The sequence below is a fragment of the Vicia villosa genome, linkage group LG2 (assembly GCF_029867415.1).
Source record: "Vicia villosa cultivar HV-30 ecotype Madison, WI linkage group LG2, Vvil1.0, whole genome shotgun sequence".
In the NCBI taxonomy this organism is placed as follows: Eukaryota; Viridiplantae; Streptophyta; class Magnoliopsida; order Fabales; family Fabaceae; genus Vicia; species Vicia villosa.
The window spans coordinates 174,212,592-174,332,464 of record NC_081181.1 but is presented as its reverse complement, the minus strand read 5'-3'; the positions used below and the strand labels follow the sequence as shown (position 1 = coordinate 174,332,464).

The window sequence follows — 119,873 nt, the reverse complement described above, 5'->3', positions numbered from 1 at the left end:
AATCCTTAAACCAAATAAGAGCTTTTAATTGATTTAGCTCGCAACCAAAATAATAATTTCCCATGGAAGAATTATTTAGTCAAGAGATAATGCAGTTTTGGTAAATTTACAATTTTGCTCTCACGCAGAACAAAGATTCTCATTTAGACTCAAAACTACTCTCGAAGTACTATGGCTAAATATATGTGAGGAAATGAAAAATTTAGAGAAATGATGTGAGGAATGAAGATTGAGATCTAAGCTCATTTTCTGATATAAAAAAGTGGTAGAGAAGCTCTATCTTGTTATGGGTCAAGACGTGACATAAATTAGGAAATAATCCATGAGTTAGATCAATGGTATAATCCATTAGGCTAGTCGATTATCGACCTTAAAGAATTGATTGTTAAAGCCACAAATGGAAGATTTTATAAGTAATTATTACCAATAATTAAGAGACTATCCCAATCAATTTTAGACTCAACGAAGCAACACATAATCAATTAGGTTAATATTCTAATCAATTATTTTGTTGAAAAAGGTCTTCCATTAAATCAGACACTCCCCTATTCAACTAATTAGATTGTAAAAACATTGTTAGGTAGTTTAAATATAAAAGAAAAAGGTGTTTCTCAAATGTGTGTGTGTGTGATATAGCCATAATATTTTTAGAAATATCCTTACGTCTTTACAAGATAATGGTCACTCAAATGGACACGTCAGACGAGCTTTCACCTTTCCTATCTTTCATAACTCTGAAGCTTCAAGTCTGGGTTCTTTATTTTTGTACTTTAGTATCATACAATAGCCTTGAATCTTCTTAATGATACATGAGATATCTTCATGTTGATTGCCACCATTTGAGAGTTGAGAAGTTAAATCACTAGTGACCGTTGTAACATAAGTCTTCACTTGAAATTTGTTTCACCACAATGTTGACTTTCAAGAGCATAACTTGATTCAGGAGGATTGCTTAATCAATTATCATGTGCATCTTTAACCGCTTGAGCTATCTTCAACAAATTCTTGACTTCATTGGGTATCGTTTGATATTAAGTGTTATCGTTGTTGAACATATGACTTCACACACAAGAGGAGGTGAATTGTATGGTTCAAAAAAATGTGGTTTTGAAAATTTTTGAGGATAAAAATCAGATTTTAAAAATATTTTGAAAATAGTTTTAATATTAAGCAGCACAATAAGTTGCGGAATATAAATTGCAGAAAGCAAAAATTTTAGGGAAAAAAAGAACACGAAAAATTATAGAGGTTCGATCAAAATAAAAAATCTATCCTCTCCCCAAAAATTGATCTTGAGAGTATCCAATAAACTTTGAGAGTTTTTAGTAGGAAATACTCACGAACTCTGTTATACATGGAAAAATGGTTGACTTCCAACCAAACACTAAAACTGAGAATATAGCAGTTGAGTCTTCTCTTCCAAATGGTGGATCGAAGCGATTAAAATTCTTTCCAAAAACGATAGATCGAAGCAGTTAGTCTTCTTTCCATAAACAGTAGATCGAATTGGTTAGTCTTATTTCAAAGAGAATCTTGGAGTGATTAGTCTTTAAGCTTCTAAAAAAACTTTGCAAGCTTTTATCACAAACTGAGCTCACGAACCTTAAACTTTGCTTTTACAACCTATAACTTACGAGATTTTAATACTGGGCTAATCTCGAACCTTATCCAAACTTTTACAATGAGCTAAGCTTTAACCTAATCTTGGTTTTACCACAGGCTAACCAATAATCTAAAGAGATTTTACCACAAGTTGATCTCGAACCTAAAGATGGGCTTAATCACACAATACCAAAACTAAAGCTTTTTACGGGTTTAGCTTCTAATCCACAAATAATCCCTAGATGGATAATATTCAACCAATGTGTATACAAAATATTCCCTTGGTGAATTTTAAAATTCTACCTTTCCAGAATTACAGATTATCCTCACTCACAAAAGAAATTTCTTGTAAAAGCACTTCGGCTAAAATATTAATGAGAGAAAGTAGAAGAAAAATTTAGAGAGTGACAAGTGTCAAAACATATTTTTGGATGATTTAAAATATGTCACTTGAGAAGATTCATATTAGCGAGAATGGTTCATATATGATGACAAAGACTTTTGCCGTACAAAGATGATTAATTGCAAAAAGAAGACAAACAAGATGATGCAACTCTTTCCTATATATCAACTATCAACTATATAACTACTATTGAAAGATAATACCACTCTCCCTAATTTGTCCTTTCAATTTTTTAAATTTACACTACAAAAGGCTATTTTGGTAAATGCCTAAATGTCAAATTAATAACTCAATTTCTTCAATCTTAGGGTGCCACTTGACATGGTACCTTCACTTTAATTCTCTTTCCTACACTATAATTCTTTTTCTACTTATTTCATTCACATTTATCTTTCCTACATTTTTTCACTTTCACTTTAATTTTTCTCTCTCCATTTTCTCTTTTTCTTTTTATTTTTTAAGCATAAATAAATAAAATCTTTGTTAATAGAAAGAAGAGAAACATATAAAAATTTATTCAATCGAAAATATAATTATTAAAAAATTATTCATAATTATTAAATAAAATTATTTTCAAATATCAAAATTTCTATTTTTTTCACGGACCACTATAAGTAAAATATCTATTTTTTTTACGAAAGTAAAATACATATTTTATTTTAATTAACAATTGTCTTTATTTAAAAAACAAAATTCTTATTTTCGAATATCCAATTTTTTTTATTTTTCTCATGGGCCACTATTAGCAAAATATATATTTTATTTTAATTAACAATTATCTTTATTTGAGACACATAATACTTATTTTCAAAATGTCAAATATTTTATTTTTCTCACGGACCACTATAAAAAAACACCTATTTTATTTTAATTAATAATTGTATTTATTTGAGACATATAATTCTTATTTTCAAATATCAAAATTTCTATTTTTCTCACCGATCACTATCAGCAAAATATCTATTTTATTTTAATTAATAATTATCTTTATTTGAGATACATAATTCTTATTTTCAAGATGTCAAATTTTTTATTTTTTTTCACGGGCCACTATCAACAAAATACTTATTTATTTTAATTAACAACTGCCTTTATTTGAGACACAAAATTCTTATTTTTAAATGTTAAAATTTCTATTTTTCTTACGGACCATTATTAACAAAATATCTATTTTATTTTAATTAATAATTATGTTTTTTTGAGATACAAAATTCTTATTTTTAAATATCAAAATTGAATTTATATTATTATTATTATTATTATTATTATTATTATTAATTTTATAATTAAATAACTCATTTCAAATTTATATGAATATTTTTGGATGATTTGAAATGTGTCACTTGAGAAGATCCTTATTGGCGAGAATGGTTCATATATGATGACAAAGATTTTTCCCGTACAAAGATGATTACTTGTAGAAAGAAGACAAACACGATGATGCAACTCTTTCCTATTTAAGTTGTGATGGAGATATTTGTAGGGTGAGCACACTCTTATAGTGGGACAACCGTATGTTTAGGAAAAAAAGGAAAAAAAAATAGAATGCTTTACTTTTGGTGGGCCAAATCCATTTGTTTTTTGTGTTTTATTTAAGAAGGATTTTATTTAGGGAATTGCTCTCTAAACTCCATGAAGTGCTTCTCCACCACAGTAAAAAAATTATAATTGCCTCTAGAATTCGGAGATGTATCTCCGGACGTATCCTTTTGAGACATTCATTAGTGCAAATTAGTGAGCCACCCTTATTTTTCTAAAATTTAATCCGCATATGCATCTTTGTATCAATATTAGGGTGAGTTTGGAAATGCATCTCCATAACAACCCTTAATTTAAAATTCAATGAGTTTTACATAGATGCATATTCTGGCGCATTTAATTCATATACTCGCGCCAAGCCCTTCACATTCCTTCTTCATTTGCTGAAAACTCACTAAAACCCCATTTGAGTTTGTGAGCAACTTTCTTCAAGTTCATTTTTAAAGGTTCAACACTACTATTGCTTCACTATATTCAATCCCAAGTCATTCCACCCAATCCATTCAAGCTTTTCATCCATAACTCTCATTCGGTAAGTTTATCATTTCATTTTTTTTGATACTTGATGAATGTATTAGGTAAAATAGGTTGTTTAAGATGCATTAGATAGTAGTTACATTTGAAGTAAGTAGTTGGTATAGGCATGCATTTCCATTTGGTTGGAGTTTAGGGCATTAATAAGGTTTCTACCATTTTTGCAACTCACGACTTTATCCGGAGATGCATCTCTAGATTTTGTCTGAACTGGTTTACAAAGAAGTATCTCTGGATTTGCCCTGATTGTATTTTGATGTGATTTTTTTGGTTTTATTACAGGCACAATGGCTAAAAACAGCCAGAACATATTGGGGCTCGGTCGCACGTCCTAGGGGGTTTTACGGAGAAGCATATCTGAATTCACCACATAAAATTTATGGATATACACCTCGGGAGTAGATTTTGGAAAAATGTCTGGCTGAATAACGAGGGTTGGTACAATTTTATGTGTGTCATGAGATGCATCTCTAGACATCAATTAGGATATTTTTGGATTTTTAAAAGTGTGTGGCACACCCCATGGGATGAGAAAAGTATCTCCCTTTATCTAATATAAATCCAACCACAATATGGTAAAACAATAATAGAGGAAAAAAAAAACAACACCGACATTTTGAGAGAAGAAGAAGAAGAAAAAAAATGCTTTTAGATGATATATGAGTGTATAGCAAACTTTATCATCTTGAGCTACAAATTTAGTATGTTTGTTCCTATTACTTATCTAATTATACTTATACACCTCTTTAGCAGGTTTTATCTTCTCTTAGAGTTGTTTCAATATATCTATATTTCGTGGAGATAATGTTTGGAGTGGAGTGTGTTTCTCACTTTTATTATTTATTGGTGAAGATTGTTATTTTATAGTATTACTAAGAAGACTTTTTTATATCCATTATTTATATAGTGAAAGGTTTTACTAAACTAGATTTCGTGGTTTTTATTCTCTCACTTTGAGAAACAATTTCCACGTTAAAAATTTGGTGTCTACTATTTAATTTTTATATTAGTATTATTGTGCTCTAAAATTGCTTTTGTTGGTTGTTTTGTTTGTTTAAATTGCATATGTTTGGGAAAAAATATTATGATTACTAGGTCATTTATCAAGAGAACCACATGTCAATAGATGATCACATTTATTGTCTAAAGGCTTTTCACCCATAACCCAAATATTCATAAAATCTTTGAAAAATCAACATGTTGTTTATCGAAGTTTAGATATATGCCCATTTTTTATTTATATAATTATATTTTTCAATCGTTATATTTAGGTTTTATTTGTCATGCCATTTTTTAAGCTTACTAGATTGTGACCCGCGCGATGCACAACTATATCATTTATTTTTGTCACTACCAACTCCCTGAATGTTAAAATCTTTATTATTTTCATATTCTATATTTCTCAACTGACACATCTCCTCATAATTGTAGTTTTTTTTATGCAGATGAATAAAATATAAAATAATAAGTCAATTTATAGAAGAATTTTTTAAAAAGTATGTTCATAACAATTAAATCAAAATTAAATATTATTTATATGATTATATTTGAAAACAATGACAATGTATATTTCAATCTTCATTCTAAGATTGTTATCCGTAGAGACCATAAACTATAAAACTGCTAGACATGTAAATTTATGTGTATCTTTATTACAAAGACAATAAACAATCTATATCAAATTAGTTATGAGTACAAAATATGATTAAAAATAATAATTAGAATTTATATTAAAGAAAGAAATAAAAATTTATCAGAAAGAAAACATAGTTATTTTAGACTTATATTTCGATCTTCAATTAAAAACATAGTTATTTTAGACTTATTTTTGTGGGTTTATGAGAAATTAAACCCACAAAAATAAATAAAAAATTAATAAAAATCAATACAAAAAAAAAACATTTGAACTCTGTTTCTAAAATTGTGATGCTCCAAATGATTGTAAGAGTAAGAGATTTATATTTCGATCTTCAATCTAAGATTGTTCTTTGTAGAAATTGAAGCCTATTAGACTCTTTTTCAAATTGCAAAAATCTGCAAAATAATAATTAGAAATTATATTAGACAATATGAATATAAGTATGAAATGAATTTAAACATAATCAAATTAATATTTATAAAATGAATTGGAATATGATCAAAAACAATAAAATTAAAATTTATAGAGAAAAATATGGATATGAAATTGATTTGAATTGTTGTAAAAAAAATGAAAACTTTCATGATTAGATAAAGAGAGAAAAAGCAATTTTTTTTTAATGGGTGTTGAATAATTTGCCCATTCATTTCATGCTTTTTCCATTTTATGCATGTTCTTAAATATAAGTGTCATGAAGACAGCAAGAGAAGTTTATCTATTTAAGAAAGAAAGTGAGACAAATTGACCGTTTAAAAATAATAAAATCATATTATGGAAGAACATAAAACATCACATATATTTTGATTGAATTTATAACGAAAATACAAACTATTAAATTTAATTTATATATTTGTGTGATTGAATTTATAATTTAAATTTTCATTAAATTAATCGTTTCATTAAACACTTTTTTTTATAAACATTAACTTTTACAATAATTAAAAAGTTGTAACGGATAGTTGTACTTAAAATAAATAGTAACTGATATACAATATAGTTATTATAACATTAAAATATAAGAACAGAAAACTGTATAAATTAATAATTGCTACTAAAATACAATTTACTAAAAAAAATAGAGTAAGAATAAAATTATTATATATTATTTTATATAAATTTTAAATTGCTTCATTTTTTAAAAGTATTTGTAAAATGATTATTAGAAACTTCATTGATAGTAACCAAAACAAATATCGTTGGTAGATATTAAGAATAAAATAATATAATAACAATGTAAATAAAATAAAAAAATTTGTAATAAAAAATTAATTAATTGCATCAAAGTCTTCCTTTTTAACATTCTCCCATTATTTACTAATGACACCTATTTACATTGATTCCATTAATCCAATAATTTCATCAAAATGTTCTTAGATATCTTATATTATAATCGTAAAAAATTGAAAGAATAAAAATATTTTATACGTTAAATATATTATTTTTTTAAAGAAGTTCATGTATTTTTAATTTAATAACATCTTAGTGAAAAATGATAGGTCCTAAATACTTGGATTTAGTTACTCATATTTTTATGTATTTTTTATATTAATTATTTTTTAAAATTATTTTTAGATTAATTTTTTTATTTAGAGTGAAAAATGATATATCATAAGACATTACATTGTAATTAATTTTCATTGAATTTTTTTTTTGACACAAATTAATTTTCATTGAATTAACCGTTTTATAAAACTATTCCTTTTATAAACATTAATTTTTATAATAATTAAAAAGAATATAATTAAAATGTGTAACTGATAGTTGTACTAAAATTAAACTGTAATTGCTATATAATATAATGATGATAACATTAAAAAATAAAAATGAAAAATTAAATAAATTAAAAATTAATACTAAAATACAATTTGCTACAAAATAAATAGAGTAAGAATAAAATTATTATCTATTACTTATATAAATTTTAAATTGCTTCTTTTTCAAAAGTATTTGTAAAAATGGTTATTAGAAACTTTAATTAATTTTTAAAATTATTTTTAAATAAATTATTTTTTATTTTGAGTGAAAAATGATATATCAAAACACATTACATTAAAATTAGTTTTTAATAAATGTAATGTTACCATTATATTAAAACACATTACCATTAATAAATGTAAAAAATTATAATATTTATAAATAATATTATTTCTAATATTGTTATCTGGATAGTATTATTATATATTATATTATTATATTATTATTTGGATGATTATTATTAATAGTAGTGCCGAAATATTATATTATTATTATTATTATAATTTATTTTTAATGTAGGGTCAAATTAGTAAATAACACATTAGGGTTTTTGCTAAGAATGTCTATCATGATGACACGTGGGTAGGGTTGCCATCATGACAACCTTCCATTTATATATATTAAGATAAGATAAGATAGTTTATAAGTTCATATAATAATAAAAGATCTATTTTATAACAGTCTTTTTATCACGAATTTATAACTTATTTTCCTAGACGCTATTTTAAATAGCGTTTTAACTTATAGTTTATAGCTTATTATTTTTCTCTCCCACTTTTATCCTTATTATTTTAACTAAAATTCATTTTTATCCTTTATAATTTATTTTAATTTAAAATACAATAATAATTATACATTAAATGTTTTTTATGTCATTTTAATTAATCAGTTGAACCGCTAATTTTATCAAACACTTCAATTAGTTTATCAACTATAAGTCATCAATCATCATCTAAAAGTTATAAGCTTTCAGTCATCAGTGATCATCCATAAACTATCAGTTAGCTTATTAATCTACCACTATTTTTATTAAACAGAGCCTTAACATGTCTTGTGCAACTAATAACCAATCACCACTATAAATTTCGCCCCATCATACTGTAGATTTTAAATTAATTGCATGATATGTCTAAATAATTTATTCTTATTGGTTGACAAACTATTTTACATTCTAAAACTATCTATTAAATTGTTGGGACTCCTTCAATTACACTAATTTATTTTTTGGATTTAGGTGACTTTCTTATACAAAAAATCATCACAAATATTAAAAAAAAAAGGTTAAATACTATTTACCCCCCGCCAAATTAGCGAGATTCGGTTTTCCCCCTTATTAAAAAAAAATTTAGCCTTGGCCCCTTAACAAACAAGATTCTGTTTTCAGGACCCCCTGTTCCATGTTTGGCTGACTGGGCTTGTGGAATCTTTCTAGTTGGCACTGAATCTTCTTACATGGCGCTTGCTGACTTGGAAAGCTTGGAAAAACACAAGAAAATAAAACACACCATGGGCAGGATTCGAACCTTGCTCCAAGGGGTTCACATGCACTCCCTTTACCACTAGGCTATAAAAACTTTCATGTTGTAAATATGGAAGGATCTGTATATGTAACATATTTTCTACTTTTCTATTTTTTTTCAATAATAGTATATATTCATATTTATAATGTATTATTTATTTATAAATTTATTATTAATATGTGTATATTACTTTATGTATTATTTATTTATTTATTTATTATTTATTTATCAGTTTTGTTACATGTTTCTTATCTATCAACTAAACGAAATATTTGTAAAAAGAGCCATTTCGGCTACCACAGATTTTGCGAATCTCTATTGCAAGCAATTTCAATAGCACTGATAGCAGCATCTTTCTTAAAGCCATGTAGAAGAATGATCACTATCATCTCGCAAGCATCATGTGTAACATAAGGGTCCCCAACAATCTAAGCTAGTGTAAAAACAAATATGATTATATTGTACATATGTAGCATTTCCCTCCCCTTAAACAATAAAATCCAATGAGCTAGCTAGGAAGACATAAAAAATAATAGAATGAAGAATTGTTATCAAACATTGGCATTTTATCATAGCACATCTTGTCCATGTCCCCTTCTAAATCCTGTTTGCATGTGATGAATTTCTAGCTTTTAGCCATATATATTAAGTTAACCACTTTCAATGGCTAGCATTGTGCCAACTGAATTTTGAGCTAGATTCTATATAGGAAATGTTTTCCCCTTGAGCTTTAAGATCCATCACAAGTTGGACCCCATAGCTTTTGGGACTATTCTTGAGTTAGATACCGACATAATGATGTGATTAAGTAGAAGTTTCTTGTCTTTTGGGGTAACCTAGAATTGCAACTGATTGTAATGTTAGAATGTTTGTTGCTAGCTAATATCATAGGCATTTGGTGCGCACCATTTGGCCAGGGCTTAATATTCATGGCTGTGTGCTACTATAACTTCACGAGGAAGCAAAACAATTTATTGTAATATAGTGCATTCTAAATATCCACTTTGCATTAGATATATAGGAGCTCTATTTAACAAAAAGTTAGTACATTATTCTATTATAGAGTTTAGTTTTCAATTATATATAATTCATATTGTTTTTGTGTGAGCTTACAAGAATAAGAATATTGTCCCACCAAAATCAGCCGCCTGCCAATATTTGTTCCGCCAAAACTTGTCGTCTGCCAAAGTCCGCCTTGCCTACTTGTTCAATCTATTCCGCCGTAAGTCCATTATTTTTTTTTAAATCTAGTAATTATAATTTTTGATGGTTTAATTTATACATATATTCGTGAATATATACAATATTTTTTAAGTAGAATTTGTGAAAAAGATGTTTTAAAAATAAGTGAAAAATTTTAATCGAAAAATAAAAAGTATCTATAAATCTATGACGGGTAAGCCCACCGCCCCGTTTTTTTAGCAGACATAAGACGGGAAGAACGCAGTACGAAGCGGGCGGCCCATTTTGTCACTCCTTAACTGTATCACTAAAAGTGGTATCTCTTGCCCCCTAAGTTGTTGCTCTGCTCAGACATAATGTGGAGGTCTATGAGTTTATTTAAGTTTCTAAAGTCATTGTTTACATGTTTAGATGGGTCATGCTTAGACACTTGCCTTGTTGTTTCACTCTTACGCTATGTTACGTTGTGGATATGACAATTTCTTTTCACCAGTAAATCTACAATGTTGGTAAAATGAGATGATGTTGAGTCGTTGATTGGTTGTTTGATCACATTGCTTTTCCATTAAATTTTCCTTTGTAAGCTTCACGTTTTTTTCCTTTTGCATTATTTTCCCGCATTATAATACTATCATTTATAATGAAATATATGAATAAATGTACATGTATTTGGTGTTTAACGATATTGAAGATAAGAAAGACCCAATGAAATAGGGGTTTGAATTGTGTTGACGTTAAAAAACTTTTTTCTTTAATGAAATTTTAAGTCAAACACTAATGTTAAATGTTAAAAGATAATGAAAGAGAGATCAATACAAGAAATTTATCATAACTGAGCCCACATTTAAGAGTTAAATCTAATTCTCTCAAGCTTGATAGATTTTCATTATAATCTAATCAATAATATTATTAAGATACCCCATAGTCCAACTAACCTACATTTTGGACAAGACCGGTCCTTTGAATTTGAGTGCCTTGGGCGAATCAAAAGAGTGGTGCCCTGTAATTTTTTTAAACAATAAATACATAAGAATAAAAGAAATAATTGGATAAAAAACACATTTTCATTTGACATTGTGCAAAAAGAATACAAGTATGAATCTTTAAATCAATGTTTATACTAGATCAAAACATAAACCACTATAAAGAGACTTCTTCTTCTTATTCTTCTGATTTAAATATCATCCTCTTATCATTTTTTGTTGCAAAATCATTAATACTTTGTTCATAATCAAGGTTCGTCAAAAAATAATTTTCATTTGAAATCAATGCAAGACTATTTAATCTATCTTGTGACATAGTAGATCTCAAATAAGATTTTAATAATTTTAATTTAGAAAAAATTCTCTCACCAGATGCAACACTGATATGAATAGTCAATATTATTATATAAGCTATGCATGCATTAGGAAAAATTAAAAGTCTTTAAAGAACTCAATATCATATAGCTTGAATTTGATTCAAGTGTTAAAACTTCTCTAATAAATTTCAAATCTTCAAACAAAATTTCACCATCAAGATCAAGAGAATCGTCACGTTTAAACAAGTTTCAAGATGTTTATAACATGCTTTCAAGTCCCTATCAAATAATGATCTAAGCCTTTCAATACTAAACAAAAATACAAAAATATTTTAATATGTGTTATATTGCTCAAATCTTCTATCAAGTGAGCTAATTGTTTAATCTACAATATATAAGAAATAGTGATTTCAAAAAGACTCTTCAGTAGACTCAAGATTCAGTTGTGTGGGTTAAGATGAATTTTCATCATTGTGTTGTTTTCTATGAATTTAGCGTTTTTGAATAAACACATATTTAATCTCCATTTCATTCCAAATCTTTTCAGCACTAGCCTTAGCATTCATAAATCCAGATTCTCTATATTCCTTTATTAATTTTGACTTTGTAGTGCCCCTATATATTTGTTAGCCAGTATTTTTTAAAAAAATAAATTTTAGCAATTATTTTTATAATAGAAAATTCTCTTTTAATATATATAGCGATAAAAAAATTTAGTGCCTTTAAAATTATGGGGCCCTGGGCTCCCGCCCCGCTAGCCCGTGCTCAGGGCCACCCCTGGTCTTGGACATGGCTAATTCTTATTATAGTCTAATGGACCTTTGTAATTTTCACATTTGGAATATTCGACCTCTCTCTTGTTTTGAGAAGTAGAAGTTTTCCGTTTGTTTTCATCAGTTGGGGTATCCCTTATACTCCATTTAATTCCATTGCCTATTAAAAAAAAAATTGATTCCAACTAAATCTCTTTGTATTTTAAAAAATTATGGCTTTAACTCAGGGTTCGACAAAACCTCTTATATTAAAAAGATGTTCGGGAAGGACAAAACCAAGGACCGACATACTATTTTTCGGAGTCTTTTTATCGACTTATTTATTTGATGATGCCTCTAAAATAGTCGGGTTGTTCCATGACTCACACTTATTTTTTACGCGCTCCTAATGTTATTATTTTTTAATTTTTGTGTGCAGACAATATAGCTCAAGAAAATAATTTCAAACAATATAAGAGAATTAAGGTTGATGAGGATGAGGTCGGGGAGTCTACCTTTGTTAGGATAATGGATCCCCAACTTCAATGGTTGTTCCTTTTATAAATTTAATTGTTTGTAAGAATCCTAAAGTCCAACTATTAATCTCTAAAGTTCGACCAAGGGTGTAAAAGGAAAATACAATTCTTCTAAAAAAATAGAAGGGATACCCCTTGGACCAAGGTTGAGCTATTTCCTACTTATCATAAAGATATTTGATCTTTGGGTCTTTAAGATGATATTATGATAGTTCTTGACATGAGTCGCCAAGCCATCCTAAGGCCGTTGTTGAGTATGTTTCTTATGTGGTAAGGCTCCTTACCCTAAATTGCGTCATGTTCATGGATGATGGATATTTTGAAACATTATGAGGTTTATAGTCTCCTCCCTTATTCAAAAGCTAAATATTACCGAAAATACAAGTGTATCCAAGGCCTTAGAAGAATTGTCAGGTGCACTAGTTGAGGAGAAAGTGAAGAAACTTGAAGAATATTTATCGAAGGCCTTAGAAGAGACAAAGAAGGTTTCTATGGAGGTGAAGGCTCTAAAAGAGAAAGTTGGAGAAAACTTGAAGGCTCTTTATGAAGAGAAAACACACATGTTGGAAGAGAAACAAAAGTTTGTGGATGAGATTATTATTTTCGTGCCACAAACCTTTTAGAATGCCCTAGATCAAATTTCCTCTCTCTACCCTAGAGTCCAATTGGTAAGGGAAGGGATAGATCCAAAGAAGTTTATTGTTGATTGCCAAGTAGTGTTAGAAGCTTGATTCCTAGGTTTTAATACTTGGTTTCTCTTTGTTTTAATAATATTTTTTTCTTATTTGAGCTAAGGAGCGTGTTCCAGATTTATAAAAAGATAAAACTAATGACTGGGTTACTGTTAGGGGTGGCAAAAAGGGGCGTGGTCCGCTGTGCCAGTCCGTGCACCCGCAAAAAATGACGGGTTGGGTTGAGATTTTGGACCGACCGCCCACCAAAGCCCGCCAAAGTTTGCCTTGGCGCCCACCAAATCCCGCCCTACCTATTCGCTTAGCCCATCGCCTTAAGCCCGTCATTTTTTAGTTAATTCTAGTAATTCCAATTCTTGATGATTTTAATTTATATATTTATTTGTGAATATATGCAATATTTTTTTAAAATAAAATTTGTTAAAAAAATGATTTTTAAAAAATTATTCTAAAAAATAAGTGAACAATCTAATTGAAAGGTAAAAAAGCATATTAATCTATTAAAAATGAAAATAAATAAAAAAGAAAATAGGCGGGTCCGCCACCTTGGCGGGGCGGGCTAGATTTTTATGCTCATCTCCACATGGCAGACTTGCATATCCCACTCTTTTTTTAGAGAGCTTAAGGCGGGGCGGACGTCCTATTTTGCCACCCCTAGACTTATGGTGTCAACCTTTCCTTTTTTTTAAAATTTATTTTACGTTTTTGTCTTTTTATACCTTGTCTTGCTTTGTATGTGTATGTTTTGTGAATCTACTCGGCCAAAAGTTTTTTTCTCGACCTCATCTTCCATTTAAAAACTTGAGAAAGGATTGATAGGGTTAAGGGATCTTTCATCTTGATGATGATTAGTCATTTGAGTGAGGTCTCCGGACCATCCATGTAGGGATTTGGGCTGCACCTTTCTATTTGTCCTTTTTGGAATAAAATGAGCCTATATCGTTGACCCTGATAGGTGTCTTTTATATGAGTTCTCATTTCTCTTAAACAAATTTAAGGAAAAATAAAGAGTTTCTTGGATGCATTGTTCAAACAACATAATGATTTATAGTATAATTACTTTTTAACTAAAGAACTTTTTAAACTTAACTTCATTCCTTATTATGAGAATGGAATCTATGGCCAATGTTTCTAGAGTATACACCATTTATATGGTCCTAGTGATGATTCAATATGGTCCTTCCAAGTTATAGGTCAACTTTTTGGCCGATGTGTTTATCTTACATTTGCCAGTCTTTCACGGGACTAAGTATTTAGGGGGTTAACTTTCGAGGGACCCCCTTTTTATTGAACTTTGATGTCATTCTTTACTTGATTTTGAATTCTCTCATTACGTCCTAATCACAATATTCTTCGAGGTGGTCTAGCTCTTATGTGCCATTTTCTTTGTTTTGTTCCTTTGGTGCAGGGTGTGAGGTCCACCGATCTGATCTTGATTTGTAATTATGACTTTAGATCCATAAATGAGTTGGAAAAAAGTCTCTCTAGTGGGAGAATGAGGAATGGTCTGATATGCCCAGAGGAATTGAAGGAGCTTTTCTACCCAATTTCCCTTCACATCGTCCATCCTTCGCCTAAGACCTCACAGTAGGACCATGTTTATAGATTTTGTCTGGATGTTGGTTTATGGGTGCTCTATTGAAGTATAATGTTGATAATCCAGAGGTCCTCGAATAGGCCACAAAATCTCGTATCGTATAATTGTGCTTTGTTAAGGCAACCTCTAGAATGTCAAATCTGGTAGGGATGCTCGACCTCTATACACATACTGAAATAATAGATGACTACAACTAAATACTTCAGTTGTCCTTGTCCTAGGGCTATTGGGAAAATATATCCATTCTTTACCAAATAAAATCTCATGGTTAAAAAAGTGTGCACGTATCTTCAAGTGCAATTACATGTATACCCTCAGTGTCCCAGTCACTAGTAACATTTAACTTATATAAAAGAATAAGTTATATCATATTGCTTTTGTTTAATTCCCAAAGTAGATAATCCGGTGAATGTGAATCATTTTAGACCTATATCACTTTGTAACTCTATTTATAAAGTGGTGAGCAAAATTCTTATGGAAAGGATGAAGAATTTCATGCAGAAGTTAGTTTCGCCTTATCAAATCGGTTTTGTTCCAGGGAGAGCTATTCATGAAAATATCATTATAGCTAAAGAGGTTATGTATATGATGAATAAGAAGAAAGGAAAGAAAGGATTCTTTGCTATTAAAGTTGACTTGTCCAAAGCTTATGACAAGGTAAATTGGGAATACATTTGGAATATCTTACGTGAAATTGAGTTGCCTGATAACATTGTTAATATAGTCATGCATGCAATTACGAGTGTGGATACGAATGTCAACTGGAACGGTACTAGGAATGAGTATTTTCGGCCTCAGCGTGGAATACGTCAAGGGGACCCAATCTCTCCATATCTGTTTGTGCTAGGGATGGATAAACTGTCGCATTTGATAGAGTTTGAGGTTCAGAATAAGAAGTGGCGAATGTTTAGTATGGGAAAACATGGGCCTCTTATTAGTCACCTTATGTTTGCCGATGACTTATTGTTGTTTGGCGAAGCTACAGAAAACCAAATGGAGTGTGTCATGAGTACTCTAAGGACTTTCTGTAAAATGTTTGGCCAGGAGTTAAGCAAGGAGAAAACCAACATTTTATTTTCCAATAATGTCAAAAGAGGCATGAATTTGAAATTGCTTAACCTCTCAGGTTTCAAGGAGACGCATGATTTTGGAAAATATCTAGGTGTGCCTCTCAAAGGAAGCAAGTTGAAGAGTATTGACTATTATTACTTGATAGAGTAGTTATTGACCAAGTTGGCTAGTTGGCCGTGTTACCTTGTGCAAGAGTGTGCTGCAGGCGGTCCCTATATATCCTATGATGTCTGATATGTTACCTAAGAAGTGTGTGAAAGAGATCCATCGGTTGCAGAGAAATTTCATCTAGGGGGATACCAACGATAGTAAAAAGAGTTGGAATATGCTAGAGTTTGTGACTTAATGGATACAAGTGGAGACTGGAACTGAATTTAATGCAGCCTTGGATGCCTACGAGAATCATGCAAAAGATGAAGGCTATCTTGCCACCTAATGATGGGGAAGCTGGAGATAAATTTGCAATTGAAACAAAGCTGGATGGTTCCTTGGCAGTTAAGCATATGTATATGCATATGTGTCCAAATTATGAAGAATCAAAAGATGCATACTGGAAGAGAGTTTGGAATTTGAATGCCCCTGAAAGAGTCGAGAGTTTCATGTGGTTGCTTAAGCATGATAGACTTCTAACCAATGCTAGCAAAAGCAGGAAGGGATTAGGCTCGGCTATGTGTAGTCTTTGCGGGAAAACAACAATTCATGCTATGCCTGACTGTGACAATGCAAGACAAATGTGGATTTCTCTTATACCACACGGGCAAGGTGGTTCTTTCTTTAGGAAGAACTTGCAGAATTGGTTTAAAAGTAATATTAGAAATCGTTCTTGGAGTAGTATTTGGGCTATAGGATGTCATGCTCTATGGACTTGGAGAAATATGGAAGAACACATAATGAATTCGTGAGGCCCTTTAATGCAAGTTTGTGGATAATGCAGAAGGCGAAAGAGTACCATGATGTAAAAGGAATGGATAAGAGCTTTCATGTTAGAGATTCAGTGACAAAGATGATTCGGTGGATGCCTCCTACTGGTCATGAGGTCAAGCTTAATATTGATGGTTCCTGCAATCAAAAAACTGTTGGCTGTGGTGGTGTAATACGAAATTCAAGTGGTGGTTGGATTTGGGGGTTTTCGAAGTCGTTGGGGTGCTGTAGTGTGATTATGGCTGAGCTGTGGGGAGTGTTTGAAGGGCTTATGATGACTAGTGGGCTTGGTTTGATGAATGTGGTGATTAATGTGGATTCTATGGAGGTTGTGCAAGCCATAGAGAAAGGTCAAGCTAAGGCTGGTGAAGGTGGATCTCTCATTAGAAGGATTAGGAATGTTATGGAATTGCATTATGCGGTTAAGCTGGAGAATACGTATCGGGAAGCTAATAAGTGTGCGGATGCGCTAGCTATGTTTGGGTGCACGCTTAATTTGTTGTCAATTGTTTTCGAAACAGCTCCTAGTTTCCTTAGTCTCGTCTTGGAGAATGACGCCAATGGCGTAACCACCTCAAGAGTGGTGTTTGTTTAGTCTTTTTGTTTTGGACTTCTAGCCCTCCTTTGTAACAAAAGAAGAAGAAGAAAATTTACCGAAACAATTATAATATTAATTTGCCTTTATTAAAAGAACTTATGACACTAATTATAAACTTTTTGTTTTGAACTTACTTTTATAAATTTTTTGAGATGGTTTTTGAAAATAATTTATAATATACATCAAAACAATTTGATTTTATCAACTATAAAAATAGTTTACGATAACTTATTTATAACAATTTTTTTAATCATAAATATTAATGTTATAAGCTAATGAATATCTTAATTATATAATATGTGCTAAAAGATCTACATGCACTGCAATCCAATAAATTTATACATTTGTTATCTTATTTTGTGCTGATAACAATCCTCTTAAGATTGCATAGAAACTTCTCATTTTCTTAGATTAGGTGCCCAGCAGACATAAGAGAATGGACAAAAAAAAGTCATCATTCAAGGAATGTCATATAGCAAGTTTTGGAGAATTAGCAAAAATAGAGTAATTATAATTTGTTGTTGCAATCCTTTTTGAAAACATTGATTTGCACTTCAGCATCCCTAACTCATTCTTTCTGCAATAAATAGTGAAAAAACTATTAGTCACAAAAATAGATAAATAACTCTATTAACATAAACATGAAATTTGAATATTTTTTGAACATACCAATAGATCTTTTGCAATGAAGAACAGCTTCATAGATTGAACTATCAGAATCACAAGACACGCGCCAGTTGTCCGCCGAATAAGCAACACTAATTCTTGGAGATGATTCACAGTAATTTCCTCTTATATTCTTCACTGATTGAGTTCTTTTCACACCATTTTCATGCTTTGATGATCCTGGTTTTTGACCCCTCAATCTTCTACACAAAGGCTTCAAAAAATTCAAGTATTTTTGAATCATTCTCTTTGATAATGTTCTACACCTTTTCAATGAAGGGCTTTTTGAATTTTCTATTGGAACCACTTCTTTTGGTACATGTGATATAAAAGAAGGTAAGGTTGAATTTGAATTTGATGAATCATATTCATATGGTTCAATATTTTTCATTGATTCATCAAAAAGTGGTATTAAGTAACCATTGGAAAAGAGTTGATCTGCATCAACAAGAGTATTGAGAGAAGATTGATGTGAAGTTGGAAAATCAAATTTGAAATCTTGTGAGTTTATAAAGAATCTTTTAGAAGGTGGCATTCTTGGATCCATTTCAATGAAAGAAGAACCTAATTCATCAATAGCATCAACAGAAATTCTAAAGGAAGAAAAACTATCAAGGCTTTGATCAAGTGATGGTTTAAGGTTCACTAACCAGCTATATGAAAAACTTTCGATTGAAAGAGGATGAGTTGCTTCCATAGTCATTGAGTGAATCCTTGAAGAAAATTTGATGAGTGAGTGAAAAATGAGTTAAAGCAAGCTTGGTTTCTTCTTTTATATATAGTGTTTACCTCACTACAAAGTATAGAATTCATGGGCTAGCTAGCTAGAAAGACAAAAAAGAAAGTAGACAGAAAAGTTGTTATCAAACATAGGCATTTTATCATAGGACATTTTGTCTATGTCCCCTTCTAGTTCCTGTTTCCATGTGATGAACTTCTAGCTTTTAGGCAATTTCTTTGGCTATAAGATTGAGCAAACTTAATTTTGGGATACATTTCATGTAGGAAGTGATTACAACCGGAGCTTTAAGGTCCTTCATAAGTTAGAGCCCACAACTATTGGGACCATTTTATATTCTGTTTTGTATTACTAAAGGTTTAACCATAGCAAACTAACAATATACAGAGTATTTTACACCAATACTTACACCAAACACTGTTCACCGTATTTATACGGTGAACAGTGTTTTTTAAAATAAAATAATAATATTTTTTTTATTTTTAAAATTACAGACGACACTCTTCATGTACGGACGTGCATTAACCAACTTCATTACTGTATTAACCAAGTTTTTACACTGCATTAACCAAGTTTAATGACTGCTAAAAATTATTTTTAATACCTAGATGTTGCATTAACCAACTTCATTACCGTTTTATGTACCATTTGATAGTTTTTCCTTTGTTTTATAGGTATTTGTGCATATTCGAGCCTCGAGGAATAAAGTGTTGAAGGCACGGTTTCGGATATGCAGTTTTGAAGCAAAATAAGGAAAATTCTGCAGAAGCTCGCTAAGCCAAGCTGTAGCGTGCTAGGAGCTTCAGAAACAGAGGCGCAAAGTTTTCCAACGCTCGCTTAGCGCAGTCATCTCGCTAAGCGAGATTTTCTTTACTGTACTAGATATTTTAGGGAATAAATGTAGCTCGCTTAGCCAGATTAATTCGCTTAGTGAGCCTGCGCAAATTTTATTTATATGTTCTTCACTTGTAACATTTCTAAGTTATGGTTTTTGGGGTTTTTGTGTCCCAACTCCATCAACATCATCCTTAGGTTAGGATTAGCTTAGAAAACAACACTGGATCGTGCATTTGGATGATAGGAGGTGAATTGCTCATCAATCGGAGCTGACAACCGGCAAGATGTTCGGTTGATCTCTTCTCCTCTTTGTGTATTTCCTTTGTGCTGGGTTTTGTTTATATATTTACTCGAATCCTATGTATATTTATCGCTCACGGCGTTGTATAAAATCTGCTTTATAAATTGTTATTGTTATCTTCTCTAATATTTTTGCATTTATGTTTGGGATTAGTGTTGCTTTAGAGATAAACTTCACGGATCCTGATTAGGGATGGATATCTGTTAATTTCTAAACTCTAGAGATGGATTTAGAGCTGACAATCACTTGTGTGTTGAAGCTTAATGCTTTCGTGTTCGAGTTGCACGCGAGAGATCGCCGACGTGAGAATATAGATGTTCTCGCAACATTGTGTTAGAGATAACCTGGATTGTGATTAGTTTCGTAGGTGCTTCAGAGATGAACACTGATGAGAGACATGCGATGGTAATGACGAGTATTGTAGGTTGAGTGCAACTGAACGATAGATTTAAGTATGTGACGAGTGAGTATATTTACATGCCTAATAAATTATTTCTTCTCTAAGAATGTACTTATTTTTCCTGTTTATATCTTTTTACTTTCAACCTATTCAAACCCGAGCTCAAAAACATAGAAACCTTGAACGATATTCCAACGACCATCTCTGTGGACAGGACAATTCCCGGATAATTATTTCCAAATCTTTTGTTGCTTTCCCTATACAGGTTCAACAAAATGGCATCGTTGCCGGGGATGATTCTGTATAGGATTGCATCGCAATAGTTCTTGTGGTTTTGAGCTTTGTATATATCGTATATATTGTATATGATTCACTTGTATATTTACATCTATAAATGTTTACTTGTATATGTTTACCTAAAATTGACGGAGTTGGGGGTTTTTGTGTCTCAACTCCATCAACTTCATTCTTAGGTTAGGATTAGCTTAGAAAACAACACTGGGTCGGGCATTTGGATGATCAGAGGTGGATTGCTCATCAATCAGAGCTAACAACCCGCTAGATGTTCAGTTGATATCTTCTTTTCTTTGTGTATTTCCTTTGTGTTGGGTTTTGTTTATATAATTTACTCGAATCCTATGTATATTTATCGCTCATGGCGTTGTATAAAATCTACTTTATAAATCGTTATTGTTATCTTCTATAATCTTTTTGCATTTATATTTGAGATTTGTGTTGCTTTGGAGATAAACTTCACGGATCCTGATTAAGAATGGATATCTGTTAGTTTCTAAACTCTAGAGATGGATTTAGAGCTGACAATCACTTGTGTGTCGAAGCTTAATATTTCCGTGTTCGAATTGCGTGCGAGAGATCGCCGACGCGAGAATACATATATTATTGCAACGTTGTGTTAGAGGTAACCTTGGTTGTGATTGGTCTCGTAGGTGCTTAGAGAGAAACACTGATGTGAGAGACACGTGATGATAATGATGAGTATTGTAGGTTGAGTGCAACTGACCGATAGGTTTAAGTCTGTGACGAGCGAGTATATTTACATGCCTGATAAATTATTTCTTCCCTAAGAATGTATTTATTTTTCCTGTTTATATCTTTTTACTTTCAACCTATTCAAACTTGAAAACATAGAAACCGTTGAACGACATTCTAACGACCATCTTTGTGGACACGATAGTTCCCGGATAAATATTTCCAAATCTTTTAAATTATTGGTATTACCACTATTGTTCAAACCAATCAAACTTTTAAATTGTTCATCCATTCACCGTGTTGAGATCTTCTCCATTTCTTCAAAGAAATGGAGAATGCCATTACTAATGTTTTCATGTATAAAATTAAAATATGTAAAATATATGTAACATTTTTCAATAATATAAATGTTTTATACTCCCAAACTTTAGTAATGGCACTAACCATTTCTTTGAAGAAATGAAGAGGATCTCAACTCCTATTCACCATATAAAAAAACCGACTTTCAACAAAGTCTATGTAAAATCCAACATTTTTATTACGCAATTAAGTCGTGCACTCGCGGTTACCATCAGCACATTCCTTGATAATGGTTTCATGTTTTACACTCATAAATTTGTGACAAGCTTGTTGCACCCTAAATTTTGCCTCGACTTTTTATTTGCATAGAAAATAAAAATAAAAAATACATGTAGCATCTTATATGTTCATGTTGCATCATTTTCATTCAAAAATATCAAAATATATATACATGTCCATTATGCATATTTTAATAGTATTTCTTGTTCGTTTGTTACTAACCTCTCTTTGATTTTAATATTTTAATTTTAATTCAATTTATTTTTTTATTGAATTTCTATTAAAAATTTTAAATTATATTTTTGTTTTAGTATTATTTGTTGTTGTCTTTGTTCTCTTTTAATAGGTGCAAATAATATTGAGGTGAGGTTCATCTGCAATTCAAGATTCAAGGCCCATTTCACTTTGATCCAAGCCTTTTTTTTTATTTAAGTTGTGAGCCAAGCCATTACTTTAAAGCCATGTTCTACAAGCCACCAGTTTTGTTGTTGGGACCACATACATACACCACTCGCTTTTGACATTAAAGCAAAACAAACTTGTTTACATTTTCACTCAAATTTCAAACATCCAAAATTCAAAATTTTCACAACAAGTTGCATTTCACATTTTCACATTTCATTACAAATTTCCTAACTGAATTCTACAAATCAATCTCCACTATTCAAATAACATAATCTGGGGCTAAACGAACACAACTTTATAAATATTTCTCTTTTTCCGTGTTTTTCCTCTCTTCCTTTTTCATATATTTTTCTTTAGTATTAGGCTTTAGACTTTTAACTTTAGACACCCTTAGATTAGAACTAACAAGAGTGGATCCCGTCGAATACGACAGATGTGAGGGATGGTTATACATTTCCCTTGCGTAACCGACATCCTTATCCTTTCTCTTGATCGAAAGATCTTTGTTTGTTTCTCTTATAGGTTTTACTCAGATGTTTTCCTTTCCCATTCTCGTGGGATAAATAAACAATCGATGACGAATTTATTGATTATGATTTCGTACCGTTGATTCAAAGCCAACAAATCATTCTAGTACTTAAATGAGCACACTATTCCTTTTATAACCACTAGGTTTCTTCTATTATTTAGTGTTTTCCTCGCTACAAACTATAGAATTCATGGCATAGCTAGCTAGGAAGACAAAAAAGAAGTACTAGAAGGAAGAATTGCCATCAAACAATGGCATTTTATCATAGCACATCTTGTCCATGTCCCCTTCTAACTCCTGTTTCCATGTGATGAACTTCTAGCTTTTAGCTATATATTTTAAGCTAACCACTTTCAATGGCTAACATTGAGCCAACTGAATTTTGGGTTAGATTCTCCTATATAGTAAATGATTACCATTTGAGCTTGAGCTTTAAGATCCATCACAACATGGACCCCACAACTTTTGGGACCATTTTATTTCATGTTTTGTATTACCACAATTTCAGCACCAGTAGGCTTATGCCATCTAAAAGCATTAACATTTTTTCACCAAACAACTAGGGGCAATGATAGTTTTAAATAGCTTTGAAGTATAACTCAAAGAGGCAATGCAGTGTCTTTTATGGGGACAGAAAGCTTGAGTTAGGTACAGACATAATGATATATCTACTGAGGTTGCATGTCTTTTGGGGTGTCCTACAATTGCATTATGATTGTAATGCTTGAATATTTTTGTAGCTAGCTATCCTAGCATTAGGTGGTAACTGGTGATGTGCTACTACTAACTTCATGAGGAAGCAAGAATGGTAGGATTTAAAATAAATTAAAAATATTTAAAACTTTATTTTTCACTCATTAAATAAATACTACTGAAATATTTTCTTCATGATTTATCACACAATTGGATATGGTAATTTATTATTTTAATATTATACTAACCGTATAAAAGTTTTATTGTCTCCTATATGTGCTAGAAATCGGCATTCCCTTTTTGTTCATTAGTTAGTGAGTCCATGCATTTGATTAGTTACCATTTTAAAAGATAACTTCATTTTCGAAATAATGCACGAATTAGTATTAAAAAAAGGGTTAATACTACTTTATCCCCTGTTATATAGGCGTGTTTTGCTTTATCCCCTTCTAAAAAAAAATTTATTGGACAAACCTTACCAAATAAAGATTCCAAAAAACTTAACCCAGGATCGAAATTCCAAGAGAATCTGCATACGTGGCATGCGCATGTGGCATTTTTTATTTTTTATTTATTTTAAATTTCCACGTGGAATTTTGTTTTTTTTTTCAAAATTTTTTTTAATCATTTTTTTATTATTTTTTATTTTTTAAAAAAAAAATTTTATTATTTTTTTCCAATTTTTTTTTTAAAATTTATTTTTATTATATATAAATCCGCAAGTATTGTCAAATCCGTAGGTAAATCCGCAGGTACTTTTAAATCCGTAGGTAAATCCGCAGGTATTGCCAAATTCGCAGGTAAATCCGCAAGTATTTTTAAAGGTAAATCCGCAGGTAATTTTAAATCCGTAGGTAAATCCGCAAGTAAATCCGTAGGTAAATCCGCAGGTATTGTCAAATTCGTAGGTAAATCCGCTGGTATTTTTAAATCCGTAAGTAAATCCGCGTAAATCCGCAGGTATTTTTAAAGGTAAATCCGCAGGTAATTTTAAATCTGTATGTAAATCCGCAAGTATATCCGTAGGTAAATCCGCAGGTATTGTCAAATTCGTAGGTAAATCCGCAGGTATTTTTAAATCCGTAGGTAAATCCGCGTAAATCCGCAGGTATTGTTAAATTCGTAGGTAAATCCGCAGGTATTTTTAAATCCATAGGTAAATCCGCAGGTATTGTCAAATTCGCAGGTAAATCCGCAGGTATTTTTAAAGGTAAATCCGCAGGTAATTTTAAATCCGTAGGTAAATCCGCAAGTAAATCCGCAGGTATTGTCAAATTCGTAAGTAAATCCGCAGGTATTTTTAAATTCGTATGTAAATTCGCGGGTATTGTCAAATTCGTAGGTAAATCCGAAAGTAAATCCGCAGGTATTGTCAAATATTTTTTAAAAACGTAAAAAAAATATTTTAAAAAATAATAATATTTTTTTTTAAACATTAATAAAAAAATTAAAAAAAATAATTTTCACGTGGCCGTGCTGACTGTGCCACATCGCTTATGTGTTGTACAGTCGGCACTACCAAAAATGCCACGTAGGCAAGATTCTAAGAATCTTGGCCAAAAAAATTGATCAGGGTCAAATTTGATGGAATTTTTATTTGGCAAGGTTTGTCCAATAATTTTTTTTTAGAGGGGAATAAAACAAAACACGCTTATATAGCAGGGGGTAAAGTGGTATTAACCCTTAAAAAAATGAACAACGGTATATTATTTAAATGTTTTCTTTTCTCAATGTTAGTCTTCAAACCAAAACAACCAAACATACCCGAATCATTAATTCGGGAGCAAAACTTCAGAAGACATTAGAACTCTAATGAAAATTCTCAAATTAGATATTTACACTCACTCTTGTAGTTAAAATCATAACCCACACAATGGTTTTTTGGTGAGGTTGAAAATGAAAATTTTAGAATGAATCTCACACCCACTTGTTATAACACGCAAATTCATAAAAAAAAAAAGTTTTTCTTAGAAAGTTGTGTTTTAAAAATGTGAATGAGCATGTAAAAATTTCTATGCAAGCTATGCATAATATTTTTGTATATGCATAATATTTTTGTAAAAGGAGTTAATGATATGGATATTAAAAATTTTGGTTTATATATGTGCTAGAAAAATGTATTAGAAATAAGTAAAATATGACCCTTTAATTCAAGTCAAGAATAAGAATGATGATTCGAGGTAAATGAGAAAATGACTTGAGTTAAGAAAATGATAGGAAGCTTAATATAATAATTTATTATTAGTTTTATTAGTATTTTGATGTATTAGATGATATTATGTTTTCTAGAATATTCTTAAGATATTTTGGGCTTTTAAAAGTTTTTGGGCTTTTAATTAATTATCCATTAGGAACATTATATATGTAGTGTCTTTTTAGAGAATCAATGAAAAGAAATGAATCCTTTAGTTAATTTTATTTGTCTTCTTAGTGTAGAATTTACAGCTTTTTATTAGCTTTGTTAGGGTTCTTATTTTAGCTCCCTAACATTGGTGCTTTCATTCTTGCACTCAACCTCTTCTATGGCATATTCTTGCTACATTCCATACCAACAACAACACAACACCTTCATTCCTCCATCCGTAAACCAATATCCTACATGTTATTACCCATCCATAAATCATCCATTTTCAACCTTCATTCCATACCAACAACACCATATCATTTTTGACCCACATCAACAACCACCCTTCACCTTCTCTTATCCTTATGAGTCCATTGTTACACACACAACACCTTCACCACCTAACCATATTTCAACACCTTCACCTCAAGATTTCTATTCACAAGTAGAAACTCTAAAACAATATATAACTGAATCTTATGAAATCTCAAATAGATCTAGAGAAGAGTTGAAAGAACAAATTCAAGCCTTTGGCCTTTCTCTCAAGGCATCACATTTTGCTTACAAAAAAAAATCAAAAGTATGTAGCAGAAAAACCAGATTCTGACCAAAAAACCACGACTCAAATTGTTCCTTCTATAAAGTATGGTTTAACATTAGAATCACACTCGAAGAAAGAAAAACCAGATTCTGACCAAAAACCTAAGACTCAAATTGTTCCTTCACTAAAGTATGGTTTAACATCAGAATCACACTCGAAGAAAGAAAAACTAGAAGAAAAAAACGTGAATGAAGCCATCAATTATATAAAAATACCTTTCAACACAAAAATTACACCAAAAAAAGGGAATCCTTCCCGTACAATTTTCATCAACACAGTGGTGCAATCAATGGCGAAGGTGTGCGCTGCCACTGTAGCAATGTCACTTTCACAAGAATTACTCTTTACTTTTGATCCCGGCGGAACTTTCCATGTCTGCTCTGCTACACTTCGTTATCTCAAAATCAGAAATTCAAGAGGTTCAACCTATTCATCTTCTTCCTTATTACCAGTTTCTCTGCTTCATTTTTCACTTCAATGGCTTCCATGGGATAGAGGAAAAATTGATGAATAGAAATAATTTATGACTGCAGTTAACAATTTCTCTTCTCTGTTTACACCTTCAAAAACACGCTTTAGTACTGATTTCTTTCCATTACAGAGCCGTCACTTGAAATCTGGATTCAAACTAAGGTTACAAAGTTTTTTTCCTCTTCTTTTGTTAAATGGGCCGGGTCTTTTAGCTTTTAAAGAAGAAAAATGTTTGGAAATTTTTTTATTTGGGTTTCTACTTATTATGTCTTTCAGCCCATTAATTTCAAAGAGATCTTGCAACACTATCTACCACCTAAGCCTACTACTGCACAAAATAGTACGTGCATCACTTTTTATGTCTCTGTTGGAAAAAAAATATCGCAGACTCGTTTTATCTCTCATAGATGATATCTAATCCAAAGATTAATTATGTTTATTTCTTCAAGGTGAACAAATGTTGGGTTTAATATCACGGGGTTAAAGTTTTGGTTTCTTGAAGAAATTATCTATTTTGAGGTTATTTTAGAACCTTGAGGACAAGGTTCAAGTGAACCCGACGGCAATGATAGGAAGCTTAATATAATAATTTATTATTAGTTTTATTAGTATTTTGATGTATTAGATGGTGTTATATTTTCTAGAATATTCTTAAGATATTTTGGGCTTTTAAAAGCTTTTGGGCTTTTAATTAATTATCCATTAGGAACATTATATATGTAGTGCCTTTGACACATTTTAGAGAATCGATGAAAAGAAATGAATCCTTTAGTTAATTTTATTTGTCTTCTTAGTGTAGAATTTACAGCTTTTTATTAGCTTTGTTAGGGTTCTTATTTTAGCTCCCTAACAATAAAACTCACATTTTGCATTTTTGATAGGGGTCATGATTTGACTCATGCGATCGGAGTTAGGAAATCCTCGATTCAAATCACATTACTCGAAATGAAATCCCAAATGTGAATCTCAAACTTGATTCAAATTTAGTTGTTGTGTGATTTCGAATATAGTTCTTCCATGATTCGAATTAGGAGATTTTGTGATTCAAATCGTACTTCTAGAGGTAATTTTTGAATTACTTAATTTGTTCATGATTTGAGTCACCAAATTCATTAATATTCAATATAGAATTTGTGTAACTTGAACGATCAAATGTGAGTTTGTTGACTCAAATTTTAGACATATTGACTTGAATAATTTTACATTGTATTTAGGTCAAAGGTCTACTTTATGCATGTAAAAATACAATTTAATGAAAATGGTCAAATCTAAGAGGTGTGTGTAGAGACCTAACGTTAAGGAGACTCATTTACTAAAATGATACCAAAATAAACAAGTAAACATAAGAGAAGCAGCAAAACCCCGAGAGCCATTTCAAAAGCGCTCTATCTATCTCTTTAGTTGGTGACTTTCGTCAGTATGATGACCTTTAACCTTGTGGTATTTGCATGACCTATTTGGCTCACTTCCCATTGCCTCCCACATTAGAGTCGGAGGAGGCAGAAAGTTGTGCGTATGGAGCATTTCACACCAGATTTTCTTCCGATGGTTCTTGAAGGGCGTGCAGTTGTCTGCATACCTCCCACTATAATTGAAAGCTGCCATGTCTCGAACGAGCGAGGTATAGTGACTCTAGCGCTGTTCTTGTGTGGAACCAGAACCACCAACACTATGCTCTCTTACATATCTAGCTTTCCTTTCAACATTGCTTTCTTGCACTTGCATAAAACACCCAACTCGTGGCATAATTTCAGCCATGGAAGTGACTGGATTTTAGGCGAGAGAGACTTGTTGAAGTGTCCCACTTTTTAACCCCTTTTGAAGTGCTCACATGAAAATGTTATAATTGGATGTGACACCTTTATGATAAATCAACTGAGATATTCCCTCAGAGACTCAGAATGCCCTTGACAAAAATTAAATAGTTTGGTTGTCGAGACCTTTTGATCCATGCTCGCCAAAAATGGGCGGATTAGTTCACTTGAAAGATCTTGATAACTAGGCATACAAAGTTGGCAAAGGTTCATGTACCACCTCAAAGCCTCTTCTTTGAAAGTACTCGACTAGTACTTTCATTTAGATATCCCATAGCGGAAATTGCTTCCATCAAAGTGTTGATGGGGGAGATGTGTTCCTAAGGTCCATTGAAAGCTATTAGGGAAAGAAATTTGAAGTTATTTGGGATCGGGCGCCCCAAATTTCATGAGAAAAAGGCCTGGGATCTAGAATCTAGTAGCTCTTTAGGAGATTGTCTTTATGTTGTCATTGGTTAAACTGCAAGATGTTACATTGCATAATTTCATTAGAATAATACATCTCTTCCATATAGGCCTACATCTTCAATTTGGATTCACTGTCGTATTTGCTTCTACTACTGATGGCAGTGCCTCGTCTTACCATGGTAAAAGGGTCATAAAGAAACTAGATGTTAAGCTAGAGGGTGATCTAGGTCATTTTTACCGATGTTCCATGGTGGACATCAATTATATTTGTGATAAATACAATGATGTGAATCCTGCGTGCGTAGGATATAACAACCCGACTTTGAGTGCTGAATTTGTAAAAAGAGAACGAATTTTTCTAACTACTAGATTTTAATTTTATATATATTTGATCTCCTGGGCCAAGTAATTGCTTAAAGTCAATTATACTCCTTACTTGCTCAACTAGATCCCAGGGATAAAAAGACTTCTCCCACTTAATTCAAATAGTAGGTATTCTGAATAATCATGGTGGTATACATTACTTTCTTTCATACATGGTCTGACATGTCCATAAATTACGTGGTGCTAAGTAAGTTTGATTGGGATAGACAATCCCCACGTAGAGCCACACTCATACGCCCCACACCCTCTCATAGCATCTTTGTGTGAGATGTGACTAGAGCTAGTCTATTATTTATATATATATATTTATATATATATATATATATATATATATATATATATATATATATATATATATATATATATAAATTTGAAAGAAAAAATGTTGAGCATATATATAAAATGTAATTTATATATCTAATATAAAAACACTTTGAGTGGAGATGTAAAGTCAAAATCTAATGAATTATAAATGTACTCCCATTGCTACACTTTATGCTCTTTAAACTCTTCAACAATTAATACCAAGACATAGTTTGATTTGATGGAAAGCACAAACGACGTCAGTTTTTTTTTTTTGGTTTTCACCATCAGTTTAGTTTGGTTTGGGGGTTAGTTTTAGCAATAAATGGTTTCATCTTTCTTCCGATCGCAGTTGCGGGAGATCGCACTGTGGAAGGTCAAACCGTAGTTCTCCCTACTAAATCCAGTGCTAATCACCATTAAACCAACTAACTATTGGTAAATAAGGTCAGTTTTGTGACATTCATACATGACCCAGCAAAAGATTTCAGGAATTTAAGTGACTAGGAAATATTAAATATTTAAGTTCTATCAATGAACAAGAAAGATATGTGTGGTGTACACATGCTGTCAAAATCTTAAAAGAACAGTTTAGAACAGTTTTTTTACATCAGACCTTAATTACACAATATCTGCTAAAAAATCTACATCCAATTCTGTTCAATGGTTCTAACTCATGTTGCAATCCTTTTCAACATACTGATTTGCACTTCAGCATCCTTAACTCATTCTTTCTGAAAATAATAGTGAAAAATACTATTAGTCACAAAAATAGGTATATAACTCAATTAACATAAACATGAAATTTGAGTTTTTTTTTTTTGAACATACCAAAAGATCGTTTGCAATGAAGAACAGCGTCATAGATTGAACTATCTGAATCACAAGACATGCGCCAATCGTCAGTGGAATAAGCAACACTAATTCTTGGAGATGATTCACAGTAACTTCCTCTAACATTCTTCACTGATTGAGTTCTTTTCATACCATTTTCATGCTTTGATGATCCTGATTTTTGACTCCTCAATTTTCTACACAATGGTTTTAAGAAATTCAAGTATTTTTGAATCATTCTCTTTGATAATGTTCTACACCTTTTCAATGAAGGGCTTCTTGAATTTTCTATAGGAACCACTTTTTTTGGTACATGTGATATGGAAGAAGAAGAAGGTAAGGTTGAATTTGATGTATCATATTCATATGGTTCAATATTTTTCAATGATTCATCAAAAAGTGGCATTAAATAACCATTGGAAAATAATTGATCCGCATCAACAAGAGTAGTGAGAGAAGATTGTTGTGAAGTTGGGAAATCAAATTTGAAATCTTGTGAGTTTATGAAGAATCTTCTAGAAGATGGCATTCTTGGATCCATTTCAATGAAAGAAGAAGATAATTCATCAGAAGCATCAATAGAAATTCTAAAGGAAGAAAAACTATCAAGCCTTTGATCTAGTGATGGTTTGAGGTTCACTAAGCAACTATATGAAAAACTTTCAATTGAAAGAGGATGAGTTGCTTCCATGGTTTCTATCTTCTCTTTGAATGATTTCTTGAAAGAAGGGATACAAAGTTGTGGTCCTATATATAAATGTTTTAAAAATCGAATTATGTGAGCCCCACTATACCCATAATGTCTTGTTGCAACAATAGTTAACCTTACCCTTTCTTTTTATTCATTTTCTACTTTAAAAATTTTAAGGGGGAGTTTCTTGGTATGTTTTATACCCATAATGTCATATCATCACATTCTTTTTTCATGAAAAGCATAAAGAGGTCCATGCATATCATTTTAGTTTTGAACATTGAGAATCGAGCTAGAGAAAATACTACCAATTTAGTTGTATATTTTTAATAACTTATTTATTACTATAGATTTTAATACAATCTTTGCAATTTTCTTTTATGAATATGTGTAAAAAATGTTAAAAGATTTAGAAGAAATGTTACTTTATAATTTATTTAGATAACACTCATATGAAGAGTTGTTGATGAACTTAATGGAACTTCAAAATTTAATAGAGTAGAATCATCATTTCAAGACAATTTTGTGAGATTGAATTATTTTGATTAAGTTGCATTTGGATGGGAATTTTTCTTTGATCCCGAGTCCATCTTCGATTTTGTAATTGGGTTTGAGTATCCCTAGAACTCGTTAAGTAATCCTTACTTACCAAAAAAAAAAAGAATTGTTCATGGCTGCTTTTTTTTAGTATGTTTTATAAGAACATTTTGTCTTTACTCTACTCATATTTGAGGAGTTTGTATATGTCTGGGTTTTAAGTATGTTTTGGAAAAGCATTTTCCCATACACGACTCATCTTTGAGGGGTGTGTATATTGCTTCTCAAATCAGATTCTAGAGCAGACAAAAGTATACTGAATCCAATGGGGGTCGTCCTAATTACTGACCACCTAGAAAAACAGTGTCAGGTTGAAATATCTAATGAGTCAGATTAACTTATGTCGGTCAATGTCCAGCACATGTTTATATCTGATTGATATATGGTTGAGAACACATTAGAAACACATTTATGGCAGAAGGAGGATATCATGATTTGAAACTATCAAGCATGATTCTCAATCGCTGTTATGGATCACATCTATAAAAAACAATCGCATCAAACTTTCATAAAAGGGGATTAGAGTTGCTATATAAAGAGGAGATCGTAAAGAAACAAAGATTCACATTTCACAAGAGAATTTGACTATAACTTTAATAGTCTTTACTAGGGGTGTTCAAAACCAAACCAACCCAATAGAAAACCGCAAACCAAACCAAACCAAACCGAAACCGCAAAAAACCGCATTTGGTTCGGATTAGTTTGGGTCATTTTTTAACAAAACCGCACGGTTCGGTTCGGTTTGCGGTTTATATTTTGTAAACCGAACCAAACCGAATCAAACCGCATTATGTTACAACCTAAATTTTACTTAACTCACATCCAACCCAAAATTAAACCTATTATACATTAGCCTTGTGAATACGAACAATTTTCTCATCCTTACACATATAATTTCAGTCCCGATCTTCTCAAATCTCTAATAACATTATTTCACCTTCTTTGCCACATACATCTTCCCTCTTCTTCTATAATCTTTACTCTCCTATATTCTTTCTTTTCCACCTTCTCATTTTTATGTAAATGTTCCGTATTTCAGTTTCATTTTTATCACACATCTTCTTCTCTAATCTCTCAACACTTTTTCTTTTTCTTTTTCACCTTCACTAATCTTTCGTCTCTTCTATTTTTTTTTCATTATAATAATTTTATATTGTTTTATGCTATTATTTTATGTTTAATATTCCACTTTTGTCTAATTTAATTTTTACATATTACATGGAAAATTGTTGTCAAAATGTGACGAGTTTTGTTGTTATTTGTTAGTGTATGAATGTCTACATATAAAATTATGTTGTCATATATATGTGTATGTATGGCTCAATAAAATATTTGTAAAAAACCGAACCAACCGAACCGAACCAAACCGCATTAGTTTGGTTTGGTTTGGTTCGGATTTTTTTTTAAAGTCAACCGAACCAAAACAAACCGCACTATTTTTTCTCTTGCGGTTCGGATGATTTTTTCGTCAAAACCGCCCAAACCGCACCGCGAGCACCCCTAGTCTTTACTAATAAAATCATTATTAGTGTACTTTTACGAGTAAAAGAAATTCAATTTTGTAATTCAAAAGTAAGCAAAGGGAATCTTTGTAAATTCACATGTTAAATAGAGAAAACACTAATTAGTTCAAATTCTCCAAAGTTTGTTCAATCACAAACCAAATTTCTAAAAAAAGAGCCTACATATTTTCTTTAGTTTGGTAGTTGTCTTGTTGTATAGTATTTATCTGGTTGGATGGATATACTGATTTGGAAAGTTAATTTCATCATTTGACTATAATATCTTAACAACTAATTGAAAATAAATAATAAAATTCCCAATTGGACTATACATTTTTTTATTTGATGAATTGGAGTATACTTATTTTGGGCATGAAATAAAGGACATTGATATGTGTATTTTATTGGACCATTATTTTATGCATGAGATACTTTCGACATTATTATTTGAGTCAGGGAACCAAAAAAGTGGTGTTCCATAGGTATGTAATGTGATGATATTTTATTTTAATATATTGTTTATATTAGAGTCGTATTCAATACACATGATACTACATACATCAAGAAATTATGCTACTAGTATGCTTGGTCATTGAAATATTCCACCGGCATACTCATGCCTAGTGGGGGCAATTAGTCTCTTCAATAATTTTAGGTTTGAATTAATGTTTATAAAATTGAATCTTACTCAAACGAGAATAAATTAGTTTAGTTTAAAATTTTAATATGACATATTTAAATAGTAAGTGATCTACAGATATTTACCGGATTCAAGTGATGGCAAATTCTTGTACGATTACTGTTGTCCATTATTTCTTATGGTGAGTGTACACTAAAAAAATATCTTTTGTAACACCGTCGAATTTTATTTTACCATGGTCAAATGATTCATTATGGTAGAATTTATTTAATTTGACATTTTTCTTTTATTTTTCTTTATTCCACTTAATTTTCACCACAATTGAAACTTTTAACCGCGGTGAAAAGTGAAACATATTAATGAATTTGAATGTTGTTGTTGTTGTTCTACTATTGTTTTTTAATATTTTATTAAAATACATAAAACAACGGTTGTTTAATACAACCGTTGTTGTATATTGTGCATGATCATGAGTTCGAATCTTGCTGATGCTGTTGTTGTTGTCGTTCTACTGCTGCATTTTTATATTTTATTAAAATACATATAAGAACGGTTGTTTAATACAATTGTTGTTGTATGTAATGTGTTTATTGAGTTTCTTCACCGTTCTTAAACAAATATTGGTCGTCCATTTAGTGATTATCAATGTTCAATACATTAACATTAGTGATCCGCGTGAAACCTAAAACTAATTAGACGATTTTCCAACTTAGGGGGACTTCATCTTTTATCTCCAAATGTCATCTTTCATTTATAAAACACTATTTCTCAACTAAATCAAGCTTGAAAATATCATTTCTTCCTTAAACAAAACTCGAAAACATCTTATCTTTCATTAACAAATTTTAGAACTCCATCATCTCTTCTCCAACTTGAATGAAACAAGGAAAACATGGATTCAAATTAGGAATGTTAGTTGTTGTTGTTATTATTATTGTTGTTCTTGTTGTTGTTGTTGTTTTGTTGTTGTTGTTCTTGTTGTTGTTGTTGTTATTGTTGTTGTTGTTGTTATTATTATTTTGTTGTTGTTGTTGTTATTGTTATTGTTATTGTTCTTCTTCTTGTTGTTATTTTTGTTGTTGTTGTTGTTGTTCTTATTCTTGTTGTTGTTCTACTGCTGAATTTTTTTATTTTATTAAAAGATATGCAACAACGGTTGTTTAATACAACCGTGGTTGTATGTAGCACTGTTTACCCTAGATTTGGACAAACAACCTCTAGTCTCTTTATTAAAGGTAACTTGCAGGATCGACTAGTGAATCCTAGAACATAGTGCCAAAATCTTATCAATTATACATTTACTTGTGATGATATGGATGTTCAGTCTAATTGAACAAAACTGTCAAAGTTTAATTCTTAACACTAGACTAAGGAATTAACTGGAAATTTAAATTGAAAAGGATAAAATACTTGACAAATGAATTAAGAAAAGAAAGGTTTTAAATTTGACGTAAAAAAAGTAAAAAATGCTTAAAATTTATAATATGGAACGCATACATACATTTTTCAAATGACACTCTTTTCTCTCTTTGCCACAGTACTTTGAGTTTTCTTAAGAAATGTAACAAATGCGGACCCCTCAAACTGAAAACAAAAGCTACTTATATAGAGATCCTAAAATAACCATTTATAACGGTCGACTAAGCAAATTTTGCAACGTATTCGGCTTCATCCAACCTTTCGTCCCATAAGTCTCCGCGTGTCTCTGGAAAACCGTTTGTTCTTATCCACTAAAGCTCCTCTCGATCACGCTTCAGAATAACAATAGAACCTAAAAAGTTTCTAAGTCTTTAGAACTTCTTGATTTCAACTCTCCAATAGGAAGATGCAACGGAGGACCATGGGTACTACATTTCGACGAACCCAGCTAACACGCAACAAACTTCCAAGTCGACCAGGACTACTTCGATTCGACAACATAAGTATGTATACCCCTACTTTTGAGATACTAACCCTTATACTTTGTCTCACATATGTGTCGAAAATTCTAAGGTAACAAATTGCGCCCCATAAAATGCCATTTTCGACAGAATGTTGAGTCGACAGAGATAAATGGCATTTTCTTGCTTCCTCATTTTCGACACCGTCGTTTCTTTTTCGCTGACGTCAAAGTCATGATTACGCTTTTAAGTTCTTGTCATTTTCCAAAGATTTGGCATAAATGCTCATAATTACATCTAATCCCTAGGTCATGGGCTTAAAACTGCCACTACCAACCTTTTTACAACTGAAACCTTTGAGATTTAATCAAACATTGCCATCTGTCAACGGTCATGATGACCAAAACGACTATAAATACACCTTAAGGTTCTTCTTCATTCTTTTTTCGCACACACATTACCTTCAAAATACTAGAGAAAACTAGCTTTTTCTTCCTCATTTTACCCAGAAAAAACCATAAAACTCTTCTTCTTCGCTTTTACTTCAATATTCACCATTTTTGCTCATGTAACCACAACTTATGTTCCTTCTGGTCACGTCAGATGAACACGCCACGAATATGTTTCGCTGGTCATAAGTCTTTCATTGAAAAATACTTCTTCATTTTATTCTTCAACTTGCTTATATTCTCACTATTTTGTCATACGATCAATATCATCAACATACAAAAGTAATATTATGAACTCACGATCAACAAATCTCTTCATAAACACACAATGATCATAAGTAGTCCTTCGGTATCCATGATCAATTATGAAGGAATCAAATATTCAGTATAGTAGAATAATTATTTAAAAAAAATTGTTAAAATTATGAGTTTAATAAATATACACTGTACAATAATTTTACATAATCATTAAATAAAAAACTATCACTCGGTCATGTAGTTTAAATAATTTTAAAATATATGTATGATTTGCCAGAATATGTATTGATTAGATATTGGTAAAACTATTTTATACCAACAATAATGTATCTTTTATTTTCTCTTAGATTTATTTATTTTTCATTAAAAAAAAATACCTTTTTATAATTATTAGCAAATAAAAACAATCAAATACGAATTAGAAAGTATAAATCATTTGCAAAATACAAAGCATAAGAACAAATGCAAAAACGACAGTGGAAGATGTTCACCTATCACATAAATAGATAAATCACAGGATTCACCACCAAGATAATTCTTAACACACGTAGCTTTATGGTTGTCTCTCGAGTCAATTTTGGAGAAAATATCACAACATTTTCATGGTAAGGAATTTTCAGTTTATTTCATCCACTACAAGTTTTGTGTGGTGTAGCATAAAAATCTCCCATGCCTTAAAAAAATCATAGGCTAAAAAAACAAAAAACATCTCTTTCAACTTTCATATTGAAATGAAAAAAATTAGTCTTGACATGAAATTTAAAATAGGAGACAAGGGAGTTAGGGTTTGTCGGATAAAGAAGTAGACATGAAGAAAAGCATTTGGGACAAAATCCACAAAGTAAGGATTGCAAAATGACTTAAAATCAATTGGTCCCCAATTTTATGTCCCCGTTTAAGACAATAAGTAATGGCTACTAAATCCAAACATTCATAAATGTAGTCAATTTATGAAAAGAATGTTACACCATTAATCATGCAAGTACAAATGAACTTAAGTACGACATAAAATGTAATTAATACAAGGAATAATATGGTTGGTGATAAACATCACTACACCGTAGATGATCACTACACCTAGCTAGTTTAACTCTAGAATGTTTTGCAATATGAGAACAAATTGATTATTGATAACAGTGGGTTATAGATGGATGTAATTTATATTTGAGATATACTTAAGTAAAACTCAATTGTACGGTTATTTGTAGAGTAAATTCACTTTTAGATTTTAAAGTTAAAAATCTTAATTCTAACTATAAATAATTTGTACTTGCAAAACTTAGAATGAAAGTTAAAGAGAGCCAGCTCACACGTAGATGTTAAGAGACTCAATACTGATTTGTTAGGGTTTTTATATAATTATTGAATCCCCCTTTATCTTATGAGATATAAATATTTATACGAGTCTTCATGGGGAGGGTCAGAAGCAAGAAACATTTTGATGTGGGGAGGAGAAAGACTGGTTTTTCCTCAAATTATGAGGAGACAATTCCCCCCCTTGTAATATCATTCCAAATCGTTGTTCTTTGGATATGTGCATGTTATGATCAGTAAGCAACTTGAATCTCAGTTCGAATTGGGCGACCCGGCCCAGTGGGCTAGACTTAGAGAACGGCCTAGCCGAGGAGGGTGACTCATTGCTTGCCCTGTGTTATAATACGTTATTTGGTCTGCTTCGCCATGTGATGTCCACTTATAGGCCCAATAAATCATAACAATCTATAGTCCCTCAAGTATAAAGACTAGGAAGAGCGAAGTGATTTACTTAAATTATGTGGCTGTCTTAGTGATATCTTCAATAAGGATATCTTTAACAACTGCAAGGCATGCGTCCCTCAGGCAAAACTTGCGAAAGTTAACTCCCCATGCAAAGATTAGAGGGGGGGGGGGGGGGGGGGGTCCTTCAAGCATTGCTTAGAGGGCGAGTCCTTGAAGTATTGCTTGGAGTGGGTTCAAATTTTTCTTTGCATTCTCGCCATGTTGGCTACCGTACCTTTCAGGTTTTATTAATAAAACATTCAGACTTTATGATTAATTTTATGGTTTTTTTTTAACTCTTTGCTATTTTCCCATTTATTTCAAAGTCTATGCTGCCTTGGTTGAACGAATTTACTTTTGAAGCGAGTTACTCAAGCGTCGCTTGGAGGATGTTTCCTAAGCGTTGAATAGAGTGCTCCTTAGTGAGGTTCCTTTAGTGGTGGTCCCACATACAATTGCCTTATAGGAGGCAAAGATTCTTTAGTGAAGGTTCAACATACAATTGGCTTATAGGTGGAAAGGATCCTTTAATGAAAATCCAACTTATAATTGCCTTATAGGCGCCAATGACCCTTCAATGAAGGTCCAATATATAGGAAACAAGGATTCTTCAATGAAGGTCCATTGTATAGTTGCCTTATGTGCGGCAAGGATACTTCGGTGAAGGTCTAGCGTATTGTTGGTGCAATATCAGATCGTTAAGAAGATATCACACCTCATTAAAAACCTGCCCTTGCAGGGGAAAAAGAGTATGACCCAAACGTTTGATATTTTGAACTAAATCATAGAGAGGATTCATACATTGGCGGACCAAGGCATTCTCCTTATTCAATAGGGAACATTAAATAATTAATTGTAATCCACGTTTAGAGTCGAAAAATTCGGTTTTTGGAATAATTGTGTCCGATTGTAAAACTTTTTGCCTATTAGGAGCAGAAAAATACTGCGATAAATACTCGTTTACTCTAGGAGAGTAAAAGAATTTGATCCCAAATCTCCAATGTCCTCTTTTTTCTATTTTTAATTAATTTTTTTTTACTGTTTTTGCAGTTTCGAAAAAATCCAAAAAAATTCTCAAAATTCTTATTTTGCTTCAGTAGATTAAATGTGGTGTATTTGTACTTTTCTGAATTTATTTTAATTATATCTCTTCTTGCATTTTGTTTCTGCCTATTTGATACATAGTTGGTATCGACGTGTTTGTTGATAACATGGCTGGACAAAGAACTTTGAGACAGTTGGCTGCCCCTGATGTGAACTATAATGGTTTATGTATTGAGTATCTCGCAGTTGATGCACCTTTTGAATTAAAATCTGGTTTGACACATTTGTTGCCTAGGTTTAATAGTTTTGTAGGTGAGGATCCGCATAAGCATCTGAATTAATTTCATGTTGTGTGCTCTGCTCCTTCCGAACCTTCACTAGAGGATATTGTCAAACAAATGGCTGCAAATTATCTCCAGTTTCAACAACAAATAGATTCTACTCTTCAGACTTTGCAAACACAGATTGAACAACTTACCTCTTCGATAAATGCCATGCAGCAAGCTCAAACCTCAAACCAACAACCCATGGAAGAACATTTTATTTTTAAAATAAAGTTGCTTTCTGAAACTGTTGATGATACTTGTACTGATTTGTTTACAACTGATTTTCCATCATTGTCTGGTTTTGATGATGTTTACTCTTGTGATATTTGTAATGACACAAAAATTTGCTCTGTTTGTGCTGAAATTGAGGTTGCCTTGCAACTTGATATTCTTACTGCAGATGAGGTTGCAAATGAAGTTGTTCATGTAGATGAAGCTCTCGACACCCCGACTGCCCGAAACAAACCATCCATTGAATAACCACCTTCCCGAGAGCTGAAACCAATTCCTGAAAATCTTAAATATGCTTATTTAGAGATGAATGAAAAACCTCCGGTTATAATTTCTTCTAAACTTTATTTTGATCAAGAAAGTAAGTTTTTACAGGTTTTGAAGAAGCATAAGAAAGGAATTGGATGGACCTTGGATGACATTTATGATATTAGTTCGTCCATGTGTGTGCACAGGATCTCACTTGAAGATGTAGCAAAAGTAGTGAGGCAGCCCCATAACCTTTGGTTCCTTGATGTTTTGAAAGATGAGAGCACATTCACGTGCCCATTTGACACTTTTACTTTTAGAAGAACATTCTTTGATCCTAGAATAAAAGGTGAAGGAGCTAAACCACTTTTTAAGGGCGATGAGCATTACCCGGAGCTGATCCATGAGAACTATGTTTTGGAAGGAGAGACAGTAGAAGAGCCTTCACTAGCAAAGGCTATTTATGCGATCACCTATCCTCCTTGAATACTCGGGTGTGTTCTTTCCTTTCTCTCACTCTTACTTTATATTTGAGTTCTTTTCATTGAGAACAATGCTTGTTTTAAGTGTGGGGGAGGGAATCATTTGTTTTCTTTGCTTTTGTTTTTTGTTTTTTGTTTTGTTTTTTTTTGTTTTGTTTTTAGTTTTTTTAAAAAAATGCTTCTTTGAAAGTTTTAGGCTATATATTAATCTGAGGTTAGTTGTGGAGACTTGGTAAAATTTCATAAGATCGCTATCGTTTTAACACCGTAAGTCTCCTGAGTATGGAAATTATTTTGAATAATTGTTATGACATAGACTTGAATTCTCATTCTCTAATAGCTCTTGAGTAGTTTATATTTGCAGTCGGCACCATCTCACACATGCTCTACGTAAGGAAGCCGATAAAAATAAGTGAGTGATCCAAGTCTCTTTTGAAAAAAAAACAGGGAATGCACCTTCTAAGTTGGGTGACCCTCACTCGGTCACTTAACCCAACGGTTGTAGAACCTACAAAGTTTTATAATAAGACCCGTTGTTAGTTGTTTCAGACGTTTCTGGTGCTGAACTTGGTAGGGTGGATTACGGTCCGATCCCCCGCAACTACAATTGGGTAAGAAAATGGTTTTACCACTTAGGTACTAGAACCCCATGCAAAAAGGATCAGAGTCACTAACCGGTAGCCTTACTATGAGTATGTGGAGATAGCAGACTTAATGTGATTGCGCCAGAATGAAAAAGAGCAAAATTGAGGATGAGTAAGTTATGCTTTGGCATAATAACATGATTCGAAATAGTTTGTGTGTTCAGGAGGCTTATGTTTGCACAATTACGGATTAGTGTTCCTACGATATCCTTAGTGTGCAAGATTAGTACCTATCGATGCAATCTTAACCGAATAAGAGTTTGTAGCCTGGAATGAGTAACTGATGTTGTGTGGTTCTCTATTTTGAATTGTTAATTTTGCTCGGAGTGCAAAAGTTCAAGTGTGGGGGAATTTGATCAGTGCATTTTGATGCATATTCCTCTATGTTTATACTTATGCATTTCCATACTTTACCTTGGTTATTTTTCTATTTTAATGTGTTTTTATAAATCAGTTTATTTTTGCACTTATTTAATTTTCGCACTTTATTTTCAGCATTAGTAGTCTGCACTAAAATGACCATAACTGGAGCTACGGGAATCAGATCGACGCGTTCTAATAATCTCCTGAAAGCTAAGAGAAAGAGCTACAACATTGATGTTGGAGTCAAAGGAAGATTCTGAGTGCATAATTACTAGAACTTCGTTAGAAGTTGCAGCTTAGAAACAATTAGTTTTAGATCGGTTTTTGGGTCTGGTTTTTCATGTTTTTGACCCTGTTGGTTTATAAACCGAATTCCTTGTTTCTTCCCTATAGTTAGGTCTGGCCGCTACTGTTCATTTACGTATTTTACTATTCACGAATTTTATTTTCTTACACTGGAAAGAACCGCAATGGAGAACTAATTCCTCAGAGCTGATCTACTGTATTCATGTTCCAATCTTTGAGATTATTATAATGTTCAATTGAATTTTGATTTCCTTTCAAGTTCTTCCTATAAATCGTTTGCTTAATTCGTATACAATCGTTTATTAGAACATAGTTTGGTTCTAATCATATCTTAGAGTTTTGATGATAACAATTAAATAAATTTTGTATAAGTAAATATGGTACTCTAATTATATGTTTCTTATTTCAGAAGAAGTTCTAACTCAAGTACCATCAGAACATGAACTTTATGTAAAGCTGAACAAACAAAGAAAGAAAAGTCACGCTGAAGTTCAAGAAGTTCTAATGCATTAAGTAACTTCTGAATGCACCAACCGATGTAGACAAATTCAAATAGAAGTTATACTCACAAAGTCAAGACAGAAGTTGTGAAGAAAAGGAAAAGAAAAATGCAAAGTTCTGATATAATTTGAATTTATATGTTATTATAATTATTTTAAAATTTGTAATACTTTTTTTTGTCAAAATACTTGCACTATTTTTTGCCCCCACCAACAAAAATTTCTAGATCCGCCATTGGGAGAGAGGCGAAACCACCTTGACGGGTGAACTTGAGTAGTTTGAGTTCAAACGAACCAGGATAAAAATATCGTGTGAAATTTTTATTTGCAAAAGAAAACTCCTTATTCAACCCCCCTTCTAAGTGTTTTCATACCCTTCATCGTTTGCATAATTGATTGTTGTTATAGGATAGAGATTGTTAAATTTGATCTATTGTGTTCCTTAATTTATAATCGCTTGTTAACTTTGCTTAATTGTTAATTTGCGTAATCTCTAACCGAATGCATAAATCGGCAAACAGGAATATAATTGAAACAATATCTTTTGTGCTTGTTTGATTGGTGTTGTAATCGAATGGGATTGAGAATCCGTTCGGGAATTGAACATATAGTAATCGATGATGAGTAGGAACCCGAATCAGTAGAGCAACTTATTTTATAATCACTTTTGTTAATCACTTAATTGCTATTTCTTTATTAAATTGATCCTGAACCAAAACCCCCATTAATCGTTTCAGTAATTAGTTGATAAGAATAAGAATCCTTGCGATTTGATTCGAGCCATTGTCGTTATACTACCATTTTTAAAATATTCGTTTTTGATCCGTGTGCGACAGCGAATCATATTATTTATTTGATGAGTAATAAATAAATTTCAAGCCATTTTAGTTTATTTTAAATCCTACCATTCTTGCTTCCTCATGAAGATAGTAGTAACACATCCCCAGTTACCACCTAATGCTAGGATAGCTAGCAACAAAAACGTTCAAGCATTCCAATCATAATGCAATTCTAGGTCACCCCAAAATACATGCAACCTCAATAGATATATCATTATGTCTGTACCTAACTTTAAGCTTTTTGTCACCATAAAAGACACTGCACTGCCTCTTTGAATTATACTTCAAAACTGTTTAAAAATATCATTGCCCCTAGTTGTTTGGTGAAAAAATGTTAATGCTTTTGGATGGCTTAAGCCTACTGGTGTTGAAATTGAGGTAATACAAAACATGAAATAAAATGGTCCCAAAAGCTGCGGGGTCCAACTTGTGATGGATCTTAAAGCTCAAGCTCAAGTGGTAAAATATATAGCTAAAGGCTAGAAATTCATCACATGCAAACATGAGTTAGAAGGGGACATAGACATGATGTGCTATGATAAAATGCCAATCTTTGATAACCAATGAATTGTTTAGTTTGTGGTGAGAAAAAGACTATATATAAGAGAACAAACCAAGCTTACTTTAACCCATTTTTCACTCAAAGACTATGGAAGTAACTCATCCTCTTTCTATTGAAAGTTTTTCATATAGCTGGTTATTCAACCTTAAACCATCATTAGATCAAAGCCTTGAAACTTCTTCCTTTAGAATTTCTGTTGATGCTATTGATGAATTAGGTTCTTCTTTCATTGAAATGGATCCAAGAATGCCATCTTCTAGAAGATTCTTTATAAACTCACAAGATTTCAAATTCGATTTTCCAATTTCACAACAATCTTCTCTCACTACTCTTGTTGATGCAGATCAACTCTTTTCCAATGGTTACTTAATGCCACTTTGTGATTATGATTCATCAAATTCAAATTCAAATTCAACCTTACCTTCTTCTTCCATATCACATGTACCAAAAAAAGTGGTTCCTATAGAAAATTCAAGAAGCCCTTCATTGAAAAGGTGTAGAACATTATCAAAGAGAATGATTCAAAAATACTTGAATTTCTTAAAACCATTGTGTAGAAAATTGAGGAGTCAAAAATCAGGATCATCAAAGCATGAAAATGGTATGAAAAGAACTCAATCAGTGAAGAATGTTAGAGGAAGTTACTGTGAATCATCTCCAAGAATTAGTGTTGCATATTCCACGGACAATTGGCGCATGTCTTGTGATTCAGATAGTTCAATCTATGACGCTGTTCTTCATTGCAAACGATCTTTTGGTATGTTCAAAAAATATTCAAATTTCATGTTTATGTTAATTGAGTTATATACCTATTTTTGTGACTGATATTTTTTTTTCACTATTTATTGCAGAAAGAATGAGTTAAGGATGCTGAAGTGAAAATCAGTATTTTCAAAAAGAAACAATTTAGGCAGTAACGTAGAGAATTTTGATCTTGTTAATATGTTATTTTATTTTACAATATATGAGAATCAGCACTGCAACATTTGTGAATGTTGTTTAACTACTTTTGGATTTGGAAATGTGTGTTAAAGATGAAATTGGTAAATGATCATGTCTAATTATTTTATTTATGTCTATTCTCCAAATCTTGATACTACCTTGAATTGTCCCTCCTCTTTTGTCTGCTGAGCACTTTCTTAAAACAAGATGGTAGCTCTTAACCTTGATTTTATTGAAGGTAAATGAATACCTTTATAGCCAATACAGAAACTGAAACGTAGAAAAATAAGGACCATGATTTACATTACCTATATCATGGCTATTTCTAAGGAGGAATAAATCAACAAAGAATCCTATTCCTAAAGAATAGGTTTATTTAGAAACTAACTTATAACTTTAACTTGACTAAATAACGGCACTATTCCAACAAATTCTCTCATAAACTGAACCGTTATTCAAGAAATACATTCAGTATATCTCTTCAATGCTGCAAATTCCAAGTCTTTCTCTCAATTTCACGAATACTTCCCGATTCAAGGCTTTGGTCATGATGTCAGCTAATTGATCCTTAGTGCCACAGTGCACTAGTTCAACTTCTCCTTGATTTGCCAATTCACGAAGAAAGTGAAATCGAACGTGAATATGCTTACTCTTACCATGCATAACAGGATTTTTCGAAAGTTTAATCATTGAACTATTATCACAGAAGATAATGCACTTACTTTGCTTAATCCCCAACCTCTCAAGTACTCGCATCATCCAAATGCTTTGTGCAGCACATGTGCAAAAATAAATTCGGCTTCAGTGGTGGATAACGACACCACGGGCTGCTTCTTAGAACTCCAAGCAACTAATCCATTCGACATCTTAAAAACATATCCTGAGGTGCTCTTTCGGTCTTCAAGATCACCAGCATAGTCACTATCACAGAACGCTACCAAATTTTCTTCTCCTTCTCTTTTGTAAAACAGCCCCAATTCAGTGGTCCCTCTTAAGTAGCGCAGAACCCTTTTCACAGCTTGTTGATGCATAGTAGTTGGAGCTTCCATGAAACGAGCCACCAGACTTACAACAAACGTCACATCCAGCCTAGTGGCAGTTAGGTACATAAGACTTCCCACCATTTGCTTATATGTGGTAGCATCAACCTTGAGCCCTCCAACATCCTTTGTAAGTTTGCACCCTGGAACAATTGGGTTACTGACAGATGAACAATTTTGTAAACCAAACCTTTCCAGTACTCCATTAGCATACTTCCTTTGACAAATAAAAATTCCATTTGAAGTTTGTGTAACTTCCACAACAAGATAATATCTCATGCATCCCATATCAGTCATCTCAAATTCCTTCTTCATTGAGCTCTTGAATTCTTTGAACATTTTCTCACTACTTCCTGTAAAGATGAGGTCATCGACATACAAATTCACAATAAGAACTTCTCCGCCTTCCTTCTTTGTAAACAAAGTGTGATCGCTCATGCTTCGTTCAAAGTCTTCCTTGACAAAGTATGATTCTATCTTGCTGAACCATGCTCGAGGGGCCTGTTTAAGCCCATAGAGAGCTTTCTTTAGTTTATACACTTTGTCTTCTTCACCGGTCACCTCATATCCCTTTGGTTGCTCCATATATACTTCCTCTGTGATTTCTCCATGTAGGAATGCACTTTTGACATCGAGTTGATAAACTTTCCATCCTCGACTAGCGGCAATGGACAATGTTACTTGAATTGTATCCCATCTTGCCACGGGCGCAAATACCTCAGTGTAATCGATTCCAGCTTGTTGAACATACCCTTTCGCGACAAGACGCGCTTTGCATTTGTCTACTTCTCCTTTTTCATTCATTTTGGTCTTAAATACCCACTTAACACCAATCTTTTTTGCTCCTGTTGGCAGATTTGTTAATTCCCATGTTCCATTCTTCTCAATTGCTGCAATCTCATGCTCCATTGCATCCCTCCATACTTGACTTTTGGCTGCTTCCTCAAAGGTGGTGGGATCATTTGAAACAAACATAACAAGCTGCTGCATCTCTTGGGTAAGCTGCTCCACTTCTTCATTTTCCTCCTCGGACAATCCAGCTCCAGTCTCATAGTCTCTCATCCATATCGGCTTCCTTCTTTTTCCCTTTTCAGGAAGATTGATGCTTTCATCTTCTGAATCTGTATTTTCTTTATTCTCTTCATTTTCTTCACACATAGGATCAAAAGAGTTAGTTTCTCCTGTCTTCTTCCAATCCCACTTTTCCATTTCATCAAAAACTACATCTCGGCTAATGATGATCTTCTTTGTTTCTGGATCATACATTCAAAAAGCTTTCGACTCCTCACTGTTGCACCCCAAAATTTGCCCACTTATTTATTCCCCAATTGGATTTCATACCACATTCATATGCATACCTCATGTAGGTCATTTACATAATACCTTCATACATATCATTGTTACTACTCAAGAAAATTGATAAAAAGAGGCTGAGATTGAGGAAATTCTTGGTTAACAAGAATCAGATCTGAGGTCTTATTGAAGAGGATCATTTCCATTGGCATACTCCTAAAATCAGGGTTTCGTTCTCTCCAAGTCAAAGCTTTGATTAAAAGATACAATCCTCAAGTTCATCAGGCTTTCCAAATTAGGGCTTTGACCAAAGTCAACCCTGTTGACTTTTTGGTCAAAATTTAATCAGGAGAAGATTTTGAATGTGAAACTTGGTTGTCCTGAAGAAATATTCATTGGAGCTTCTTTGGTGGGAAATTGATTAAGAATGAGATCAGGAACTGAGTAATCAGGAAATTCATCTGCTATTTGAAAAATCAGGAAAAGCTGACTTTTTGGTCAAAGTCAAGGTCAACTGTCAAATATTGACTTTTGGTGGAAAATCGGTCAAGAAAAGTCAAAGAATAAATAAAATCAGGAGTTCAACAAAAATTACCAAAAATAGAAAGTTAATACTTAGAAAAATCGTGAAGCCTTTGGAATTGGATGATCAGTCAGCTTTACCCCAAGTTTACACGTGTATAAAAGCATTTTTTGGCAAAATTTCCAACATCAAAGTTGTTCCTCTCATGGAGCAGAATAACTTTGTAGTTGTACACTTTTCCATTTGAAGTTTGGTTGAAGGGTTATAAAGGTTCGAAGTCAGGGTTTTCCATTCTAATCCAAGTCAAGTTGCAAGGCAAATTCTGGGCAAGCAGGCAGCATTTTGACAAACACATGGTGTGCCATTTTCAAAGGCCATTATAGGGAATGTCAAGAATCCTGAAAATTCAAACTCTATATTAATGTGCTCTCCTCCATACCCTCTATTCAAAAAGTCAAGAATCATTAATTTTGGTTGAGTTGTTGGAAGGATACGAGACTCAAAAGTCATGCCCTAGCAAAGATATAGCGTGACAAAGATATGGGCATGAACTTAAGTCACGCGCAAGGAATTTCCTCAAGCACATGGTGTGCTATCTTTGGAGGCAGTTCTTGAAGAATACAAAAGTTCATTTGAATCAACTATGACACATGTCCGCTCTCCTCCATTTCCTCTTTCCATAGAGCACGAAATGGACACAAATGGTGACTCATGGCTAGAGATACAAACTCATAAAGTTTGCACCATGGATAACTTGAGTTGAAAGTGCATCAGGCCAATAAGCATTTCTCATACAGCATGCACGCATAGAGTATATAATATTCACCATCAGCAATTACCTAGAATAGCCATGCATGGAACTGAACGTGGAAAGCTCACCCAAACTTACCTCATATGCAATACTTGTTTCCTAAGTTTATGAGAAGATAATGCTACACTATATCTGCACCCACCACATGTACCATGCACACTCACCCTATAAAAGAATCAAGCTCTTCACAAATCAGGAACCCCTCACTTTTTCACATTCCATTCTTCCTTTCTCTCTTCACTCTCTCGGTTCTCTCTCTCATCACTCTTCTCTCCACCTTCAACAAGTTTGTTACAAATCTGTAACTAACTTCTTCCACCATAACCAACCATCCACAAAGCTTCAAGATTCTCCATTGCCATCGTTCATCAAGCTTCAACGAAGTGTCATCATCATCACCTCTTGACCTAGCTCCGTTTTGTTACAAGCAAGCATCATCTATGTTCAAGGCTCAGAAAACTCTTCTGAAACTCTGAGTTTATTTCTCGGAGTGTGTGTGCGAGCATATCAAACTAGATATCGGCGCTAACTTCAAGATTCGGATCCCAAACGTGAAGCCTTTCGAAGCCAATCATCCAAGAACTCTTCCAGGTACGTTCTCCAATCCATCGGTGAGCATGCTAGCAACATATATAGGTTATGTGTGTATCTGGAACGTAACTAATGCTTGCAATATCTGCTTGAAATTTTGATTGATTAAGTGTAGTTCTGTTTAAAATGATTGTGCGTTTAATAGGTAGATTAGGTCGCTTCTTGAACATTTCTTATCGTATAGATCATCTCTGTGCTATTGGTGTATGTTTTAGTGAACTTTTGCTCAAGTTAGGGTTTTGCATTTACTATCGGTTTGTTACTTAGAGTAGAAATTGATGAAAACTGATGGTGGATTTGTGATCTACGTGAAAAACCGAGCGAGATGGTGGTGGTTTAGTAGATTTCTGGACATTTCGAGGCTGCTCCGGTGGTGGTGTTGCGGAGAAGACGACCGGAGCTCAGCTCCGGCGTCTGTGTTATTTTTCTTTTGATTTTCATCTCTTTGCTTACATGGCGTGATCTCATTGATTTCCTTTCCCATTTAATTGTTAGTTTTGTCCTATTACAATGATTGGCGCGTGAGGTGGCATTTCATGAGTGAACCTGATACTTGTTTTGTCTTATTCACTTAAGAATACTTGACCAATTGATAATTGCTTTGGGGGCATTTTTTTGTCACGTTACCATATAATAGTAATGCTGTGATAATAAGACTAGAAATGAAATAAAAGAGATACTAAATGCTGAATAATCAAAAATGGAATTGTGTTTGTGGTTGCTGGTGGGCCACGCCCCTGATTCATATATGGGCCTAATGTTATTAATTTTTACACCCCATGTTTCTGGCCCATGCGCCATTGCAATAGATTTCAGTTCATTTTGGAATTTACTTTCTCACCCCCTGTTAGACAGATTTTAGTTTTATTTTCAATTTTATTTTCTTTCTAACTTTTGCTCCATTAATCAATTTTCCATTGAAATAAAAAATGATAAAAAAATAGTTTTTTTACTAATTAGAATTTTTAGAAATAATTGTTTTAATTAGATTTTAATTGTCGATTTCTTTAAGTTTTGATTGGTTCATAAATAAAAATACTTAGTTTTGTTAGTTTTAATTCTTGAAAATAGTTTCAACATGATAAAAATACAAAAACAATTGCTTGTGAATATTTTCATGGTTAGTTTAGATTTTAAATCTTTCTTTTTGTGAATATTTTCATATTTTGAGAAATGTCTAAAATACCCCTAGTTGTTAAAGTTGACTTTAGTCAACTTAAACAACTTTCTTCTTAGTTAATTCCCTTTAGATGTTAGGTTAGCCCTTAAATAGGAATTAGAATAACTTAGATTAGAGAATAGGTTAGTTCCCCTTTGTTCATTCTTTTTCTTTTCAACATTAAAGCACTAATAAATAGAGATGCGAATCACACCTTACTAAAAGTGATAGAGAAATGAGTGGGATTTATTCCCTAATCTGTTTCTCAATCACTTAGTGGGAGAGAAATGAGTGGGATTCATTCCCTAATCTGTTTCTTGATCACTACTTAATGGGAGAGAAATGAGTGGGATTCATTCCCTAATCTGTTTCTCGAACATTACATAATGGGATAGAAATGAGTGGGATTCATTCCCTAATCTGTTTCTCGATCATTATACATTTTCATGTGATTCAAATCGCAAAGTAAATCCCCTTAAAAAATAACCAACCAAAAACATTCAAAACACTTAATAAATGCTCAAATTAAAACAAAGTGACGAAGTGGTGCGAAACCTTGTATTGGGTTTTGTTCATCATGTAGTTACATAAAAAACACAAACCCAAGATTCTTTTCTTTTGCCTTGTTAGGCACCTAAGAACAAGTTAAGTCCTTTCCAGAAGTAGGCGTATAAGTCTCCAAAGATCGAGCATCGTGGATTGTGACCTTAACCTCTGTTCAACTAAAAAACGCAAAACAAATAGAAACTATTGAGCCGAACTACGGTCGCTCTGATTCCTGAAAAGGATACGTAGGCATTGGGTCGCGGGGCCTAAGCGAGCACACTTGTAAATAATTCCTTCTTTTCCCCGTATTTCTTTTGCATTCATTCACATTTAGGTTTATACATAGATATACCCTTTAGATAGAAACAAACATAGGTGGATACCATCGAGTACGATGGGCGTGAGGGGTGCTAGCACCTTCCCCTTGCGTAACCGACTCCCGTACCCTGTTCTCTGGTCGAAAGACCTTGTTCTTATTCGAGTTAGGTTTCCTGGTATTCCTTTCCCTTATGGGATAAATATATTAGTGGCGACTCTGATCCATTTTTCGCGGTAGCGACACTCACTAACTCCCATGTACACACACTTGTTACTATTATCATCCAACTTCTTCCTTGTGACATTAGGAATATGAACATGTCCTATGCATCCAAATAACTTGAGGTGTACCACTGATGGTTTCTTTCCTTTCCACGCTTCTTCGGGTGTCATGTTTGGCAAGGCTGAGGTTGGACATCTATTTAAAACATGAGTGGCCAGGTTTGCTGCTTCCGGCCAGTACTCCTTTGGAACATCTCGCGCTGCAAGCATACATCGCACCATATTCATCAAGGTTCGGTTTCTTCTTTCCGCAACCCCGTTCTGCTGCGATGAGTAGGCAGCAGTGAGTTGTCTTGCGATTCCATTGGTGCTACAATAGTCATTGAACTTTGATGAAGTGAACTCCACACCTCTGTCAGTGTGTAAACAAATTATGTTGTATCCTGATGTATTCTCAACTGAAGACTTGAACCTTTTGAATGTATCAAAAGCTTCAGACTTGGCATGTAGAAAGTAGGACCACATTTTTCGGCTATAATCATCTATAAAAGTAATTATATACCTTTTATGACTGTGAGATTCAGGAGTAATTGCGCCACATATGTCTGAGTGAATTAGTTGTAGAGGTCTGGATGCTCTCCAAGTGCTTATTTTCGGAAAAGAATCACGTTGCTGCTTTCCTTTCATACATATGGTGCACACCTTGGATTGATTCTTTAATATTGGCAGGCCTTGAACCATCTTCCTATAGGCAAGAGTCCGCAGCCCTTTCATGTTAAGATGTCTGAACCTTTGATGCCATAAGTTTGTGACATTTTCAGAGGTTACATTGAAACACGCTTCTCTTGATACATCATTAGAGACAGCAGGAATAGACGCTAGAAGCACAAACATACGATTTGCGGATATCATAGTTCGTATGATCAGACCTCTAACATCATGATAAATGCTACAACAGCCATTCTTAATTAATATGGACAGATTTCGTTCTTGAAGCTGACCAATGCTAAGAAGATTTGATTTAAGATTAGGAATGTAAAATACCTCTGTGATGACCATAACTCGTCCATCTATTTTCATTCGAATTTTGCCTTTTCCCATGACAGCCAATTTGGAGTCATTTCCAAGCTTAACACTATGTCTGAATGATTTATCTATTTCAATAAACCATTTCATATCTCCGCTCATGTGATTACTGCACCCGGAGTCCAGAAACCATATTTCGTCTCGTATGGCTCCTTGCATTTCCACATATGACATAAGAAGCATATCTTCTCCTTCATCCAACTTTGTGTTTTCTGCGTAATTGGCATAGGTGGGACATTCGTATTGGAAATGGCCCAGCTTGTGACATTGATAACACTCAACTGTGGATTTATTGAATGCTCTGCCTCTGCCTCTACCTCTGTATCCTCCACGCCCTCTGCCTCTGTTATTGAATCGTTCATCAACTCGTAAATTAGAATTGTCTCTGGTAACCTTCAGTGCTTGTTCAGTCACATCCTTCCGCTTTATCTTGTATTCGTGTACAAGCAATGAACTGTGTTGTTCATCTACCGTCATCTTATTGATATCCTTGGATTCTTCTATTGAGCATACAATATAATTGTATTTGTCGGACAGTATGCGCAGAATCTTCTCAACAATATGTCTATCCTCCATGGTCTCTCCTGCCCCTCTCATGTCATTTGCAATTAACATGACTCTAGAAATATAATCATTCACACACTCACCATTTTGCATTTCTAGAATTTTGAAATCCCGGGGCAGCCTTTGGAGTTGAGCTCGTTGAACTCGAGCATTCCCCTGATATTTTTGCTTCATTGAATCCCATAATGCTTTGGAGGTGGATTTATTGGTGATTGTTTTCAAAATATTCTTGTCAATAGATTGAAACAGATAATTCTTTGCCTTCAAGTCCTTTAGCTTTTTCTCCTCCAAGGTTCGTCGTTCTGCTCCTGTGAGTGACTCCAGCGGTTTAGGCTCTTCATAGCCTTGCTCCACCAAGATCCAGTACTCCTTGGATCTCAACAAGTTTTCCATTAGCATGGACCAGTGATCATAATCTCCATCGAACTTCGGAATACAGAGAAGGTTATTGCCGTCAGACATGACTTGTTCTTTCCTCTCTTTCTGTGTTTCACTCACTTTCTCTCTATTTTTTTTCTTCTAAAAATCAGGCCCTTGTGTGAGCTCTGATGCCACTGTTAAAACAAGATGGTAGCTCTTAAGCTTGATTTTATTGATGGTAAATGAATAGCTTTATAGCCAATACAGAAACTGAAACGTAGAAAAATAAGGACCATGATTTGCATTAACTATATCATGGCTATTTCTAAGGAGGAATAAATCAGCAAAGAATCATATTCCTAAAGAATAGGTTTATTCAAAAACTAACTTATAACTTTAACTTGACTAAATAACGGCACTATGTCATACCCCAAAATTTGCCCGATCAAATCTACGTATGCTAATCCATCAAGGTTCAAAATTAAGAGCCATGGGGTTTGACATTTCTATTGTCAAACCCACTCTCTTATAAATCAGGTTGAGTTAAAACAAGAGTATAATTAGCAGGTGTTTTGGGATCTAAACATTGGACCCAATTTTTACAAGGTTTCTGTCGTTTTAGATATAATTGCTTTTTACTAACATTTTTGTTTTTTCTGATTATTTTTGCAATTTTATTAACTGTTATTACTTATTGCAATTTTATTTAACTAACTAATATTATCATTTGATATTATTAAGATTATTAGTATAATTAGAATTATTACTGTTAATTTTAATATTAGTATTATTAGGATTATTATTATTATTCTGTTATTTATATATAGTTTTTATTAAATTAACTCACATGGGCAATAGGCCCATTAGGTGTAGAAAACCCTAGTTTTGACTAATATAAATAAAACATTTTTTGTGCACACCGGGGGAGACCGAAAAAATATTAAAAAAAAGGAAGACCTTTTGTTCCAAAGAACCAACGGGGGAACACTGGTAGATTCCACACACAAAACAACCTGGGCTCTCCTTTTACGTTTTTTTCACAGACAGGAAATTCCCACACGCTTATCACGACCAAATATCCACAATTCTAAACCTGTACATACATCATTCATTTATTTTTTTCAGAAAAAGGATCAAGAACAAAGAAAGAGGAGAAAAACCATCACCTAATCGATTCAAGTTCCATACAAAATAACACAGAAGTGTATCATCAATATCCCAACCAACCGAGAAAATCGAAATTGGAGGAAGAAGATATTATCACTGTTATTGTTTTGTTGGCTATCTTGTTTTGCAGGAATAAGGAAGAAAGAGTAAGAGGCCGCTGATCGGACCGCCCCGTCCCTGATTCAAACGGCAGCATCCCCCTTCACCGGCTGAGCAATCACCGCTTCAGTCTGGATCGCGTGCCGCTCGAGGCCCTAAACTTATTCTCTGACATACTCACCGTTGCAGATCCACACAAGACACAACCCCCCTGAGTGTGCCTCCACCACCGCGTGAAGCTACCTGCAATCGGATCTCAACATCAACTGTCAAATCCACACCGCCTTCAAACTCTCCTCAATAGCCAAAACTGAAACGAAAGTGTATTGGGGGTGGAGGCCTGAGGCCGCGCGCAAAAGCCATGGCCGGAAAACCCTGCGTTTCTAAAGGACCACGAAGAAGATGAAGACAAGGAGCGCACGTTTCTGTCCACTGGATTTCATATAATTCTTGTTCTTTTATAATCTTGTATTCGTGCATGTTATTGACAGCATAGAAACATGGTTCGTTTGGCAAGGGGCTATTACTGGTGAAGGAAAGAACGGGGGTTAGAACCCCACATGCAACATGTTATTTTGATAACTTGTATGTTTCAAGCTGCCTACAGATCCTACGCATAAGTCCACACGCTCCTACCATGCACCTGCATCGCATCACCGCTAGATTGTCAGCATTCTAGATCCTACACATCAAGATTTGAGGTGTACCGTGGGACTCCAAGGGCCAGCAATAGGGGATCACGGCCAGGTTCTTCCATACATGTTTTTTTCTTTATTTATTTAATTTAATTATTTAGTATTTAAATATTTAGATTGAATACTAGTTAATTAGTTTAAGTTAATTAAAATTATTTAATTAGGATTAGATATAAATTAGGATTAGGCTCATGACTAGGGTTTAGGATTTCTCCCGATTTATTCAATTATCTCGACTATTCGATTTAATTGTTTTAATTGATTTAATTACTTTAAAAATCACAAAAAAACCTAGGAAATTATTCAGGTATTAGGGTTTGCCCAATCCCACAGCCCATTTGGCGAAAACATTAACATTCTCTTCTCGACCCGACTAAATCTATTAGTCGCAATGACGAGAGATAAAATAATAAAATGTAAATAATTGAATTCGTTAACATGTAATAATCAAACCTACTGATTATGAGAGATAATGATAAAACTAATAATTTAATTACACAAGTTTAAAATACATTTTATTTGCTGCCCGCGATGATCGAATCTATCGGTCAGAGTAACCAGAAATACCCCATTAATCCGTTAACTATAATGATCAAACCTATTGGTCATCGCAACTAACGGCGACATATTAAATCAGGGTTGTACGCCCAAACATTTAAAAACACACTAAACCACGTAACTATAGATTTCCATCTCTGCGATTTTCAAACCTACGATAAGGTAATTCAAAATACCTTCGAACTTCGCATTTCAAAAACTACGACAAGGCCATTCAAAAAGCCTTCAAACAACCTCATACTAATTCTAAGGCGTACAACCCTGTGCCCGAACTACGTTGACTCTGATTCTCCATAAGGAGATACGTAGGCACTTGGTAACAAGGCGAGTCCCCTTTTCCAAAATCCTAATCAGGTTCAAATCTTACCGTTCACCCTTTTCATTCCCTTAGCTATTAAACCTTAACTTTTAGCCATAAATCTTTATCTTAGATCAGACCTTAGGAAAGGGTTGAGGGTGCCTAACACCTTCCCTCGACTTGATTATAATAATCTTACCCCGATCTCTTAACTGCGTAAGGTTTCCTATTCACCTTGGTAGAATAGGTGGCGACTCTAAATTAAATTTTTAGGGCAGGTTGCTACATACTATTCCAACACACTTGAGCTAAGAAAGTAAGAAGTTTCTATGCAATCTTGAGAGGAATGTTATAGAACCATTGGATTGCACTGCTAGTGGATACTTAAGCACGTATTCTATAATTAAAGCACAGTTTGGAGATATAATTTTATTTGTATAGCACAAGTTAGCTGAAATATTTATTTGTAGTTGTCGTATATTGCACTACATGGATAGAGGCCGGGCCTTTGGTGAAATTAACTGACAACCACATTCTTCGTTTCTTTAAAAAGGGCATCCTTTTCGGGTTTGACATTCCAAAGGTCGTTTTAACGGAACAAACAACCTACGTCGTGGAAACAAGGCAAACAAAGTGCAGGGAAAACTTAGACCTCCTTCAAAAATGTTGTAATGTGCCTTAAAACCTTTGTTGATGAAGAGAAAGAAAATATATTTTGGAGATTGCATATATCACAAAAATTGGAAGTTTCAGAAATTCAGTAAAAAAGTCGGGAAAATAGAAATAAGGTAAAATCGTACAATTGTATGGACAGTGAATAGTGATCGTACGTATAGTGATTAGTAAAATGCACGAACGGTGAATAGTGAACTGTACGGACAGTGAATAATGATTTTGAGTTTTTCGGACTTCTTTGGCAATACCTCGTTTGGAGTGTTTTGGGCTCTTTCAGTTCGGTCCATGGATCCATGTTTGGTTGGATTTTGATTTTGGGCTCTAGTTGTCAGGTATTTTCTATTATAAATATGTATCTTTTATATGCTTGCAGGTGTGACAATCTTAGAGTTTACAGCAACAAGGGAGAGCAAGGGTTTAAAGGTATAACATAAGGTTTTGGCTATTGATCTCATGGGAAACCTTAGAAATGCAAGGGTTTTGGAAAACCTTTGGTGTTATCTAAGGAAATTGGAAAACACTTGTTTACACATTGGGTTTGAGTTATTCATATATTGAGAGTTGAAATAGAGAGGAAACACTTGGGTAGAAAATACGGTTGTTCTTGGGTGCTTTCACGGTTATTCTTGGGAACCTGAAGGTGAAGGATATTTACTTATAACTCATTTTGTAATCTCTTGTAATAACTTTTTTAGTATAGTGAATTGGAGAGCTGTCCTCTCCCCCAGAGTAGATCGTTTGATCGAACTGGGTAAATAAACATTCATCTTTTTCTCACCTTATTCAATTATATTATCTATGTAAGAATTATTATTGTTGTAAACCATTTATTTTGGTTGCTACTATTCTTTGCCTCACAAATTAATGTTGAATTTTATTGTAATTCACAACAAGATTCCCAACAAGTGGTGCGGTGAGTGTGGAGCAAAGAGGTATTGTTTACAAGTGAGCACCATGGTTAGATGGAAGATCGAGAAATTTTCCAGTAACAATGACTTCTGGTTGTGGAAAATTAAGATGCAAGGAATTTTAATTTAAGAGATGTGTATTAATGCTTTGAAGAGTGAAGCATTGATACATGCAGGGCTTACACAAGTAGAGAAGACCGAGATAATGGATAATACTAGGAGTGCCATTAACTTGTGCCTCGAGGATAAATTTCTAAGAGAAGTCGCCAGGGAGAAAACTGCGATTGCTATGTGGGCAAAACTTGAATCATTGTATATGACAAAGTCTTTGGCTCACAAGTTGTATATGAAACACCAACTCTATTCATTCCGAATGGTGGAGAACAAATAGTTAAGCAGCTTACAAAATTTTGCAATATTATTGATGATATTAAGAATATTGAAGTGAAGATTGATGATGGGGACAAGGCTTTGCTCTTGTTGAGTTTATCACCCAGATCCTTTGAGCATTTTAAAGATGCCCTTGTTTATGGTAAGGAAGGTACTACTACTTTGGATGAAGTTCAGATGGCGGTGAAATCCAAAGATTTTTCAAAGTCGAAAGATTTGAAGATTGAAGATAGTGGTGAAGGCTTAAATGTGTCAAGAGGAGGAGGTGAGCGTAAAGGGATGTCAAAACCAAAGAGGTCTGACGAGTCAAAGGTAAAATGTTTTAGTTGTCAGCAAATCGGTCACTTTAAAAGGGATTGTCCTGAGAGAAAAGTCAATGAAGATTATGTTCAAGTTGCAGTTGCCTTGGGTGAGGAAAGTTATGAGGATGTCGGTGCACTAGTAGTATCAAGTTTGGAAACTGAAGATTATTGGGTCATTGACACAGGTTACTCTTATCACATGTGTCAGTGAATAGAATATTTTTAAACTTTGAAAATAATGCAAGGTGGAGTAGTTCTCCTTGGTGATAATAAAGCAAGCAAAGTTCATGGTATTGGTACAGTCAGATTTAAAATGTTTGATGATCGTAAACTTCTTATTCACAATGTGAGGTATGTTCTAAAACTCAAGTGAAATTTGTTATCTATAAGTATGTTTGATGATCTAGACTATTGTATTAGAGTTGAAGATAGAGTGTTGAAGATTTTACATGATAAATTGATTATTGCTAATGGTCTAAAATATGTGGTCAATATATTTTAGAAGGCTCAAATATTGTTATTCATTCATCGTTAACTAGTGGAAGTTTTCATGACAACGAAGAACTATGGGATTTGAGTTTAAGGTGTTATGACTGTCTTGAGAAAGTTTCAGAGGATTATAATGAATTTTGCAGAAATCAAGGGATAGATATGCATGTTACCGCTGAGTTGTTATTGATTGTTTGGGGAAGAGCTAAGGTTAAAACATCTTACTTGGTTAGTAGAGAATTTCTTCAGAAGGAGAATATTGAAAATCGAGGGAGAAGAAACCTGTCAAAAACTATGACAGAGAAAATTCAGTTTGAGGTGGAGTTTTCTGCTATGGTGGCTAGCAGTAGTGAGGGAACAATCATAGAGATCTCTAAATCTCATTTGTCTCATGATGAGGTAATGAGGGTTATTGTAGCATCTCAAAGGGACGGTTATGCTTGCCTTGGATATTATATTTTGAATGTGGCTGAAGGACTACAAAATACAAAATGAAAAACCTTCAGGGAGGCATTTGAAAACATGTGGAGTCAAGGGTGGTTGAAAAATCATATTTATGGGCTTGTTAAATTACCTAGGAAGAAAAGGGTAGTTGGAAACAAGTGGATGCAAGTGGCATGATCAAGATTTAAGGGTTGTTTGAATTTGATCAAAGTTATTGATTAGAATTTCAACCAGGTAGAGAGCAATAATGCTGTTGATGTTTAAATTGGTATCAACACGGTTTAAAGTTAAGGTATAGATTGTTATAATTTTCCTTAAAATATTTGTTAATGAAGAGAAAGAAAACATCTTTTGGAGATTGCATATACCATGAAAATCGAAAGTTTTAGAAAGTTAGACGAAAAATCAGAAAAACAGAAGTCATGTAAAATCGTACAGACAGAGAATAGTGACCGTACAGATGGTGAATAGTGATCGTACGGACGATGAGTAGTGACCATACGGACGATGAATATTGACCCCTGTACAGATATTGAATAGTGAACTGTTCGCACGATGAATAGTGGTCGCACGTATGGTGAATAGTGATTTCGAGTTTTTGAACTTTTTTTTGGCAATTTCTCATTTTGAGTGTTTTAGGCTCAGGTGGTTTGGTTCATGGATCCATGTCTGATTGGATTATGATTTTGCACTCTAGTTGTTGGGTATTTCCTATTATAAATATTTATATCTCATATGATTGCATGTGTGACAATCTTAGAGTTTACAACAATAAGGGAAAACAAGGGTTTAATGTATAATATAGCGTTTTGGTTATTCTCAAGGTAAACCTTAGAAAAGATAGGGTTTTGAGAAACCTTTAGAGTTATCTAAGGGAATTGAGAAACACTTGTTTACACCTTAAGTTTTAGTTATTCATATATTGAGAATTGAAATAGAGAGGAAACACTTGTGTTGAAAATAGGGTCGTTCTTGGACGCCTTCAGGGTTGTTCTTGGGAACCCGAAGGCGAGGGCTATTTTCTTATAACTCATTTGTAATCTCTTTTAACAAATTTCTGAGTGTCATACCCCAAATTTTGCCCTCCACGTTTTATACTCAAGCTCAGCTAATAATCAATGGCTCAAGACATCTCATGAATTGGTTGTATACACTCCCTCCTAATCAAAGACCTTCTAGACTAGGGTTTTGGATTTATCAAGGAAGATGGATGGATCAAGGTCTCAAAAGAACTTCACATGACCTATTATAATTTAAATTAGTTCCATGACAAGTTTCAAGCCCCAGTTCCCAAGATTGCTCAGTCAAATGCTCAGATAGTCAACAGTCGACTAGTTTGACCTAAAAGTCAACTGTGGTCAACATACAGTCAAAATTCCTGATTTTTTGCCAACATCCATATTTCTATGTAACATTCATCATTTGATCAAGGGCTGATCATGATTCATCAAGGAAAGCTTCAAATTCATAAAAAGACCAAGTTTCTAAATTAAGGTTTCTAGAAGAAAGTCAACTAAACTTTGACCAGCCATAACTTTCACATGCAACATCAGAAATTTCCCAACTAAAGCCCATTTTGATTAAAATTGAATTCTATACAACTTTGTCTCTCTAAAGCCAAGGCCAAAAATGCTTCATTTGGGAGATATGGGCCAAAATATTACAGGTCCTTTTTGAAAGTCAACCAAAAGTTGTTTTTTGTCAAAGCCAATATCATCAAGATAAAATCTCCAAATACAAAAGAGGTTACAAAGTGGCTTTTATAGGACATCTTGGGTTTTCCAAAAAGTCCTATAACACTTTCATATCTTAATAGGTGAGGGAGATATGCTTTGTCAAAGTTGGTCAGTTTTAGGTGAAATATGTGAAGCAAATAAAGGTCAAATTAGATTTTTTTTTTTGTAAATAAGCCCAATCTTTTATGATCCAATCTTATTCCCCAAGTCCTCAAAGATATCCATATCCAAAGCCACGAATTATTGATTAATATTTGATTTTTTATTGAATTTAATTCATTGAAATTACAATATACATCAAATAATTGGGAAAATATTCAAAGATTTGATTTGAGAGAGAGTTTCAATCAGAATCAATCATCAAAATACACATTATTTGATATCGAATTCGTGCACAAGGAGATTGGTGGAAAAAGATTGAAAACTGGCCATAATTAGAATATTTGCAAATCAATTTCAATCAAGTTACCAATCATGGATTCAAGAAGATTCAATCAAATTTTCTTAACCTAATCTCATCTAATATATATATATATATATATATATATATATATATATATATTATATATATATATATATATATATATATATATATATATATATATATATATATATATATATACAAACTTCCTAGACGCAGAGGACACGGATTTGCAGCCTCAGACCAAGCTGATATCGATTGCAAAATTCAAGGGAAAAGTACAAAGTCGTTTGGGGATTGGAGGACGATTCAACAAGTCTTGAAGGTTAAACAACGATCTTGGGAGCACTCTGAATCCATCCCAACCTTCCCCTGGCCGTGGAGCATCAGGAATCACATCCTTACTATCACGGTTGATTCGGTGTTCACGTCTCTACCAAGACTATGGTGCATCGCCATCTACCGACCCTAGGATCTCTGTAGAGTTTGATCTAACACCCAAGGAGGGATGCTCCACCATACTCCTCCAGAAGATCCTCACACTGAATCAGGCCCTTACTGGTTTTAATTTTTTTTTTACTTATTTTGTTATATGTTTTTCTTTTTCTCTTAACTTTTTTTTAGATAGTTTGATTGGTTATTTAATAATTAACTTAGGCAAACAAAAATTATTATTTTCATTTTTATTTTCTTAAATAATTTAATTTAACTAATTAGGTAATTTTGGTTTTAATTTTTAATTAGGTTAAATAAAATAATAATTAGGATATAATTTTAGGTTTAATTTTAGGTTTAATTTTAAATTAATTATAATTAGGTTTTAGGTTTAGCCTTAATAAAAAAATCATAGATAACCATAGGTAACCAAGAGGTAGGGTTTGTCCATTAACTTCGTTAGCTTTTTCTTCCAATAGGTTTTCTAACCTATGAGGTAGGTGTTGTCTATTAACTTCGTTTACCACTAGGTTTTCTTCCTCAAGTGAATGTTGTTATTAGGGTTTTAACCCTTAGGTTTTTTAACCGTTAGGTTTATCATTTCATCTTCAAACCTTAAAATTCTTCTTCGCGATTCTTCTTCTCATCTCCTATTCTGTGATTATCTCATGCCTTTAATTTATTTATTTATTTATTTTTCTGCCATTTCAATTCTAGAAAATATGTATAGGTCGCAATAAGTTTTCTTGTAATAGTAATTAGGTTTATATTTCTGCCTTTTAAGTTTTCTGCCTTTCCCCCGGTTTTTGGTTTGTAATTCCCGCTCACCGAAGCCTTGTAATAGCGTAGGCCTTTTAATTTCTGCCTTTAATTTTGCTTATATTAATTGCGTGGTTAGTAAAATAGGGAGTGACAACATTTAACTGAATTTAGCTCGCCTAATACAAGATAAAAATATCTGAATTGAATTCACATGATTGTTGCACCCACACACCTCTAAGGTAACCTCTTCTGCTGCCTTCGTTTAAATAGTCAAGTCCCTCGGATGTAGGGATACCTTAGCCTGCTGCCTACGATTCTAAATTATCATAGTACATCAGAATAAAGATCATAGTCTCTTCGAGTTGCCTACGATAAAAATGATCTTGTCCCTCGATGTTGCCTCGATAAACGATGATCGTCCCTTTGAATGCTAAGGTATCCTTACTGGTTTCCTACAAATGACTATTCACATCCTTTCCTAAGACTTCCCACCCTTCTTATGGTATGGATATCCTTATGGAAAACGATGACCCTCGATGTCCCGATTACATCCATTGAAAGGACTACCTACCCTCCTTATGGTATGGATAACCCTTTCAAACGAAAGACTTAAAGAACAAGAAAGACAAATTTAGGGTAGGTAGCTCTTAATTGCTTACTCAACATTCAAATCAAACTTTCAAATACTTTTCATACCTCTTTCCAAAACAATTTCCAAAAGGCTACACTTATTTACAAGTTAAAGTCCTTATTCAAAATCTTTTCTAAACACACACCACATTCCTTTCAAACAAAAACAAAGTGAGCTAAGCAATTAAAAGCCAATGGATAACCATGGATACAAAGGGTGCTTACACCTTCCCTTTGTATAACCTATCCCCCGAACTCAAAATCTTTAAAAGGTCTTTCCTGTTCTTTTAGCCTTTACAATTGGATAAAATAAAAGTCAGTGGCGACTCTTGCTATCTGCAACATTTAAAAAAGTCATTTCTCCCACCGTATTACACCGAGTATTGTGAATTGGAGAGCTGCTATCTCCCTAGAGTAGATCGTTTGATCGAACTGGATAAACAAACCTTCTTATTTTTCTCTCCTTATTTTATTCTGTTATATTTTCTACATATTGGTTATTATTGCTGAAGACCATTTGTTTTAGTTGATACTATTCTTTGTCCCGACACATCAAATTTCTTGGAGTGATTGAACAATTAATAGTTTCTTATGACTAATTATTCTATCAATTTCACAACAAGTTGGGAGAAAGGGGGTGTTAAACACCTAGAGCCCAACACTTTTCTAAGGCTTAAGGAGACTAAAAAGTGTTTGTCAAAAACAATATTAAGGGGAATTAATTATCTCACGGAGAAATATGAGCAAGAAATAAGTATACAACATAATTCCCTCTCGGTTTAGAAAGCATCAAAGAATTTCGGGTTTTGTTCAAGAAAGAATTAAGCTAAAGAAATTCTCCAAAGCTTACCTATCGGTTGAGTTCAAATTTAGACACTATCATCTGTGGGGAGAAATAAAATCTTAGATCCTATTTTTTACTCCTTATTTTGGATAGCTCCTGTCTATAAGATAACTTGCTCCTTCTACATGGGATCTATGAACTTTGATTAGTTTTACCCTTTTGACCATGAGAAAGAGGGGTAAGTATATCTCAGGGGGAGTATAACATACTCTCTACTTAATTGAAGGGGAGTTTAATAGTTCTACATAAATTTGTTTGTTTTTTTACCACATCCCTTGCGAGATATGTTGTCATCATTAAAAGGCGGGGGGGGGGGGGGGATAATGTAGATCTATGTGCATGAAGGTATTAAATTGACAATCTTGTAAAAGATCCTATCTAGAGAAACATCTCATGCATCATCAACAAGAGATTCGAGATTAAAATGCTTATATGATAAGGAGAAATCCAACAAAGAATCTAGAAGCCTTAGATAAAAGTGTGAAAGCTCGCCAGGTCGTGTTTGTGGGTCTATCTTTTTGAATTATAAGAGTTGTATAAAAGTAAGGAAGTAGCGCATAAGTTTCAAGGAAACTCACACACGCGCGCGCGCACACACACACACTTAAAATTTGTTTTCAAACCTGTTTACCTTAAAAAAAATTAAATCATGAGCCAGTTGATTTAGATACTGTCAACCTCTTTTTTGAAGCATTTTTTAACTAACCAATCGATTGGGGCCTTAAGCCAATTGATTGGAAGACTTTTTAGAACTAACCAATCAATTGGGACCATAAATCAATTGATTGGAATATTTTTTCAACTATAAAATCAATTTGGTACTAATGCCAATCAATTAGAAGAGACCCAAATGATTAACTAATCGAATATGACAGTATCTTAATGACTGACAGCGGTTCCTTATACAAACTTTCCAATGGTCCAAGATAATAGATTATTTAGGTCACCCAATCGGTTGTGACCTTATGCCAATTGATTGCATTTTTATTTTTCCAATTCAAATACAAAGAAGGCCCGCCTCCTCTTTTTTTACACCACTTTCCAACAATTTACATGTTTTTTGGATTTTCTCTCTCTATTTTATTTATCTCTCTCTCTCTCTCTCTATAATTATTTCTTTTCACACGAGGATGCCTTAGTGCTTTTGAGTGAAGCTTTGCTTATGAAGAAAAATTTCTAAGTGGCCGGGCTGGTTGTTTAATTTTCAAGAGTGCAATACTCTTAAAAGTTTGAGTTTGGTCTATGAGATAAACCAGTCATAAAATCTCTCTGTTTTGTTTTATTAGCTTTGTCACAAAAAGCTTTGTTGTGGTTATTGGGATAAGCCTAAATCTCTAAACAGTTTGTTAATTTAGCCTTGGGTAAAAGCTATCATTGGTTGGGGATAAGCCTATAAAAATCCAAGATCAAATTGTATTAAGGTTCATGGGCATAACAAGTAAAAGCTCAAAAGCTTATAGTCAAAATCTCAATAAGATCTCTTGTGAACTGTACTAGGCTAACATTCGGTCAAATATGGATAACTATCTAGTGCAATCTCTCTAACCCTCATACTCTTTATTTTTTGCTATTTACTATTTCCTTTTCATTGCTATTTACTATTAAGAAACTACTAACACAATTTTAAATTTAATCGAGAAAAATATAAAAGTAATCGTGAATTTTAAATACCACAATCAATCCCCCTTTTAACAAGAGATTTAAGTGGGAGCTATAGTCTTGGGTCCACTCCCATCGTCACCAAGATTTTATTCAAAAGGGTAAAATGAGGATTTTTGTACTAGTGCTTACCATATTAGTATAGGGTAAAGAAAAAAAAGGAAATTTTGTTTGAACCGATTTCTCTCCGATCATACTAAAAATCTGAAGTGAACCTAAAGTAATTCATGTTAGACTTGATTGTCTTGGTTAGATGGAAAGATTTGATAGCTTACAAATATTTAATGCTTAGTCAAATGTCACGGAGTGTTACCTTAGTCAAATGTCACGGAGTGTTACCTGCAAATATTTTGACGCTCAAGTTAGTGATTATATGAAGCACAAAAAAATATTTTAAGTTGAAAGAGTGTGTACTTAGATTGAGTATTTATCTCCGCTGAATTGAGTGTCCCTTGAACTTTTTCTCTAGTATTTGATTCTTTACGTAAAATTATCTATTGGTCTTGATCAAATTAATCTAATTTTGATTATGATATTTATTAAACTTAATCCACATTATATAGTATTTAAATAATCTCTTGGTATTTTAAATACACATATAGTATTTCAAAGGCATATTATGAAATGAATTTTATGATAAATGATTTCTTTTTCTTTTTTAATTTTGTAAGAAAATAATCTGTTATACTTTAAAAAAAAGAAAAGAGAAGCTTTTAGAACAAGTCATAACCCATACTTCTTATCAACAAGTTGGTTCATACGAGCGTCTCGAGTTCATCGGCAACGTTATTTTAGGTCTCGCGATTAGCAACTGTCCTTTTTTTTTTTGCTTACTCTTCCGTTGATTATGGTCAACTCTTACTCCTCTATATCATTAATATTACACATGTCTTCAAATTTAAAACAAATTTTTACTTTATATCATTTGCAAATTTTAAATTTATATATCTTAAATAATGTTAGATATATTTTTAACTAATTTAAAATAAAAAATTTATAGCGCTTTTTTTATAGGAAAATTATTTAAATTTCCTCCATATTTTTATATTACAGCTTTATATATTATTTTGTCATAGAATTATGATAAGCCAAAACTAGGGTAGTGTATATTAATTTGGAATCGAAATAGTATGGTTTAAATAGAAACTAACCTATTAATTTGGAACAAAATAACATAAACTAATTAAGTATGAATCAGTCAAATATAACTAATTCAATTAGCTATTATTATTGATGATACATGTTGAATTAGTGGTAATTCTTGTTGGGTATAAAAATAGGGTGCAACAAATGCTATTAATCCATCGATGTAATGATGTGTGAAATGTTTTGAAATTTACGGTGACTCCACATCTATTGTTGCTTTGATTTAAGAGTTTGTTGATGCGGTTGATTGTGAGGATGATTATGCGAGTTATGTATGGTGGATCGGTGATATTATAGTTTATTGATGCTACTGTTTATGTTGATGTCGATTTCGGTCTTAAAATAATTATGGGTGGTATGCTTATTTCTAAGTTTTTTTATTTGTTTATTATTTTGGTCTTCTTTTTAGCATTTCAATGGTTGTTTTTCACTATGTTGATAGTGAAAGGATCATAGCTAGTAATGTTGATCCGTTTATTCCACTACTAAAATTTGATAGATCATGTTGTGTGTCGTTTGTGCAGGTGTGCAAGACGATATTATTAAAAGAGCCGCAGTTGTATTGGATGCTATTTCAAAAAACAATTGTGTAGAGAGGTTATGTGTGGAAAGTCAAATATATTTTGCACTATAATTTTTTGCATGCTTCAAACTATTTGTATAAACATGAAACGAAAAAGTTTATCGGAATTTTATTGTTCTTTAACTTTAAGTTCACTACAATATACTACAAATTTATTGAATGATTTTTAAAGTAAAAATTCAAAAATAAAGTAAAAAATAAAACATATCCCTAACAAGGGAAGAATTTGCATCAATTAAAGAAATTACCATACAAATACCATTGAGCATAGACAAATACATTTTATACCCCATTTTAATATTCTCTTTTGAATAATGTATATTTCCACTAAAAAACACTATTAGAGGCCGAAATCCAATAGCTAAGTTCAACCATTGTTCTTCAATGACATTGATGAAAACCTTAATTGCCTAAAGAACAAATTTAGAACGGCATTGGTGGACTTATTAGAGTTATTCGATTTTGACATCTAGTAGTGTATTTTCAAGTGAAAATATATGCTCAGTGTTTTTTGTTTGGTAATTTTTTAGTTGTTACAACTACTTCTCTTGCTTGTGTTATTTTTTATTTTTATTTTATTTTTTATTTACTTTATGAGTTCTATGCTTTGATATAAATTTATACTACGAATGTTATGAATGTAAAATTAAAGTACAATAAATTCATGGTGATGAACTTATTTGTTTCATATTTTTACAAATAGTTCGAAGCCTACAATAAATGATTGTGGTTACATAATTTATAACGAAATATAACCACATAATATCTTGTTTCTTTCAATTTTACTGACTTCTAGAATGTTTGGAGTAAGTAAATTTTTAAGAGCGTGATAGAATAGATGAAGTAAAAAAAACTAAATAAATTTGAAAGGGTGATAGAGTAGAAGAAATAGAGAAAAAAACACAAAATAGACGAAATCTATAGATTTATTGTGTTTGTTTGAACCTTGACTTTCAATATAATAAAACTTGTTTGTATATTATATATTTTTAAAGGTATATAAATTACTTGGATAATAACTTTTGACACTACCTCATAATCAATCAACTAGCTTTTTTAAATTTAAATAATAATCCGACTAAATCAGTAAGCAAAGTATTCATAAACAATAAAGTCATCCTTGATTATAAGAAAAATTAAATATTAATTCATCTAATCAAAAGGAGACAAATTTTAATTCGTAGGATCAATAGTTTATTCTTCATTAGTCTGGTTGATTTCTAAGTATTCAGAAGTAAATAAGAAATTTGATATACAACAACAATAGATATAAATGATGCTAATAAATGATCAATGCTGCCTAACTTTCTACTTTGAGTATATTGCTTCACCATCTCTCAATTTCTGACTCTTAATGTTAGTGCGAAATTACTTTAGTAATGCGGATGTATAACTTAAGCATCAATTAACCTAATATTTTAAATCCATCCAATAGAAAACTTCATACTCCTTTTTAATCTAAATCAAAGTATTTTAAAGTTATTATAAAGGAAATTTAACTACTCTTTACATTCATTTCTATAAAGGAGATTCTCCTAAACAATTAGTATTGTGATGCTAGCTCCTGGGGATGAAAAATCTCAGGGAAGGATGTAGATAATTATGCAACCTCCTTGATGATTCAGGTCTTACAATAACACAAGTATTTGTGACAATTGTTGTAACTATTTATTTATTTCTTAGTATACCGATGGATCTATGGCCTCCGCAAGTATTGGTTTTAAGTCCATGTTAGTTTCTGATTTGTGAGAAATGGATATTGAGTGTAGTTGTAGTTATAATCTATGTTTAGTAAAATTTGATTAAGTATTGAAAGAAAACGAAAAAAACAATGAGAAACGGAGAAAACCCAGGGTATAACAAGAGATACACAATGATATGCTATTTTCAATTATTTCACATAGAAACGTAGCACCCAATTCAGCATGGAAAGACATTGTCATGTCACAAAGATAAGACATGTTCAAAATAATTGTTAAACATCATTATAGGATATGTCTTAAAATTATATTTCCAACGCATCTTACCGCGTCTCAAGTTGAGTTACGAAAAAAATGGTGAATATCTCTCTCAAACATTGAAGATTTATGATGATGAGCTAAATAACTAATTATTTCTCTTCAAACTCTTTGATTTCCACAATCTGAATTTAATGATGAGGAGATGATGATGATACCCTAACTCTCTAATTTTCCTTCTATTTCTAAGATTTCAAGAAGAAGAACGTGCAAGTGGCTTCTTCAACCAAGCTCAACTTCATCTCTTCTCCTCCTCCCATTTTCGCCTTTCCCTCTCTCTATAACATCCTCATTTCTTTCAATAATTTAGATATGCAGAGTGAGAAAGAAAATGAGATTATGACCCCTTTTCCTCTCCAAAATGGCCTTAAGTAAGGCTTCGTGAAAAATACTTGAATACCTTTGCTACTTAGGAAAAACAGGGTTATTACATGCTCCCCCATTGAATGAAAGTTTGTCCTCAAATTTTCTCTAACCAATGGGGTGAAAAGTTTTCTTGCACTCCTCTTTTAGCAAACACGTGATCCCACTTGGAGGCGAATCTTTACCAATTGCACATCTTCCTGCTATACACAAATTGTACATGACGTTGCATAAGGTCATGTATGAATGATTATTATAAACACTTACTTTAATTTTACAAAAAACGAAGTAGGTATCACTAATATGAAATCCATTGTTTTAGCTTAAAGAGCCCTAGAACTGCATCCTTATGATCAAATTTATTACAAAGATAATTCTAAAACTTAAATCTTATGATCAAAATTAAGGGCCCGTTTATTTTTCTTTTTTAAAAAAATGATTTTGAAAGTATGTCTTCAGTAGAAACTTGAGGGGCAAGTCTTTAGTAGAAACGCAAGTCTTTTTAAAAAATTTATTACATTCCAACCTTCATTCGCCAAAGCATCATCTACACTTTCATTAATCTATAACAAAAAAAAAAACATAACAGTGGTGTGAATTGTATTGAACATATCAAGAAGTATATTCCAATAAAATTGAACAGTAGAGTTACCTGTATTTTTTTTTTGTTATTGCAGAGGATGAAGAGGGTGTCTTACGAAATACAAATAAAAAGAAAAAGTGTGTTAGTGTTAGGAGAATGTTTGATGGATTAAAGGCTTTCAATAGAAACAACATTACCAAAGATTGGCCGAATGAATCTTCTAAATGTTTGATGACACATTTGTCTTGATAGATGGAGACAACAGTTGCATTACCCTAAAAAGGTTTCTATTTGACCTTAAATGCCATTTTGAGGCCGACTAAAGCATCAAGTGCTAACAGAAATTCAAGGGGGGTCAGTGATACCTTCCTATTTTTTTTTTTTAATAAGCAACTTCTTGTACTAAAAAGATAGGAGCTCTAGGGGTACCCCAACCCTTACAAGAAAAGAAAAACAACACTGATTTCACGTACAGGTTCACAAACATAGATAAGGATTGTGAATCCATTCATAAAAACTAAATAAAATTCTGTCCCTGGATTCTATTGCCAACCACCACCAAGAAGACCACAAGGTCAAGCCAAATAGTTCTTCAATATCCACCACAGCGTTATTAAATACTATGTCATTTCTGTGTCTCCAAATACCCCAACAGACTGTTAACCAAATGACACTGATCCTTTTTCGCGCCATATTACTGTAGCGGGGAAAATCTGATATCGAAGCCATGGGATTGACTCGAATCAATATTCCGTTTTGAAATCGCCACCGCGCTTTATTTTTTCAAAGGAAAAGGGAAAAGAACGTAAAACCCAAAGTTTTGTTTTTAAAACAAGAAAGAGAACTCAGGTTCGGGTGTTGATTATATGAGAGGAAGGTTTAAAGCACCCCTCATATCCGTGGTACTCCACGGGAACCTTTTTGAAAATCTGTGTTGTGTGTGTGCTAAAAAACGGTTTGTTTTATTTTCAAAATAAGCTCGGCAAAGCGTTAAGCTTTGGGCCTACATACCTCCTCGGTGCAATGGAGAAGTCAGAGCTAATGTAGTTCCGCTTTTGGGAAAAACGTTTTTAAAACGAATAAACACTTTGTTGTCGTTAGAGAGAAATACTCAGCCATTGATCTTGAGCATGAGAACAAACAAGTTCTTTGCATCGCAAATGAAAGAAGGGCTCCAACTCGGATAAAATCAACGAGTATGCCACTAGCTCTCTCACGCGGAAAAGATCTCGTTATTATCAATCAATTTCAAAATCGTGGGGTATAACCACTCGTTTCGACAATTAACGGTGTCTAAACTTTTGAAGAAAAGCCACTAAGGGCGAAAGATATTTTTAAGAAAAAAAGTTTTGAAAAGATTGCAAACATAAGAGTATTTTGGAAAAAGGGAGAAGATTTTGAAAATTTAAGAATGGGAGGAGATGAAGAGGCTAACCTAATGCATAAAATAAAAGCTAAGGAAAGAAACAGTCTAACCAAATAAGAAGCCAACACTTGGCATTAAGAGCCAAGGTAGTTTTCCCATCCTTTGGATTTATCAATACCAACACATTAACACTTGGGGATCCAGATGAACTTATTGTCTTAGCACCATTTTTCATTAAGCACATTAAGATTCTGACGAAAATTGGGCAGAGTAACGGCTGTTTTCGGGTAAAATCCTTATATCAATGCCTTGGAATTAACCATCAAGGGCTTTCAAGGAAATACCTGCACACATAAACATACAACAGAACAATGCCAGACAGACAGAACAATCACAGGATAGTAATAGAATGAGTCCAAAGGTACTAGGTCCATAAGTCCGAATCTCCAAAATGCTAGGGATAGTAACTGATAGTCCAAAGAGAACCTTATGTATTTTTTAGATTTTGATTATTTATTAGTGTTTTAGCGAAAAAATAAAGTATGGTCCAAGTGGACAAAAGAAAAATAACAAAAGCATAAACATATGTCCAAGTGGACAAAGGGAAAATGACGGAAGGTAAATATGATGAAATGATAAAGTAAAGCGATAAAGCGAGAAATATAAAGAGCGGTATAGTAAAGGTGCGGGAATTAAAGTTAGTTGTTAAGTGTTAAAGATAACCATCTTGAAACTTGTCAAGTATGTTATCAAAGTTAGTAGGAAGGTCTATGGTGAGTGAATGATGTACTCGGATTTAAATTCAATGGGGTTTATCAGAAGCTTGATAGAATCATAGCGACTACACGATAAAAACCTCCACAAGTCTTAAATCAACCGCATACAATTCTCTTCCATATTTGATCTTTTTTATTCGGGACACGAAATATTGCGCTATGTTAAGCAGATCGCCAAGTGATTTATGTAGAAATCACCCTACAACGAGGCCGGTCAAAACTTTATGTGCTAATGCATGCGAGAAGAACGATATGTAGATCGTTTTCCGAAAGCAATACCGCACGAAAAGAAAAAATGGTGAGTGATCTAGTCTTCACCAAGAATCCATAAGAATTCTCAAGGTATTAAGACTTTCATCGATCAAAATAAAGAGAAACAAAAGATGGAACCACATTAAAAGTTCCTTTCATCCATAATTTCAATCACTTAATTTTGCGGATTTGGATTCTCATCCTATCGACGCCCTAAGTCCATTGAAATTAGAGAGAAATTAGGCCTCTAACTTGTGATTCAAAGAAAATATCAAAAGAATGGAGTAGAAGATGAGTTAGAACCAAAAACAAGCCAAAAACTACAAAAAATCAACATTCTGCCCAGTGTAAATCGATTTGCACAGAGTGTAAATCGATTTGCACAACTCTGTTTTCAAAATCTGCGCAGTTTTCAGTTGTGTAAATCGATTTGCACAAGATGTAAATCGATTTGCACAACACAGTTTTCAAAAAAACAGCAAATAAAGAGAAGAAAACTTGTTTAAACATAAAACCAAACACCTTGTGATCTTGGATCAATTTGTGCACGAAAATGTATCAAGTAAGCAAGCAAATCTCATCAATATAGCACCAAAGGTGCATCAAGCATAAACAACAATGGATCACATCTTGAATTATGGATTGGATCTAGAATTTTACCAAATATTTCACAAACTTTGTATCTTCTTCAAGAACACACAACCACAAGCCTTGATCTCTCACAATTGATGAAGAAACTAGTGTTTATGTTGAGGTTTAGCTCTAAATTAGTGAGGTTCAAGATGTGACTCACTAATTTGTGTGGAAGAGAAAGAGCTTTGAGTGATGGGTTTGGAAGAGGTGAGGAGAGAATTTGCAATAAGTTTCTTGGCTATCAAAATCTTGAAAAATGAAGAGGGGAGTGCCTCAATTTATAGCACTTAGGCTTGGGAAATTTTGTGGCTTGGAGTTAGGATTGGAAAATAGAATTAGGCTTGGAAAAGTGATTTGGAGCCAAAAATGAAATCCAATGGTCTTGATGCAATCACATGAGGGCTCATGATAAAATGATGTAGGAAATCCAATGTGAGAACTAAGTCATGCTTCCCATGCTTGCAAATGATGTCAACACTTTCAAAAGCTGAAATTTGCCTTCATTTTTCCAAATTCGCACTGGTGCAATCGATTTGCATCTTATGCAAATCTATTTACATAGCTGAAAAAGGCAAAATCTGGGGAAAAAACAGTTATGCAAATCGATTTACACATTATGCAAATCGATTTGCACTGATGGCAGAAGCAAAATCTGGTTCAGAATCAGTTGTGTAAATCGATTTACACCTTATGCAAATCGATTTGCACAGTGAAAATCTTGAAAAATGCCCTTTTTGAAGGATACTTTGACTTGGTACCTACAAAACACAAACATACAAAAGCACAAGGCAATATTTTTGGTATTTTGGTTAGTAAAACATATACAAGTAGAAAAACATTGGTGTTTGATGATCCCTCTTACAAATGAAGTGAGCATAACACCAAGAGCAGAGTTTTAAGATGAAACTCTTGATTGATGATTGATATGCAAATGAGGTATGATCTTAGGGTCAAAAATTGGGGTATGACAATTACCACCCATTATCTCAATGCAATTATTTAGATGAATACAATAATCTATATTTAAAGGAATGTCTACCTCTAACCATCTATAAATCTTCCTCCACAGTGGCTGTAATGTTGAACAAACAGCATGGCATGGTTTAAATCTTCCTCATGCAAATGACAAAAAACACACAGGGTCTCTTGTTGTTGTGTAATAATGCTCCTAGAACGAAGTTGCGCTCTCGTTTGCAGCCTATCCAACAAAATTCTCCATCCAAAGAATTTCAATTTGGAGGGAACCGAAGCCCCCCATATGTTACGCAACCCCTTTTGCCTTTGGTTTTCCACTTCTGCTCCTCTCAATGCAAGAATGGTTGCAGAAATAGGATATACCCAGATTCACAATGCAAGAAGAAAACAGATTAATTTGGTCCTCAAGGATATAGGGGTACGCCCGCATCAAGTTTCTCATTTGTGACAGAGGATTGTTTCCACTATATTTAAATATCATTTTTTTGTGCAGAAACAACATTGAGAATTGTATATTGAGAATTGTATGTTGTGGAAAGGTTATACGGTCCAATTAAATGATTTCAGTAGTTCCAGGAAAGATTTCTCTAAACCAACTATTGTTGTCTTGCAGTTTTCCAAAGTCAAGGAGGGAGATAACTGTTTATACTACTTCTGATATTTCTCTTGCTTTGATTTTGTTTTCCAAAGCCATGTATTGATCAATGTTTGCTACTTTTTAAGGAAAATATCTTCTGTGTTTCTAATACATTCAATGTAACTAAATTACACATCAATGATGATTTCCCTAAGATTCAGATTTTTTTAAAGAGGTTTTGACATATTCATATATCTTGACTTTATTCTAATTATGCGTTGACTAATTCATATTTAATCGGATTAAATTATTTTTCCATAGCATCCCAAAACTGTCTTTGTGCGATAGCTTATCTCATTGTATGTGACCAGTCACCATTTTAATTTAAATTTCATCATGCATTCGGTCCACATCTATCAATTCGGCAACACCTTGTTGTGAGTTTTGTTGAAAGTGTTTAAGTTTCTCGCATTTTATTATGTTATTCTTTTCGTTGTTTTATTTATTTATTTATTTAAGTTTTAGATGTTTTTATGCCGTTTGTTTAGTTGTGTATAAGTTTCAGGTTTGAACAAGTCATCTTAAGTGTCAAAGCAACCATGAAGGAAGGAGAAGCAAGAGAAAGATGAAAATTCAAGATTCTGGGGTCCAACACGGCCAGTGTTTCAGCACACGGCCCGTGTCAAGTTTCAAAGAAAGTTCCATTCAAAATCTAGGGAGCCAACACGACCGCCCGTGTGGCCTGGTGTTGAAGCAGGCATAGCGGCAAGCAACAAAAAAGATTTGGAAATATTGATCCGGGAATTATCGTCCTCAGAGATGGAGAGATGCCATTCAACAGTTTCTACGGTTTCGAGCTTGGGTTTGAATGGTCAAAAAGTAAACAAAGATATAGACAAGAAAAGAATAAACACATTCTTAGAAGGGAAATAACTTATCAGGAATGTAAATATATTCACTCTTCACAAACATACACTTATCAACCCATTATACTCAACCTACGATACTCATCTATGTCATCATGTATCTCTCACATAAGTGTCCATCTCTGGAGCACAAACGAGATCATCTCACAACTAAGGTTATCTCTAACGCGAATTTGCGAGAACATCTGTATTCTCGCGTCGGCGATCTCTCGCGCGCCGCTCAAACACGAAAGCATTAAGAACAGATACAAACAGTGAATGCTAGCTCTAAATCTATCTCTAGAGTTCAGAACCAACAGATAATCATCCTAGATAAGGATTCAAGAAGTTTATCTCTAAAGCACCCCAAATCCCCAGCATAGAGCAAAAATCCAGGATAATATCAACACAGATTTGTAAAGCAAGTTAAACATAACATTATAATCGGTAAATATACATAAGATTCAAGTAAATATACAAACAAACCCAACCAAAGAGAAATACACAAAGAAGAAGAGAAATGAACCGAAAATCTCCCGGTTTGTCAGCTCCGTTCGACGCTCAATCCACCCCCGATCATCCTTATGCAACCTCCGAAGTTGTTTTCTAAGCTAATTTTGATCTAAGAATGAAAATGATGGTGTTGGGACTCAAAGATACCCAACCCCTTCCTAAAAATGTGATTTTTGCCCCTTTTAACGAGCTGATGTCTTAGCAGGTCCGCTTAGCGGACCCCCTCCGCTCAGCGGACTCAAAATTGCATCCATACTCTGATTTGCTCCGCTGGAGCTCCGCTCAGCAGACCCCCTCCGCTCAACGGATGACAGAAAAAGTGAAATCTTGTTTTCGCCATAAGTTGAGAACCGTAACTCTGAATTGCGCCCGGTTTGAAGCGTTGGAAAGCTTATTCAATGCTCTATCCAATAATGAATGAATGGAAACCAAAATGATAATTTTTATCATCCTTATTTTGAGCCTTATTCTTTGATGAATTGGTAGAATTTGCATTCTTGAAGCTTAGCCTTTGGTCTTTATTACTCAATGCTCCAAAGATGCATGAATACCTATAAAATGAATGGAAAACTAATAATTGGTATAAAAATGAATCAAAAACACAAGTATGCACATATTTACACAAAAGTTAATATTTTATTACAAAAATCATAAGAATATAATCGATAAGTGCCACAAATATATACTCAAAATATCGACATTTTGACACTTATAACCTGGCACGGCTTGTGTTTGCAGGAGCGTAACTCATACAACTTCCAGGGGGCCAACACGGCCGGCCGTGTGGCTTGGCACGGCCCGTGTTGGCAGGCGCGTAAAAGTCCATTATTTGAGTTTTGGACATTGAAATTTAAATCCAAGGGCACTTTTGACTTTGTATTGATTGAGGCTTGTATGGAGACTATTTAGGTTTATATTTGAAGTTATTTTGAGGTACTTTTTGCATCATACGATAGAATTCCAAAGGAGGAGAAGATAGCTTCATCAAGGATTTCGGAGACGGAGAGATTCAACGGTGGACACCTTTGAAGATCAAAGTTCCCAATTATCTTTGTAATGTCTAAATTCTTTGCTTTGTGTTTCTTGAATATTATGAGAGGCTAAACCCCCCAATGCTAGGGGGTGTCCCTGATTTGATTTGTAATGACTCTGAATTCCGTATTTCTTTAATCAAATATTCGTATTAGTCAATTCGATTGTATAATGTTTTTAATGCTGTCTTTATCGGATCAATAAGGATTGTTGTGTGGTTAACAATTTGTAGGACTACGGTTGTTAAGGTTTGTATACAATTGAACCTTATAGTTATCACCTAGGACTAGGAATTTCGTAAGGTTATTTAGAAATTCTTGATTAATCACAGCTTTGGTTTTCTCCTATATCCCTAAGGACTTAGGTAATAGGATTATAAACCAAAAGGTTTTCACTAAGGACTTAGGAAAACATCCTTAAGAATAAATAATTGCATTCTATGAACTTGTTAAAGAGATCTTAATCCAGAGGAGTTATAAAGCAAATCACACACCTTACCTTGGCATTATTCTCATTTTATAAAAAGTTCAATTTTAATTCCAGCTTATTTATTTTAATTCACTTATTTCATTGATAAGCAAAAGCACCCCTATGATCTTTTGTTTAATTGACTCATTATAATAACTTATATTTCCTACGCAATCCTCGAGATCAATACTTGGATTTTACCCTTTTATTACTACATCGTAAAAATAGTACACTTGCTATTTTCGATCAGTATGACATCATTGTCCCAATAGTCACAAACCTCTAGAACTACTCACCTTATCCCGTACGGCAAGTTTCTGTATAAGGCTATAATACTCTCTCTCTTCTCTCTCTCTCTCTCTCTCTCTCTCTCTCTCTCTCTCTCTCCCCATGATATTTTATAACTAAGAACCGTATGATATCTTCTCCGTATCCAAATTTTAGATATAATATTTCTTAATCCAATTTATTTACATTATTGATGTTAGTTTTCTTCGAACGTCCTGTTTTAGGTTACTCAGTGTGTTACTATAGCAACAACCTACAAAGTCAAAGCTGCTCATGGAGGTTAGTATTACCAAGCTTGCCATGCTTGTCCAAGCGTTTCTAAAGAAGATAATCCACCAAATGTTTGTAGTTCTTCTCACAGTACTAAGACTGAAATTTATCGATTATGCTCCGTATAACCTCTTTTACAATACAAATGTTACTACTCATATTACATCTAACTTTCCATTTATCTTTAATAGGTAAAAATCTTGGTTAATTTCATCCATAATGGTTGTGAATCTACGTTTTTTCTATGGGACCAGGAATTTTTGCAGCCGTTGAAACTTACTTCTACTCAGATGCGCAACAGCCTCTTTGAGGTTGGTTTCATTGTTTTTACATAAATCAATCATCTGATATATACTTGTTGTTAGATTGACAGAGTTAAAATATGAAATTGATGATTTCAAGTGCATACCTATTAATACATCCCTTTTCTAAATTCCAGTTAGGATATCAATGAAAGGAGTGAAAATGAGATGTTGGATAAGGCCAAGAGTGCCATTATCTTGTGCCTTGGGCATAAATTTCTAAGAGAAGTCGCCAGAGAGCAAACTGCGGTTACTATGTGAGCAAAACTTGAATTATTGTATATGACAAAGTCTTTGGCTCACAGATTGTATCTAAAACATCAACTCTCTTCATTCCGAATGGTGGAGAACCAATCTATAGTTGACCAGCTTACAAAATTTCGCAAGATTATCAATGATATTGAGAATATTGAAGTGAAGATTAATGATGAGGACAAGGATTTACTCTTGTTGAGTTCATCACCCAGACCCTTTGAGCACTTCAAGGATGCCCTTTTTTATGGTAAGGAAGGTACTATTACTTAGGATGAAGTCCAGACGGCGGTGAAACCCAAAAATTTTTCAAATTCGAAAGATTTTAAGATTGAAGATAGTGGTGAAGGCTTAAATGTGTCAAGAGGAGAAGGTGAGCGTAAAGGGATGTTAAAATCAATAAGGTCGGACATGTCAAAGGTAAAATGTTTTAATTGTCAAAAAATCGGTCACTTTAAAAGGGATTGTCTTGAGAGAAAGGTCAATGAAGATTATGTTCAAGCTGCAGTTGCCTTGGGTGAGAAAAAATATAAGGATGTCAGGGCACTAGTAGTATTAAGTTTGGAAACTGAAGATAGTTGGATCATTAACTCAAGTTGCTCTTATCACATGTGTCAGGGAATAGAATAGTTTTAAACTTTGAAGATATTGCAAGGTGGAGTAGTTCTCCTTGGTGATAATAAGGCATGAAAAGTTTATGGTATTGGTACGGTTAAATTTAAAATGTTTGATGATCGTAAACTTCTTATTCACAATGTGATGTATGTTCCAAAAATCAAGTGAAATTTGTTATCTATAAGTATGTATGATGATTTAGGCTATTGCACTAGAGTTAAACATGGAGTGTTGAATATTTTGCGTAATGAATTGATAATTGCTAAGGGTCTAAACTATGTGGTCTATATATTTTAGAGAGTTCAAATTTTATTATTCATTCATCGTTAACTAGTGGAGGCTTTCATGACAAGGAAGAACTTTGGGATTTGAGTTTAAGGCGTTATGAATGCCTTGAGAAAGTTTTAAAGGATTATAATGAATTTTGCAGAAATCAAGGGATAAAAATGCATGTTACCGCTGAGTTGTTATTGATTTTTTGGGGAAGCGTTGAGGTTAAAACATCTTACTTGGTTGATAGATAATTTCTTCAGAGGGAGAGTAGTGAAAATCGATGGAGAAGAAACCTGTCAAAAACTATAGTAGAGAAAATTCAGTTTGAGGTGGAGTTTCCTGCTATAGTGGCTAGTAATAGTGAGGGTACAGTTACAGAGATCTCTAAATATCATTTGACTCATGATAAGGTAAGTAAGGTAATTGTAGCATCTCAAAGGGATGGTTATGCTATCCTTGGATATTACGTTTTGAATGTGGCTGAAGGCCTGCAAAATACAAAGAGAAAAACCTCTAGGGACGCATTTGAAAACAGGTGGAGTCAAGGGTGGTTCATAAATCATATTTGTGGGCTTGTTAATAACCTAGGAAGAAAAGGGTAGTTGGAAACAAGTGGATGCAAGTGGCAAGATCAAGATTTAAGGGTTGTTTGAATTCGATTAAGGTTATTGATTAAAGTTTCAACCAGGTAGAGAGGAACAATTTTGTTGATGTTTAAATTAGTATCAACACGGTTAAAGTCAAGGTAGAGATTGTTGTAATGTTCCTTAAAATCTTTGTTAATGAAGAGAAAGAAAACATATTTTGGAGATTGCATATACCACAAAAATCAGAAATTTCAAAAAGTCAGAAAAGTAGAAGGCAGGTAAAATCATATGGTTGTACGAAAAATGAATAGTGACCATACGGACGGTGAATAGTGACCCGTACGGAAAGTGAATAGTGAACTGTCGCACGATGAACAATGATCGCACAAACGATGAATAGTGAACCTTACGCACGATGAATAATGATTTCAATTTTTTCTGATTTTTTTGTTCGTAATTTCTCATTTTGAGTGTTTTGGGCTCTTTCGTTCGGTCCATGGATCCATGTCTGATTGGATTGTGATTTTGCACTCTAGTTTTTGGGTATTTTCTATTATAAATATTTATATCTCACATGCTTTCATGTGTGACAATCTTAGAGTTTACAACAATAAGGGGGATAGGTATAATATAGGGTTTTGGCTATTTTCAAGGGAAACCTTAGAAAGGAAAGGGTTTTGGGAAACCTTTGGAGTTATCTATGGAAATTGGGAAATACTTGTTTACGCCCTGGGTTTGAGTTATTCATATATTGAGAGTTGAAATAAAGAGAAAACACTTGGGTAGAAAATAGGGCCGTTCTTAGGCGCATTTAGGGTTGTTCTTGGGAACCTGAAGGCAAAGGCTATTTGCTTGTAACTCATTTGTAATCTATTGTAACAACTTTCTGAGTATAGTAAATTGGAGAGCTGCTCTCTCCTAGAGTAGATCGTTTGATCGAATTGGGTAAACAATCCTTCATCTTTTTCTCTCCTTATTTTCTTCTAATACATTTTCTGCTTATTGGTTATTATTGCTGAAGGCCATTTATTTTAGTTGCTACTGTTCTTTGTCCCGACACATCAAATTTTTTGGTGTGATTGAACCATGAATAATTTCTTATGACTAATTATTCTATCAAATTAACAACAAGTGGTGACCACCGTGGGGCAAAGGGGTATCATTTACAAGTGAACACAATGAGTAAATGTGAGATCGAAATTTTTTCCATAAACAACGACTTTGGGTTGTGAAAACTATAAAACGATTTGCATAGAAGGAAAATCAATGATGGCTTGTCATTCTGTCAACAAGGGAAGTTTCTCAAGTAACCCTAAGACATTAAGGTAGTATACTTAATAGAGATTGAAAATCCGAAAATATCTGAATGATTCTCTACTAAGTGATTTGTTAATTTCTAAGTAATTTTATTTTCTTAATAACCTTGGGGTGAGATTGTAAGTGTTTGTGGAGAAAAGGGGTGTCAAACACCTAGAGCCCAACACTTGTCTAAGGCCTAAGGAGACTAAAAAGGGGTTGTAAGAAACAATCTTAAGGGGAATTCATTTTCTCATGGAGAAATATGAGCAAGAAATAAGTAGACAACATAATTCCCTCTCAGTTTAGAAAGCATCAAAGACTTTCGGCTTTTATTCAAGAAAGAATTAAGCCAAGGAAATTCGCCAATGCTTACTTACAGGTTGAGTTCAAATTTAGATGCTACCATCCGTGGGGAGAAATAAAATCTTAGATCCTATTTATTACTCCTTAATTTGGAATGCTCATGTCCATAAGGTAACTTGCTCCTTCTACATGGGATCTATGAGCTTTGATTATTTTTACGTCTTTGTCCATAACAAAGGAGGAGAAGTATATCTCAAGGAGAGTAGAGCATACAATCTTAATTGAGGGGGATTTTAATAGCTCAAAATAAATTTGTTTATTATTTACCACATCCCTTGACAGATGTATTGTCATCATTAAAAGGGGGAGAATGTGGATCTATGTGCTTGAAGGTATTAAGTTGACAATCTTGCAAAAGATCCTATATGATGGTTTGATGATGACAACATCAACTATTAGGATAAAGTTGGTGGCAATAGTTATCAACCTTGATGATGGTGGTCTACTAGAGAAACATCTCATGCATCATCAACAAGAGACTCGAGATTAAAATGTTTATATGATAAGGAGAAATCCAACATAGAATCTTGAAGCCTCAGATAAAAGTGTGAAAGCTCGCCAGGCCGTGTCTGTCTATCTATGTTTTGAATTATAAGAGTTGTATAAAAGTAAAGAAGTAGCATATAAGTTTCAAGGAAACTCACACACGCTTAAAAAAAATTTCTAGCCTATTTACCTTAAAAATAATTTCAATCCTGGGCCAGTTGATTTGGATATTGTCAGCCTCTTTTTTGAAGCATTTTTTAACTAACCAATCGATTGGGGCCTTAAGCCAATCGATTGGAAGAATCTTTAGAACTAACCAATCAATTGGGACCATAAATCAATTGATTGGAATATTTTTTTCAACTATAAAATCAATTTGGTACTAATGCCAATCAATTGGAAGAGACCCAAATGATTAACCAATCGAATATGACAGTATCTTAATGACTGGCAACGATTCCTTATACAAACTTTCCAAAATGGGCCATGATAATAGATTATTTAGGTCACCCAATCGATTGTGACCGTATGCCAATTGATTGGGACATTAAAAATTGCCATAGAGCATTTGCATTTTTTTATTTTTCCAATTCATATACAAAGAAGGCTCGCCTCCTCTTTTTTTCACACCACTTTCTAACGTACAATTTTTTTTTGGAATTTCTCTCTCTATTTTATTTATCTCTCTTTCTCTCTATAAACTGAGTTTTTCTATTTCTTCTTAGTCTTCTAACCAAAACAGATATCCTCCTTATTGTGTAGATTTGTTTTCATTGTGAAAAATTCTCATTATTTTGTTTTGTTTTAAAAATAAAAATGAACCTAGAATGAAAATCATTTGTTGCACCATGTTAAGTAAATATTGTTACGTTGCGGCGGTGTTGCAGCATTGATGCGGTTGTTGTAGCATTGAGTTTGGTCCAAGGGATAAACCAATCATAAAATCTCTCTGTTTTGTTTTTTTAGCTTTGTCGAAAAAAGCTTTGTTGTGGTTACTGAGATAAGCCTAAATCTCTAAACAGTTTGCTAACTTAGCTTTGGGTAAAAGTTATCATCGGTTGGGAATAGGCCTATAATGTAATTTTGATTAAGATATTTATTTAATTTAATACATATTAATAGTATTTAAATAATATTTTGATATTTAAAATACACATAGTATTTGAAATGCATATTATGCAAAGAATTTTATGATAAATAATTTCTTTTTCTTTTTTTAATTTTGTAAGATAATAATCTGTTACACTTTAAAAAAAATAAGCTTCTAGAACAAGTCATAACCCATACTTTTTATTAACAAGCTGTTTCATATGAGCGTCTTAAGTTCATAGACGACGTTATTTTAAGTCCTGCAATCAGCAACTGCTTCTTTCTCACTTACTTCTCTGTTGATTCTGGTCAACTCTCACTCCTCCGTATCGTTAATATTACACATGTCTTTAAATTTAAGATGGATATTTACTTTGCCTTTTTAATACGATCATTTGCAAATTTAAATTTATATATCTTAAATAATGTTAGATATTTTTTAAACTAATAATAAAAAATTTATAGCGTTTTTTTAATATAAAAATATTTAAAATTTCTCCATATTTTTATATATAGCTTTATATATTATTTTGTCAGAGAATTATTATAAGCCCAAACTGGGGTCGTATTTATTAAATTGGAATTAGTCAAATAAAATAAACTAGCCTATTAATTAGGAACAAGATAGCATAAACTAATAAACTAAGTATGAATCAGTCAAATATGACTAATTCAATTAGCTATTATTAATTATACATATTGAATTCGGTGTAATTCCTGTTGGCTATAAAAATAGGGTGCAACAATTGCTAATATTTCATCCATGTAATGATGTGTGAAATGTTTTGGAGATGTTTTCTTACGTGACTCACATCTATTGTTGATTTGATTTGAGAGTTTGTTGATGTCGCTATTATGAGGATGGGTGGTATGCTTATTTTCTAAGCTTCGTTTGTGCAGGTGTGCCAGACGATATTATTAAAAGAGCAACAGTTGTATTGGATGGTGTTTCAAAAAACAATTGTATAGAGGTTTTGTGTCGAAAGTCTAATATTTTTTGCATGATAATATTTTAGATGCTTCAAACTATTTTTTTTTTTTGCTTTCGCACAGGTTTTCGATCTTCCTGCTCATGCCACGGAGGCAGGTGCACTGGCCAAGCTATTTGTGTCAGGAATCAAACTCGGTATTCCCCAAATATCGTCCTTTGCTGAGGCTCGTTTGCCACTCGAGGCCAAACGCTTGGTTACATGCTTCAAACTATTTGTATAAACATGAAACGAACAAGTTTATGGGAATTTATTATTATTTAACTTTAGGTTCACTACAATGTAATACAAATTTATTGAATTAATCTTAAAGTAAAAACACAAAAGTAAAGTAAAAAATAAAACATAACCCTAACAAGGGAAGAGTTTGTATCAACTAAAGAAATTATCATACAAATAACATTGAGCCGAGACATATTCGTTTTTTGCTCCATTTTAATATTCTCTTTTGAATAATGTATATTTTCACTAAAATTCAAGTGAAAAGATACATTGATTATTAAAATGGAGCATAAAATGGACCTGTCTATGGTCAGTATTTTTTGTTTGGTAATTTTTTTAGTTGGACAACTACTTCTCTTGCTGGTGTTATTCTTTATTTTATATTTTATTTTTGATTTACTTTAGGAGTTTCATGGTTTGATATAAATTTATACTACAATTGTTATGAATGTAAAATTAAAGTACAATAAATTCATGTTGATGAACTTATTTGTTTCATATTTTTACAAATAGTTTGAAACCAACATAAATGATTATGGTTATATAATTTATAACGAAATTTTTGTTTTATAAATATAAATGAAATCTACTTCATTATTTGTTAACTTGAGAGAATCAAATTTTTAAAGTTACAAAAACTATTTGGATATTTTAATATCTTCTGTGAAGAGATGTGATAGAGTATAGGAAGTAAAAAAAATTAAATAAATTTAATGGATAATAGAGTAGAGGAAATAGAAAAAAAACTCAAAATAGAGAAAAAAAACTTATTAAAAAAACAAAATAGAGAAAAAGAATGCAAAAGTATATAATAAAACTTGTTTATATACTATATATTGTTAAAGGGTATATAAATTACTTGGATAATAACTTTTGACACTACCTCAAAGTCAATCAAGTAGCTTTTTTAAATTTAAGTAATAATCCGACCAAATCAGTAAGCAAAGTATTCATAAACAATAAAGTCGTCCTTGATTATAATAAAAATTAAATATTAATTCATCTAATCAAAGGAGAAAAATTTTAAATCATAGGATCAATAGTTTGTTCTTCATTAGTCTGGTTAAGTATTCAGAAGTAAATAAGAAATTTGATATACAACAACAATAAATATAAATGATGCTATTTTTTTCCTTTTTCAGTTTTTAATTGTAATAAATAATCAATGCTGCCTAACTTTGTACTCTGAGTATATTGCTCTACCATCTCTCAATTTTTGTCTCTTAGTGTTGTGAGAAATTACTTTAGTCATGCCGATGTATAACTTAAGTATCAATTAACCGAATATTTTAAATTTGAAAGTTGATTTGAACAACAAATTTATATGTGTGCAAGAATTATGTTTAGATTTAAAAGTTTTATTAGAGATTAATCAAAAAGGATAAAATCAGGTTTAAACATTCATAATCAATTATGACTAGCTACTCTAACTAGGGAACCAACTTTCACCATTAATGTCCCAAAAGGAAAAGAATTTGATGCCTTTCGATGGTGTAACTCCTTCAATTGTTGTCTTCAACTCTAACAACTCGGATTTAGTCACTTGGTCTCTGTTGTTTAAGCTCTAACTTTTTATCAATGCATTATTATTTAAATCTTGATTTTTTCTTTACCCACCTCCCTATGGGGGTCACCCCCAGCGAAAAACCCATTTTACCCCGCTTCGGAAATGTATTTCCGAAATATTTTTTTTTTCTAAATTTTTCCAGACTTCGGAAGTGCATTTCCGAAAAAATCCCAAAAATTGGGATTTTGATTAATTCACCACAACCCACTAATGAAAGTGATCACGCAAGTGAAGATGTCGTCGATGAAACAGATGAAGAAGACCTTAGTAATGAATTTTGATTTGTACTTTTTTTCATTTTGACTTAGTTTTTGGATTGTATTATCTTTTTAACTTGTCAAACAAATGATTAGTAAGAACTTGATTTTTTGAATCATTTTTAGTAATGACTATGTAAGTACTTCTTACCAATTATGTTCTATGAATTCAAGTTTAATTTAAATTGAAAATTATAGTTTTATTTTATATTATAGTTAAATATATATAATGGTTCAAAAGTTTTTTTTTTTTTTGAAAATAAATGATATTCATTCATTCAAATCAATAGAGTACATCGTTGCAATACAAATTCAAAATCGCCAAAAACAAAAAGGATGAATCTGCGAACAAATCCACAACATCCATGTTAATAGCATAAAACGGCAAATTGCATATGCCTACAAATATTAATGTATTGACTGTATCGAGATGTCCGAAATTTTCATGCTTCCGGATCTGTAGCGTTGACGGCACCAAAGTCATTGATTGAATCTGCACTAGATCGAAATTAATCTTTCAACCTGAAACAAATGAACACCGCACAAAAACGGAAAAACAAAATACCCGCACAAAGACGAGAAATCAAAATACACCACAGAAAAATGGGAAATCAAAACAAACGATGATCCACGAAATCACAAAAAAAGACAAAAAGAAAAGGTGTGAAAATCACTTATTTAAGAAATAGATAAACAAAAACGATTTGGAGGGGTGATTTTGGATCAAAATTGATCCTAAATCACCCCTCTTTGAGAGAGAGGAAGGAAAAAGAAGAAAAGTGACGGCTATAATGGTTCAAAAGTTAATTAAAATAAAAAAATTATTTAATTTTAGAAAGAAGTTTCCTGCGGATTTACCTGCGGATTGACATTTCCTGCAAATTTACCTGCGGAATTAGCTGCGGATTTACCTGCGAACTGTTTCCTGCGGATTTAGCTGCGGAATTACCTGCGAAAAATATTACCCACGAAGGTTTTAGCTGGGGACATAAATCCGCAGGAAACACGTTTCCTGCGGAAATTTAATAAAAATCCGCAGGTAATTCCGCAGGAAATACGTGTATTTCTAGTAGTGAAAGCCATCCTTGATTATAATAAAAATTAAATATGAATTCATCTAATCAAAGGAGAAAAAATTTAAATCATAGGATCAATAGTTTATTCTTCATTAGTCTGGTTAAGTAATAAGAAATTTGATATACAACAACAATAGATATAAATGATGCTATTTTTTTCCTTCTTCAGTTCTTAATTGTAATAAATAATCAATGCTACCTAACTTTGCACTCTGAGTATATTGCTCTACCATCTCAATTTCTGTCTCTTAGTGTTGTGAGAAATTACTTTAGTCATGCCGATGTATAACTTAAGTATCAATTAACCTAATATTTTAAATTTGAAAGTTGATTTGAACAACAAATTTGTGTGCAAGAATTATGTTTAGATTTAAAAGTTTTAATAGAGATTAATCAAAAAGGATAAAATCAGGTTTTAAACATTCATAATCAATTATGACTAGCTACTCTAACTAGGGAACCAACTTTCACCATTAATGTCCCAAAAGGAAAAGAATTTGATGCCTTTCGATGGTGTAACTCCTTCAATTGTTGTCTTCAACTCTAACAACTCGGATTTAGTCACTTGGTCTATGTTGTTTAAGCTCTAACTTTTTATCAATGCATTATTATTTAAATCTTCCGCTCTCAACCTTGCTTTATTCTTTGATAAATACACATGATTTCAATCAATCCTTACATTTTATTTTGACTAGATTGCCGACCCGTGCTCCGCACGGGGAGCACGGATATATTAGAAACAAAACTACATTTTTTATAATTACATTTTTTTATAATAGTTGATATTTAACTTTTATTTATATATAAAATTGTCTTGTAGGATATTTAAAGTATTTTGCAATTATATTATTAAATTTTTAATGTGAAACAATAATACAAAAAGTATTTATAATATTATTTTGTAGGTTATTAGAAGATTTATTATGGTTTCATTTATATATTAAAATAAGTAAGTTTTTTTTTTACAAAATATGACTACCTGAACTATATTGAGTTTAACATTTAACTCATAATATAAATTAATTTTTTTACTTATTATTTAAATTTAAATATGAAATATAGAAGAGGGAGATTTTTTAGCTTATATTTTAGAAATGATAAATATATATTAAAATAATATTTATATTTTTAATTATTCTCTATTTTAAATTATTTATATAAAAGTTATTTTTTAATTATGGAAGTAATTTCAAAAATCAAGTAATTGTAATAAAGTTTAGACAATAATTGGTAATAAATTGAAAGAAAGAAAAACTTTATGAGTGTTAAAGCCAGATATATTTAGTGAATATGATTTTTCTTTAATGAGTTGTTTTAAATATTAATACATAATTGCAAATAAAAGGAAATGAATGAAAATTTATAAGTGTATAATTGAAAATAAAGTAAAATTCATGCTAATATTTATTATTTATTAATAAAAAATCATGGCTAATATCTTTTATTTATTAATAAAATATTTGACTGTTATTACATAGATAAAAAAGACGTAAAACAAATCCAAAAAGAGTATCAATCATCAAATTGAAAAGAGAGTGAATCATTTTGTTTCTTTTATTTTCAAACATAACAATTTTGACTCTTTAGTGATGGATGCATTGTCACCTTCGAGATCAATTGTTTCTAAAGATTCCAAACTCATAGCTTTCGCTCTCCAAGTGAGTTGCTAGTTGGAGTCTGGCAAGTATTAGCAACAACCACTTCATCTTTGAAATTTGAATCACCACCTTCAATAACTTCCTAAATTACATTTTAAAAGGTAATTATTAGCGATAAATACTAATAAAAGTTTTCATATATTTTTATTAATTTTAAATACATAATATAAAAGTAATAAACCCAAAAAAAAAAATACATAATATAGATAAAAAGAATTACCTTTAATTAGGTATATTTGAGATATGATGAAGAGGAATTGGAAGGTTAATATTCTGCATTGTTATCGGGAGGTAAATCAGTGTGCTAGTCGAGACGTATCTTTAATGCTTCTTTAACAGTTTTTGAGAATTGTCTTCCGCACGTTAGAGAGTCGTATGAGGCTGATCTTAGGGGACATGCTACCCCGAGGCATATTGTTGTATAATGTTTTTTTATCGGGTTTAGGCCCTCACTCTTACCAAAGAAATACTTTATCCCAATTGATCATGAATTTGTGCGATCAGGTGTAATCCATATAACAACAAAATAATGACAAAGCATAAATTTAATCATGTAAAATAAAATACAAAATATGATATACTGATGATATGTTTACAATACTAACCATTGGTAGTAATTTTGACATCTTGCCACTCAAAATCTCAAATATTAGAGTTATCGTAGAAGAAATATAAACAAACAACAAAACAACACTATTCATTGATTTTAAAAAATTTCGTGTGTGATGAGAGGCCCGTGTGTGATGAGATGATCAAAGAGAGATAATAAAAGAGGTATTTATAATGAATAATAAAAATATTAATATTAATATGAATTAATATCTATATGAAAGTTACAAAATATTAAGTAATATAAATATAAATTATATTATATGAATGTTAACGTAAATATGAGTACTATGTATCAGTTTTTTTTAATGAAATAAATGTATCAGTTTTGTTAACGTAGGATTCTAATAGAGAGGTGAATTAATTAAATGGTGATTATATTTCAATTATGCATTGATATTCAAAACGGTCTATTAAAACAACATTATATTCACTAAATATATGTAGCTTTAATACTCATAATTTAATTAATTACAACAACTTAATTTTTTTAATTTAAATAAAATATTATTAATCACTTATAATAATATTTTGAATTTTTTTAACAAATTAATAAAATGTAAATAATAATAATAATAATAATTGAAGTAATAATTCTAAAAGTGTGTATCTTAAAAATATAACCCAATGTTTAAATCAATATATTATAAAATTATATATAACTTAAATATATATGTATTCTAAATATTCTAAAAGTTATATAAGTTGACTGAGAATAAATTAATATTAAAACAAATTAAAGTCATTTGTTCCTTTGATTGCCAACATTCCAAGGAAACTGAATATAGAATTGTATAGAATATTTATTATTATTATTGTTATTTTAAATATTCATATCTGAATACTATATTATTTTTATTATTACTAATTTATAAAATAAATAAAATATATTTTATAATATCAATGATAATAGGAGTTATATATATTAAGATTAACATATATTCAAAATAAGTATTTAAAATTTTAGAATTAATTATATTAGTTATAGTTATAATTATTATGTTTATTATTATTATTATTATTATTACTATTTTAATTATTATTATTTTGGTAAATGAGGTTTAATTAATTGGTATAATTTTGTAAGGATGACACATAAGCATGAAGCTATATGAGATGACAAAATATAAATATGTGTGTAATAAGATGACCAAACAGAGATAATGAAATACATATTTATAAAGAATAAAAAATATTAATATAAATATGAATTAATATATATGTATATATATTTGGAAGTTACAAAATATTAATTAATATAAATATGAATTATTATAATTATATAAATATGATTGATGAATGATACTCCACCTTTTTTTTTTGAAATAATACTCCACCGTTTTAACAAAATATATTTAGTAATAAAGAAAATTAATTTGGAGTTAGTGTGGAAAAGTTGAAAAAGAGTAACTATAAAACTGATCAGACGTAGATTTCTAATATGAGGGAATCAATTAATGATGGTTGAATTTTGTTTTAATAAAATTCATAATTGTAACATTTGTTATAATCTACCGTTTTTGTTTTATTTAGATTATACTTCACCGTTTAAAAAAAATATATGCTCAATATTATAAATAAAATTAATAACAATTATTTAATTTTTTTTTTGAATAATATATAACGATTGATTGTCATTATATTTATTATAATTAATTCAAAAATTATAATATTAATTAATTAATTAACGAAAAAGTAAATGGAATAAGTAAGATTTTTAATATTTGGATACAATATAAAAATTTTACTAATATTAGAATTAGTTCTTCTTATAAAAGTAATTAATTAATGATTGAAAAAATGAATGAAATAAGTAAGGTTTAGATATAAAAAAATTGATTTTTAATACTCAATTTTTTTAATTTCATTTGTATACCAATGATTAACTAAATTACTTACAACCATTTTATTTTATAATTTAAATAAAATATTATTAATCATTTATAAAAATAGTTTGATTTTTTTTCAAATTAATAAAATATGAACTTATATTAAATTTATTTTTATTTTAAATCTAAAATAAATTAAATAATAAGGACTTTTAATTTTTTGTTACAAATTGCATACAAATTACATACAATCATTTTATTTTTTAATTTAATTAAAATATTATTAATCATTTATAACAATAGTTTGAATTTTTTTAACAAAATTAATAAAATATAAACTTATAAAAAATTATTTTTATTTTTAAATCTATAATATATTAAATAATAAGCATTAGGATTAAGTTTGTGTCTAGGGTTGTCATGATGACATTCTTAGATTTATATTAAGGAGATTATTATTATTTTTATTATTATTATTATTATTATTATTATTATTATTATTATTATTATTATTATCTCTTACTATTATTAGTTAAACATTATATTATTATACATTATTTATAAAATTATTATTATTATTATTATTAGTTATATTCAATATAATATCAAATAATAAAAGTTAGAATTAGGGGATTGTATAAATTATATTACTTATATATATATATATATATATATATATATATATATATATATATATATATATATATATATATATATATATATATATTACTTATTATTTATATTACTATTATTGGTTTAATTATTATTATTATATTTATTTTTAATGTAGGGTTAAATTGGTAAAATTAAAATTAGAATATAAGGTCAAATTAGTAAAATCAAAATTAGGGTTTATGCTTAGAGTTGTTATCAGGTTGACATGTGGCTAGGGTTGCCATCATGACAACCTTGCATTTATATATATTAAGATTAAGATTAAGATATGAGCAGCCCACAAGAACTGCCTTCATATTCTACTTAGCTCATTAAAAAAAAAAAAAATCAGAACTTCATGAAAGTTAAAAAAAAAGAAAGAGAAACAGTTTAAAATCTGAGTTGATATAGATTTATTATATAGTTACAAAATTATAGAGTCATATTGATTAAATAAATAGATTTATTATATAGTTACTAAATTATAGAAGTACTATATAGGTTACATAAATAGATTTATTACGTAGTTACAAAATAATAGAAGTATGTATTTATGAAAAATAAAAGGTTAATGTAACACCCCTTGTAATATTATCTAGAATAGTAGTACGTAAATCATTAAAATAAACATTAACTCAATGCCATTCAAAATTGTAATACATCAAGGTACATAATAAATAAGATTTAGTATATCAGATGTTCTAAATGAAATAAATGAAGGAACACAGCGAAAAACATCCCTCAGACACCAAAAACTTCAACCTTTAGATATTCTCGCAAATACTCCACATTATAAAACATACCGAAAAACAATAATAAAATTGGAATGAGATTACTAAATCTCAGTAGATTCTTCTATTTTATGAGTCCACTTAACTCTACAGAGATACTAGTTCTTCTAACATTTCTATACTTACGTGGTTTATACAAAAGCATAGTTTGAAGCACATCACGGCTTCATTCATAAGAGGGAATCGATTTCTTGCTTAACCTTGATAGGAGAACCAAGGAGCTACATGTTTTGGCATGGTTGATTCGACTCTATGAATAACCAATGCGCTGCTAGAGGATATGGTCTCACTTTTGGGACAAAGCCCTCAGAGAAATGACTCAAGGATAGTTCTTATCGCTTCTACTTTTGGGTCTTACTACCCTTAAATTGATCGGGAAGTTAACATCTCACTTTTGGGATTAGTACTCTTAGAGAATAACTTAAACGTTCCCTCCTTCCTACCTCAAGACTTACTCTCCTACGGTTCAAATTTCCAATTAGCCATGACATAAGAATCGAGACTCCACTTGAGAGATCAAACAATCTCGGTAATGCATCGAGTTATCCGAACTAAGACATTCCTTTTTCAATTGACCTTTACCTTAGGCTTCCTTTCCTTTTTAAAGTACCCACTCACTAAGATTATTTAGAAAACTTGCTCATGTGCATTGCCTACTGCCACTAGGGGATGCACGTTACTTAAACCATTACATTAATAACTGAACTATGGTAGCACATAAGTCGGGTAAACATGCATCCTCTTATCTTGAGAATTATGTAATCACATCCTTCTACCGATGAGTATCCGAGGGTCCTCGAGACATTTCGTGTCAACACAAGCACATCGTCTAACACATAATGCAAATTGGATTAAGTATTGACGGAAAACCAGGGGTATAACAAGAGATACACAATGATATGCTATTTCCAATTATTTCACATAGAAACATAGCATCCAATTGAGCATTGAAAGTATATTGGAATACTTTTAGTTTATCGTTTCCACAGGGATTGGTGCGATATCACCGCCGTTCTATAATTTATATTGTCTTGAGTTAAAGTTACTTTGGGTTTAGTTTGGTAAAAGATCATTCACAAGTTTAGTAGCAAAGATTAATTAAAATTTGGAAAGTTCTAAGTTTAAACAAAAGTATCAAGACTTGATTTAATCGACCTAATATTGTATGTCTTCCTACGAACATGCGTATGAATTCGTTATCAATCAATACTTCATGTATCGTTCGTCTATATCGTTCGTTTCCGCAACGTTATAGCAAGATTTACCGTATTGTCCAACCAGCGATTTCTCCACCAATTGAACAATACAAATAACATTTAAAAACCGATACAAAGTGATTATCAACCATTAATTTCATGTCTAGACTTAATGTTTGATAGATGATAGAGTTAGATCAAGATTGAAATATTGTATTTCACAAACATTTAAACCATAGAAATTCAAGAGAACACAAACTAGATCATCTATATTTATTAATAACTTGTTCATACACAATATTCACAAGAAAAACATACAAAAGATAAGGAAGATTACATCAAAGCCTTGACACCAAAAGGGTTTAGCTATCCATAGACATGGTAGCTTGCACAAGAAGGAAAGGATGAAGAATAGCAAGCATCAACGGTGATTTCTCGACGATCAATGCTCCGATTCTTCTATTCTATGTTGCTACAGTTGTATTAGGGTTTCTTAGCTCTCAAAATAGTGTAACTCTTCTCAAAAACAGAACTGATCTATTTATACAAAAATCAAGTTCTGTCCAGTGCGCGTTGCGCGCTCTTGCCCGCGTCGCGCCCACCTCATTAATGATCAAACCGCTCTAAAGCGCGCATCGCGCGCTCCTTAGCTCGCGGCGCGCGCAAGCCCCTGGAATTTGACTCAAAAATATCTTTTCAGCGCGCGGCGCGCGCACTTGCTTGCGACGCGCGCTTGTGACTGACTTTGAAATTTATTCTTTGCAAATCTTTCCTCTTTTCAAGCCTCAAGTTCCACCTAAAAGAGAAAACCTGTACACAAATCAACTAGAAAAGTGATTAATAGAAAACAAAAGCTTAGTTAACTAAACTACTACTATTTACTTCAAAATAAACGGGAATCACAAAAATATGCGATAAATTAGTCGAAAGGTCTCGCGATTAGCAACTGTCCTTTTTATTGCTTACTCTTCCGTTGATTATGGTCAACTCTTACTCCTCTATATCATTAATATTACACATGTTTTTAAATTTAAGACAAATTTTTACTGTCTTTTTAATAAGATCATTTGCAAATTTTAAATTTATATATCTTAAATAATGTTAGATATATTTTAAACTAATTTGAATTAAAAAATTTATAGCGCTTTTTTTATAGGAAAATTATTTAAATTTCCTCCATATTTTTATATTACAGCTTTATATATTATTTTGTCATAGAATTATGATAAGCCAAGACTGGAGTAGTGTTTATTAATTTGGAATCAAAATAGTATGGTTTAGATAGAAACTAACCTATTAATTAGGAACAAAATAACATTAACTAACGAAGTATGAATCAGTCAAATATGACTAATTCAATTAGCTATTATTATTGATGATCCATGTTGAATTTGTGGTAATTCTTGTTGGGTATAAAAATAGGGTGCAACAAATGCTATTATTCCATCTATGTAATGATGTGTGAAATGTTTTGAAATTTACAGTGACTCCACATCTATGTATGGTGGATCGGTGATATTATAGTTTATTGATGCTACTGTTTATGTTGATGTCGATTTCGGTCTTAAAATAATTATGGGTGGTATGCTTATTTTCTAAGCTTTTTTTATTTGTTTATTGATTTGGTCTTTTTTTTAGCATTTCAATTGTTGTTTTTCACTGTGTTGATAGTGAAAGGAGCATAGTAATGTTGATCCGTTTATTCCACTACTAAAATTTGATAGATCATGTTATGCGTCGTATGTGCAGGTGTGCAAGACGATATTAATAAAAGAGCAGCAGTTGTATTGGAGGCTATTTCAAAAAACAATTGTGTAGAGAGGCTATGTGTGGAAAGTCAAATATTTTTTGCACTATAATTTCTTGCATGCTTCAAACTATTTGTATAAACATGAAACGAAAAAGTTTATCGGAATTTTATTGTTCTTTAACTTTAAGTTCACTACAATATACTACAAATTTATTGAATGATTCTTAAAGTAAAAATTCAAAAATAAAGTAAAAAATAAAACATAACCATAACAAGGGAAGAATTTGCATCAACTAAAGAAATTACCATACAAATACCATTGAGCATAGACAAATCTATTTTATACTCCATTTTAATATTCTCTTTTGAATAATGTATATTTCCACTAAAAAACACTATTAGAGGCCGAAATCCAATAGCTAAGTCCAACCATTGTTCTTGAATGACATTGTTTTTTTTTTTTTGACATAACTTGAATGACATTGTTGAAAACCTTAATTCCCTAAAGAACAAATTTAGAACAGCATTGGTGGACTTATTAGAGTTATTCGATTGACATCTAGTAGTGTATTTTTAAGTGAAAATATGCATTGATCAAAAGAGATTATCAAAATGGAATATAAAATAGATTTGTCTAAATATATGCTCAGTGTTTTTTGTTTGGTAATTTTTTAGTTGTTACAACTACTTCTCTTGCTTGTGTTATTTTTTATTTTTTATTATATTTTTTATTTACTTTATGAGTACCATACTTTGATATAAATTTATAGTACGATTGTTATGAATGTAAAATTAAAGTACAATAAATTCATGTTGATGAACTTATTTGTTTCATATTTTTACAAATAGTTTGAAGCCTACAATAAATGATTGTGGTTATATAATTTATAACGAAATATAACCGCAGAATATCTTGTTTCTTTCAATTTTAATGACTTCTAGAATATTTGGAGTAAGTAAATTTTTAAGAGCGTGATAGAATAGATGAAGTAAAAAAATTAAATAAATTTGAAAGGGTGATAAAGTAGAGGAAATAGAGGAAAAAACACAAAATAGAGAAAATCTATGAATTTATTGTGTTTGTTTGAACCTTGACTTTCAATATAACTAGTGTCTTATCCGCGCGTTCGCACGGGCACCCGTCGTTTTCGCGCATTGTGATTGAGAAAAATAAAAGATATTAATAAAAGTTTAAGTTTTGGTTAAAATTGAAAAAATTATAAAAATAGTAATATTTTGTTTGATAAATTATAATGAAGGAAAAGTTTTAAAATCGCAAATTCACAAATTATAATGAAGAAATATTCAATCAAATTATATAATTCAATTAGTGATAATTATTTAATATAATTGATTAAACTACAAACTATTAGCCCAATCTCAAACTATCAGCTCAGGAGAATCGATTATTTTTTGCTAGCTAAGGAGAAAATTAATTATTTTGGCTCAATTATAAGTACAAACTATCAACCCAATCTCAAACTATCAGCTCTCCCTTGTAGGTCAATGAGAAACCACTACAAACTCCATTTATAATAATGATTCATTCAAAATACATAATTAATAGAAAAATACTTTGACCAGTTGCTTCATGTTCTCGTTAATATTCATTATTTTGATAAGTAACTTCGTATTCCCGTTAATTTTCAATATTTTGATCAGTAACTTCAAGTTCTTGTTAATATTCATTATTTTGATCAGTAACTCCTTGTTCCCATTAATATTCATTATTTTGATCAATAAGTTCGTGTTCCCGTTAATATTCCAAATTCGTTTCCGTTAATATTCAAAAAATTTATCAGTAACTTAATGTTTCTGTTAATATTCAAAAATTTATCAGTAACTTCGTGTTCCTGTTAATATTCAATATTTTGTTAATAACTTCGTGTTCCCGCCAACATTTATTATTTTGATCAGTAACTTTGTGTTCCCGTTAATATTCAAAATTTGTTCCCGTTAATTTTTAAAATTTGGATCAGTAACTTAATGTTTTCGATAATATTCAAAATTTTGATCATTAACTTTGTGCTCCCGTTAATATTTAATATTTTAATCAATAACTTCGTGCTCCTGTTAATATTCAATATTTTGATCAGTAACTCCGTGTTCCCAATAATATTCAATATTTTGATCAATAAACTTCATTTCCCGTTAATATTAAATATTTTGACCAGTAACTTCATGTTCCCCTTAATATTTAATATTTTGATCAGTAACTTCGTGTTCTCGTTGATATTCAATATTTTATTCAGTAACTTCATGTTCCCGTTAAAATTCAATATTTTGATCAATAACTTCATGTTCCCGTTAATATTGATTTTTTTGATAACTAACTTCGTGTTTCCGTTAATATTCCAAATTTGTTCCTGTTAATATTCAATAGTTTGATTAATAACGCCATGTTTACGTTATTATTCAATATTTTTAGCAATATCTTCATGTTCCCGTTAATATTATATACTTTGCTCTGTAATTTAATGTTCTCGCTAACATGCCATTTTTTTTATCAGTAACTTCATGTTTCCGTTAATATTCAATACATTTAATATTTTGACCAATAATTTAATATTGCCTTTAATATTCAATATTTTGATTAGTAACTTCATGTACCCATTAATATTGAAAAAAACTATTCATATTCAATATTTTGATGGATAACTACATGTTCCCATTAATATTCAATTTTTTTTACCAATAACTTCATGTTTTTATTAATATTCAATATTTTGATGATATTTTTAAAACAAAAATAAATTAATTTTAACATTGTTTAAAAATATTTGAGGATAATTAAAATATTTTATAATAACAAAATCTTAAATTGACAAATTATAATGAAGAAATATTCTATCAAATTATATAATACAATTAATAATAAATATTTAATATAATTGATTAAACTCAATTTACAAATCAAATATATTATTCCATAGATAAAAATATTTGAATCAATAGTTAATTATTCCTATATATAAATATTTTTGTTTTGGAATTATTTATAAAACTATTTAAATCAATTGTAAACTTTTTCTCGTTATTATTCAACATTTAATTAAATATGTTAATATGAGTACCATATGCGCGTACCATATAATTATCCGTGTGTATCCGTAATGTATTATTTTGTATTTGGATAGAATTGACCCCTATAAAATTTTAATGGTAATATTTCAATTATATTATATATAGATAAATATATATTGATTATTGATGAACTTGTCCAGTTAAAATTTTAAATTTTATAAATGACAAACAAATTGTATGATTAATAAAAAATATCATATAATTTTGATATTATTTATTCATATATTACTTATGTTTCATTCTATTACTATTTATTCATACAATACTTATGTTTCATTCAATTACTTATGCTTATTAACACCCATAGTTATTTTTAAATATGTTTTTTTTAAAAAAAGTCAATAGATCTAATATATTTATTTTATTTAATAATCTCTAAAAAATTTCATTAATATATATATATATATATATATATATATATATATATAGATTTTATATTTTAAATAATTTAGTAGTATTAGTAAGAAATCTTATTAAAGTGAAAATAGAAAACAATAGTTAGTTTTTCTATACAGAGAATGACGATGACACATGTTGTATTTTAAATATTTTGAAAATATACTTTATTTTGATAATAATAATTATGCATATTTTATCAAAAAAATTCTTACAATATATAAAAGCAATGATATGCCTAAAACACTTTATTAAAATCTGTATCTAATAATATTTATTCTTTTGTTAAATGAGAGGTTAGAAATCTTCTAACCATATGAAATTTGGTTTCAAAATTATGTTGATAAATTCATTATTTTGAAAAGTTTCTATTAAATAATTTTGAAGGGAATCAAGTGAGATAAATTATTTTTATTAATAATTAATGATAATTTGATTCACTCAATTTTTGGTGATACAACATCAATATAATTGGAGTACTAAATATATTTGTAACGTATTTATTTTATACCAGTTAAGATATTGGTAAGTAATTGATATGATTTTAATGCATTGATTCTATATCAATTAAATTATTCCCAACATAATGATTTTAACGTATGGGTCATCAAAAAAAACTGTTATATTTTACAAAATTAGATAATTTTAGGTAAATCATACAAAAGTACAATATTTTTTCAAATTTTTTTTTTTAGGTAAATCATACAATATTGTAAAAACAGTATAATTTTGTAAGATATAAAAGTACAATATTTTCTCAAATATAATAATTTAAAAATACATATCGTAAGTACTAAAAGAATAAGAAATCAAAATTTGCAATCACATGCATTAAATTATAAATTAAAAGTTGCAATCAATTAATCAATGATTAATAAAGGTAATTATGATATTTAACTTTTTTATAGGTAAATGATTTATGTCTTTTCATTCTAAACTCTTTATTTACCTAAAAAAATATACTGTTTTTTTCTTTATTCATTGATTCTATTTTCTTATACATCTCAAAATTATGTATATATTTTTAATTTGTAATATTTTATTATATTATATCTTTATTTATTTTTTTTTTGTTCGACCTTACAATAAATAAATATCAATAATATTTTATAAAACTAACTTTATAAATTTTATATATATATATATATATATATATATATATATATATATATATATATATATATATATATATATATAAACTTAATTTTTTAATTTGATCTAAATAAAATATTCTTTAATTCTATGAATTAATATACAATATTATGTTATTTATATATTATAATATCTATAATTTTTATAATTACTAAGATTTAATATAAATATCACTCAAACATAAAATCAATTAATCAATGAAATTTATTTATTAAAATTTGCAATAATATACCAATTATTTCCATATCAAGAAAATAAGTGTGCTGCTTCATTATTTCAACAAATTATTCTTTAAAATCACGTTCAAATCGACCATAATGCTTGGACTATTATGGATAAGAAGTTACATTAAATCAAAAATCAAAATAATAAATCAAAGCAATCAAATTAAATCAAAAATTAAAGTTGCAATCAATTAAAGATGATTATGATATTTAATTTTTTTTATAGGTAAATGATTTATGTTTTTTAATTTCAAAACTCTTTATTTACCTAAAAAAAAAATACTCTTTTTTTCTTTATTCTTTGATTCTATTTTCTTATACATTTCAAAATTATGTATGCATTTTTAATTTGTAATATTTTATTATATTATATCTTTATTTTTTGTTTTGTTCGACCTTACAATAAATAAATATCAATAATATTTTATAAAACTAACTTTATATATATTGATAAACTTAATTTCTTGATTTGACCTAACTAAAGTATTCTTTAGTTATATGAATTAATCTAATCTAAAATATTATCTTATTTACATATTATAATATCTACAATTTCAATAATTACTAAGATTTAATATAAATATCACTCAAACATAAAATCAATCAATCAATCTATGAGATTTATTTATTAACATTTGCACTTAAAATATAAAAAATTAAAGTGCATTCTATGAATTAATATAAAATATCATGTTATTTACATATTATAATATCTACAATTTCGACAAAATTTACGCAAGCATAACCCAGTAATTTCTGTTAGAACAAGATTTGTTCTGATCAATTATCTTAGTTTTGATGATAACAATAATATGAATTTTGCTTAAGATAACATGGTACTCTAATCCAATGCAATTTCCCTTTCAGGAAATATATAAAGAGTACGCATAATTCAGCGCTCAGAAGCTTTGTCTCAAGGGTTCAGCATGCAACATCAGAACATGGTCTGGCAAGACATCAGAAGATGGTCGAAGCAGAATCAGAACATGGGTCTATGGAAGCATCAGAAGAACATGAGATCAGAAGCACTGAAGCTCAGAAGATGGTATCACGCTCAGAAGCACTTCAAGGTCAGAAGATCAGAAGATGCTATGCACCAAGCTGTTTGACTCTGATGATATTCAAACGTTGTATTCACAAACATCAGATCAGAAGGAAGTACAAGTGGCAAGCTACGCTGACTGACAAAAGGAACGTTAAAAACTATTAAAGGCTACGTCAGTAGACACAGCGTGAACAAGGCTCGAGGTAGTTGACAAAAGCGTATAACATTAAATGCGATGCTGTACGGAACACGCAAAGCATTAAATGCATTCAACGGTCATCTTCTCAACGCCTATAAATATGAAGTTCTGATGAGAAGCAAGGTTAACAATTCTGAACAAGATTATTCAAAAACACTTGCTGAAACGCTGTTCAAATCTAAACTCAGAATCTTCATCTTCATCAAAGCTCACTACATTGCTTTTGTAATATATTAGTGAGATCAAGCTTAAACGTTAAGAGAAATATCACAGTTGTGATTATCGCTTTTAAGAAGCATTTGTAAACTCTTGAATTGATTACATTAAGTTGTAAGGAACTAGAGTGATCGTGTTGATCAGAATACTCTAGGAAGTCTTAGGAGTGAACTAAGCAGATTGTAACTAGAGTGATCGTGTTGATCAGTAGACTCTAGAAAAGTCTTAGAGGGTATCTAAGCAGTTGTTCCTGGAGTGATCAGTGTGTGATCAGAAGACTCTGGAAGACTTAGTTGCGGACTAAGTGGAAAACCATTGTAATCCGTGCGATTAGTGGATTAAATCCTCAGTTGAGGTAAATCATCTCTGCGGGGGTGGACTGGAGTAGTTTAGTTAACAACGAACCAGGATAAAAATAACTGTGCAATTTATTTTTATCTGTCAAGTTTTTAAAGCTACACTTATTCAAACCCCCCTTTCTAAGTGTTTTTCTATCCTTCAATTGGCATCAGAGCGCCGGTTCTAAGGTGCAAGCACTTAACCGTGTTTAGAAAAGATTCAGGAAGAGAAAAACGCTTCAGTAAAAGATGGTTGATGAAAGTGAAAAGTCTACACCTACACCTGCATCTACATCTGGCTCTGCTGAGCAATACAACGGTAACAATGGTTATACTAGACCGCCGGTATTTGATGGTGAAAACTTTGAATACTGGAAAGATAAACTGGAAAGTTACTTTCTGGGTCTAGATGGTGATCTATGGGATCTTCTGATGGATGGTTACAAACATCCTGTAAATGCCAGAGGCGTAAAGCTGACAAGGCAAGAAATGGATGATGATCAGAAAAAGCTTTTCAGGAATCATCATAAATGCAGAACTGTTTTGCTGAATGCTATCTCTCATGCTGAGTATGAGAAGATATCTAACAGGGAAACGGCCTATGACATATATGAGTCCTTGAAAATGACTCATGAAGGAAACGCTCAAGTCAAGGAGACCAAAGCTCTAGCTTTAATCCAGAAGTATGAAGCCTTCAAGATGGAGGATGATGAAGACATTGAAAAGATGTTTTCAAGATTTCAAACTCTTACTGCTGGATTGAGAGTTCTTGACAAGGGATACACCAAGGCTGATCATGTAAAGAAGATCATCAGAAGCTTACCCAGAAGATGGGGTCCTATGGTGACTGCATTCAAGATTGCAAAGAATCTGAATGAAGTTTCTCTGGAAGAGCTTATCAGTGCCTTGAGAAGTCATGAAATAGAGCTGGACGCAAATGAGCCTCAAAAGAAAGGTAAGTCTATTGCATTAAAATCAAATATCAAGAAATGCACTAACGCTTTTCAGGCTAGAGAAGAAGATCCTGAAGAATCAGAATCTGAAGAAGAAGATGAACTGTCCCTGATCTCCAGAAGGCTAAATCAACTCTGGAAGACCAAGCAAAGGAAGTTCAGAGGCTTCAGAAGTTCAAAGAAATTTGAACGTGGAGAATCTTCTGATGATAGAAGATTTGACAAGAAGAAGGTCATGTGATATGAATGCAATGAGCCTGGACACTACAAGAACGAATGTCCAAATCTTCAGAAGGAAAGTCCCAAGAAAAAGTTTCATAAGAAGAAAGGTCTTATGGCAACCTGGGATGAGTCAGAAGATGACTCAGAAGATGAGCAGGCTAACTGTGCGCTGATGGCGACAGAAGATGACGGATCAGAATCTACATCAGAATCAGATTCTGAAGAGGTATTTTCTGAACTTACTAGAGATGAGTTAGTTTCCGGTCTAACCGAACTACTGGAACTCAAGTCTCAGATTAGTCTCAAATACAAAAAGCTGAAAAAGCAATTTGAATTTGAAACAAAGAAGCTTGAGTTGGAGAATTCTGAATTAAAAGAAAAACTTTTAAAATTATCCAATAATGTTGGATCTCCTTCTGATTCAGAAAAATCCATTCCCAGTCTAAACCATATTCTGAAAGAATATGATTTAAGTTTCAGGAAGTTCTTGTCTAGAAGTATTGGCAGAAGTCAGCTAGCTTCTATGATATATGCTGTGTCTGGAAACAAAAGAGTAGGCATTGGTTTTGAGGGTGAAACCCCATACAAACTTGAACCTGTTGATGAAATGAAAATCACATACAAGCCATTGTATGATCAGTTCAAGTATGGCCACTCCCATGATATTAGGCACACTTCACATGCTCAAAGTTTTCACATAACACACACCAAGAAGCATGTGACACAACCTAGGAAATATCATAAAACTCGCATTAAGAATTATCATGCTGTTCCTCCTTCTGCTTACAATGTTAAACCTAAGTTCAATCAGAACTTGAGGAGAACTAACAAGAAAGGACCCAAGAAAATGTGGGTACCAAAGAAAAAGACTATTTCTTTTGCAGATTCTCTTGGTGACAAAGAAGATAAAAGTCAACATGACATGTCTCCTGGACTCAAGTTGGTCTCAACACTTGAAGGGAAGAAAGATTATCTTCTAAGTTCTGGTTCTTAAATCTGTTGAAGAAACTATGTTCGTAGGAAATCAGAAAAGAAAGTTTATTAGTCTTGGAACCATCTGTATTGTTTGTCTCTAAAGCATTGATGCTTCTTTCTTGATTATTCTGAATGCTCTAAATGCTACAGAATATACAACATTGAAACATTGATTGTGGTCAAATCAATAAACATCTGTTTTGATGATAAACTTGTTTCTGATAAAACAAAGAGCTTAAGAATTTCTGCAGATACAGTTTTTGTCTTATCAGAAGCTGCAGAACAAAGAAGTGAACCTCCAGAAGCTGTGTATATCAGAAGTAATGAATCAGAAGATCATTCAGATTTATATCAGTGCACTTCAGAAGAAGTGTTTCCAGAAGAGAAAGTTGATCAGATCAGAAGCAGTGATCTAAATCTGAAGGCGTAAAATCTCTCTGATATTTACAGCTGTCATCTATTATCTGATGATGAACACGTGTCTGTACGGTTTGTACAAAGCGTGCAGTTGAAAAGACGCCGACCTAGGTAACTGTATTAAATCATTTCATTTACTGTGTTCTCTCTCCTAATGTCATTTCTCATTAAATGCATAATGATTTCTTTTTAAATCTTTTAAATAACCCGCTTCATCTTCATTCCCTCTTTTTCTCTCTTTCTCTCTCTTTTGTGCATTCACTTCGTTGCATCTCTCTTCAAACCCTAGTTCTTGATTTGATCTCAAAGCATTATCATAATTAATCCATCTTCTCGTTCATCAATCTCTAAAGATAGAATCACTTCCACACAGAACCGTTTAAGCAAAAATGATGCTCCATTGAAAACATGCTTAATACCCACGAAAGAACTGGAAGTTCTATGTGAATCGGCTGTGGACGTCAACAACCTTAAAGCAAATGGCTTTCAGTGTGATGCAAGAATCTTTGAGCAAGGATGGTCTAAATATCTTGATAGATTGGTTGGTCCAATTTATCCTGAACTTGTAAAGGAGTTTTGGGTACATGCAACAGTTACCCCAACTGCCATCATTTCATTCGTGCTAGGGCATGAAGTGACTATCACTGAGAAACTCATCAGAAAGCTGTACAATCTTGATGATGAAGAAGGTTGGTCTGAGTTTCAACCCCATACAGTTGACTGGACTTTAGTTGAAAAACAAATCTCTACGGTTGTTGGAACTGATTCTCATTTTACGGGCAACTTAAAGCCTTTTTATAAAGTATGGGCTGAGATTATTCTGGGTTCTCTTCACCATAGAAAAAAGATGCGCTGCTCCTCCTACATCAGTCCGACTCACAAGTATACTCTTTTCTGCATTGGCAAAAAGATAGAGATCAACATCTCTCATATTCTATTTGAGAATCTGAAAACCTCTATCTTTGAGTCAAGAGAAGATGAAAGGGCGAAGTACCCTCATATTCCAAGAACAACCATTCCTTTCGGAAGGATGATTTCAGACATTCTGATTGAAAGCAAAGTGGTGGACTCCATCAGAAATCGTAATGCCTCGCATTTTCTTGGAGTAACTCAAGGTCCCATCTTCAATGGTGTTGATCTGTTCGGACTGGAAGTCATTAAGAATGTACCTGTTATGTGCACAAGCTTTCCTGACATTTTGTCAAGAAGAATTGCTGTTGAAGGATTCATATCTTTGTATCATAAAGAACTTGATCAAGTTGTCAAGTTTTACTTGGAAGATTGTGTGAGGAAGCAATCAGACGTTGATCCTGCTTGGATCCGTGGCAGAGTACTTCCATCCAAAGATGATATTCTGAAGAAGGATAAAAAGGAACGTCAGGCAAGGCTAAAAAGAAAGGCACAAGAAGATGAGGCTGAGAGAGCCAAGAAGTTGAGGGTCACCTATGATCCTGACAAGGTGGACTCTAAAGAACGAAGAGATAAAAGGATCAGAGATTCCTTTCGCAGAACCAGATCTTCTTCTTCTTCTGTACAAATCTCCAGAAAGGTCTTTACTCCACCTCCTTCTGTCCCTAAACCATCTTTCCAATCACCTCCATCTGAACCAAAAGTAAACTTCACCCTACCAAATCCTTCTCCATCATCCTTCTCCTCTCCCATTCTAAACCCCACACCTTTAAGTATTCTTCCCCCAACTCCTTCTGATAAATCTCTCTCACCAATTCCCTTTATAAACACTCCATCCTCGTCTCAATCCATCATTCCTGATATTCCATCCTCATCAATCATTCTCTCAGATATCCCCTCTTCCTCATCCACCGTACCTCCAACTTCTATATCTCATCCCTTACCTATCGAAAATTCCGAACCTTACTGTCTTCTCTATCCTGACTACAAATTCACCTTCAATCCGCCTGAACCTGAACCCTATACCTACCTGGAACTTTTCAGACTTGAGGTGATTAGCAGTCTAGACCTTCTGAAGGATGCATTCCTAAATGGTCTGGATGATGTTTCTACAAGAAATCTCTGGAGAAGATTTCGCAAGGATTTTCAAGTAGAAGCAATAGCAGTACAGAAAAGACTAGTGGCTGCTGCCCCTGGTTACCCTGGTTACCTTCTGGAGGGAGATAATGGTATATACTACCATCCTCTCAGAAATTGTGTTGCTGCTGAGGAGAAGCCCTTTGTGGATGAATTGGAAGTATTAAGACTGGCTGCTGAAATGGAAGCAAATCCATGCAGGGATATGGTTATCTTTATTCCTGACTATCCTGTTCTGCTAGGAGACTTCAAGACTCTCTTTGACTATCTGAGGGAAAACCCGTCTGAGAAAGATCCAAACTTGGTCATTCCAGAAGTTGTTGACCCACCAGTAGTTGAAGGTCCTTCTGCTCCAAGGAATCTAGCTGCCATTCTTCAGGCACTTGAGAATGGAGACTCGGAAATTCCTGCTGCAGAATATGGAGATGCTTCTATGCAAGAAGCAGATGCTGAAGATCATGTTGCCAAAACTGTTCCTGTTGAGGAAATCCCAGCAAATGATCTATCTATGGAAGCTGCAGATCAACATGTCATTCCTGTGGTTGAAAGCGGTGAAGCTTCTTCTGGTGAATCTTCTCGTCTTGCAAGGACTCTAGAAGAAATTCAGAAGAGACAGGATGAGCAAAGCTCACTCAATGATCAGTATAGTGCTTTCATGGTGAGGCAAGAAGGACACAATAATATGGTTCAAGAGATGCTGACCAAGATCTTGTCAAGACTAGGGCCATCTTAGATTGAGTCTGTGTTGTTTCTTTCTTCTCGTTGCATCTGTCTTTGTGCATCTGATCTTTCCTTTCTTCATGTACTTCTGAACCTACTGCTTGAAACTTCAATGAAATCAACTTCTTTCTCCGTGTGTTTCATTTTATTTGTCGTTTTATGCATCTGAATCTTTTGAAATATTCTTTTTGATGTTATGACAAAAAGGGGGAGAAGATAAATGATAAATGATTTGATTAATCTATCAGTTGCTGGGTAAAGCTCCCACACATTCACTAACAAGAACTGCAAGTTCTACATGGTTTAAGTGTTTTGCAGGTATAAAGAAGTGAAGAGAATCTTCAAAGCAAACACAGAAGCAAAACCATGGAAACTGAAGCAAGCCGAGTGTTGTCAAGCTTCAGAAATCAGAAGCACTATCAGAAGCACTGATGATAGAATTTGATCTATATTTGTCTATTTATTTTGACAAAATTCTATTTGCTCTGATACATATAATGTTATGGCTCTGATACATTATTTGCTCTGATACATTATTTCAGCCTATATGGCTCTGATTCATATAATGTGTTCAAACATACATCTTATGTTCTAACTCGTTCATGCTGACTTTTGTCGTTTAGTTTTTGTTCTGTAACATTTCAGGATGTAGAGATGCTCAGATGATGCTCTGGTACATTCAACAATGTTCTGATACAAATCTAGCATGAAGTGATGTTGGTAGAAATTCAAAGCTCTGAAGCTATCCGAGGGAAGCAGAAATCAGAAGCTACGAACGTTCTAAAGATCCAGAAAACTCAAGTTCTGAAGCTGTCCTGAATGGAAGCAGAAATCAGAAGCTGTGAATGTTCAGAAGATCAAAGAAATTCAAGTTCTGAAGCTGTCCTGAATGGAAGCAGAAATCAGAAGCTGTGAATGTTCAGAAGATCAAAGAAATTCAAGTTCTGAAGCTGTCCTAGATGGAAGCAGGAATCAGAAGCTGTGAGTGTTCTAAGGATCTAAGGAAATTCTAGTTCTGAAGCTGTCCTATGGAAGCAGAAGTCAGAAGCTATGAATTCTCTGAAGACAAGAAGCTTATATGATCGTCTCTACCGAAATAATCAGGGAAGTCTTTTATTAAAGTTCTTCGAGTATTTATTTCAGGGGGAGATTATTTATCTCAGGGGGAGATTGTTAATCTCAGGGGGAGACATATTCATATGCTTATGCTATAGCTGTGTAATTTGTCTTTTGCCTACTATTCTTTCTGATCGCAAATTCATATCATTTATATATGTTTTTGTCATCATCAAAAAGGGGGAGATTGTTAGAACAAGATTTGTTCTGATCAATTATCTTAGTTTTGATGATAACAATAATATGAATTTTGCTTAAGATAACATGGTACTCTAATCCAATGCAATTTCCCTTTCAGGAAATATATAAAGAGTACGCATAATTCAGCGCTCAGAAGCTTTGTCTCAAGGGTTCAGCATGCAACATCAGAACATGGTCTGGCAAGACATCAGAAGATGGTCGAAGCAGAATCAGAACATGGGTCTATGGAAGCATCAGAAGAACATGAGATCAGAAGCACTGAAGCTCAGAAGATGGTATCACGCTCAGAAGCACTTCAAGGTCAGAAGATCAGAAGATGCTATGCACCAAGCTGTTTGACTCTGATGATATTCAAACGTTGTATTCACAAACATCAGATCAGAAGGAAGTACAAGTGGCAAGCTACGCTGACTGACAAAAGGAACGTTAAAAACTATTAAAGGCTACGTCAGTAGACACAGCGTGAACAAGGCTCGAGGTAGTTGACAAAAGCGTATAACATTAAATGCGATGCTGTACGGAACACGCAAAGCATTAAATGCATTCAACGGTCATCTTCTCAACGCCTATAAATATGAAGTTCTGATGAGAAGCAAGGTTAACAATTCTGAACAAGATTATTCAAAAACACTTGCTGAAACGCTGTTCAAATCTAAACTCAGAATCTTCATCTTCATCAAAGCTCACTACATTGCTTTTGTAATATATTAGTGAGATCAAGCTTAAACGTTAAGAGAAATATCACAGTTGTGATTATCGCTTTTAAGAAGCATTTGTAAACTCTTGAATTGATTACATTAAGTTGTAAGGAACTAGAGTGATCGTGTTGATCAGAATACTCTAGGAAGTCTTAGGAGTGAACTAAGCAGATTGTAACTAGAGTGATCGTGTTGATCAGTAGACTCTAGAAAAGTCTTAGAGGGTATCTAAGCAGTTGTTCCTGGAGTGATCAGTGTGTGATCAGAAGACTCTGGAAGACTTAGTTGCGGACTAAGTGGAAAACCATTGTAATCCGTGCGATTAGTGGATTAAATCCTCAGTTGAGGTAAATCATCTCTGCGGGGGTGGACTGGAGTAGTTTAGTTAACAACGAACCAGGATAAAAATAACTGTGCAATTTATTTTTATCTGTCAAGTTTTTAAAGCTACACTTATTCAAACCCCCCCTTTCTAAGTGTTTTTCTATCCTTCAATTTCAAGCAGATTCTCCATTGTATATTGACACCAGTCAACTTGATTTCTACTTTTACTGCTCAAATTTTCGGGGCAGTCAAAGAAGAATATTTATTTCAAACGAATCGTATAGACGATGTAGACTATGTTTGCTACTGTCTGCACCAGAAAAAAATCTAAAATACATGACTTAGGAAAATATTTAAATTGTTACTAAAAGAATAGAAAATAGGGATTGGAAACAACCCATGTAAAAAATGAACCATATATGGAGTGACGATATACTATGGAGTGACGCCAATTGGTACTTCAGAATGATACACCTACAAATAATATGAAACGCCAATTGGTACTTCAGAATGATACACTACAAATTTAACCTGCAAATAATATGAAAGATATTTTCTATCAAGAAAAAAAAAAGAACAAATGTTAAATACCGGTCTGTCCATGAATAGTCGTGGGAATGTCTGGAATTGCAAAAATAGTATAAACCAAAATTTCCACGATTAGGTTTGATGAACATGATAGAGAATGTGAAAGTACGATCGGTTATATATAGTAATGATAAAACCGTTTTGGAATGTGGAAGGTGGAGGGCTTAAAAGGCAGAAGGGTTGGAAGTTATGGATGGAAGAATAGAAGATTGAGGACGCTGATGTGGAATATTGTGGAGACAACAGCTGATGTGGATAGTCCCAATGATCAAAAAAAGGGAGACTTTTCTTATATGATAGATAAAACTTGTTTGTATATTATATATGTTTAAAGGGTATATAAATTATTTGGATAATAACTTTTGACACTACCTCAAAATCAATCAACTAGCTTTTTTAAATTTAAATAATAATCCAACTAAATCAGTAAGCAATGTATTCATAAACAATAAAGTCATCCTTGATTATAAGAAAAAATAAATATTAATTCATCTAATCAAAAGGAGACAAATTTTAAATCGTAGGATCAATAGTTTATTATTCTTCATTAGTCTGGTTGATTTCTAAGTATTCAGAAGTAAATAAGAAATTTGATATACAACAACAATAGATATAAATGATGCTAATAAATGATCAATGATGTCTAACTTTCTACTTTGAGTATATTGCTTCACCATCTCTCAATTTCTGTCTCTTAATGTTGTGAGAAATTACTTTAGTAATGCAGATGTATAACTTCAGCATCAATTAATCTAATATTTTAAATCCATTCAATAGAAAACTTCATACTCCTTTTTAATCTGAATCAAAGTATTTTTAAGTTATTATAAAGGAAATTTAACTACTCTTTACATTCATTTCTATAAAGGAGATTCTCCTAAACAATTAGTATTGTGATGCTCCTGGGGATGAAAAGTCTCAGGGAAGGATGTAGATAATTATGCAGCCTCCTTGATGATTCAGGTCTTACAATAACACAAGTATTTGTGATAATTGTTGTAACTATTTATTTATTCCTTAGTATACCGATGGAACTATGGCCTCCGCAAGTATTAGTTTTAAGTCTATGTTAGTTTCTGATTTGTGAGAAATGGATATTGACTGTAGTTATAGTTATAGTCTATGCTTAGTAAAATTTGATTAAGTATTGAAAGAAAACTAAAAAACAATGGGAAACGGAGAAAACCCGGGGTATAACAAGAGAAACACAATGATATGCTATTTTCAATTATTTCTCATAGAAACATAGCACCCAATTCACCTTGGAAAGACATTGTCATTTCACAAAGATAAGACATTTTCAAAATAATTGTTAAACATCACGATAGGATATGTCTTAAAATTATATTTCCAACGCATCCGACCGCGTCTCAAGTTGAGTTACGAAACTCAAGATCCAATATTTTCATGGCTACAAAATTTCTAGGCCAGTTAGTGGTAATCAATTACCAGTATGTTGTAATCAATTACCTGTTCTCAAAATAAACTCAAAACCGAGTTTTATACCGGTAATCGATTACCAATAAGTGGTAATTGATTACTACATTGGCTAGACTAAAAAATGCCTAGTTTTCTGCGTACAAATCATTTCCAAACCATCCCATATCAACCCTAACCACACACTTAACATAAATTTCGCAATTGAAACATAATATGGCTAGAACCCAAACATGCAAGAAGTTGTTAACACAATCACACAAAAATCAAGAATCATGCAAGAAATCTCTTCCCTATCATGCATTTTAACCTAGTATCAATTCTACCCAAAGGGAATTCTACCTAGAAACCCATCTTTTTAAGAGAAACCTATATTTTGGGAGGTGAGACTGATGAATATGGTGATGATCAACTTGCTCTTGAAGCTTTCTCCTAAAAAATGGTCAACATCTCTCTCATGCATTGAAGATTGATGATGATGAGCTAAAGAACTTATTCCCCTTCTTCAAGCTCTTTGATTTCCACAATTTGAATTTAATGATGAGGAGATGATGATGATACCCTAAATCTCTAATTTTCCTTCTATTTCCAAGATTTCAAGAAGAAGAACGTGCAAGTGGCTTCTTCAACCAAGCTCAACTTCCTCTCTTATCCTCCTCCAATTTTCGCCTTTCCCTCTCTCTATAACATCCTCCTTTTTTTCAAGAATTTAGATTTGTAGAGTGAGAAAGATAATGAGATTATGACCCCCTTTTCCTCTCGAAAATGGCCTTAAGTAAGGCTTTGTGAAAAATACTAGAATACCTTTGCTACTTAGGAAAAACATGGATATTACACGCCCCCTTGTGAAAGAAAGTTTGTCCTCAAATTTCTTCTAACCAGCGGGGTAAAAACTTTTCTTTCACTCCTCTTTTAGCTAACACGTGACCCCACATGGACGCGACTCTTCGCCAATTTCACATGACGTTGCACAAGGTCATGTGTGAATGATTATTATAAACACTTACTTTATTTTTACAGAAAACGAAGTGGGTCTCACTGATATGAAATCCATTGTTTTAGCTTCAAGAGCCTTGGAACTACATCCTTATGATCAAATTTGTTACAAAGATAATTCTAAAACTTAAATCTTATGATCAAAATTAAGGACCCGTTTATTTTTATTTTTTAGAAAAATGATTTTGAAAGTGTGTCTTCGGTGGAAACTTGAGGGGCAAATATTTTGGAGGCTGCGGATGACGTAGATGGCAGAGGGCTGTTATCAGTAGAAATTAGGGGGCATCACTTTCTGTGGTTGTAGATGGTCTAGTTGGCAGTGGGCTATGGCCGGAGGTTATATCAATGTCCTGTAATACGTAAGATACAAATCTATGATGCTAAGAGAAGAGTAATAAAGGCTTAATATTGAGATAAAAACCAAACAAAATCGGCTGTAAATGTTACGTCAACAATATTCCAATCTTCATTCGCCAAAGCATCATCTACATTTTCATTAATCTACAACAAAAACATAACAATGGTGTGAATTGTGTTGAACATATCAAGAAGTATATTCCAATAAAATTGAACAGTAGAGTTACCTGTATTTTGCTTGTTCTTGTAGAGGATGGAGAGGGTGTTTTACGAAATACAAATAAACAGAAAAAAAGTGTATTAGTGTTAGGAGAAAGTTTGATGGATTAAAGGCTTTCAATAGAAATAACATTACCAAAGATTGGCCTAAAGAATCTTTTAGTTGTTCGATGACACATTTTACCTGATAGATGGAGACAGTAGTTGCATTATGATAAGTGCCGAAATGTTGTTATTTTGTCTATGTAAATAGTGGCACAAGGTCATCTCTTCTTTGACAAAGTTGAGCTCTGATCCTTTATTTGTAGTTTAGAGGTTCAAGCAACATCATTGGGTGGTTCATCATGTCAATTGGTCGTCGGTTGTCTCCGATTATGCCGACAATGCGAGAAGTTTCTCCTTGCTTTCCTTCTTCCGTGTGACCCATTCCAATGGTGGGTGTCGTATGTATATTTTTCTCTTATTGTATGTAAATTTGTTGATCTTGTGATCGTTTATATATTTACTTTACAACTCATTATTGATGTTGTTCTTGATCTTTTTGCTTAAATGCTTCGGATTTGTGTTGTTGTAGAAATAAAATCATGAATCCTGATTAAGGATGATATCTGTTAGTTTCTAAACTCTAGACATAGATTTAGGGCTGATAATCTTTATGGGTATCGGAGTTTAATGCCTCTGTGTTGTTTCGATCGGTTGAGACATCACCGAAAATGCAATATAGTTGAACTCTCGTGGGTGTTGCAGAAATGAGCACTGAAGTGGTATGTCGCGAGCGATGCCTGGTGATTTTGATGCGTATTATGAATGTGTTGCGATAGATCTTCAAATTTAAGTATTTGACGGGTAGAATGAAATACGATTCCAGAATGAATTCTCTAGAGCTGCAATAAATTGTTTATTTGCTTTATTTACTTTTTCCGCATTTTACCTTCCGCACCCAAAACCAAACTTAGAAGGATTGAAACTATTGAACGATAGTTTTTTCCCTCTCACTAATCCCTTTGGAGACGATACGATATAACCTATATCACCCGGTAATAATATACCTATTATTTTTTGTTTGCCGCTTTACCTCTTCAACACATTATCCCAAGAAGGTTTCCTTTTGACCTTAAATGCCCTTTTGAGGCCGACCAAAGCATCAAGTGCTAACGGAAATTCAAGTGGGTCAGTGATCCCTGCCAATTTATATGAAGATGTAAGCAAATATTATTACATCCATATTGAACAAGTAAATATCAGATGATGGATTTATGAAAAAAAATGAAACCAACCTCAAGCAGGCTGCTGCACATCTGAGCAGAAGTAAGTTTCAATGGCTGCAAACACTCCCGGTCCCATAGAACAAACGTAGATTTACACCCATTGTAAATGACATCAATAAAAATTTATACCTATTGAAGACAAATGGAAAGTTAGATGTAATATGAGTAGTAACATTTGTATTATAAAAGAGGTTATACGGATAGTAACCGGTAAATTTTAGTCTCAGTACTGTGACCAGAACTACAAACATATGGTGGATTATCTTCTTTAGCAACCCTTGGACAATCATGGCAAGCTTGCTAGTACCAACCTCTATGAACAGCTTTGAGTTTGTAGGTTGTTGCTATAGTAACACACTGAGTAACCTGAAACATGACATTGAAGAAATCTAACATCAATAATGTATATAAATTGGAGTAAGAAATATTACATCTAAAATTTGGATAAGGAGAAGATAGCTTACAATTCTTAGTTTTACAATATCACGGAGAGGGAGTACTATAGCCTTATACATGAACTTGTCGTACGGGCTAAGGTGAGTAGTTCCAGATGTTTGGGACTGTTGGGACATTGCCTTCATACCTTGAGATGAGCTATCACACAAAGACAGTTTTGGGATGCTACAGAAAAATAAGTCAAACCGATTAAATATGAATTAGTCAACACATAATTAGAATACAATCAAGATATATGAATATGTTAAACCACTTTAAAAAGTTCTGAATCTCACGGAGATCATCATTGATGTGTAATTTAGTTACATTGAATGTGTTAGAAACACATAAAGGATATTTTTCTTAAAAAGTAGAAAACGTTAATCAATACATGGCTTTGGAAAAAAAGATATCAAAGTAGGAGAAATATCAGAAGTAGTATAAATAGTTACCTTCCTCCTTGACTTTGGCAAACTGCAATACAACAACAATTGGTATAAAGAAATCTTGTCTAGAACTATTGAAATCATTAAATTGGACCGCATAATCTTCCCACAACGTACAATTTATAATGTTGTTTCTAAAAAAAATGATATTTAATTATAGTGGAAACAAACCTCTGTCACAAGAAATGAGAAACTTGATGCGGATGTACCCTCTGTTGTTTTTTACTTGCATTGTGAATCTGGGTATATCCTATTTCTGTGATCATTCCTATGACTTCTAAAGAAACAATTGAATGTAACGAAATTGTGTTATTTTGTTGTTAGATTGACAGTGTTAAGATATGAAATTGATGAGTTAAGGTGCATACCTATTAATACATCCCTTTTCCAATGTCTAGTTAGGATATCAACGAAAGGAGAGAAAATGAGTGTTTTAGGTGGTATATCATGTTTTTTCTTGTCATTTACAGAAGTTCCACCAGTGAAACTCAAAATAAATTTGTGCTGAGAAGGTTTGAATAGTAGGTCATTCAATGAAACTTGAAAGTTTGATATGTATATATGTTGTTGACTGTTAAAACAGAGTCATATGTTTGTTTAAAAGCAGTCAGTACTCTACAGTGTATATCAGTTACGTGAAAGAAAAGAGAGGTTCATGAGTTATAGGGTTAGAAGCAAACAAACATACATACAAATGAGAGTATCAACATAAAACATTGGCAAAGTAAACCAGCTGGTAGTGTCATTTTACTTTTGTGTTCAAACATAGTATTCACAAACCTAAATATGATGAAGAATAAACCAACTAGAACTCTAGTTTTGTCATTTTTCTGGTCTGAGGTTGCTCTCAGTGAAGAAATATTTCAAATAAACCAGTTTTATACGAAACAAAAAATTGGAAATAGTGGTTTTAAGAAAAGTGTGATATCATGATTTTACAAGGAAAACTAAAAATTTGTAAACCTCAACATTTGCGTTCATACATTTATTCGAAGTAACCAACATGAATGACAACAACCATCATATGAAATTTTTTTAAAAAAGAAACCTAAAAATAAGAAATGGCATCCCAAAATTACACGTGAAAAGTCTATAAAATACAAAATTCACCTCTTTATTAACCATTATCATCTCAAAGTGCTCTTTATTCTTCGATACAACTGTCCATTTGTGATTGATTCTGACGGAAATCTTCTAGAGCTCCTAAGTTTCATTGTTGTCCTTCACTTTCTCAAAAGTTCTTGTCATGTGCCATTTCCTAATTTTTTACCCTAATATCCCACCTCATTTACATTAAAACTAAAATAGTATGATCATCATTATCATCATTCATACATTATTTGCTAACAAAAGTAAACAAAAAAAGATTGTGTTTGCTTGTTGCTTGTTTCACAAAATAGGTGATTGATCAAGAAGCTCAGACAAATTAGGGGTTCGAAGCTCACAAAGTGACTCAAACTTTCTCATATGCTCAGTAATTTCCCTCATCAATATCCAAGCCCATGTGTGGTTCAAATCAAGATCAACAACTTTCAAATTTCACCTGGTACACAATTAGGGTTTAGACCTAATTATCTAAAGAAGTTGAAATTTTGTCAAAGCATGGTCTAATGGCTCAAAGCATGATTCAAGGATCTAAAATGTCCCATCATAGTCCATTCATTTGTCTAGAGGAGCTTAATTCAATTGATACATGGAAGAATGCAATTCAATTGGAAAAAGTCAATTTGTCTATGTTTTTGAATTATAAGAGTTGTATAAAAGTAAGGACGTGGCATATAATTTTCAAGGAAACTCACACACACACTTAAAATTTTTTCTAACCTATTTACCTTAAAAATAATTGCAATCTTGGGCCAGTTGATTTGGATATTGTCATCCTCTTTTTTGAAGATTTTTTAACTAACTAATCGATTGGGGCCTTAAGCCAATTGACTGGAAGACTTTTTAGAACTAACCAATCAATTGGGACCATAAATCAATTGATTGGAATATTTTTTTCAACTATAAAATCAATTTGTACTAATGCCAATCAATTGGAAGAGACCCAAATGATTAACCAATCGAATATGACATTATCTTAATGACTGGCAACGATTCCTTATACTAACTTTCCAAACTGGGCTAAGATAATAGATTATTTAGGTCACCCAATCGATTGTGACTGTATGCCAATTGATTGGGACATTAAAAATGCCCATAGATCATTTGCATTTTTTATTTTTCCAATTCATATACAAAGAAGGCTCGCCTCTTCTTTTTATTACACCACTTTCCAACGTACATTTTTTTTGTAATTTCTCTCTCTCTCTCTCTCTCTCTCTCTCTCTCTCTCTCTCTCTCTCTCTCTCTCTCTCTCTCTCTCTCTCTCTCTCTCTCTCTCTCTCTATAATTATTTCTTTTCATACGAGGATGCCTTAGTGCTTTTGAGTGAAGCATTGCTTGTGAGGAAAAATTTATAAGTGGTTGTGCTGGTTGTTTAATTTTCAAGAGTGCGATACTCTTAAAAGTCTGAGTGTGGTCCATGGGATAAACTCGTCATAAAATCTCTCTGTTTTGTTTTTTTAGCTTTGTCGAAAAAAGCTTTGTTGTGGTTACTAAGAACTTACCTTTGGGTAAAAGTTATCATCGGTTGGGAATAAGCCTATAATGTAATTTTGATTAAAATATTTATTTAATTTAATACACATTATATAGTATTTAATTAATATTTTGATATTTTAAATACACATAGTATTTGAAATGCATATTATGCAAAGAATTTTATGATAAATAATTTCTTTTTCTTTTTTAATTTTGTTTCTTACGAGCGTTCATTGGCGACGTCATTTTAGGTCTGCAATCAACAACTGCTTCTTTCTCGCTTACTTCTCTGTTGATTCTGGTCAACTCCCACTCCTCCGTATCGTTAATATTACACATGTCTTTAAATTTAAGACGGAATTTTACTTTGCCTTTTTAA

The 119,873-nt window shown here is 32.3% G+C and overlaps 3 protein-coding genes across 3 annotated transcripts; 1 reads left to right on the top strand and 2 right to left on the bottom strand.

The window, feature by feature from the left end:
* Positions 1–17,906: 17,906 nt before the first annotated feature.
* LOC131647478 (probable membrane-associated kinase regulator 6) lies at positions 17,907–19,354 on the bottom strand. Its single transcript, XM_058917366.1, has 2 exons — positions 18,311–19,354; positions 17,907–18,218 (listed from the first exon to the last, which is right to left on the bottom strand). The coding sequence occupies exons 1-2, from the start codon at positions 19,008–19,010 to the stop codon at positions 18,205–18,207; spliced, it is 714 nt and encodes a 237-aa protein (XP_058773349.1). The 5' UTR covers positions 19,011–19,354; the 3' UTR covers positions 17,907–18,204.
* An 11,301-nt stretch (positions 19,355–30,655) lies between these two features.
* Positions 30,656–31,669, bottom strand: LOC131647477 (probable membrane-associated kinase regulator 6). The gene is made up of 2 exons (XM_058917365.1): positions 30,937–31,669; positions 30,656–30,839 (listed from the first exon to the last, which is right to left on the bottom strand). Exons 1-2 carry the CDS (start codon positions 31,628–31,630, stop codon positions 30,826–30,828), a joined length of 708 nt encoding a protein of 235 aa, XP_058773348.1. The 5' UTR covers positions 31,631–31,669; the 3' UTR covers positions 30,656–30,825.
* A 12,576-nt stretch (positions 31,670–44,245) lies between these two features.
* LOC131647476 (probable membrane-associated kinase regulator 6) lies at positions 44,246–45,336 on the top strand. The gene is made up of 2 exons (XM_058917364.1): positions 44,246–45,017; positions 45,112–45,336. The coding sequence occupies exons 1-2, from the start codon at positions 44,348–44,350 to the stop codon at positions 45,123–45,125; spliced, it is 684 nt and encodes a 227-aa protein (XP_058773347.1). The 5' UTR covers positions 44,246–44,347; the 3' UTR covers positions 45,126–45,336.
* Positions 45,337–119,873: the final 74,537 nt, after the last annotated feature.

Bases quoted from the DNA above. Each gene is read 5' to 3' on its own strand.
- LOC131647478 (XM_058917366.1), bottom strand. From the start codon at position 19,010: ATGACTATGGAAGCAACTCATCCTCTTTCAATCGAAAGTTTTTCATAT.
- LOC131647477 (XM_058917365.1), bottom strand. From the start codon at position 31,630: ATGGAAGCAACTCATCCTCTTTCAATTGAAAGTTTTTCATATAGTTGC.
- LOC131647476 (XM_058917364.1), top strand. From the start codon at position 44,348: ATGGAAGTAACTCATCCTCTTTCTATTGAAAGTTTTTCATATAGCTGG.